The 144,179-nt window shown below is 43.4% G+C and overlaps 1 protein-coding gene across 2 annotated transcripts; it reads left to right on the forward strand.

The window, feature by feature from the left end:
• Positions 1-19,049: 19,049 nt before the first annotated feature.
• On the forward strand, positions 19,050-94,781 carry GNB1L (G protein subunit beta 1 like). Of its 2 annotated transcripts, XM_040348046.1 has the most exons (7): positions 19,051-19,185; positions 27,595-27,729; positions 47,240-47,365; positions 62,633-62,789; positions 68,043-68,141; positions 87,714-87,929; positions 93,410-94,781. In XM_040348046.1, the coding sequence occupies exons 2-7, from the start codon at positions 27,614-27,616 to the stop codon at positions 93,674-93,676; spliced, it is 981 nt and encodes a 326-aa protein (XP_040203980.1). In that variant the 5' UTR covers positions 19,051-19,185; positions 27,595-27,613; the 3' UTR covers positions 93,677-94,781. The 2 variants fall into 2 exon arrangements, with proteins under 2 accessions (XP_040203988.1, XP_040203980.1); XM_040348054.1 differs by lacking the exon at positions 47,240-47,365 and having other exon boundaries at positions 19,050-19,185.
• Positions 94,782-144,179: the final 49,398 nt, after the last annotated feature.

Here is a 144,179-nt window from a genome sequence, read left to right on the forward strand (position 1 = left end):
AAGCAGCTCACAGAATTGAAACCTCTTCCAAACACAAGATTGCCCTCACGCCACAAATCTGCCTCCTATATGGTAATGCCCCAAACATCCCACTCCCATGTACCAGACTTCTCCACTCACTTTGTAGCTCTGTACAATGGATGATAGCTCTTAACTGGAGGTCCGAGGAATTAGTATGGTCACAGGTTCTTGATAGAATGGAGCTATTAAAGCTTTCAGAGAGAATTTTTCATACAATTAACGATAGCCTTCACATCTTTGAAGACAAGTGGTCTTACTGGTAATTCTCGGTGGTTGCTTCCAATATTGTGATATACCCTCAATTTCTAAAATAATGTTATCATATTCACTATGAATGTACTCAGGAATATTCAACGCAAGATTGTTCACATGTTGCTTTAATATTTGTATACCTCCAAAAAATTTTTGTACTTTATATTTTTACCTATGCTTGTACTACAATATGCTACTCAATAAACTTTTGTAAACAAAAAAATAAAGTGGAACTCTGTCTGTGTTATTTGTAATTGCCACAGCTCCCATTTAATTAAGACTTGGTGCGTAATCAAAACTTCCCCCACTTGATCCCAAATTTTTAGTCTAGTCATCCTTTATTTGACCCCATTCCAGCAACCCCTCGATTCTTATATTTACCTGTTCTCACTCCCAGGGCCGGTGCTACCACTAGGCAGCTGCCTAGGGCGCCTTGCTGCCTAGGGCGAGCAGCCACTGATGTTTCTACTATCTTCTCTCTGCAGCAAGCAACTAATTCTCAGCATCAGCAGGCAGCTTCCGCTCCGTTCGCACATAGTGTCAAAGGCGCAGCGGCGGTGGAGAACTGTCTGTGTTCTGACTCCTGAATCAATGGAAACAAGCAAACATCAATTGGTGGGCACTGGTAGGCCTTACTTGATGGGCGCTGTTGAGGCTGCATTTGATGGGTGCTGTTGAGGCTGCATTTGATGGGCGCTGGTAGGCTGCATTTGATGCGTGCTGGTAAGCCTGCATTGATGGGCGCTTCATTAAAAAGGTGGGGTTTACATGGGCAGGAAAAATGGGGTGCATAACATAACATAACATCCCTTTTTTCACTTTATTTTTGTTTTAATTTGTTTCATCACTCTGAGACCTACAGTATACTCAGCGACCACTATTAGGTACACCTTGTTAGTACCGTGTTGGACTCCCTTTTTATTATTATTATACAGGATTTATATAGCGCCAACAGTTTGCAAAGTGCTTTACAACATGAGGGCAGACAGTACAGTTACAATATAATTTAATACAGGAGGAATCAGAGGGCCCTGCTTGTTATAGCTTACAATTTTGCCTTCAGAACTGCCTTAATTCTTCGTGGCATAGATTCAACAAGGTGTTAGAAACATTCCTCAGATTTTTTTTCCATATTGACATGATAGCATCATGCAGTTGCTGCAGATTTGTCAGCTGCACATCCACATCCCAAAAGGTGCTTTATTGGATTGAGATCTGGTGACTGTGGAGGCCATTGGAGTACAGTGAACCCATTGACATGTTTAGGAAACCAGTGGTGAGATGATTTGAGCTTTGTGACATGGTGCATTATCCTGCTGGAAGTAACCATCAGAATATGGGCATCTTCTGATAACTAAGAGCATCAGGTGTGGACTTTTCAGAAAGTCAGCTTGGCTGAATGAAGAATATGATGTGACATCCCAACAGTGAACTACCTCTCCATAACTGGGATTCTTACACAAGTTGGGCTGGGTAGCTAGTGCAGCAGCAGTTATATGGCTCCCAGGTAACTGCATGGAATAGATCTTGGTGGAGTGAGAACAAGCCAATTAGGCTCATCAACGTGTACCACTCCCCAGATAAGAATGCGTAGCTGGAACTTTTCCAGACCCTGCGGACCCAACTCGTCACCACCAGAACAGTAGTGATTGGCTGTGATTTTAACTGTCCGATAGAGAAAGATGGGCGCAGCTCCAGGATGTACGCAAAACTTGATGCTACTTCTAGGCTGCTCAAGGAGATGATCTCTGAGGCTTCCTTGCAGGACGCTGTGGGATCAATAGGGAAAGGTACCGTGAACTATTCATTGTGCCGACCCAACGAATCTGTGTGTTCCAGGATCGACTTTGTGCTCACTTCAAAAACAGTCAAGCATCGTGAGTTCCACATGATACCCTGCTTTTTCTCTGACCACAGGGCTATTCACTTTCAGGGTGACCTGGGCGAGGGCTTTGCTCGAGGACCGGGTTCCTGGAAGCTGAATAGTACCCTGCTGGAAAATGAGGAATTAATGGGGGAACTCCGAGAGCCCTATGCCACCTGGACAGAGGAAAAGAGATTCTTCGGTAGGATAAGTGATTGGTGGGAGTTTGTGAAAGTTAAGCTGCGCAGCTTCTTTCAGGCAAGGGGACGCAACAAGTGTGTGCCAGGAAGAAGGAACTCAGGAGACTGCAACGTCAGTTGCAGTCCCTTCATCACTGCGGCTGGGACGTTAGGCAGGACCTGGAGGACACCAAGAAGAGCCTGAAAGGGTACTTCAAGGAAGAATCCAGGCAAATTGTCATCCGTGCCAAGGTGGAGAATCTTGAGAAAGGTGAGAAATGTAACTTTCCTTTTCAGGAAACTTCACTCAGGACACACACCCTTGGCAGAACTGCGTGACGAGACCGGAACACTCCAGAAGGGGAAGGAGGCTGTGATGCAAGTAGTCAGCGACTACTACTACACCAACCTCTACTCCCAGAAAGAAACATACATGAATGCGGCCGACAGGTTCCTGTCGGGTATCTCTATGTCACAAACTACGGATTAACGAGATTGAACCACAACTGCAGTTAGCGAAAGATTTCAATGCACCTCTCTATGTTATGTGAAATTTCAGTATTGGACCCCAGGCGTCACTCCAATCAGAGAAAAGGAGTTTGGGGGTTCACTACATCATCTCTCTCACATATAGGAATGCGTTGAGCTACTAAGGGTGGAGGTATTACAACATGCCTCCAACCCCTAGCGTTGAAAGATTACGATAAACGTGAATGAGCACAACTGCATTAAAGATTCCAATGCACTTCTCTATGCAAGTGATTATCAGTACCGGACCCCAGGCGTCACTCCAATAAACGAACAGGAGTTCATGGGTTCTCTACATCATATCACTTTACACCTTAGCATGAAAAATTTAGAGCGAACATGTTCAATATTTTAGGGCGGAAGCCCGTATACATTTAAAAACACATGTCAAGCACGTAGCATATGAGAATACTGTATGCAACTAGCATTTGCGTGGGAGAGGCAAGTATAGCTCAGTTGGTATGAGAATGTATGTCCCTTTAAGATATTGCAGATCTGTCAGCTGAAGGCATACTAAGTAAACTCAAGCAGCAAGATACTTTTAATAATACCAGAACCAAATACAGCACTTTGTAAAAGGTATATAAGAATTGAGTAATTCTAGAACAGTAATAGTACTTATCCGTTTGCAGGGATGAGTGTTTTCCAGTAAGCTAGTAACAGCCTTGGGATTCCGTAGTGTAGGGTCTGCTGGAGAAAGATATCTTAGGATGTCCCAATCAAGTGTTGTGGGAAAGGTAGTGTGGATATGAATAGTGGATCCGTTAGGGATTGCATAGATTCAGCCTGCCGTGATGTCCAGGTTGAGGGGATAGTGCCTGTAATTTGTCTGTGGCATGGTCTGGCTACGACCGACAATAATAGAACGCTGTTGAATGTGGACTGGTACCATTTATAGGCAGCATACAGGTGCATGTGGAAAGAAGGTGATGATATGACGCACTTCCGCATTCCACGCTGCAACACGGACGGCGCGGGCAGGTGACGTCAATGCATGGTCAGCGTATACGTTCCAGCGTGGAACACAATATGGTGACAGGCACCATTTACACTCTAACCCAATTGATCATTAACACTTTCAGAGTTTGTGGCGATGCTTCTGTATTGTTGTAATATTCTTTCTTTCAACAAAAACTATTGAAATATAACCCAATTGATCCTGCAGGTTCATCGGCCGTCCACGCTTCCTTGGCATTGGAGGAGCTTCACTCTGCCGCTAAATCCTTTAGGCGGGGCTGGACCCCGGGCTGCAATGGTCTCCCAGTAGAGCTCTATGTAGCGCTGTGGGATTTCGTGGGCCCGAACCTGCTAGAGATGTATGAGTAGATGGTGGTGGAGGGCAGAATGCCTCAGTCGCTGAGGGAGCGGATGATCACGATTTTGTATAAGCGGAAGGGGGAGAGATTGGATCTAAAAAATTGGCATCTCTCTTTTGAACATGACTACAAAATCCTCGCCAAGGTTTTGGCCAACAGGCTGAAGTCTGTCATCGGACAGATCATCCACCCAGATCAGACTTGTGGCATTCCTGGTCGGGGGTTGCAGACAGCCATGCGCTTTGACCGTGTCTCCCATGAGTTTATGTGCAGAACTCTCCTCAGGTTGGGTCTTGGGGAGATGTTTTGTTCATATGTGAATGTAATGTATAAGGACATTTGTAGTTTGGTGTTGGTAAATGGCTGGAAAACTAACCCCTTCCCAATCCTCTCTGTGGTCAGACAAGGCTGCCCTCTCTGACCTCTGCTTTTTTTTTTCTGTATAGAGCGCTTCGCCCAAAGCATCAGACAGAACCCAGAGATCAGAGGGATCACCGCACCAGGGCCGGACAGACGGAGGGTCAAGTGCTTACTCTCCATGGACGATGTGATGGTGTTCTGTGCCAATCGGCGCTCCATCTACACACTCGTCCAGACCTGTGAGGACTTCTGCAAAGCTTCAGGGGCAAAGGTCAACTGCGGGAAGTCAGAAGTCCTGCTCTTTGGAAAGTAGTTTCTGTCTTCTTCTGCACCCATTCCTTTCAGCATCAAAGCGGACTTCATCAAAATCCTTGTAGTCTGGTTTGAAGCTGAGGGTGCAGCTCTGAAGTCCTGGGAGGAGAGACTGGCCAAGATGCGACAAAAAATTGAACTTTGGAGCCTCAAAGAGCTCACCATCGAAGGTAAAACACTGGTACTCTGCAACGAGATTCTCCGTGTGTTGCAGTACCTCTCCCAGGCCTGACCCCCCCACTGGGTAAACGCCTGCAAGGTCATCACCAGGGCAGTGTTTTACTTCATCTGGAGCTCCAAAATGGACAGAGAGAAGTGGGTGGTTTTGTTCAAGGAACCTCTCAAGGGCGGTAAGGGCACGCCTGACATCGCCACTCTACTGAGGGTGTTCTTTGCTTGTAACTGCCTCCGCAGGACTTTGGTTGACAGAACTGTGGACTCTGGCAGTAACTCCATGTCCCGTTTTTTCCTCCTGCCTCTTTGAAGATCCTTGGGATTGGACAGTTCCATCCACGACAACTGGGACACTCCTTGGTATTACTTGGATACTTTTACGTTTATTAAGGAGCTGGGGCTGCATGGAGTTAAGCCCGACTTGTGGAAGCCAAAAACTATCCACAAGTTGATTGGAGCATCGGACATTGTTGAGACTGTACCAGGCCTCCCTTCAGCCACTTGCAAAGTGGTCTGGAGAAATGTTTCTTCAAGGAGACTCACAGACATGCACAAAGATCTGGCATGGATGGCAATCCAAGGGGGGTTGCCGATCAGGACATTCATGCATGCCAGAAACCTATGCAGATACAGGCACTGCCCTTTTTGTATCATCCAGGAGGAAACAGCTTTGCACATTTTCTGGGAATGCCCTTTTGCACAGGGCCTTAAAACCTGAACTTAAAGACTTTGTGCCAGACTGCTATCACACACTTCGGTGTGTTGAACAAACTCTTTTGTGGAACTCATTCACAGGAGGACATTGACAGCGCCTGGTGTGTGCTGTGTTGCTTTAAGGACGCTTTATGGTGCGCCAGAAAGCGCCTCATCCACCAACGGGAGAGGATGTCCATCGAGGACTGTCACAGACTGGTTCACAGTCTGCTCAGAGACCATAAATTGATGGACTTTAAGGAGGTCTGAAGATTTCCCGTTCCCCCTGTGTATCCTTTGGGCAGTTCAATAAAGCTCCGGGCCTGTGAACTCTTTTTCGACCTTCGACCCTCCCCTACATCACACCCATTGTCCGTTGAAATGCAATTTGACAGAAACAGTATATGCCTTGCTATATTAGTGACATGTTTTTTTTAGGTAATGCGGCGTCATGCATGACATGAGGTTTCAGGGTATTAGTACTCTGCACAACACGTTAGCCATCATACCGCAGGATGAATGTAATTTTTTTATTTGTACGCTTGGAACTGAATTGTCATGTAGTGTATTGATGCGCTGTTTTGCAGTACAGAGTGGAATGTACCCAGTATTTGTTTTTTGTATATTTTTATGCAAAATAAAATATACATTTCCAATCAAAAAAGAACAGGTAAATATAAGAATCAAAGGGTTGCTGAAAAGGGGTCAAATAAAGGGATGGACATGGTCAGCAACAATACTCAGGTAGGCTGTGGCATTTAAACAATGTTTAATTGGGACTAAGGGGCCCAAAGTGTGACAAGAAAATATTTTCCCCACACCATTACACCACCACCAGCAGCCTGAACCGTTGACACAAAGCAGGATGGATCCATGCTTTCATGTTGTTTACACCCAATTCTGACCCTACCATCTGAATTGTGCAGCTGAAATTGAGACTCATTAGACCAGGCAACGATTTTCCAATCTCCTATTTTAGTGAGCCTGTGTGAATTGTAGCCTCAGTTTCCTGTTCTTAGCTGACAGGTTTGGCACCCAGTGTGGTCTTCTGCTGCTGCAGCCCATCTGCTTCAAGGTTCGATGTGTTGTGCATTCAGAGATGAGATTCTGCATACCTTGGTTGTAACAAGTGGTTATTTGAGTTATTTGTTGCCTTTCTATCATCTCAAACCAGTCTGCCCATTTTCCACTGACCTGACTGAACAAGGCATTTTCATTCACAGAACGGCCGCTCACTGGATACATTTTCTTTTTCAGACTATTCACTGTAAACCTTAGAGATGGTTGTGCATGAATGTCTCAGTAAATCAGCAGTTTTTTAAAAACTTAGACCAGCTCCTCTGGCACCAACAACTATGCAACATTCAAAGTCACTTAAATCCCTTTTCTTCCCCATTCTGATGCTTGGTTTGAAGTTAAGAAAGTTGTCTTCACCACATCTAGAAGGCTAAATGCATTGATTTGCTGCCATTTGATTGGCTGAATAGCAATTTGTGTTGCCAAGTAGTTGAACAGGTGTACCTAATAAAGTGGTCGATGAGTGTATATCAATGGCATTTCTTACCTATACAGAAATATTAATAGTTACTCATGAATTATAACCCTAATAAGCCATATTAATAGATGCATGTATATATTTCCATCTTGTATATGATTTGCTTCATATTATTGCATTATATATTTTTTTTTTTCTTTATTTATCACCTTATATTTACTAGGTTTCCATATTTGTTAAAAAGCCACTATATTCTTGAAAAGGGATGCATAATAGGCAGTGTCTTCATATAAATGAATAGAGATGACTTTAGACATGCTCAAAAGAAAGGCCTGGCCAGACACCTGTAAGGCCTCGTACACATGACTGAACATGTCCGTGGAAACTGGTCCGCGGACATGTTCGGTCGTGTGTAGGGCCGCCCGGACAATTTTCCAGCCTAGCGGACAAAAGTTTCTTAGCATACTAAGAAACTTGTCCGCTGAAAGCCTGTCCGTCGGACATGTCCGATGGTCAGTACGACTCATCGGATATGTCCGCTGGCCCGAGAACCCGCGCATGGCGTCGAAGTGATTCGACGCATGCGTGGAAGCATTGAACTTCCGGGTTTGCGGACGTGGCGGCGTCAACGTCACCGCGCTGTCTGTCCGTGGGGATTTTGGTTTGATGGTGTGTACAACCATCAGACCAAAATCTCCGAGCGGACATGTCCGATGAAAACGGTCCGCGGACAGTTTTCATCGGACATGTTCGCTCGTCTGTACAAGGCCTAACAGTGCTTGCGCAGCTTCCACTGGGCCATACCATGAAGATTTTAGAGATGTGAGGACTAGAGATGAGCCGAACACCCCCCTGTTCAGTTCGCACCAGATCCTTCGAACGGACCGAACGTTCGCGCAAACTTTTAGAACCCCATAGACGTCTATGGCACTCGAACGTTCGAATTCAAAAGTGCTAATTTTAAAGGCTAATATGCAAGTTATTGTCGTAAAACAGGTTTAAATATTGTACCTGCTGGGTGTTACTATAAGAAAAATGTCATTTAAAACTGCTTGCGGCTTTAATGTAATGTCTGCAATATGGATGAAAATAATTGAGAAAAATAGCATGGGTTTCCCCGCCCCCCAGGTCATTACAAGCCCCTTTGGCCCTATATACTTTGAACAGTAGTATACAGGCGGTGCAAACAAGACAGGGACTGTAGGTTTGTTGTTAAGTAAAATCTGTTTGTAATTTTGAACTGGTACTTTTTTAAAGTGTAGCTCCAGCCAAAAAAATCAATTTTTTTAGCTTTTTGGAAAACATAGAGAGGGGTTATCACCCCTGTAACATTTGTTTTGCTGTCTGTGCGCATCTGTTCAGAAGATTGCACCTCACTTTCTGTTCCAATGACAAATGATTTTTTGAAAATTTGGGTTTTTTGGTGCCCCTCGGCCTCCTGACTGTGTTTTAAAGGTTCAACTTCACATCTATGCGATGCATCAGAGTATGTGCCTTGCTGCAGAACAGCCTATTAATTTGAGAATGAACTGCCTGCCACCCCTCAATAGCACCAAAGTGCATGGGCCTTTTTTTTAATTTCATTTCTTAATGCCGCTGCACCAAAATACATGGTGCTTTTGTTAGCATGCATTTTTATTTTTGTGATTTGTTTTTTTATTTACACACATTATATATATATATATATATATATATATATATACATACATACATACACACAACACCTGGGATGCATATATATCCTCTACACACTGTGGCCCGGATTCAGAAACGAGATACTCCGGCGTATCTCCGGATACGCCATCATATCTCTGAGTGCGGGCCGTCGTATCTATGCGACTGATTCAGAGGATCAGTTATGCATAGATTTCCCTAAGATCCGACCGGTGTAAGTGTCTTACACCGTCGTATCTTAGGCTGCATATTTCCGCTGGCCGCTAGGTGGCGCTTCCATATAGTTACGCAAGGAATATGCTAATTAGGTATTTACGCCGATTCAGAAACGTACGTCCGGCGCATTTTTTTACGTCGTTTACGTTAGGCTTTTTCCGGCATAAAGTTACCCCTGCTATATGAGGCGTAACTAATGTTAAGTATGGACGTCGTTCCCGCGCCAAGTTTTGAAAATTTTAAGCCGTAAGCAAAGACGACTTGAGGCGTAATTTCGAGCATGCGCACTGGGATTTTTTCACGAACGCCGCATGCGCCGTTCGTAAAATATGTCATATATATGAGGGGTCACAGTGAATTAACATAAAACACACCCACATCATCCCCATTTGAATTAGGCGGGCTTACGCCGCCACACATACGTTACGCCGCCGTATCTAAGGGCGCAAGTTCTTTCTGCATACGGAACTTGCGCCCTAAGTTACGGCGGCGTACCGTATCTGACATACGTTACGCCGACAGATACTGCAACGTATCTGAATCCGGCCCTGTAACTCTAACTGACTAGCCTGCCTGCTCTATCTAACTCCAAAAAATTACACACTCTCTCTCTCTGTAAACCACCAACACACTACACAAGGCCGACTTCCAGGCAGCATTATATAGTGTGGGGTGTGTACTAAACCCCCTGAGCCATAATTGGCCAAAGCCACACTGGCTTTGGCCAATTATGGCTCTCCTTTTTTGCGCGCTGTGATTGGCCAAGCATGGGGGTCATAGTGCATGCTTGGCCAATCATCAGCCAGCAATGCACTGCGATGCCACAGTGAATTATGGGCCGTGACACGCTGCTTTAATTTGGCGTGAACGGCCCAAAACGTTCGCAATTCGACGAACGATCGAACATACAATGTTCAAGTCGAACGTGAGCTTGACTCGAATACGAAGCTCATCCCTAGTGAGGACAGGTGAAACTTGGGGAGTGATGGGGAAAAAAGGGAACCTTTATAGGGCAACTGTATAAAAGTACACTCATCCTTAAAAAATGCTTGGGGTAGTGTTTTGTTTTTTTGTCATAAGAGCAATATGTGGTCTGACCTCTTTATAAAAAATGATAGTTGACTGGCTTTTATGTTGTCCCATTGGCTATAATGCATTAAGTCACTTTCTCAGAACAAGTATGGAGAAGACCAACGTATCAATAAGTTAAAGTAATCGTGCAAAAGGTTCAGCATAATAGCCAGGCACAGCGCCACTGGCTATAGTAACCAATCACAATCAGAAGCCAAAACTGATGTGGGCAGCTCCAAGGAGCAAGCAAAATCAGTGATCCAGTGTTTAGACCCACCAAAAGCTGTAGCTGTGCTCAGGTCAAATTACTATACCTTAACTCCTTATGTGTGTACCTACAGTGGGAAGAACAAGTATTTGATACACTGACGATTTTGCAGGTTTTCCAACTTACAAAGCATGTAGAGTTCTGTAGTTTTTTATAATAGGTATCATGAGAGACGGAATCAAAAACAAAAATCCAGAAAAATCACATTGTATGATTTTTAAGTAATTCATTTGCATGACATAAGTATTTGATACAGGAAAGCAGAACCTAATATTTGGTACAGAAACCTTTGTTTGCAATTACAGAGATCATAATGTTCCTGTAGTTCTTGACCAGGTTTGCACACACTGCAGCAGGGATTTTGGCCCACTCCTCCATACAGAGCTTTTCCAGATCAGTCAGGTTTCGGGGCTGTCGCTGAGAAACACGGAGTTTGAGCTCCCTCCAAAGATTTTCTATAGGGTTCAGGTCTGGAGACTGGCTAGGCCACGCCAGGACCTTGAGATGCTTCTTACAGAGCCACTCCTTAGTTGCCCTGGCTGTGTATTTCAGGTCATGGTCATGCTGGAAGACCCAGCCACGACCCATCTTGAATGCTCTTACTGAGGGAAGGAGTTTGTTGGGCAAGATCTCATGATACATAGCCCCATCCATCCTCCCCTCAATATGGTGCAGGCGTTCTGTCTCCTTTGCAGAAAAGCATCCCCAAAGAATGATGTTTCCACCTCCACGGTTGGGATGGTGTTCTTGGGGTTGTACTCATCCTTCTTCTTCCTCTAAACATGGCGAGTGGAGTTTAGACCAAAAAGATCTATTTTTGTTTAATCAGACCACATAACCTTCTCCCATTCCTCCTCTGGATCATCCAGATGGTCATTGGCAAACTTTAGACGGGCCTGGACATGTGCTGGCTTGAGCAGGGGGACCTTGCGTGGGCTTCAGGATTTTAATCCATGACGGCATAGTGTGTTACTAATGGTTTTCTTTGAGACTGTAGTTCCAGCTCTCTTCAGGTAATTGACAATGTCCTGCCGTGTAGTTCTGGGCTGATCACTCACCTTCCTCATGATTATTGATGCCCCCACGAGGTGTGATCTTGCATTGAGCCCCAGACCGAGGGAGATTGATCATCATCTTGAACTTCTTCCATTTTCTAATAATTGCACCAACAGTTGTTGCCTTCTCACCAAGATGCTTGCCTATTGTCCTGTAGCCCATCCCAGCCTTGTGCAGGGCTACAATTTTATACTTGATGTCCTTACACAGCTTTCTGGTCTTGGCAATTGTGGAGAGGTTGGAGTCTGATTGAGTGTGTGGACAGGTGTCTTTTATACAGGTAATGAGTTCAAACAGGTGCAGTTAATACAGGTAATGAGTGGAGAACAGGAGGGCTTCTTAAGACCCATTTCACACTGGGGTGTTTTTCAGGCGCGTTAGCGTTACAAAAAGTGCCTGTAAAGCGCCTGAAAGAAGCTGCATCTGCAATCCCAATGTGAAAGCCTGGGTGCTTTCACACTAAAGCACCTGAGAAACGCCCCAGTGTGAAAGGGGTCTTAGCATTAAAAAAAAGCGCCTGAAAGAAGCTGCATCTGCAATCTCAATGTGAAAGCCTGAGTGTTTTCACACTAAGTCGCTGCGCTGGCAGGGAGTCAAAAAAAGTCCTGCATGCAGCTTCTTTGCAGTGCTTTAGGAGCGTTGAATACACCGCTCCTAAATCCCCCTTCCCATTGAGGGAGCTTTTTTTAATGCCAAAGCGGCTGAAAAATGCCCCAGCGTGAAAGGGGTCTTAGCGGCGCTTTACCAACGTTTTTTGGGAGCTGGCAGTGTAAAAGGGCTTTGAAAGCACTCAGGCTTTCACATTGGGATTGCAAATGAGGCTTCTTTCAGGTGCTTTACAGGCTTTTTTTTTTAAATGCCAAAGTGCCTGAAAAACGCCCAGTGTGAAAGGGGTCTAAAGGAAAAAAATAACAGGTCTATGAGAGCCGGAATTCTTACTGGTTGATATGTGATCAAATACTTATGTCATGTAATTAAATGCAAATTAATTATTTAAAAATCATACAATGTGATTTTCTGAATTTTTGTTTTACATTCCATCTCTCACAGTTGAAGAGTACCTATGATAAAGATTAAAGACCTTTACCTACCTTTGTAAGTAGGAAAACCTGCAAAATTGGCAGTGTATCAAATACTTGTTCTCCCCACTGTAGGCAGCTAAACTCTTCATGATTTTCTGTCATACTCCTGTGTGCATGGAAGAGGCTGCCATAAGCTTTGAGAAGAAGTGGTGCTGGAATTGGGTGAAGACACACTTGCCTATGTTTTTGCTGCCTCAAGTTCAGGCCATTCAGAATATATGCATTTCAGCAACTACAGAAGTATAAGCTACATTTTCCCTGCTTAATAAAAAGTAGGGCTGAGGAAATTAAAGATTAATTCCTCGATTAATCTTAATTTTTTTTTGATCGATCAAAATTCTGTCGGACAGCCTGGACAGTGAGACTTACCCTGCTGGATGCGAGCAAACTACACCCGTTGGATTGAGGTACCTTTGCATCTGTGGAGCAGGAAGATGCATCAGGCTCCATCAGGGGAATGGGGCAAAAATAACCATCGTTTTCCTGTCCTAAGCAGTTTTGTGCAGATGTATCGGCAACATCTGTTCCGTGCGAAAGACTGTTCAGTTCTAGGGTATATTGTCAATAAAATGTGATCATGTCTGCTTCCAGAAAATGTAAACACTCTGGTATATCTGTGTGACTGGCAAAAGTGATGCCTACTTGCCTACTATTAGTTAAACTAACTTTCTACGTTTTTCTTAAAGTTTTAATAAGAAAAAAATTACTTACGTCAGTGCTAAAGTTTGAATTTTTAAACGTATTTGTGTGAACTGTGAAGTTAAGTCATGGATTGTAGAAACTAACTAGTGTCGGTTGATTGTATATAGTGTATACCACATTTACCACTGACTAATTCAGAGTTGCAATGCAAGGAGATCAGTTAAAAGTTGGATCTGTATGTGCGTTATAATTAATCGAAATTAGTCGATTAAAAAAAAAAAAATCGATTAATCGAACACGAAAATTTCAATCAGTAACAGCCCTAATAAAAAGCTTTGAAGAAACACCCTCCTGACAACTACCGTATTTATCGGCGTATATCGCGCACTTTTTTGCCCTGAAAATCAGGGCAAAATCGTGGGTGCGCGATATACGCCGATACCCGCGCCGAGTTTTGAATACTGCGCTGACATATACCGAGCGCAGTTCACTCGGGTATAGTCGGCCAGTTTCGGCTTCTTCCGCGGTCACATCCTGGACGTACAGGACGTGAGCGCGACAGTTGCCGAGCCTGCCCGAGTGTACTGCGCTCGGTATATGCTGGCGCAGTATTCAAAACTCGGCGCGGGAAACGAGCGGGTAGGACGCCGGACCCGACGAAGAGGACACCCGAAGCCGCAGACGGACGCCGGATTCGCCGATGGACGCCGCGCAAGACACCAAAACTGTAAGTACAAAAAACTATTTTTTTCCACAGGAATGGGGGCAACTTTAGGGGTGCGCGCTATACGCGGGAGCGCGCTATACCCCGATAAATACGGTACATCTGTGCAGACATGTGGTCATCATATGATCATTTCCTTCTTCATGCTGCTCTCTGGAAGAATGGCTTGTGCACTGAACATCCAAATCAAAAGATTTGCCCATTTGCAAGTATGGGTATAAGTTTTGCCCCCCTGCTCCTGAACACAATAGTACAAATTGCAGTATGATTTTCCTGTGTTTTTTTATGATGTTCCATATATATATATATATAGCACAAAAATATTAGCAAACACTCTTTGCCAGAATATAATGATTCAGAATATATATATTTTTTTATCAGCAATTTAAATCTATAAATAAAGCTACATCATCTTTTGCTCCCTAAGTTTTCAAGCAGTGTCATCTACTTAAAGCGGAGGTTCACCCGTACAATATACTTTTTCCCCTTAGATTCCTGCTCGTTTTGTCTAGGGGAATCGGCTAGTTGTTTTAAAATATGAGCTGTACTTACGGTTTACGAGATGCATCCTCTCCGTCGCTTCCGGGTATGGGCTGCGGGACTGGGCGTTCCTATTTTGATTGACAGTCTTCCGACGGTTGCATCCATCGCGTCACGATTTTCCGAAAGAAGCTGAACGTCGGTGCGCAGGCGCAGTATAGAGCCGCACTGACGTTCGGCTTCTTTCGGCTACTAGTGACGCGATGGATGCGACCGTCGGAAGCCTCTCGGAAGACTGTCAATCAAGAAGGAACGCCCATTCCCGAAGACCCATACCCGGAAGCCGACGGAGAAGATGCATCTCGAAAACGGTAAGTACAGCTCATATTTTAAAACAACTAGCCGATTCCCCTAGACAAAACGAGCATTAATCTAAGGGGATTGTTTGAAAAAAAAGTTTAATGGGTGAACTCCCGCTTTAAAGTCTAACCAAACAATTTATTTTCTGTTGGATAGAGAAGGATTAGAGTCTCTGTAGATTTCTATTGCTAGAAAAAGAAATATAAAAAAAGTTTCTTTAAATGTATCACTAGCCCAGGTTACTAAAACATATTTTATTCAAGGGTCTAAAAGGTTACCAGGGGTATATGGGAACCTTGATGACGTGAGACATTGGACTGCTTTCTGGCATTTGACCATATCAGTTTGAAAGTTCTTTGCATTCATTATACGCTGATACAATTAGTCACTATTATTGATTGTGTGAATGGATGATTATTACACCCAGAAACATTACTATATCGCATTACACCCACTAGTTGAGATGGATAATGCTATTGTTTCAATTTCAAAATCTGCCATACATGACATTTTTGATGCGGTGAGACCTACTGTACAAAGTGTATTCACCAGGATCTATAATATCATTATACCACTAAACAATTATATTCAGTCTAAAGCAAAGTTGCAGCTCAATGTGTGCTTTGTAAAGAACCTATTTTCAAGAGAGCTTTTGCTAGCATAGATTGCACAGATGATGCAAACCATGACCCTGCATGGCACGATTATCTTGACTAAGGCCAAGTTCACACTATATCGGTTTCACCCGCGGCTGCGTTTGTGTGGGCACAGCAGCCCGATTATTTAAATGTGCTGCTGTACCTATGGAAAATGCAGGCAAAAGGTCCCTGCACCTTTTTCAAAATTGTGCTATGCGGTTTCGAGCACAGGAAAACGCAATGCAGTTTCCAGGGCATGAGGGTGCCATTAGGAATTAATAGACCCCCATGTGTCTGCTAACAATAGCTTTTTTTTGATGCAGGTGTGGGAATGCATGTTATTTATATGCAGTCCCACACCCACTTAGATGTTAACCTAGCCTTATGCCGCGTACACACACGATCATTTTTCGGGTTGTAAAAAAACAAAGTTTTTTAAAAATGTAATTTAAAACGATTGTGTGTGGGCTTCATTGCATTTTTCGGGTTCTGAAAAGCGTCAATTTTTTTTTCCGAACATGCTCTATTTTTTCACGACGTTTTAAACTATGTCGTTTTTCAGGTTGTAAAAAATGATTGTGTGTGGGCTTTAAAGACGTGAAAAACCTGTGCATGCTCAGAAGCAAGTTATGAGATGGGAGTGCTCGTTTTGGTAAAACTAGTGTTCGTAATGGAGTAAGTAACGCTGTAACAGACTGAAAAGCGCGAATCGCCTTTTACTAACACTAAATCAGCAAAAGCAGCCCAAAGGGTGGCGCCATTCGCATGGAACTTCCTCTTTATAGTGCCGTCATAGGTGTTGTACGTCACCGCGCTTTGCTAGAGCCTTTTTTTTTCACGATCGTGTGTGGGCAACGTCGTATTAGTGATGAAGTTGAAAAAAAAATTGTTTTTTCTAGAGCCTGAAAAAAAATGTTTTTTACAACTCGAAAAATGATCGTGTGTATGCGGCATTAGTGTTTGCTTTGTATTTCAGCCCTTAATTTGTTTCATCTGGATTCATCAAATGGAATAGTATATTTAATACTGTAGAGGTTCTTGCTGCATTTTCTATGCAATTGTACAAACTTATATGCAAAAATTCTTCTAAAGAGCCAGTGTTATCAATTCGTTATGTGACTTTCATCAACTTGTTTTCTAAAGAATGGTCAGTTACATGTTGATGAAACAGAAGATCATTTTGTGCTTCAAAAATGTAATTTTGCCACAAATTTCTTTGCTTCTTTTGAAATATTTGGCTTCATACTACAGTATGTAAGCCAACTGAAGAGAAATTCTTGAGGAGGACGAATCCATTTATTAAATCAAATGTTATCAAGTACATTTTTGATAGATAATTTGGTTAAAGCGGTGGTTCACCCATAAAAACGAATTCCCCCTATTACACTGCCCCCCCGCATTACAATACGAATATGCCATTAATTTTTTTTTGGCTGCTGTACATACCTGGGTACAGCTATTCACCCGTGTCCTCCGGGTTGCGAGTCCCGCGGGAGTGGGCGTTCCTACCATGGCGATGATTGACGTTTTGACTAAAAAACGAGCTCCCCCCCGTCGCGTAAGCAGCGTCACGATTGGCGGAAGGAGCCGAACGGCGAGTCGGCGCTATACTGCGCATCGCAGTTCGGCTCCTTTCGCCAGTCGTGACGCGGCTTACGCGACGGGGGGGAGCTAATTTTTTAGTCAAAATGTCAATCACCGCCATGGTAGGAACGCCCACTCCCGCGGGACTCGCAACCCGGAGGACACGGGTGAATAGCTGTACCCAGGTATGTACAGCAGCCAAAAAAAAAATTTATGGCATATTCGTATTGTAATGCGGGGGGGCAGTGTAATAGGGGGAAGTCGTTTTTATGGGTGAACCACTGCTTTAAAGAATTATTGGCTTAAAAGAGAAGTATGTTTTTTTTGTTCTATTCATACTTACCTCGTGGATGAAGCATCAGGCTGATGCTCCATCTGTTCCCTGGCGTCTCTGCACTGAAAACCGAGCCACCGAACACCGCTGATGGCTCGGTTCTCACTCCTCCTCGAGCAGAGTGATGCTGACTGTCAGTCAGCATCACTTCTGCTCTACTTCTCAGCGCTCATTAGAGTGCTGAGCAGTGAAGGGTAGGGATGAGCTTCGGCGTGTTCACACACTCCATGTGCAGAGCCAGCCAGGAAGTCGGCACAGCGCTGCGCTAATCACAGGCAGGGAGACATTGTCCCGATGCTCGGCTGCAGAGAAATGTCTCACTGCTTGTGATTAGCGCAGCGCCGTGCCGACTTCCTGGCGGGCTCTGCACATGGAGTGTGTGAACACGCCGGAGCTCATCCCTAGTGAAGGGGCGGGGAGCGGCTGTCTCAGTATGCAATTCATACTAGCACATTATGGCATTGTCTTACAACTTTATTTTTTGTGGGGCATTTTCTGCAGCGGTTTACTACCGCTTTAACAGTGGGTGCCAGCGGACATCGAGCCTGTGGTTCCCACTGTATAAAAGCACAACAGGAGCAGGACAGCGGTGGCACGCATGCGCCCCCCAGAAGTGTCGGATCATGTACTAGGTACATGATCCGGCGTAGCAGTGCCACTTTGCTGTCGTATATGTAATTTATACGGTCAGCAAGTGGTTAAAGTATAAATATGGGCAAAACTTTTTTGTTTAATTTTGGATGGATTAAGAGAGGGTTATAACCCGTCAGATTTTTCCCCCATCTGTGTCCTATTAAGAGAGATTGCCGCCACTTCCTGTCGCATAACTAAAACAAGATTTGAGAGGAAATCCCTCCAAAGTGAGAGAACTCCTGGTCATCACAGACTCTGACTCTGTGAGTGGCCGGAGTCGCATGCGTATGGGAGCCACAGAACAGTGGTATAGTGCTTAGCACTGTCACCTAGCAGCAAGAAGGGTCGCTGGTTTGATCCCGACCACGACACCATCTGCCTGGAGTTTGCATGTTCTCCCTGTGCCTGCGTGGGTTTCCTCCGGGTACTCCAGTTTCCTACTACACTCTAAAAGACATGCTGGTAGGTTAATCGGATGCAAAAATTGGCCTTAGTATGAATGTGAGTTAGGGACCTTTCATTGTAAGCTTCTTGAGGGTAGGGACTGATGTGAATGTACAATGTATATGTAAAGCGCTGCGTAAAATTGATGGCGCTATATAAATACCTGAAATAAATAACCAATTCTGGCACTTGCTAGTGAAGAAACGGCACGGAGGGCTGCTTCTTTACCGGGCATGCACCGATGACATTGGTGCAAGCATATATGGTAAATATCTCCTAAACCTGCATTTACAGTACCTACAGGTAAGCCTTATTATAGGTATACCTGTAGGCACAAGTAGTGTAACAGGGTTTACAACCACTTTCCATGAATGGAGGGAACCCCATCACCTTCATAGGTATCATACACATTCCAGGCACTAATTACACCTGAATCTCACATCTCCTGCGTTGTGCCCCAGTCATTCCACTTCCTCTAATGCTCACAGCCCTGTGCCCCATGCTTCTCTGCACTCCGTCACTTTTCTTTCCTCCTATGCGTACAATGAAACACTGTATTATTCTTCCTCTTTCCTCCTCCACACATCCCATCCAGGCAGCAACTTCCCTTAGAGCGCTGACATCACGGATCACATGACCGATCACGTGGGGCGCAGCGCCGACCTGGAAGTGAGTGGTGTCTCCCGATGCGCTGTGGGTGGTGGAGCTGTGCGGCATGGTCGCGTAGATATGACGAGCCGTGGAGTGGGCGGAGCAATCTTACTCCCTCGTGCTGTGATAGGAAGGTATTTATTTTCTTTTTTTATTCCAGTCCCTTCCCTACACGTGCTCCAGTCAGTGCGGGCTATTAATAGTAGTGCTGTCAGTTACACCCCCACTAATCTATATGTATATGAGGGCTGTGGCTTTATTTAGCCATCTTCTTCTCCGCTGTGCTGCTCCTTATAGCTTGATATAGTAAAGCTGTGCATTACTACACTAACATCAGTATATATACAGATCATGGAATACATGCATGGGCTGTTTTGCCTGGCAAAGGAGATGTATTTCTATCCATCCAGTCCTGGGTTTTACATTGCTCTGCTACACAGTACATCCATTCTAGTGTGCTCACTTTCTTCACTGCAGTGAAAGCCAAACTCCAGGCTGCCCCAGTGAATGAACATTGCAAACTGACCTTAAAGAGGCACTTCACGTTTGGTTTTGGCCTATTTTACCCGGTCTGCAGGGTTCAGCTTAAAGCATTTGTTACCCCAACACATCATAGTCCTGATATGTGCCTGCTGTAACATGTACTTGTATGAGAAAGTATCCTGTTCTCTTTGTATTGCTTCCTTTATGTGAAATCCCTGGTGTTCCTGCTATTCCCTGTTCTTTCCTATTACAAACTGATCACACTAAGCAAAACACACCGTGGTCAGTTCTCTAGCTATGCTGGGAACGCATCCTGCTCTCCTCCAATGATCAGACTTGTCCTGACACCCCCCTGCTGCACAGCCATTCACTGGGAAGCTCAGTATGCTACTATTTCTCTTTCCCCCAGCTCCTTATGCAGCTGAGAACAGAGGGAATGTGATCACTTATAAAAAAAGGGGGGGGGGAGTCTTTATAATGTTTTTTTTTTATATCTACACCAGGGGTAGGCAACCTCGGCCCTCCAGCTGTGGTGAAACTACAAATCCCATCATGCCTCTGCCTCTAGGAGTCATGCCTGTCATTGTTAGGGTCTTGCAATGTCTCATGGGACTTGTAGTTTCAAAACAGCTGGAGGGCCAAGGTTCCCTACCCTTGATCTACACACACATGTTTTGCCTTTAATTTCCATTTTAAACTGAATGGGTTGTTTTACAAGGTGATCGATCGTTTACAATCACTTTTAAGGAGTTGTAAAGGCAGAAGGTTTTTAATATATTCAATGCATTAAATAAAAAAAAACCTGTGTAGCAGCCCCCCCAGAAACCCCCAATTACCTACCTGAGCTCCTTCTCTCTCCAGCGATGTCCACGATCCCCTCAGCCATCCAGTACACTCCTGATTGGCTGAGACAGAGCAGCGGCGCCATTAGGGTTTCCACCTCATCCCTTTAAACCCGAACACATGTGAATTACACAGGTTTGGAGGCTAAGTTAATGCAGATAAGGCACCGATCGAGTTTAATTACCACCTTAATCAGCCATGGAACCTGTGTAATTTATATGTGTTTGGGTTTAAAGGGTTGAGGTGGCAACCCTAGGCGCCATTGGCTTCTGCAGCTGTCAATCAAAGTCAGTCAGACAATCAGGGGAGGGCAGGGCCAGGTCAGGGCTCCGTGTCTGAATGCATACACGGGGCTTTAACTCGGCTCGGGTGCCCCCTGTAACAGCTGCTGGCTGAGGGGCACTCAAAGGAGCGAGGGGCCAGGAGCAGCAAAGAGGGACCCAAGAAGAGGAGGATCTGGGCTGCTCTGTGCAAAGCCACTGCACAGAGGAGGTAAGTAGAACATGTTTGTTATTTAAAGAAAAAAAAAAAACAAGCATTTACAATCACTTTAAATAACATACTCCCCCACACAGTTTATCAAGTATTAACCTGTTGTGATCTGCCGACCCCCACCACCACACATCAGGTCACGCCCCACCATTTTTTTTTCTGGCCACTTCAGGAGCCAGCTGGCCTGCAATGTCCCACCTCCCCCTCCTACATCCACTCTCTGATGCCTGCTGGGACACCTGACACTGATACCCCAGGGGGCTGCCAGAGCAGAGTACACATCGTTCTTGCCTAGGTAAGAATGGAGAGAGGGGGTGGGCCAGACCAAAAAGTAATTTGAAAAAAGAGAAACAAACAAAAAAAAATCTGCTTTTATTATTGAAGAGGGGGGAGGGTTCACATGATGCAAAGTACTTGGAGGGAGTGAAGGTTGCTTTGAAGTGTAACTGAAGGCAAACTTTTTTTCTCTTATGTTCATTGACAGACACAGCTTCTCTTCATTCTTGATCATAGGGTTATAGCGCCACCTACAGGAGTAGGACAGTGGGCAAAAATAGAACACAGCACCGCCTATGGGCAGTCCTATCTGGTATAAACACCTTCTCTGCTATAGGCAAGCCAGTTATTTCTGCCTAGTGTTTCAGGAGTAATGACCTAGTTCCCTGCTGGGATCTGTGGTTCTATAGTGTTTTTTTTCCCTTCTTTTTCTTTTTTCCTGCAGAGATTTTTAATCAACAGTCGGGCTGGATAATCTAGATCCAGTGGTCACCCCTGTCTGGCCAACGCACGCATGCAAACTTTTAGCAACACACTGGGCCAGCAGAAATAGGACTGGGACAGCCGGTGAGGTAATTGTATTGCGGGGACATATATGACTGGGCATTTGCAGTCCGTGTCACAGTGTTACCCATTTCAGTGGAGAGGAGGATCAGTCATGAAAGTCTTACCTGCATGCTCTTCTGGCCTGGTAAGTAGATGCCCCCCTTTCCCTCTTCGGATGCAGTGTAGGGAGGTCGATCATCTGGGGTCTCCTCCTCCACTATAGGCCTGGGTTCCTTTGCCAGTCTCCCCTTTTCTCCTATGCCCTCTGGGGTGAATTGGTGTGGGGTTTGGTACCTGGTCCCCCCTTGCTTCGGCTGTGTTGCGGGTTGTAGCTGTAGGGACAATGTGCAGTGTTTGCCCATGCGCCTTCTTTCTCCTCCCTTTTTCCCGGGTTGAGAACCTTGAGGCTGCGGGGACCATTCAAGGCAAGTATTTCATCCTGCACCCTAGGATGTATTTTTCTCACCTGTTTTGGTATGCGGCTCTGGTATGGGCCCGCCTGTTGCCACCATGTGGTTGGGCTGCCTGACAATTTAGGCCACGGCTTTGGGGCCTTCTAGAATGGGGTACAGCGCCCACCATCTTGCCTTTGAGCAGGTGTCCTTTCCTACTACCTTTTCCGCCACTGGGCTGGCATCCTGCTGGATCCTGGGGCAGGCTGTTGCAGCTGCGATTTTGATTTTGGACTTCTGCCCTTTTTTCCTCAGCCTTCAATGCTACGCGTCATGTGGTTCTGTCCACTCGGACATGCAGAGGGCTCCTTGGCAGTGGCGCTGCAAGTGATGTTGCTGGCACTGTGTCCATGTGGATTCTGTTACTGCACATAATAAGGCACTGGTGATTGCACACGTTGCCCCTGCATACCTCCCAACTGTCCCTGATTTTGAGGGACTGTCCCTGATTTAGAGCACTGTCCCTCATTCCTCCCCATTTGTCCCTCATTTTGGTCTGATCTATATAGTTGTATATAAAATGCACTTTTTATTTATCAAAAAGTGTTTCCCAGTGCTAAACCTTTCATCTAATTTCTAAATTGCTGCATTTGTAAACTCTAAAAACCAATATAAAGGAATAGTAGTGGTAAAAAAAGCACTTGTGGGTTTAACCAATTTTGTTTTTGTACAATTCTCCTTTAAGGGGGTGTGCCAGGTGGTGTGTCCTATGACTGCATACTATTGCTGATAGGTGTCCCTCATTCCCATCTCAAAAAGTTGGGAGGTATGCCCTTGTGTGGAACATGTTGCAGATTGAGGGCTCTGGGGCTGCCGAGGCAGTGACTGTCCCCTTTTGGTACACACTCGCTGGTGCATTCTACCAAGTTTTTTTCCTCTGCCCCACATATTTTGATTTATTTCCTAAGCCAGGGGGCACTCAAAACATCCATTTATAGTACTGGAATGCATTATTCCTATGAGGAGGCCCTTCTGAAGAGGTGGACCTTCCCCCCCATCACAGGCCCCTTAATATTTTGGTTGAAATGGTCGAACAGACAACCATCATACTGGGTAAGGAATCTCCTCCTTGTAAGTGTCCCATGGACAAGTCGGTTAACTGCTCTACGTTTATGGATGCAGTGTTGATATTGCTCTGGTGTAGAAGATGCTCACTGGGTAGGCTGGGCTCTTACATCAAGGACTGGGTGAGGGCTGTTTTTTCCCAGGCTTATAGGGAACTGGCAAACCAACTAGTCCAGGGCCTCAGGTACAGTGTGATGCGTCCCTGGATGCAAGTCCCTTGCTTTTCAAGATCTCCATCTTGGCGGTAGTGCGTCGCCATTTTCTCTGGTTTCAGTGTTGGTCGGTGGAGCTGCTCTTTTGACAGGTTCCTTCTTCCCCTGCCCACCTATGGATTTTTGTTCCCTAGGTTCTTTGGACACGGCTCCAAGCCCTTCAGGATCCCAAGGATAAGCCCTCCTCATGGCTTGGCCCTGCACAACGCTGAGGTGGAGGGTCATTGCTGTTAGTTTGCAGACCTGGGGACCTCTCTGCTTACCATCAGTGGGTATGAAAACTGATCCTGTCAGGCTACAAACTAGATTTTTATGTTTGCCTCGTTTTCATAGGAAGATAACTTGGCCTCCATAGATGTGAAAAAGCACCAACGCTTATTATGCCTTACGGTTGGTGACATGAATTACCAGGTTGTGGCGAATCCCTTTGGTTTGTCTCCACACCTTGGTTATTTATAAGATGATGGCTTTGGTCCTGGTGTTGCTGAGACAATGGGGGATTGCCGTGATTAGCTATCTGGAGCGGAGACCTATTCTGCCTTGATGGACAATGCTGCGATCACGATGGGTGATGGATGGGTCCTATACCTTAAACTGTCCACTCTGACCCCGACCAGAATCCTTTGGTGCATGAAGGTCTAAGGTAAAGAGCCAGCAACTTGTCCATCGGAAAAAATCACTTTGTTACATCAAATGACTTGGCATTGCACTTTTCTTCCCATGGCAAAATCCTTTGGTGGATGGCGCTTCCTCTACCAGCTCTTTCTGCCATTTACTTTCACGTTCACGTTCACGTTCCAGACATAGACAACTATCAGGCTGATTTCCTGAGTCATCAGATGCTGGGTCAGAGAGAGTGGTCCCTTCACCCAGGAAATTGTCGACAACTCTGCTTAAGTTGGGAGATGCTGGACTTGGATCTCCTGGCATCCCGTCTCAACAGTAAAGTGCCATGTTCTGTGGCAGCATCGAAAAATACTCTGGCCGATGTGACAGACACTCTGGTGGCACTGTGAAGCCATTATTGTCTCGTTTATGCATTTCCTCTTCTCAGGCTTCTTCGCAGGATAGAGGCCTAAGGGATTCCGGTCATTCTCGTTGGCCCAAGGTAGCCTTGTCGGCCCATAAAGGTACCTTCCGGGGTTTTATCATCACAATTGGAAAGTTTATATATATTGTGGTGCAAGGTGGTGTTTCTCTGTGTGCCTTCTGGGTGGCTCGAATCTTGGCCTTTCTTCACCTTGGCATTGAGCACAAGCTTGCTTTGAGTTCCATTAAGGGTCAGATCTTTGCCCTTGAGGTCTTTTTTTCACCGCCCCTTGGCCACGTACTCCTTGATTCATACCATAATCCAAGGGGTTCATCATGTGGCACGCCAGGTGCGTTCGCCTTGCCACCGCAGGACCTAAGCTTGTTTCCTTTGGTCCTTCAGAAGCCTTCTTTTTGAGTACAGAGAATTTCCTTTGCTCATGCATTCTCAGAAGGTTACCCTTTTGATTGAGGCTACTTCTGTGTGCCGTGTGTCATAGCTAGCGGCCTTGTCCCATAAGTCCCCTTATTTGGTCTGACACAGGGATATGGTGGTTGTCTGTTCGCATTCTACTGTTCCTTCTGAAGGTGGCATCTGATTTTCATCTGCTTGTGGCCATTGTCCTACCTTCACTGTGTCCACATCCGTCGCACGCTAAAGAGATTGCACTGTATGTGGTCGGGGTGATTTTTGTATACCTGTCTGCTACAGATTCCTTTTGGAGGTCGGATTCTCTTTTTTTTGTGACAACAGACGGGCCACAGAATGTCCTGATGGCCTCCTCTGCCACCATTTCTTGATCGATAAGGTAGACGGTGGCAGACAGATGGTGTTTACGGTGGTTAAGGCTTGTGCCATTAAAGGTCGGGCTTCCCCCTTCCTTATTTTCATCACACTCTATCAGTGCGATTTGTGCCTCTTGGGTGTTGCGAGTTCCGGCGTCTCGGTCTCAAGTTTTCAAGGTGGCTATCTGGTCATCTCTGCATACAGTATCATACAAAATTGTTAAACAATTGATGTTTTTGCATCTTTGTGTTGACTGCAAGGCTTTGCAGGTGGCTGTTTGAGGTTCCTTGTTTTTTTTTACTGTAGGGGGATTTCTTTGAGTGGCTGCCTGTTTTGCCTGTTGACTCCTGCCTTATCTCCTACCCCTTATTTAGGTACTGCTGTGGGACGTCCCTATGGTCCAAAATGAGAAGCTGTGTGTGTCAATAAACGTAAAAGAAATGGGATTTGTTTGTTACTAACTGTAAAATCCCTTTCTCTGAGTTCATTGACAGACACAGCACCAGCCCCTTTTTTTGGTCTTTTATTTTTTTTTTGGTCTTGTAGGGCTTTGTGGCTTGCCTATAGCAGAGAACAAGTTTATACAAGCTAGGACTGCCCATGGCTGGTGCTGTGTTCTTTTTTGGCTTAGTGTCCTACTTCTGTAAGTGGTGCTATAACCCTGTGGAAAAGAATGAAGAGAAGCTGTGTCCATCAATTAATTCATAGAAAGGGATTTTGTAATGAGTAACAAAAAATCCTGCATTTCTTCTTTTTTTTTTTTTTGCCATCTGTGGCCTATTGGGGAGATTTACCTTCACTTCCTTCCTACAGCCAGTAAATCCCTCCATTGGAACATTTTCTCTTTATTAGTGTTTTGATGTCAACCCAGACAGAAAAAAAGCCTAAGGGTCCTTTCACAGGGGGCGGATCAGTAATGATCCGCCTCCGTGTGTCCGCAAGCTCAGCGGGGATCGCTCCGTATATCCCCGGGCGGTCAGGGACCGCCCTGTTTTTCTCCGCTCTTCCCTATGGGGGGATCGGATTAACACGGACCGCGTGTCCGTGTTCATCCGATCCACAGACGGAAGAAAAAATAGGACATTCTACCGTCTGCAAAATCAGGTCTTTGCGGAGGCGGGTGATTACGGGTGTCAGCGGATGTTTATCCGCTGACACCCGCAATCACATAGGGACCAATGTATGTCCCTTTTTCATCCGCAAACGGATGGATGAAAAAGCGGACATATGGTCCGCATGTCTGAAAGGGGCCTAATGTGTGCTAATTCCTCTCAATCTCTCCAAAACGTAAAAAAAAAAAAAAAAAAGTTTTGCCATTTTACTCCTGAAAGTGTGCTGAATCAGCCCATTAATACAAGGCCTTGCTGTGCTCTTTTGGACATCTTATGCAAAGAAGCCTCTTCCTCGGTTCACAGACTACAGTCAGGAAGCACTCACACCCATAGCATACACACGCTCGGACTTTTCTGCAAACTTTTCTAACACTTTCCCAACATCACGTGGTTTTACTTGCTCTTTACCGCCACCCTTTGGTTAACTACTGCTATTGTTGGTTGAGTTTAACATTGGTTCTGAGCATGCGCATTTGTACTTTGTCCAAAAGTCCGATGGTTTGCTGTACACACGGTCGGACAAGGCACCATCGGACTTTTGTTGCCAGAAAGTTGGTCCGTTCGCAGACCCAACTTTTTGTCCGATGAAAGCCAAAAAAGTTGGTCCGATGGAACGTACACACGGTCGGACAAATACGAAAAGTGCCGGATTTTGAAGTTGGTTGGGCAAAAGTCCGACCGTGTGTATGGGGCTTTACAGTGTATGCCAAGCCAAAAATGTTTTTTTCTCATTTTGGCATGAGTGAGAAGGTTTAGAATTCCTGTCAGGTTTTACTGCTTTCCAGAGCTCTGTTACAGAGATTTCCTATCACCTCCTGTCTTGCAGACAAAAGCAACACATACAGAAATATGGTTCTAGCCTTCCTCTATTTTACTTTCCTCTACTTTACTTCCTGTCTGGTAAAGCATTGTCAGGAATACAGGAAGTGAGGATAAATCTTTCTAATGGAGCCCCAGATAGCCACCAACACCCGACAGGGGTTTTAACACTTACCCATCCAAAACTGAGTAAAAAAGCTTTTGGCTGGACATACAGTTTACCACTTCCAATCTCCTACATGTCCGCACTCTGGCAACTGTCCACATTGTGACTTTTCTGAGTATACAGTATAGCCTTTAGGCGCCTGATATCCAAATCCAGTAATGGCATCCAGAAAATCAATTAAGTTTATATTTCTGTCACATACATGTGGAATGTATTGACATGTGATGCAAACAGTACTTAACTTTTTCTATTTATTATTAGGTAGAATATAGTATTTACAATGAGTCTTCCTCCACCGGATCCAAAATTTGACCTTCGAGGCATTGGTGCAGAAGTCAGTAGCCTTCACTTTCACTGCAGAGTTCATAAACCATGTCCACCCCTTCTATTTTCTGGGTAAGTTTCATATAAAATAAATAAATATATATATATATATATATATATATATATATATATATATATATATATATATATATATATATATATATATATATATATATATATATATATATATATATACTATTCTATTCTATTATTCACTGTTGATCCTAAATGTATTTGACGGGTATACTTACGAATATAGCAATAATATGAAGAAGTCTAAGGACGCTGCACTCCCACCATTTGACATAGTGAAACAGCCTTGTTACCTCTCTGGCCATAACCACTGACGTGTTTTGTCCTGCCCCAGGGCTTAATCATAGAGGTTATCCAAAGCAGTTACATTCAAAGCATGCAGTGAATGATACCTGTCATAGACGCTTGTGCTCTCAACTTATGTGTCAAGTAGTGATGCATTGAAATTTCAGCCGCCGGACATAGGTTTTTCAGCGTTGTGCTGAAAGCACAAAAGATGTCGATAATGGATGCTAAAAACACCTGTGATTTTTGCTGTGATTTTACCTTGATTTTACCGTGCTTATCATGTGTTTTTCATAGGTCATATGACTAAAAAAATTAATCAAAAACACAAAACGGGTGCATTTTCTCTTTCGTTCATGGACGAACACAACCTTAATCTTGACAAAGTGGGTATTAGCCTTCCTTTAGGAGTGACTAGGCAGAAAGTGTTAAAAACTTCAAAGCTGAACAGCCCCACCCAGGGGTCGGTCCTACTAGCTATATCCCCTCAGCTAAGTTAAGAAGAAGACATGGCCCCCTTCGGGCCCATAAGCCTGGAGTTTTTTTTATTCCAGATGGAAATTTTGTTATTTTATTTTTATTTTTTTGTTCCTGTGATCTTCGATCAACTGCCGACTGGGCGACAGGCTGGATCCCAGATCCTTGTAGTCCCCCCAGTTTCGGCCATCGAGCGTGTACCGATCGTTACGCACTGGGTCGTCCACGACATGCCCGTCGCTCTACGGGTGGCCGGTGAGCTATACGCTCCAGGGCTTGCATAGGACCGGTCTACAGGGCCGAGTTGCAGTAGCCTGGCTGACAGTCACCTCCGTCACCATGCGGAAGATGGTCTGTCTGGGATGCTTCCAGCACAATCCTCAGGAAGGGTAAGTATAATCCCCTGCTCCAGCAGGAAGACAGAGCTGGGCATTCCTGGAGAGGTGAATTAAGGGTTCTATCCTTCTCCCCTCCCTTGGCTCTCTGAGCTAGCTTCTGGGGTGGGGCTTCATCTGGGGAGGGCTTCACCTGGGGGAACTGTGCATATACATCCGCTAAAGCATTGTTATAAGCTGCTTAAAGAGATTTTGCTTACTTGTGTGTCCTTCTCCATGCCGTCGGCGACCATTTTTGCTGTGATCCATGCTGTATTGCTCTATCTGCACTGGTGGCCATGTTCTTGTGGCCGCGCTGTATTTGGCCTCTATCTTCCGCTTGGCGGCCATGTTTTTTGTGATCCTGCTGTGTTTACTTTTTACTGCACTGGCGGCCATGTTCTTGTGGCCGGCTGTAATTGGCCTCTATCTTCCGCTTGGCAGCCATCTTTGCTGTGGTCCAGGTGGTGTTTGACTATTCATGCTCGGCGGCCATGTTTTTGTGGCCGCACTATATTCTGCCTCTAGCGGCTGCTCGGCGGCCTTTGTCCTGGGCTCCTGGCTCTATCTACACCCAGTGGTAATACGCTTGTGTACCGTGGCATTGTATGATCTCGATCGGCCGCTCGGCGGCCTGTTTTTTGCTGAGATCCATGCACTGGCTATGGTCGGCGGCCATGTTCTTGTGGCCCCGCGACAGTTATTGGCCTCTAGTGGCCGCTCGGTGGCCATTTTGACATCTATCAGACAGCACTTAAACGGCGCAGACTGACAGACACACGCTGCTGAACGGTCCACCTGCATATCTGACAAGGAAGCAGCTCTACTAAGTGGCGGATGGCAGCATACTACTGTTCCAGGGTGGTGAGTCATCTGAGTGGGAACCTCTCGTCTCTGCTGAAGCTAGGAGGGTGGGTTACTGTGCCTTGCCTTGAAGTTCCTGTGTCAGGCGTGTGGGTCAGCATGGCGTCAGAAGCAGACGCTTTTTCCCCTGTAACACCTGAGCTTGCAATTGATGCCCCTGCACCCGATGTATTGGTGGACGCTATGTCGGCAATCCTAGATGCCTTTGTTGCCAAGGTGGAAGCAGCGCGTGGGAAAACATGGGCTAGAAAGCGCCCCCTGCCATTTTCTGGGGACAACTCAGATGCGGAGCCGGGTCCAGCTACGGCTCATGACCCTGGCTCTGAGGTATCTGATGTTGCGGACTGAGACCGGCGGACAGTGAGGATGACTCCGGATCCAGGTCAACATGCAATAGGGCTCTGGTAAGTGACTTTATCACCACAGTGCGAGATACTCTAAAAATAGAGGGGTCTGCAGAAGCGCCGCTCCCTTTTGGGTTCCGTAAGGCGACCTGCACTGCTAAGGTGTTTGCTTGTGTGTCTTATTTAGACAAACTTTTATACAATGAGTGGGACAAACCACAGAAGGTTTTTTCAGTCCCTAAAAATCTAGCGGTGCGTTATCCTCTTGAAAAGAGTTTCTTGAAAAGATGAACCTCGCCCCCGATAGTGGACCCTCCTGTGTCCAGACCAAACAAGCTAACCACTATACCGGTGGAGGGGGCTCCCGCCTTCAAGGACCCTGCGGACAAGAAGGCCGAGGCGATCACCCACAACCTGTACACGGTAGTGAGTTCGGCGGTACGCCCAACCATAGTTGGGGCCCTGGTGTCTCAGACACTCATGGAATGGGCAAAGATGCTGCATAATGGGTTAGAAGCATATCAGGCGAGGTACCCCTAACTGACCAACTGGTACAGGGCCAAAAATTTGTTTGCGAATCAGCCTTGGACACGATTCCTCTGCTGGCCAGGGCTTCAAGCCATGGGGTGGTGTTACGCCGTCTACTTTGTTTAAAGAATTGGTCTGCGGACCAATCTTCTAAGAAGGCCCTGATGGACTTGCCCTTTAAGGGCGACAGACTTTTTGGAGCTTCCCTGGATGACATAATTAAAGATGCCTCAGAAGGTAAGAGCACGCTGCTCCCACAATCCAAAAAGGGGAAGGAGCCACGCCGTAGGCAAGGGCCCTTCTTTACCGCGCATAAGCGTTTTTTTTCATCCGCCCAGTGCGGCAGATAACAAACCTCAGGCTGATAAAGCACCTGCTAAGGGACAGAGACGTCCCTGGTTTCGCAAACCCAACAAACCTGCAAACAAAGCTATGTCCGCATGAAGGTTTGCCCCCACCCATCTTTCGGGTGAGGGGACGTCTCGCGAATATGCGACCCGGTGGACATCTCAGGTCCCCGACCAGTGGGTTTGCGAAGTAGTGTCTTCAGGGTACAAAAGAGAAATTCTATCTTTGATTTTTTTCCCTCCAGCTACAGCCGACTCGTCAGGAAACCCTACTCTGTTCATAGTACCAAAGAAGGAGGGCGTTCGTTCAATCCTGGACCTCGCGGCCCTCAATTGCTTTGTGAAGGTACAAAGATTCCGGATGGAATCGGTTCACTCTGTCGTCACTGCCCTCCAGCCAGGGGACTTCTTGGCATACTTGAACATCAGGGATGCCTATTTTCATGTCCCCATAGGCACCAAGCATCAGAGATATCTGTGTTTTGCGGTCCGGGAAGACCACTATCAATTTGTGGCTCTCCCCTTTTGCCTGGCATCGGCACCAAGGTGCTGGCCCCAATTCTGGCCCTACTAAGACAGCATGGCATCGCTATCGTGGGCTACTTGGTCGATCTTCTTCTGAGGGCCACCTCAAGCTCAGAATTAGAGGTGAGCATGTCTATAACCTGTCAACCCCTCCGACACTTTGGTTGGGTACTGAACACTGAGAAGTCAGTAATGGTACCGACTCAACGCCTAGTATATCTGTGGTTTATTCTGGACTTCTCAGAGGCAAAGGTTTTTTTCCCTGTGGAAAAGTTGCAGACCCTTCGGGCTGCGGTGCGGCAGTTGACATCCCAGAATTGGTCGTCACTCGGCTTTTGCATGCGAGTCCTGGGCCTCATGGTGGCCTCCTTCTTCAAGGCGGTACCATATGCGCAATCTTACACGCGAGTGTTACAGAAGGAAATTCTGTCCAGATGGGACAAGTGCTCATCATCCCTGGATTGTCAAATCTGGGTGAGCCACCTGGTCAGGACCTCCCTAGTTTGGTGGCTGACCTCTCCGGCACTTCTGTCTGGGAAGTCGTTTCTTCCTTTTCACTGGATAGTCATCACGACGGACGCCAGCCTTACCGGTTGGGGGGGGGGAGTCTGGGAGGTTCTCGACCCAGGGTCGCTGATCTCCTGCTTTGAAGGTTAAGAGCCACGTGTACAGCCAATGTCCTGGAACTTTTGGCGGTCAGGCTGTGCCTCTACACATGGTCTCAGAGGCTACAAGGGCGTCCAGTCAGGATCAAGTCGGACAACGCCACAGCAGTGGCATATGTCAACCATCAAGGAGGAACAAGAAGCTCGGCTGCAGCGTCAGGCCCCGTACACATGGTCGGACAAAACCGATGAGAATGGACCGAGGTTCAGTTTCATCGGTTCAAACCGACCGTGTGTATAGCCCATCGGTCTGTTTTCCTTCGGTCCAAAATTTTAAAACATGCTTCAAAACCGAACCGATGGACCGCTGCCCGATCGGTCCAAACCGATGGTTAGTACAGAAAAGCATCGGTTCAAAACCCGCGCATGTTCAGAATCAAGTCGACGCATGCTTGGAAGCATTGAACTTCGTTTTTTTCAGCACGTTGTTGTGTTTTACGTCACCGCGTTCTGACCCGATCAGATTTTGAACTGATGTGTACACACATCAGACCATCAGGCCACTTCAGCGGTGAACTGATGAAAACGGTCCGTCGGACCATTCTCATCGGTTTTGTCCGACCGTGTGTACAAGGCCTCAGAGGTCGCTCACACCCTAAGGTGTGCAGAAAGGAGCGTACCGGCCCTGTCGGACGTATACATTCCGGTCGTGGAAAACTGGCAGGCGGACTACCTGAGTCGCCAGATGCTGGCCCAAGGAGATTGGTTTCTGCACCCGATGTGTTTCAGCTCCTTTGCCCAAGATGGGGCACGCCAGACGTAGATCTCCTGGCGTCTCGACTCAATCGGAAGGTATTGAGGTTTGTGGCCAGGTCAAGAGACCCATGGGCAGACGCGACAGATGCGTTAGTGGCACTGTGGAGTCAGTACCGGCTAACCTATGCCTTCCCTCCTCCTAAAGCTCCTTCCTCATCTGCTTCGCAGAGTGGAGACAGAGGAGATTCCAATGATCCTAATTGCTCCGGATTGGCCTTGGCACCTTGGTACGCAGACCTAGTGCCTCTAGTAACAGACGTCCCTTGGCCTCTACTGCTAGGAAAGGACCTGCTGTTTCAAGGTCCCATATGCCATCCTGTCTTACAGTCACTGGCTTTAACGGCAGGGCTATTGAGAGCCAGGGGCTAAGAGACCGTGGCCTGTCAAACTCAGTGATTTCTACCATGAGGAGTGCTTGGAAATCGTCCTCCAGGAAGATTTACCATCGCTCTTGGAAGACCTACACATCCATTCGTGAGGAAATGAGGTGACATCCGCGTGCTTATTTGGTTCCCAGAGTCCTGCTGTTCTTACAGCATGGGGCGGACCAAAAATTTGCTTTAAGTAAAATTAGGGGGCAGATATCTGCCCTGGCTGTCTTTTTTCAACAACCCCTGGCGGCTCACTCTCTAGTGAGAACGTTGGTACAAAGGGTTCGGCATGCGGCCCCTCCGGTCGGTCCTCCACTACCTCCGTGTGGATTTGAATAGCAGACGTCTCTTGGCGTCTACCGCTATGAGAGCACCTGCTGTCGCAAGGTCCCATAGGTCACCCTGCTTTACCGTCAATGGCTTTAACGGCATGGCCTCTAGGTGCCTCAGAAACCACCGTTTGAGAACATTAGGGAAATTCCCTTGTTGACACTTTCTCAGAAAGTGGTCCTTCTGGTGGCTGTTAGGTCAGTTAAGAAGGGTTCTGAGCTGGCAGCCTTGTCATGAAAGGCTCCCTATCTGATCTTCCACAAGGATAAGGTGCTGCTGCGTCCGCAGCCTTCTTTTCTTCCTAAGGTCACTTCGACCTTCCATCTCAAGGAAGACATTGTACTGCCATCCTTGTATCCTCATCCGTCGAATCCTAAGGAGATGACGTGGCATTCCATGGACGTTGTCCGAGCTCAGAGAGTATACTTGTCTGTTACTGCTCCATTCCGGAGTTCAGACTCACTGGCCACCATTTCGAGGTGGATCCGACAGATCGTGATCAGGCTTACGCCATAAAGGGTCGAGCGCCTCCCTGTCACGATGCATTCGACCAGGGCAATGGTGCCTCTTGGGCTTTCTGACATCAAGCGTCTGTTTCCCAGGTGTGTAAGGCGGCGACCTGGTCGCCCGGTCACACTTTCACTAAACTTTACAAGTTGATGTGAGTGCATCTTCGGATGCTTCTTCGGCCGCAAAGTTTTGCAGGCGGCTGTTTAGAGTTACAACTCCTCAATTGAGGAGCTTTGTTTTGTTTTGGGGTGAAGTTTAATTTTATGCTGTTCTCACCCCTCATTTTGACACTGCTTTGGGACGTCCCACTTTGTCAAGATTAAGGCTGTGTCCGTCCATGAACGAAAGAGAAAATAGGATTTTATACTCACCGTAAAATCCTTTTCTCTGAGTTTATGGACGGACACAGACCCCACCCCTCTTTTTTTAAGTTTGTACTGCTTTTGACGAACTGAGCTGCTTAGTGCAGGCTGAGGGGATATAGGGATATATTTTACGGCAAGTATAAAATCTTATTTTTGATGCATTCTTGCTATGTTTTCATTGCATTTCAGTGGGGAAGTGCTAACCAAATATGCACCAAAAATACAGAAAGCAGGGGGCCAGATTCACAAAAGAGATACGACGGCTTATCTCCTGATACGCCGTCGTATCTCTGTGATCCGCCCGTCGTATCTATGCGGCTGATTCATAGAATCAGTTACGCATAGATAGCCCTAAGATCCGACAGGTGTAATTGACTTACACCGTCGGATCTTAGGATGCAATTCTAGGCCGGCCGCTAGGTGGCGATTCCATTGCGGTCGGCGTGGAATATGCAAATGACTAGTTATGGCGATTCACGAACGTACGCTTTACCCGTCGCTCTAAATTTACGCCGTTTCCGTCGAGATACGCCGCGTAAAACTAAGGCTGCCCTCTAGGTGGCCTAGCCAATGTTAAGTATGGCCGTCGTTCCCGCGTCGAAATTTTAAAATTCACGTCGTTTGCGTAAGTCGTCCGTGAATGGCGCTGGACGGGGTTGAAACCAATGACATCCTTGCGACGTCATTTAGCGCAATGCACGTTGGGTAATTTGACGGACGGAGCATGCGCAGTACGTTCGGCGCGGGAACGCGCCTAATTTAAATGGTGCCCGCCCCATTTGAATTAGGCGGGGCTTGCGCCGATCGGATTTACGTTACACCGCCGCAAGTTTATAGGTAAGTGCTTTGTGAATCAGGCACTTACGCTGTAAACTTGCGGCGGTGTAACGTAAATGGGATACGTTACGCCGCCGCTGCGCAACGTATTTGTCTGTGAATCTGGCCCAGGATTTTTAACACCACTTTAAAAGGCGCTAATAATGGCCAACAATAAATTCATATTTATTTAAATTCATGATATAAATGTAAAAGTCAAATATAATACAATTATTTATAAAACAATATATTTTTTTTTAAAACGACAATTTCAGTTTCAGCCAAGTGAATCCTAGATTTTTAGTTTCAGCTCCGGAATTTTTATTTCGGTGCACCACTACTGTCAGATGTCTGGTGTCATAACTGATCACTCATGCAACATCATCATGGCAACTGCAGATAAGAGGCCAAGATGAAAGCTTCTTTGGCTGTAAAGTGTAGAAGGGTTTAATTCTGCTTTAAAACCATTTCCAAGGATAATGCCCCGTACACACCATCACTTTATGTGATGAAAAAAAACTACATTTTTAAAAACGTCACTTTAATTGACCGTGTGTGGGGGAAAACGTTGTTTTATGTCTTGTAAAAAACGACCAAAAAAAATTTAAGCATGCTTCAATTTTATGTGTCGTTTTTCAAAACGTCGTTTTTTACTTCACAGAAATTGACCGGGTGTAGCTAAAAACGTTGTTTTATAAGACGTTTTTACACCCGCGCATGCCTAGAAGCGAGCTTCAATGGAAAAAGTGGTGAGAACATAACCTCGCTTTGCTAGAACATTGTGAGAAAAACTATGGTGTGTAGGCAACTTCGTCTTTGAAAATTGAAGTTTCAAAAACGTCGTTTTTTACTTCACAGAAAATGTCGTTTTTTTTCATCACATAAAGTGATGGTGTGTATGCGGCATAATGCTGAGTAGGAGAATCAAAGCTTGTTACATAGGAATCTGCTTAGATATGTTACAGTTTAAAACTCTAGCACATGGCTGCAAGGGGGCTGTACAGCTTGCAAGAGCAGGGCCTGCTGTATGCTGGCCGATTCCAGCCCTTGCATAAGTACATCATCAGGCATACATCCCTTAGTTTTCATGCGTGTGTTTACGCAAGTGCCAACGTATACCCTTGTGCAACTTCTTTCTATTAGGCCTTGTACTCACGAGCAGACATGTCCGATGAAACCGGTCCGCGGACCGTTTTCATCGGACATGTCTGCCCGGGGACTTCTGTTCGATGGCTGTACACACCATCGAACAGAGGTCCGCGCGTAAACAATACGCGGGGCGTGTCCGCGGTGTCGCTGCGACAATGATGCGGCGACGTGGGCGGCCTGCCTTTAAAATGCTTCCACGCATGCGTCGAAGTCATTCGACGCATGCGAGGGATGGCGGGCGGCCGGACATGTACGGTAGGTCTGTACAGACGACCGTACATGTCGGGGGGACAGGTTTCCAGCGGACTGTTTTAAAGCAAGTCCAGGAAACAGTTGTCCGCTGGAAACCTGTGCGATCCGCCCGAAAATGGTCCGCTCGGGCCTACACACGGCCAAACATGTCTGCTGAAACTGGTCCGCGGTCGTGAGTACGGGGCCTAAGTGTGGCTCTGGGGGAAGATTTTTTGTAGTTTCTGTATGCTCTTGCCTTACGGTCCTGTGCATGAGCTCCTAAGGCACATACACACTATAAGAAAACATTTTCATCCAAGAAATTATCTTACGATTTTCTGATAGTGTGTAAACTTTCGACAGCCGATTCCGACCTTCCAAAAAAAAAATAATAATAATTTTCTCATACGTGAGCAGAATGAGCAATTTTTGTGCAATTTTCGTGCAATTTTCGTAGTTTTTTCCTACGAGAAAAATCTGAAAAGAAAGACTGCGCATGATCAGAAACAACAAAAAAAGCCTTTGTCATATGAGAATTTTCAGTTCCGACTTGCTGTATGCTTTTAATCCAAAGCACTTGTATATCAAAGCAAATTTCTCCATAGGAAATAACGGAAACTTAAATGATTCGTTCCACAACCATTTATTCTTCAGTTTATAGTCCATATAAAAAGATTATAGCAATGTGACCAGGTTGGAAGACTTCACAAGGGGATTTGAAGCAAAATCCAACAGGAGCTACAGAGTATTAAAGAGAAGAGAGGTGCTTTTAAGTGTAGCACTATGTTGCTAAATGTTGTACCTTCATTAAATGTAACCATATTGCTCCACTTAGAGGCGCCTCCACTACTTGTATATCAACATTTTATTACAAAATATTGCTTGTCTTGCAAAACGCTCTCAAACCAAGTTATTCTCAAACCAAGGTTTTACTGTAAGTTGTATGAATAGCTGCTAATCTCTGTCTGCAGTTTATTTGTGGATGTACCATGTGGCAGAGAAGGCCTCAAGTTGCATGGGTTTTCAGATTCCTACACCTCAATGGTCTATGGTGTCCTTTTATGAAGCAGTGAAATCTATTCACTGCTTCGTTCTCTGGCATTCACAAAGGAGATTTTTCTCCTCTGTGTGCCTGTTTATGAAGCGGAGTAGATCGCTTCACCCTTGGAGGAGTGAAGTGATCTACCAACGCTTCAAACAGTGGAGAACGGCCCCTGATACTGGAATCTTGTGAGACTTTACGAGCAGTGGCGGCTGGTGCTCAACATTTTTGGGGGGCGCAAACGAAAACAAAATTAAAAATTCAGCCTCACTGTGCCCATCAAATGCAGCCACTGTGCCATCAATTGTCACCACTGTGCCATGCCATCAAACGCAGCCACTGTGCCATGCCATCAAACGCAGCCACTGTGCCATCAATTTTCACCACTGTGCCATGCCATCAAACGCAGCCACTGTGCCATCAATTGTCACCACTGTGCCATGCCATCAAATGCAGTCACTGTGCCATGCCATCAAACGCAGCCACTGTGCCATTAATTGTCACCACTGTGCCATGCCATCAAACGCAGCAACTGTGCCATCAATTGTCACCACTGTGCCATGCCATCAAACGCAGCCACTGTGCCATCAATTGTCACCACTGTGCCATGCCATCAAATGCAGCCACTGTGCCATCAATTGTCACCACTGTGCCATGCCATCAAACACAGCCACTGTGCCATCAATTGTCACCACTGTGCCATGCCATCAAACGCAGCCACTGTGCCATCAATTGTTACCACTGTGCCATGCCATCAAATGCAGTCACTGTGCCATGCCATCAAACACAGCCACTGTGCTATCAATTGTCACCACTGTGCCATGCCATCAAACGCAGCCACTGTGCCAATCAATTGTCGCCACTGTGCCCTTTAATTGTCACCACTATGCCCTTTAATTGTCCCCACTGTGCCAATTGATGCCACTGTGCCCTTTAATTGTCGCCACTGTGCCCATTGATGCCACTGTGCCCATTGTCGCCACTAGAGGTAGATAATCGAACAATATATAATCATTATTAGTTGCACCTTTTTCTGCACTGGCCTTCCTAAAATTAGGCATTCTGAGTCATTGAAAAGTAAGCAATGTACATGGTTTTCCCTCGATGATGCTTCAGCCAATCAGGTTACTGGTAACCAGAACCGGTGAACCTGATTGGCTGAGACACCTGTCAGTCTTATCCAAGGAACGCACCTCCCGTACGTCCCGAGGATAAGTTTCCGGAAGGCTGAGGGCTGTACTCGGAAAGCCTATCGGAGCCGCTGGCTCTGATGGGCACTTCCTCACAGCCAACCAACTGCCGTTATTCAGGTGGCCGTCTGAATAATCGGCGGCAGCGGCAACAATAACATAGATTCATGCAATGCATGAATCTATGTTATTGCAACCTGACGGTGCAAATCTGGCAGTGCGAGAGCCAGAGGGGGCGGCGCTCCGTCGCCCTCTATGGACGAACCGCCACTGTTTACGAGATTACAGTACCAGAAATTCACTGAAAAGATGTCAGTTTATTGAGCAGTGATAAATTATCACCGCTCAGTACACTGACAGAGAGGTGTGGTTAATGTAATTAAAATAACGAGTCCCCCTACATAATATATATATACACACACACACACACACATTATATATATATATATACATGTATATACACACACATTACTGTGTGTGTGTGTGTGTGTGTGTGTGTGTATATATATATATATATATATATATATATATATATACACATTATATATATATATATATATATATATATATATATATATATATATATATATATACACATTATATATATATATATATATATATATATATATATATATATACACATTATAGTGTATATGTATGTGTGTGTGTGTGTGTGTATATATATATATATATATATATATATATATATACACATAAATATTACAGGGGGGCATAGTTAGTGTTGGGGGGTCTGAACGAGGTAGAAGGAAGTTAAAAATCTTCCTCAGAACCCCCGGGATTCCCTCTTCACTCCCCGCTTCACTACCTCTGAGATGGTGAATCGGGGAGTGTGAATTCTGACTCAGATCGCCAGTGAAGTGCTCAGATCACAGCTTCATAAACTGCCCGTTACTGTGTCAGTCTATGAGGATTCTCTATGTGTGGAGATAATCAGCAGGAGAACAAGTTCAAACACTTCCCCCCCCCCCCCCCATTATCTCTGTTTCATAAACTGTTTATGGGCTGTGATCAGTGGTGATCCTTGGGTTCACTGCTTCATAAACGGACACCTATGCTATGGTTAAGTTATAGAAGATCACTCTTTTTTATTACTAACTGGGATTCTCTTTTAGCTAGTGTTGATGTTACAGGTTTTGTTCTTTTTTACAGCTCTCATGGGCATGAGGAGGAAATGTAATGCTTACATTGAGATTGCCTGAAGAAAATGAGTACTCGGTACTGAGGCAGTGGAAATAAGAAACAAATGTGTCTAAGAAATATGTATTTCTTAATCACTGAGACAAGTGAATGTCCGGTAATAAATTGTCAGTTTTGTGCTGGAACTGTCTGGCCACTGATGCACTTGATGATTGGACATATAGGGGTATGTTACTAAAGCGGGGGTATGGCCTTACCAAGACCATTGTACTACTTAAAAAAAAAAGAAAAAAGTACAGCAATGTGCCTAAGGGCTCATTTACACGACTGTCTCTGCGATATGCATTTCTGCCTGCTCAGGTGCACGTGTTTTCAGTGTTTTTTCGGTGTGTGTTTTATTTTGCTTTTACACATTTTCATGCATGTTTGTGGTGCGTTGGCACACATTCAAGCATGTTTGTGCGTGTTTACATGCATTTGGGGTATGTTCCAGTGTGGAAAAATGCATCATGCTGTACTTTTTTTAAAACACGCATGAAAGCACAGCATGTGGTGTAAATTAAGCTTATGTAAACACTACACTACTACTAGGCTCATGTAAACACAGTGGTGTAAACTAGGCTCATTGAAAAACATTAATGGGATTGGAGACAGCAGGCATTCCAGGCAAGCATACGAATAAATTGTTAAACACAGAACCCAACTGGATGAATAATGGCTGCGGCCTTTATTTTTGGTTTTTAAACTGATTAATAATTTAAAAAAAAGCAATCACAAATAAAACTGCAATTTATATTAGAATAAAGTAAACAGCCCAGCCACTGAGCCACAATAATCTTCTTTTTTTAAATCAAAGTTTATTGACATTCAAAGTGTACAAACCAGAACAATTAACAGGCAGAGTAAAGATTGACCAATATGTACAGCCAACCAAACTACAAAAGACTAGATTGTAGTAATGAAGTCTATAAGATCATAAGTAAGACAGTATATCTCTTATTCCGCAACAAACTTCAGCGTCAAAAAAACTTTATTAACTGTCAATTATTGTAAAAACAAAAGGGACCCACCACATAACAAGCCACGGCTCAGTAGGAGGGACAAGGGAGCTACCCAGATGAATCCTTTCTGGCGACTGGCAAAAAGCACCTACACTAAGCCCTTTTCATAGGGACAACCAGGAATTCCTGAACATTCCTGGGGGTCAGATAACCTTTTTTGACCTTATCCTAAGGGGACCTCCAGAAATCGAGAAGATTTCTGGGTATCACCTGACCTAAATTGACCTTTCCAAGTCCCCCTATTAATCCATTCATGTGGATGAGATGTCCACAGCTGGAACAAGATGTGATGCCAAGGAATGACACAAGTCTGGGCAGTCTCAAAGTGACCACTGGAATTGGTGGGGAGAGACATGAAAACAAAACACCAGCAGGCACTCCTGATAAAGCACATGGATACCGTCTATGGGTGAAGAGTTTATAACAGGCTGAGAGCAAAATAGATTCCAGCGCCCAATTACACCAAAAAACAGGTGTCCATTAAAAGTTCAACATTTTATTCCAAAGAAGTTAAAAGCAGGAGAAACATGACCGGATGTTATGCAGTATTACCAGTGGTTGGCCAGGCACAGGTTTGCGGCAGGAGGAATATGACTGCGGTCCCATAGGGAAGGAGATCCTTGTTGCGAGACCGCCTGCCGCTGCCGAACAGCGGAGGGACTAGCGTCACTGGAATTTACGTCACCGGAACCTGGAGGTCAGCTGATACAGCCTTGGAATGCTGGAACACCAGGAAGCTGAGCCGGTTGCCAGAACTACATGTTTCGTGGCATGCCCCTTTGTCAAATCCTCCAGTTCCTTAAAACTGACACTTCCACATTCCCATGGAGGGAAAGAGTGGCCTTAAATTAGGCTTTACCTTCTTTTTCCTCACATTTTTCTTGGATTTGCATTTGTACAATGGTGTATGTAAAAAAGACCAGAAGAGAGTCAGGGCCGGATTAACAATGGGGCTGATGGAGCTGCAGCTCCAGGCCCCTTTCTCAAGATAGGCCCATTTGCCCCCAAAAAAAAAAAAAAAAATTTTTTTTTTTTTTTTTTTTAAGATTTTTTTTTTTTTAAGATCGAATTTGGTGGGTTGTAGCTCGATGACCAGAGGTCACCGAAACCCCACATTTGGGGGTAGGCATGGGAAGAGCTACCCCACAACTGGTTAAAATATGGGACGGCTATAATTTATGGTATGCTTTCTAACTTAAGAAACAAGTGTTGGACTTTAAGTGGTTAAATTTAGTTACAATGTTAGTTAGTTACAATGTTTCATTTTGTTTACAAACTTCGCAGACTGCCCAGATTTGTTCTTTACACACAGAAGTGTATCCCTTTGATCTAAGAAGGAAGTGTCAGTTACAATGTTTCCTGTTAAAAACTTGGCAGACTGCCCAGATATTTTCTTTTGACAGCTGAAAGTCTTTCCACTTTTTATATGAAAGAATCAGCAAACTCTGCATTGAAGATCGTCAGGGGGGTTGAATCGAGATCACGATTTTGTTAACGATTAATTGTGCAGCTCTAGCACGGTATTTGCGCAGCAATTTTTCAAACATGTTTTTTTGGAAAAAAATGTTTCATTCATTAAAAAAACAGTTAGTTAGTTAAGTTAGCACAATTTTTTTGGTATCCTAAGCGATGCTTTACATTTTTTTAGGTTACATGTTTGGAGTTACAGAGAAGGTCTAGTACTAGAATTATTGTTCTTGCTCTAACGATCGTGGCGTATGTAACCTGTGTGTATCTGGCTCTGATACTACCAGTGCCTACCCAGCCACTGACTAGTATCTCTCCCCAGCCTGTCCCCACACACCCTCTCACCTGCTGACCTGTGGATGGGGGAATCACTCCTGCATTGTTATTGTGTTCTGCCAGTGCGTACAATGATCAGTGTTGCTAACTTTAGCTGGCAGCACTGATTGTTTTAAGAAAAAAAAACAGGCTGGTTGTACTCAAGTTGATTAATAGATTGACTTGTGTAAAACCAGATAGCCCATACATAGATTGACTATGGCTGGTCTCTGCATAATTGGCGTAATTTCAATCCATGTATGACCCGCTTAACCACTACTCAGTCCCTAAATATCCTTCCACTCCTGTACATAGTGCTCACTGTCATACTCTCCACACTCCTCTCCTGTACATAGTGCCCACTGTCATACTCTCCACACTTCTCTCCTATACATAGTACCCACTGTCATACCCTACACACTCCTCTCCTGTACATAGTGCCCACTGTCATACCCTCCACACTCCTCTCCTATACATAGCGCCCACTGTCATACCCTTCACACTCCTCTCCTGTACATAGTGCCTGCTGTCATACACTTCTCTCCTGTACTTAGTGCCCACTGTCGCACCATCCACACTCCTCTCCTGTACATACTGCTCACTATCATACCCTCCACACTCCTCTCCTATACATAGTGCCCACTGTCATACCCTCCACACTCCTCTCCTATACATAGTGTTCACTGTCATACCCTCCACACTCCTCTCCTATACATAGAGCCCACTATCATACCGTCTACATTCCTCTCCTGTACATACTGCCCACTGTCATACCCTCCATTCTCCTCTCCTGTACATACTGCCCCATCATACCCTCCACACTTCTCTCTGGTACGTACTACCCTCTGTCATACCCCCTCACTCTTCCTGTACATACTGCCCATTGTCATACCCTTCACACTCCTCTCCTGTACATAGTGCTTTTTGCCGTACCCTTTGTACTCCTCTCCTGTACATAGTGCCCACTGTTAGACCCTCCACATTCCTCTCCCTCACCTGCACATACTTCCCACTTATATACCGTCCATACTCCTCCCCTATGTCGCTTACCCACAAAAACAGTTCTTTACAATTATACTGAATATCCTCAATGTTACCAGCTCTAGAATGGACACACTTTTGTTAGTTCAACTAAAGGAAATATCAGTTCTCATATTTGTTCTGCCCCATTATTAGTACTCATTTAATTTTGTGATTACTACTATGATGTATAGAGGAACATCGGGGATCTCAGCTACTCTAAATATAGCACTTATATAAAAAAGTGTCCCTGAAAATATTTTTTAAATGTTGGCAACTGTGCACTTAGGCACTGCCCAAGGGCCACCGTCCACCGGGTCAGTAGGGGGCCCCATGAGAGGCTCCTGGGATCCTGTGATAATAAAGCGGTAGTAAACTTTCCTGACATTACTACTTTTTAGAGGCCCTGGGGTAGGTTATGCCACAACGTACAAGTATGCACAGCATATTAGCACATTAGTGTACACTTACATTTTCAGACTGAGCCCTCCAGTGCTGCGATGAATCAGGCGGGGCCTGGACACTTCCATCTTCACCCGGTCTTCCTTCTGGGTTCTGTGCCTTTGGTCACTTGCCTTGGCTGGGCTGCGTTCATGTCATTCCCACGCATTTATTTATTATTTATTACACCCCATTCACACCTCCGCGACAAAACGCCCGACGCCGGCTGCTCGTGCCGCTGGAGGGGAGAATTCCCATTGCTGTCTATGAGATGGTTCACATCTCATAGACGCCGTACACCTGCGGCATGAAAAAAAGTCCCGGACCCTTTTTTTCAGGCGGCATTGGCGTTCGGGCCATACAAAGCAATAGGAAGGATTTGTAAAAAAAAAGTTACACTATTCGCGGCAAATTAAGCCGCGTACGTGGCGTTACTTGTCGCGGAGGTGTGAATGCAACCTAAAAGGCCCCACCAAAATCCTCAGCACCAGGCCCATGATGTTCTTAATCTGGCCCTGAAGAGAGTAAGAGAAAGAAGTTTGTTAGTGTTTGTGTACACTTACAGCAAACATTCTTTTTTATTCCTTTTGGGAAAAAGGTTTTACATATAAAAAATAAATAAAAAAATGAATAATGTAAACACCCCTGCTAGAGTTGAATGATTTGACTCATTCCTGTAACTGATACATCTGCAAGAGAGCATGTTCTTTTGAAAAAAGGGGTATTGCATGTGGGGGGTTGGCAGAACCTCTGTTTGAGGGTGGTGTCCAGTTCATTTTCAGTTAGTTACGTAGCAGAGTATCTCACCAAAAATTTATTTTTTGTTGTAGAAGATGTCTGAAACTTGAGTCAAGCCTCGTACACACGACTGGTTTTCCCGGCACGAAAACTGCCAGGAGAGCATTTGGCTGGGAATCCTGGCCGCGTGTATGCTCCCTAGCAGTTTTCCCATCAGGAAAACAGCCAAAAATCCCGATGTGAACATAGAGAACCCTGCTCTCTATTTCCCCGTCGGGATTCCCAGCAGAGTGTTTCCTGCCGAGACAACCGGTCGTCTGTATGCTTACCTGCAGGGTAACGAAACCGCGCATGCTCAATAACACTTTGACGCATGCGCGGTAGCATACAAAGTTAGTGTGGGGTGTAGCAAGATGGCGGCGACGGAATTGAATGTGACGAAAATTACATTTCAGGGGGCGCTCTGTACACCAACTGTGTACAGAATGCCTCCAGAATTCCACATCTCATTGACTTTATAGAAAATTACAGTAGCTGCAGATTGAAAAGGAAAAGTAATTTTTACTAACATTAAATTTTAATATGGCTTCTGTAACATTCAAATCAAGTGAAAGTGAGAAAGTGCCATGAATTGTCAAGGAAAATAGTTAAAAGAAGCCTAAAACCTCAAGTGTATTATGTTATTGCATGGTCATTTAATGTCCACTGTCTTCTCTTGTAAGAAATGTGACGGCAGAAAAAGACCAAGTGGTCCATCATATCTGCCCATTGTTTTTGTTTATTTATTGTTATACATGTTTTTTTTAATTTTTTTACTTTTTTTATCAGAATATAGATCTATGTATGTTCCAAGCATGTTTGAATCATCTTACTGCTGACTGACTTGACTACCTCTGCTGGAAATATGTGTCAAGCATCAACTACTATTTTTACTAAAATAATATTTTCTAAGATTCGTTTTGATCTTTTCTCAAGTTAGCTTGAGTATTTAAAGGTTTCAATCATGTCCCCCCTGTCCCTTCTTTACACCAGACTGTACATATTAACTAAAGATCTATTTAGGGGAACCAGGAGCTTCTAATTCCTGCTGGTGACCCCTCCAGTGATACATCCTAGAATTCGATTTGCTTTTCCCACTGCCTGGTAACACTGTTTTCTCATTTTGCAGTCATATGAAATAACTACCCCCTATTTTTTTTTATCTGTAGAGCTGGACAACACTGTACCCCCAATGAAATACTCTCTCAAGGGATTCTTTTTCCCTAGGTGCATTATTTTGCATTTAGCCAGAATTGCAGTTACATGTTACAGATTCCTCCAAGGATATCAACCCTATTGCACACCTTTTGTGTCATCAGCAAAAAGATTTGTGATTTGTGTAATATCGTTGCCACTTTGTAAACAATAGCCATAAAGAAATTAGAAGTGAAAATAAATGGAAAGACATGAACCTTATAATGCAGGTCACTGACTTTAGGGGGGCCCGACTGTAGTCAATGGGAGTAGAAAATGCCCGATGGCAAAGGGAGAAAAAGAAAAAAAATGCCCTGGCATCTTTGGTAGTAAACATTTCCTCTGGCTCGGTAGTGAGTGGGAGTAAAAAATGCCCCCAGGGTTGATGGTCAGTTGAAATAAAAATGTCTCCTTGGTTAAAGTGGAATGAGAAGTGCCATATTGTTGTTATCAGTAAAATAAACAGTACCCCATTATTGGTATCAGTGGAAGGAATAGTTCCCCATCATTAGTGTAAGTGGGAGGAATAATGCCCCATCATTGGTGTCAGTGGGAGAAATAGCACCTCATCATTGGCATTAGTAAGAGAAACAGTGTCCTATTGTTAGTGTCAGTGGGAGGAATAGTGCTCCATCTTTGGTGTTAGTGGGAGGAATAATGCACTGTCATTAGTGTAAGTCTAGTCCCCCCAGTGTTGGTGTTAGTGGGATAAATTGTGCCCAAAGGGTTAGTTAAAGGCGAAGGGCCCAAGTTTTGGGATCCTTGTTATAGTGGTTATCGTTATTCCTAAATTTTGATCATGCGATAAATACTATTGACACGTGTTTGCAGTCACTTGCTAAGATCACTAAAACATCTCATGATTTTTCTTAGGGAAAGCAACCATGTAGAATTTGTCCATAATATTTGAAATATGCCTAATTTAAGATATGATTTTTTATGACCAGGTCATCCAGTGGCTTAGTTCATGTTTGGAATGTAAGTACACGAAGAGCAGAGACTGTACTAAATGGACATGATGGCAAATCTGTTTACTGGATCCATACTCTTCAGAGCAAAGACTGTCTTTTGAGGTAATAAAACCTTACAAACTGTCTTATTTCTGGAAATGATAGGTGCTGTTTCTTCGTTACATAATTCTGTTTGAATGATTTCTTCTACCAGCATTTTTTTACTCTTTTAAGGGTATAATGTAATGTAGACGGTTAAAAACTTTCCTGCAAATGTGGAGGATATCTTTATAAATCTAAACAAATCTTTCGATTTTTTTTTTTTTTTTCCACCCAACTCAAACAGGATGTAAGTTGTGCAAGACTCCATGGTGAATGCATCATCCTTATATGCACATTCACAAAATGGCTTGGCTTCTGAGCCAAGTACATGACTAAGTTCTGTACATTTACTACCAGTAAATTAGGACTGTGATTTCCTTCTTTAAGATTACTGTATTTCCAAATCTCCAGAAATTGAGAAGACCTTGTCCCACGTGATGAGCCCATTTTCTGTCATAATTTCAAAACAGAACCCTCTTTTTTCTAGTGGTCTGGGGCTAAGAAACTGGGGGCATTTCTTTACCTGCGCCTTTGTATATGATGCAATGGCCTGGTGATTGGAAGCTCTGGTAGGCGTAAGGGTTTGCAACAATCAGTATTAATACAGTAACAGTGCCAGCATACTGGCAGAACACTTGGAGCACTTGTTTGCCTTTATAAGATGGTAAAATGCCACATTGCCAGATTCCCCAAGGACATAATGAATCAGGTTAAAATTGTGTAACCATGTATGAACCCGATTTTGTGTAACTATGATATAAAAAAACGGTTTAAGGAATTATTTCTAATATTTGCTTAGTTTTTATCCATTTTATCCATTTAGTATTGAATGTTTTAATTTTTATAGTATACACCTTGTATAATCATTTTTTGTTTCATTTTGTGTACTAGTCTTGAGAGGTAACTCCCAGTGTGCTGGCAAGAAATGGACAGATCATTTTAAGGAAAATCCTGGAGCCCGCCTTTTTATTTTTTTGGAGCCAGGGTAGATACAGTCTAGGATAGTTGTCTCGCTACTGTTGTAATTACTTGGCATGAGCTTCTGTATTTTATGCCAATGAGATGCCAGCTATTATCCCTGTTATCTTGTGAAATATTACATATTGCAATGCAGTATATCACATTGCACAGCTTCTAAGGTATATAGGTAATGATGCAATTTGTTTAAAGGGTAACTCAGTGGTCTTGTAAAATTAGATGTTATTTTGTTAAAGTGATTGTAAAGTCTTGTTTCTTTTCCTTTAAAAATAAATAATGTTATACTTACAGGGCCAGATCCACGTACAGCGGGCGCAACTTAATTTTTGGGATTTAAGGGCCAGATCCACGTACAGCGGGCGCAACTGAATTTTTGGGATTTAAGTTACACCGCCGCAAAATTTCTACCTAAGTGCCCGATCCACAAAGCACTTACCTAGAAATTTTCAGCGGTGTAACTTAAATCCGTCTGGCGCAAGGCGTGCCCAATCTAATGGGGCGAGTCCCATTTAAATTAGGCACGCTCCCGCGCCGGACGTACTGCGCATGCTCCCGACGCGATTTTCCCGACGTGCTTTGCGCGAAGTTACGTTGCGCCGAGTTTTGTGAATCGCGCCGGGTAAAAAAAGTTGCGGCGGGAAAAAAAAAATTGTAAAATTTTTTTTACAGCGTCGCGGGAAAGAAGGGTCTACTTTTACATGGTGTACTAACTTTACGATTTGTAAAAGCAGCCCTAATTTTGCATTTGCAAACTAACAACTTACGGAGACTTCACGAAGGGAAACCGCTTCGTGGATCTCCGTAAGTGCTAATTTGCATACCCAACGCGGAATTTCGACGAGAAATGGCCCCAGCGGCGGCCGAGGTACTGCATCCTAAGATCCGACAGTGTAAAACTATTACACCTGCCGGATCTTAGGAATATCTATGCGTAACTGATTCTGTGAATCAGTCGCATAGATAGAAACAGGGATACGACGGCGTATTAGTAGATACGCCTGCGTATCCCTTTTGTGGATCTGGCCCACAGTGCCTTGCAAAAGTATTGACCCCCTTGGCATTTTTTGTGTTGCCTCACAAGCCTCATTTAATTTACGAAACATGCCCACAACTTTGAAGATTTAAAAATTGTTTTTTATTGTGAAGCAAACGACGAATAGGACAAAATGTCAATGTGCATAACTATTCACCCCCTTAACCACTTCCATACTGGGCCAATTCTGGCACTCTCCCACATGTAATAATCATATTTTTTTTGCTAGAAAATTACTTAGAACCCCCAAACATTATGGCCCGGATTCACAAAACACTTACGCCGACGTATCTCGACATACACCGTGTAAGTGTAAATATGCGCCGTCGTATCTGTGGGCCGTGCCCACAAAACTAGATACGCCTGAAAATAGGCTTCATCCGAACGACGTAACTTTCCTACGCCGGCGTATCGTTGGCGCATATTTACGCTGGCCGCAAGTGGTACTCCCATTGATTACCTATGCAAATGAAGGAGATACGCCGATTAACGAACGTACTTGCGCCCGGCGCATAATATACGCGCTTTGCGCAAGTCCTATGTCCGGCGTAAATTTATTCCCCATATAGGAGGCGCAAGTCATGCAAAGGTATGGACCAGGGAACACAGCCGTCGTATTTTACGTAGTACGTGAATAGGGCTAGGCGTAGGTTATGTTCACGTCGTAGGCAGTGATTCGACGTATCTTAGGCAGTTTTTTCGACGTGATTCTGAGCATGCGCACTGGGATGCGTCCACGGGACGGCGCATGCGCCGTACGTTATTCGTAACTTTATGACGCTCAGTCCTTCATTTACATGGGGTCACGCCTCATTAGCATGGCTCACGCCCACTTCCACCTACGCTGGCTTACGCTGAGGAAACCCAGCGTAGATTTGAGAGCGACTGGGGGCGAGTGCTTTGTGAATACTGTGCTTGCCTCTGTGCGCTGCGTCGGCGTAGCGTATATTCGATACGCTACGCCGGCATAAATATGCGCCAGTGTCTGTGAATCCGGGCCTATATATATATATATATATATATATATATATATATATATATATATTTAGCAGGCACCCTAGGGAATAAAGTGGCGGTCATTGCAACTTTTTATCTCGCACAGTATTTGTGCAATCATTTTTCAAACACCTTTTTTTTTTTTTTAACGGTTTCATGAATTTAAAAATAACAAAACAGTAGAGTTAGCCCAATTTTTTTGTATAATGTGAAAGATGATGTTACGCCGAGTAAACAGATACCTAACTTGTCATGCTTTAAAATTGCGCACACTAATGGAATGGCGCCAAACTTCGGTACTTAACCACTTAAGACCCGGACCAATATGCAGGTAAAGGACCAAGCCCCTTTTTGCGATTCGGCACTGCGTCGCTTTAACTGACGATTGCGCGGTCGTGCGACGTGGCTCCCAAATAAAATTGCCGTCCTTTTTTTTCCACAAATAGAGTTTTCTTTTGGTGGTATTTGATCACCTCTGCGGTTTTAATTTTTTGCGCTATAAACAAAAATAGAGCGACATTTTTGAAATAAATTCAATATTTTTTTGATCACTTTTATTCCTATTACAAGGAATGTAAACATCCCTTGTAATAGGAATGGTTTGTGACAGGTCCTCTTTATGGAGAGAGGCAGGGTCAATAAGACCCCACATCTCTCCTCCTGGCTGGAAAGCATGAGATCGGGAATAAAAAATCTCATGCATAGAGATATCCTCGTCATCCGGCGCTGGCCCGGGAGAGCCTGGAGAAGCGCCGATGGCAGCAGGAGGGGGAACGTCCACTCCCGTCGACTATAAGAATGATCATGCGGTGGAACTGCCGCTATGATTGTTCTTATGGTGCGCAGAATCGCCGGCTGAAAAGAAGGATATCGGAATGATGCCTGTAGCTGCAGGAATCATTCAGATATCCCCCCTGAAAGTCCAGGACGTCATATGACATCCAGCGGTAGGGAAGTGGTTAAAGTCAATACTTTGTAGAGCCACATTTTGCAGCTAACACAGCTCCAAGTTGCTTTGGATAAGTCTCTATGAGCTTGCTACACCTTACCACTGGGATTTTTGCCCATTCCTCCTTGCAAAACTGCTCCAGCTCCTTCAAGTTGGATGGTTTGCACTTGTGAACAACAATCTTTAAGTTTGACCACAGATTTTCTATCGGATTGAGGTCTGGGCTTTGACTAAGCCATTCCAACACATTTACATGTTTCCCCTTAACCACTTAAGACCCCAACCAAAATGCAGCTAAAGGACCTTGCCCCTTTTTGCGATTCGGCACTGTGTCGCTTTAACTGACAATTGCGCGGTCGTGCGACATGGCTCCCAAACAAAATTGGCGTCCTTTTTTTCCTACAAATAGAGCTTTCTTTTGGTGGTATTTGATCACCTCTGCGGTTTTTATTTTTTGCGCTATAAACAAAAATAGAGCGACAATTTTGAAAAAAATGCAATATTTTTTACTTTTTGCATATATAAACATGTTTTTTTCCTCAGTTTAGGCCGATCCGTATTCTTCTACATATTTTTGGTAAAAAAAATCGCAATAAGCGTTTATCAGTTGGTTTGCGCAAAATTTATAGCGTTTACAAAATAGGGGATAGTTTTATTGCATTTTTAGTATTTTTTTTTTTTTACTACTAATGGCGGCGATCAGCAATTTTTTTCGTGACTGCGACATTATGGCGGACAATTTTGACAAATTTTTGGGACCATTGTCATTTTCACAGCAAAAAATGCATTAAAAATGCATTGTTTACTGTTGAAATGACAGTTGCAGTTTGGGAGTTAACCACAGGGGGCGCTGAAGGAGTTATGTTTCACCTAGTGTGTGTTTACAACTATAGGGGGGTGTGGCTGTAGGAGTGATGTCACCGGTTGTGTCTCCCTATAAAAGGGATGACACGATTGATGCAGCCGCCACAGTGAAGAACGGGGAAGCCGTGTTTACACGCGGCTCTCCCCGTTCTTCAGCTCCGGGGACCGATCGCGGGACCCCAGCGGCGATCGGGTCCCGGAGCTTTGGACCGGGTCGCGGGATCGCGCCCGCGACCCACGGCTGGGTACATGTACAGGATGTACCTGTACGTACATGTGCCCAGCCGTGCCATTCTGCTGACGTATATGTGCAGGAGGCGGTCCTTAAGTGGTTAAACTACTCAAGTGTTGCTTTAGCAGTGTGTTTGGGGTCATTGTCCTGCTGGAAGGTGAGCCTCCGTCCTAGCCTCATGTCACACACAGAGTGGTACAGGTTTTGCTCAAGAATATCCCTGTATTTAGCACCATTCATCTTTCCCTCAACTCTGACCAGTTTCCCACTTAGATTGCACATCATTTCACTAATTATGTGACTTCTGAAGGTAATTGGTTGCACCAGAGCTTTTTATGGGCTTCATAACAAAGGGGGTGAATACATACGCACATGCCATTTATCAGTTTTTTATTTCTGAAAAATTGTTTTATGTACCGTATTTATCGGGGTATACCGCGCGCCAGCGTATAACGCGCACCCCAAGCTTAGAAAGGTAGTTTAACCGGTTAACGCCCGCCCACTGTATATTTACGTCCTGTTTTTAAAGATGGATATCTCAGTAACGGCAGCAGCTGCTGCCACAACCGAGATGTCCATCTCTTCAGTGGGCGGTACTGTCAACGATAACGGCGAGATCGCCGTTATCGGTGGCGGGAGAGGGCCCCCCCCTCCCGCCGCTCTCCCACGCCCTCCGCCGCTTACCGGAGCCGTCGGTAGTGGCGGAGGCGATCAGGTGCTGCTGCCTGTTGTGTGAGGACGCGAGTGAGGGCAAGATGGCCCCCACCCGTCCTCATAGCATTGCTGGGCGGAAGTGACGTCAAAACGTCAGTCCCGCCCAGTGTCTTAAAGAGACATTTTTTTTGTTGTCATTTTTTAATGACAGAATTTCCATTTTTTTTTGCATTTAAATCTAAATATGAGATCTGAGGTCTTTTTGACCCCAGATCTCATATTTAAGAGGACTTGTCATTCTTTTTTCTATTACAAGGGATGTTTAATAGGAATAAAAGTGATACATTTTTTTTTATTTCAGTGTAAAAAATTATAAAATCCATAAAAATAAATAAGAAACCCCCCCAAAAAAATGTTTAAATCGCCCCGTCCCGACGAGCTCGCGCGCAGAAGCGAACGCATATGAAAACGGTGTTCAAACCACACAAGTGAGGTATCGCCGCGATCGTTAGAGCGAGAGCAATAATTCTAGCCCTAGACCTACTCTGTAGCTCAAAAAATGCAACCTATAGAATTTTTTAAACGTCGCCTATCGAGATTTTTAAGGGTAAAAGTTTGACGCCATGCCACAAGTGGGCGCAATTTTTAAGCGTGACATGTTGGGTATTATTTTACTCGGCGTAACATTGTCTTTCACAATATATAAAAAAATTGGGCCAAATTTATTGTTGTCTTATTTTTTAATTCAAAAAAGTTAATTTTTTTCAAAAAAAGTGCGCTTGTAAGACCGCTGCGCAAATACGGTGTGACAAAAAGTATTGCAATGACCGTCATTTTATTCTCTAGGTCTGTTAGAAAAAAAATATATAATGTTTGGGGGTTTTAAGTAATTTTCTAGCAAAAAAAATGGCTTGGGGCTTAAGTGGTTAAGGAAAAAAAAACTTACATTTTTGCCCTGCGTCCATCGGCGGCCTTGTCCGGCGTCCGTCTGCGGCCTTGCGCGGGGTCTGTCCAGCCTAGTGGGTGTCCTCTCGGCTTCTCTCAGTACACTCGGTACACTCGGCTCGGCTCTAGGCTGCGGTGGGCGGAGCAGAGCGTGGCCGAACCGAGCGCGGCTGAGCCTAGCCAAGTGCGCAGTACACTCGACTCGGCTCTAGGCTGCGGCGCTCAGAGACAGCGGGGATCGGCATATATTTTCCCCTGATTTTAAGGGAAAAAAAGTGCGCGGTATATGCCGATAAATACGGTATATATTTTTCTAATTTTACTTCACTGACTTAGACTATTGTGTTCTGATCCATCACATATAATTCAGATTAAAAAAACATTGAACTAAAGGCTGTAATGTAACAAAATAGGTAAAAAGCCAAGGGGGGTGAATACATTTGCAAGGCACAGTACCTGCTCTGTTGCAGTGGATTTGCACAGAGCAGCCTTTTCTCTGGTCCCTCTTCGGTGCTCCTGGCCCCTCCTTCCTGTTCAGTGCCCCCACAGCAAGCAGCTTCCTATGGGGGCACCCAAGCTGAGTCACAGCTCCCTGTGTCCAGTCAGACACGGTGCTCCGACCCAGCCTGCCTCGCCCCACCCCCTCTTTCCCCTGATTGGCTAGCTGACTTTGACAGCAGCAGGAGCCAATGATGCCTCTGCTGTGTCTCAGCCAATCAGGGAGGAGAATTTCTGACAGTTTAGACACTAATCTACATCGCTGGACAGAGAGGGACCTCAGATAAATGTTAGGGGGACTGCTGCACAAAGAAGGCTTTTTATCTTAATAAATGCATTAAGATAAAAAAAACTTCTGACTTTACAACCCCATTAAATACTCAAGTGTTCTACCTCCCAACAAGGTTGGCATCTGGGGGTATTCATTGTTTTATCTTTGAGACTATTATTGCTGTGGACTACTTGAAGTAAAGTGCAATGAGCAAGTAAGTGCCATTATACTCTCCAGTAATATAAATACGTAATTCAAGGGGATTTGATTATCTACTGTTTGGGGTAGAAAGGAAAAGAAGGAGGGGCAGCATTAGGAGCCAGTTATGTTATGTGCTGTCCAAAACTTAGTGAACAGAGGGATGACTACATTAGTGTCCTGCTGCTAATTTATTGTCCAGTCACTGCCAGGGGAGTTTTCATTAACATACTATCTGCTGCAGAGGGGATGGAGCTCCCTGTTGAGTCTGGCAGGGATGCCCGGATCACAGATTGGCTGAACAGAATTACAAATCCTTTGCTCATTTCAACTGTTTAACTACTTGGCTGTGCTTTAGCTTTAAACGAATCATATAGATCAGGCATCTCCAAACTTTCGAAACAAAGGACAAGTTTACTGCCCTTCAAACATTAGGGGGCCTGACTGTGGCCAGTGGGAGTATAAAATGCCCTGGCATCGGTGACAGTAAACAATGCCATAGGCTTGCAGCTTATAGGTGACCATAGGAGAGACAATAGAAGAGAAAAATATATGTATGATTCTTATGGTCCATTTCCAGGACTCTTGTCTCTCCCATGATCACCTATAAGCTGCATCTTGTGTGCGCATGTAAAGGTCAAAAATCACAGTATACATATGGAAGATTTTTTCTGGTTTGACAACCGTCATCATCTGAAAATGTTATCTTGCTACAATAACTCCTGAAGAAGCTGTGTTCATGGTAAAACGTGTAGCTTGATCGAGTACGGTTCGGATCAAACATTGTTGTATGACATCATACTATGATTACTGTAATGACTGAATAATATCTGTAATTTTATACAACTTGAATGGTTTGATTTATGTGAGAGTAAATGATATCACGTGTATTAATTTAAACAAATATTTAAACTGAAAAAATAAATGATTTCGTAAATTTGAATTATATCAATATTTGAGCACCTAAAAAATCCTGTCCTATCTGTATATTGTCTACTGCAATGCTTGTGTGACTCTTAAGTGGATTGTTAGAGGATTCATTTTTTTTCATGGCTCTTTAACCAACTGATTAGTCTAGGGCAGAACCACTATTACATTTTATCTTTCATCAAATCATTGGATCAGATTTATGAAAACTGTTGGCTAGAAGTGAACTGTACTTGCAATTGCTTGTAATTTTACCCGGAAGGCAATTAACAAGTTATTGCTTTTCATGGAAACATATCTGCTGTAACCCAGCAGTTTGTAGAAAAGCTTTTTCAGGGTGTCATTGTTCTATATTAATATGAATAGTACTTTTAATTTAACCACTTAAGCCCCGGACCAATATGCAGCCTAAAGACCCAAGGTGTTTTTACAGTTCGGGACTGCGTCGCTTTAACAGACAATTGCGCGGTCGTGCGACGTGGCTCCCAAACAAAATTGGCGTCCTTTTTTCCCCACAAATAGAGCTTTCTTTTGGTGGTATTTGATCACATCTGCGGTTTTTAGTTTTTGCGCTATAAACAAAAATAGAGCGACAATTTTGAAAAAAAAGCAATATTTTTTACTTTTTGCTGTAATAAATATCCCCCAAAAACATATATAAAAACATTTTTTTTCCTCAGTTTAGGCCGATACGTATTCTTCTACCTATTTTTAGTAAAAAAAATCGCAATAAGCGTTTATCGATTGGTTTGCGCAAAATTTATAGTGTTTACAAAATAGGGGATAGTTTTATTGCATTTTTATTTTTTATTTTTTTTTTACTACTAATGGCGGCGATCAGCAATTTTTTTCGTGACTGCGACATTATGGCGGACACTTCGGACAATTTTGACACATTTTTGGGACCATTGTCATTTTCACAGCAAAAAATGCATTTAAATTGCATTCTTTATTGTGAAAATGACAGTTGCAGTTTGGGAGTTAACCACAGGTGGCGCTGTAGGAGTTAGGGTGCACCTAATATGTGTTTACAACTGTTTGGGGGTGTGGCTGTAGGAATGACGTCATCGATCGTGTCTTCCCTATAAAGGGAATGACGCGATCGATGCGCCGCCATAGTGAAGGACGGGGAAGCCGTGTTTACACACGGCTCTCCTCGTTCTTCAGCTCCGGGGAGCGATCGCGACGGAGCGGCTATAAACAAATAGCCGCGCCGTGGTCCCGGATCGCTCCCCGAGCGGACCCGACCTCCGCATGTAGCGGGGGGGGTCCCGATCGGACCCCCCACCCGCTAATAGGCGAGGACGTACCCATACGCCCATGTGCCTGTACGTGCCATATTGTGGACGTATATGTACATGGGCTGGTCCTTAAGTGGGACAAAATTCCAAGGAAGAGGCAGTGCCAAACAATCTCTTAACAGTATGGACAATGATCCCAATTTGTCTTTCAACCAAAATCATATCCCCTCTGTAATATCGTGTTAGTTTAATGGTCCGTATGATAGCAGCGATTACGCTTCATGTACAACGAATCTTCTGTCAACTATGCTAATTCAGCAGTTTTACACATAGGGGTGAAATTGACTCCGTGATGGTAGTGTGGTATTTGAAAAGCATTGATCTAAGTGATTGATGGTGGACATGTAATTTTGTTTCTATAATGGAATAATATCTTTCTCTTGTGCTATTAGTTGTTATAGACTGTTAAAGTGAAACGGTAACCATTTTTTTTATTACTATTTTTGAGGGTAGAAGGGTTAGAACCTTTGCGTTTTTTATTGTTGTCTTCCCTAGTAAGGAGATTCACTCTGGTTTTCTGTGCTGATGTCTGTTGTCACCGGGACAGTGAGGGGAAATTTCACAGTTGTCACTGGAACAGGAGGTAAAGGGAAATCTGCAGGTAAGGATACCTGTTCCAACTGTCTATACAGTTGAACCTCTGATTACGAGCATAATCCATTCCAGGAGTATGCTCGTAATCCAAAGTACTCGCATATCAAAGCGATTTTGAAGTCAATGGAAACTAAAATAATTTGTTCCGCATTGACTTCAATAGGATGCAATACCGAATGCGGCCAGAGGTGGGGGGGGCGCCAGACAGCGCTGAAAACAGGCGAAAAGGCCCGAGGACACTTCGGCTCGTTTCCTGCGCCCCTGTCCTCAGGCCAAATGAGGTACTGCAGGCCAATGTTAGGCTTTTGTCGGCTCCTGTGCCCCCGTACCTCAGGCCAAATGAGGTACTGCAGGCCTATTTTCGGCTCTGCTCAGCTTCTGCTTCCCCGTACCTCAGGCCAAATGAGGTACTGCAGGCCTTGAATTGATGGTGGATTTTAATGAAGGTAAGGATGCACTTACAGTTAGGTAGGCCACACCTACGCATTTCATCATCAAAAGGACATCCTTTTGATGACGAAACGCATAGGTGTGGCCTAGCTAAGTGACGTCATCACGCACCGTACGGAGACATGCAACAACAGAGTCGAGCAGACGGAGGAAGCTCAGAGGAGACGCCGCTTCCCCTTATGTGATATTGCGCCCAAAGTTTCTACCTAACTGTAAGTGCATCCTTACCTTCATTAAAATCCGCCATCAATACGGTTTTACACTATGTGGTTTCCCCTCGTTTTTCATTTCATGGGAGCTTGAACTGGTATTGATTCACTGGAGCGGATACTGTTTGGAATTGTCCCCTGCACCTTCCATATCCAGAGATAGTCCTATTGGGAAGACTCTAAACATCCCTGAGCCTTATTAGACTGCTGCAATAACGGTCAATCCATCTGGTAAGGAGACTATATTTCACTAATTGGGTGTCCTTTCCGGTGGAGGATCTTTGTTTCACCCCAATTCATTTATCAGCACTTCATGAACTTTCTTTCATTCATTCAGTTGGATGTGGATTATGTTTATGGACTTTCTTCACAAAAATTCATTATTATTTTTCATATATGTCACGGTTCTCTATACCAATATTTTTTAGTTATATATTGGCTGTTATCGTTCACTGAGCGCTGTACTTTGTTTCTATATTGTTTTATTTACTTTGGTATCTTAAGTAATAGGTACTGGCAGCTTTTCATACACTCACGTGTGTTTTTTATTTCATAGCGCAGTGTTTTTTTCTTTTTTCGGAAAGAAAATCTTTTTTCACTTTGCCCCCTACAACTTGCTGGTGTCTCTTAAGCCTCATACACACGATCGGACCTCAATAGGACAAATCCATGGAATTTTGTCCAAAGGGCGTTGGCCGTGAACTTCTGCATACAGACGGCTAACATACACTAAACTACGTTGTTTTTCAGCCCTTTAGCACCACCCTTTGGGCAACTTCTGCTAATGTTGTCTGATGGTTAGCATTGGTTCGGAGCATGTGTGTTTGTACTTTGTATTTTAGTCCGAAGGACTTGTGTACACACGATCGGATAATCCGATGGAACACATTCGTTGTGAGACAATTTGAGAGCATGGCTATCCAACATTTGTTGTTGGAAATTCCAACAACAATTGTCCGATGGAGCATACAGACGGTCGGTTTATAACAAAACCCTTCCATCACATAATTGTTTCGGAATATCCGATCGCGTGTACGGGCCTTTAGGCTTACCATTTCTGCTAGTTCGCCCAAGAAACGATTAAACACTAGATCAGAGCGTACCACTCTGTGGGCATGGAAGGTGGGTGAGGCACTGAGGGCACCCCAGCCGAACTCTTGGTTTCCTAACACCCCCCTGTGGCTGAATCCTAACCTGTCGCAGTTCTATACCATCCCGGACCCGCAGGCCTGGGCCAAATATAAAATACTGACCCTTGAACATGTTATCAGCAACAGAGAGCTCACTCCCTTTCACATTTTACGCACATTTTACGCACCAAATTTAATGTGCCTGCACAGGCCCATTATCGGTATCTTCAAATTGCTCATTCCTACAGGTGTCAATTTTTAGGCCAACCAAGTGAATTGGTATACTCTGAGCTCGAATCCACCCTCCGGGTAAAAGACTTGGAGAAGCCCACGTCTTAGCTCTATGGATCCCTGCTGGTTGCTGCCAACCCCGAGCTGTACTCCCTCCGCAGGAAATGGGTGCGGGATATACCGGGGCTGGATGAGGACGACTGAAGGGAGATTTGGGACTTTCCCTTCTCCCCTCTGGTCTCAGCAGCGGACAAATTAGTCCAATACAAAATTGTGCATAGAGATCACTACACACCTCACAGGTTGCACCAGATGTCGCCGGCGCATTCTCCGGCGTGCTGGCGTTGCTCCTATCAACCGGGTGACTTTTTACAAATTTTTTGGGTTTGCCCGCCAATCGAACTTTATTGGAAAGAAGTTCTTCAGGTGATTGCTAAGGTCACTAAGACTTGTGTTCTCTATGATCCTGAATATTGTCTGCTGGGGCTGGTGGAACAAATGTCAATGATTAGAACCAGGAAAGTACTCATATCCCTGTTACTATATTATGCTCGTAAGGCCATTACGATGACCTGGAAACAATCGTCTCCCCCTTCTGTCAGATTCTGGAAAAGCCCAGTGAATGCCAGTTTGCCCCTGTATAGGGCCACCTACTTGGGCAGGGGATGTCCACAAAAATTTGAGAAGGTATGGAACTATTGGCTAGATGATAACACCACGACAACTGATGCAGTAGCTAATGCCTAGATTGACAATATGTCTTCAGTTTGTTAGTTTATTGACCCAACTATTCTCATGTTGCATTCTCCTGTCGGTACCAATTTTGAGCACAGATTATCCTGAAATTAACCTCTCCCCACATTGGGGTTATAGTATAAGTTAAGTTAGGTTGTTTATGATGTGTGTTGTGCCCTGTTGCGGAATGTTGTCGTAACAGAGAAAATGCTGTTGCGTGGGCAACTGTTCGGCCCCTGCGTGGGCTAGTTTTGTATGCTAATGTAAACTTCAATAAAAAAAACACTAGATCAGAGGCGATTAAACACTAGATGAGAAACAGAGCGACATCATGACATAACTTCAAGTCCAGGGTGGAAGTTTTTATTTTTTGATCTTCTACTTTCCTTGAAATAGGAATTAAAGTGATCTAAAAAAAAATGTGACAGTGTAAAAATAAAAAAAAGTAAATGCATGCATAAGTCGCGCACGCATATGTAAACGGTGTTTGCACCACACATGTGAGGAATCGCCGTGAATGTAAAGAGTGCAATAATTCTAGCACTAGACCTCCTCTGTAGCTCTAAATGTGTAACCTGTAAAGCACTTTAAAACATCGCCTATGGAGATTTTTAAGTACTGTAGTTTGTCGCCATACCACGAGCGTGTGCAATTTTAAAGTGGGACATGTTAGGTATCTGTTTACTCAGTGTAACATCATGTTTCATATTATACAAAAAATGTGGTAGATGTTGTGTTTTTTTTAAATTCATTAAAAAAAAATGTTGCCCTAAAACATTGCGTTTGAAAAAACGCTGCGCGAATACCGTGTGATATAAAAAATTGCAATGATCGCCCTTTTATTCCATATGGTCTCTGCTAAAAAATTATATATATATATATATATAGAAATAAAATGTTTGGGGGTTATAAGTAATTTTCTGGCAGAAAATGCTGATTTTAACTTGTAAACAAGGAGTGCTGGAAAAGGCTCTTCAAGTGGTTAAAAGTAGGGTTGTCCAGATACCGATACCAGTATCGGTATCGGGACCGATACCGAGTATTTGCGGGAGTACTCGTACTCGTGCAAATACCCCCGATACCTAAATAGAATACTTCCCCCCCCCGCCGCTGCCGCCGCCGCATCGAAAGCCGCCGCATCGCACCGCACCGCCGCATGGGTTAAACGCTGTGCGGGAACATCACAGCTATTCAAATGAATGCTGTGATCTTCTCCATGCGGCGGCGGCAAAGGTATGGGGGACATGGCTGGACTCGGGACATGGCTGGACTCGGGACATGGCTGGACTCGGGACATGGCTGGACTCGGGACATGGCTGCATATGTGAGGGACATGGCTAGAGGGACATGGCTGCATATGTGAGGGACATGGCTAGAGGGACATGGCTGCATATGTGAGGGACATGGCTGCATATGTGAGGGACATGGCTGCATATGTGAGGGACATGGCTGCATATGTGAGGGACATGGCTGGGGGGGACATGGCTGCATATGTGGGGGGACATGGCTGCATTTGGGGACACATTTAAAAAAAGTATCGGTATTCGGTATCGGCGACTACTTGAAAAAAAGTATCGGTACTTGTACTCAGTCCTAAAAAAGTGGTATCGGGACAACCCTAGTTAAAAGAAAAATAATTGACTTTACAAGTGCTTTAATATTGAAAGCATTAAGCAAGAGAGAAATTACTTCTTTAGACAAGAGGAAATTTCTACTCATATAGAGCATATGGTACTGTAATTGGTGCTGGTTTGTTATAACATGAAGAGTACAAATATACAGCAAAAGCTACCAAGGTTAAAGTAGATTTGGGGTGTCACTAAAAGCAACCTAACTTAGATTTAGTTATGTGACAGACAGTAGCAATGGGAGTGTTAACCAGAACATATTCTCTTGTTATCTTACATCTATGTGTATAATATAATATTTTAATCCTAATCATCCATGTAATTGATTTAGCAGGCACACCACAATATAAAAACGATATGGTTTTGCTATTGTCAATTCTATATCGTGTAACATTGGACAAGATTTTTTCCAGAAAATGATCATGATACGGTCAGTACATTAATAATTTCCTCCTTTACTCCCAGTCAGGGTCGTGATCTGCAGATACATACTTGGAATTTGGCAGAAGGAAGGAATGAAGTGACTGACTCTATTGCTGTAGATAGCGTTGGTTTTTGTAAGTGCTCATTATTAAATAATGAGAATTGTTTACTAGCAATGCCAGGAAAAGAAAGCTCACAGGTAAGAAATATGTATTTGGTTATCTTTCAAAGGACAACAGAACTTTCATTGTTAAAATGGCCAAAAGGTCTTCCTCCTTTCCAACTTTCCACCAAATTAGTAATTTTTAAATAATTTTTTTAAGTGGTTGTTAACCCTCTCATTTAACTTTATTTAATGATGTGTGTTTGCTAATGCTGTGTGCTCCTGTCTCTGTGATTTATAAAATAAAAAAGCAGTATATACCGGATTTCAGAGTGCCACTCGGCGCTCATGTGACCGGCCGGCTTTCTCCTTTCCCTGTCTGACAGTTACAGTGGGCGGGGCCAATATTTACCTGATGATGTCAGTCAGGATGAGAGGACAAGAGAGCTGGCCGGTCACGTGAGCGCTGAACGGCGCTCTGAAATCCTTTATTTACTGCATTTTTTTTATATATAACACAGAGACAGGAGCACACAGCATTAGCAAACACACATGACTATATAAGATTTTAAATATTATTTTAGCAGCTGGAGGGGAGGGGGTGGTCACTTGACACAGAGCAGACAGGCAGGGAGGGGCAGGGGGACAGGGGAGAGACAGGAGAGCTGCGGGATGATGGAGGCATGTAATCTGACCACGGTGACAGGACTCAGCAGCCATGATATACCTTGGTCAGTTTACAGAGGGGAGGGCAGAACCAGGCAGGATCAGTAATTTCAGGTGTTACGGGGGGCAAATTACACAGCATTGTGCTGTATAACATGCTATAAAGGAACAGGATCTTTTTAGGGTAACACACACTTTAAAACAAACAGTCTTTTCCCATGCAGTTGTATAGTGCGAGGGAAAAAAAAGGGTGATTACATGCTGCTATGGAGGCTTTGCCTTGAACTGTAGATAATGTTACTTCGATTTTCCATCAACATTGCACTGCAAGGTTCTCTGATAGAATAGCTGCTGGTGCAGTTATGCTGTAAATGTGCCCCCAGTAGCCCCAAAAATCTTAAATTTATCTCAGTTTCTGGAGTATTTTCACTGAATGGCCTGCTTGGAGACACACAGCCTTTTCCCCTATCAGAATAGAAAATTCTGGCCAATGGAATTAATTAACACCCAAGGGCCAAAACCCTTTAAATGGTTATTTACATCTGCTCTCAGGAAGTTTTTAGGCCTGGCTGATGACCAATAAATAATTACTTTTATCCTGGTTTATGTGATATGGGCAAGGGTTTATCTGTTTATAGTTGTATTTATGAGTTACACTCCATCCTGTGGTTGTCCTCAGATGCATTCATAAAGTTTATTCATTTGTGAAAGGGCGTACCCTTCCTCTTTGTCTAATGCAGCCACACTGGAACACTGGAAGCCTCTGGCAAAATTAGCAATCATTTTACTTAATTAGTAGGGCCAATCTGAGTTTACATTTAAAATATCTTGTTTTTATGTACAAGTCTGGCTCCTGTTTGATTCATAAAGAGATGAAAAATAGTTAACCCTGTGGCGCTGGTGCCTCCTTGCTCTTAAAGGTGTTTCAGATGCCTGGGGAAAGGGGGGGGGGGGGTCATGATCATGTGACTGCCCTGATTGACTGTCACAATGGTCACATGATTGGAAAGCTCCCAGTACTTTATGGTACTGCCAGCTACCGTGCTGGGAGTGTACAGAGAGTGTGCTGTCAGCACAGTAAGCTATTTTAACAGGGCCACAGCATTAAGACCCACTCGCTGAGCTGCCGCATATATGCGTGCTATTGACGGCTAGGGGTTAAAGGGAAAGCATGGCATATTTTTAGTCATTATTGCAGTGTTTGAAGTGGACTTATTGGCAAAATCAGTAGTTTTATTACTCGTTGATCAAGGCGTAGGATCTGTTGGTTTTCCACTTTTTGTAAATAACCAAGCTGTCCAGCAAAAGTGGCAGCTATAGGGATTGGAACAAACCATATAAAACTGCTAGGGGTGCTTACAAGTGTCAACATTTATTCATACAGTTTGAACAATTTGTTCCAAAAGAAAAAAAAAATGTTGCTATAACTACTTAGCCACCTGCCGACAGCTCACATTCAATATACTTATGGCTGATGGTCAGCAAGTCTCGTACGCCCACACTTGAAGTACCACCACTGCGCTTCAGGAAAAACACTTGACTTACCTGCTGCCATTCAATATACTGCCAGCGTTGGCAAGTGTAGCATTGGTAGTGTACATGTGACCCGTGATTGCAATACACTATTCCCAATGCACATGTTCTTTGGATCCAATTTTGGAGACCCATGGTCTGCTGGTGACATCTCTTGTCAGCCAATGATTTGGGCCGAAAACCTGCTGATCGTCTGTCTCCAGTCACAGCACAGAGTTCTGTGTTTACAACACTCTGTGTACAGAGGACAGCGATCTGGCTGTTTTTCCTCCCTGCACCTGCAGTCACTTTTTGAAAACATCAGAACTCCGCACACACACGTCATTCATTAATCGATTTATGTGAGTAAAAAGTACATTCTGACATTGCGGTACTTAAAGTTTAGGCTGTGAACATGCTGCTCAGCACACTAGTTCATTCATAGCCAGATTCACGTAGAGATATGACGGCGTATCAGTAGATACGCCGTCGTAACTCTGAATCTGCACCGTCGTATATTTAAGTGTATTCTCAAATTGAGATACGCTTAAATGTAGCTAAGATACAACCACTGGCGCCGTCGTATCTTAGCTGTCTGTTTACGCTGGCCGCTAAGGGCGTGTACACTGATTTGCCCGTCGCAGTAAAGAAACGCCGTTTACGTAAGGCGTTTTCAGGCGTAAAGATAATCCACCAAAAAGATGGCGCAGCCAATGTTAAGTATGGACGTCGGAACAGCGTAAATTTTTAATTTTTTTACATCGTTTGCGTAAGTCGTCCGTGAATGGGGCTGGCCGTAATTTACGTACACGTCGAAAGCAATGAGTCTTTGCGGCGTAATTTGGAGCATGCGCACTGGGTTACGTCCACGGACGGCGCATGCGCCGTTCGGTAAAAACTTCATTTACGTGGGGTCATGCTTTATTTACATAAAACACGCCCACCTCTTCACAATTTGAATTAGGCGTGCTTACGCCGGCACATTTACGCTACGCTGCCGTAACTTAGGACACAAGTGCTTTGTGAATACAGCACTTGCCTCTCTAACTTACAGCGGCGTAGCGTATATGAGATACGCTACGCCTGCCTAACGTTAGGCACGTGTACCTGAATCCAGCTATCAGTCTACCTCTAGCTTTGTAACTGAAAGCCTGTATGGAGATACGGTCACAAAGTTAAAAGAAGACTGTGCAGTAGCCTGACACCTGACATTACACCCACGATCTGCTGATTGGCGGTGCAGTGCTCTGCAGGCTCCAGTAAAATAAATAAATGCACATCTTTTTACCTGCAAAAATATGTTCATTTATTTATTTATTTTTGAAAGGTGAACTTAGCCTTTAAAGTATAACTAAAGACAAAACTTGTTTTAATTTTGGATAGAGTGGCGAGGGATTAGGACACCTGTCAGGTTTATATTTCTGTGTATTCCTGTTAGGGAGATTTACCCTCTTTAGTTGACCTGTTTAATATTATCATCAAAAGTGAAAGTAAAAGAAAACCCTAAGTTTTGGATTGACATCAAAACACAAATAGAGGGGAAATCTTCCAGTAGGGACACTGATGACAAACCGATCACTTTGGAGGGATATTCTCTCACAGATGGCAGAAAAAGTAAAAGAAAAAATCACAATTTTGGGTTGTCCCCAGAACAGGAATAAAGGGAAATCTTCCAATTAGGACACTAGTTCTGGTGACCCTAGTAACAACCAGGGATTACTTACTTTGGAGAGATTTACTGCCACTTCCAGTTGTGGCTATGGGTCAGGAAGTGACAGGAATTATAACCCTCTTACTCTATCCAAAGCAAATATATATATATACATATATTTTTTCTGAAATCTCCCATCCAGTTGTCTGCTTTCGGTTCGTAGCAGAACATGAGAACAGGCAAAATATTTGTTCGAAGACGCGAACACCGTTAAAGTCTATGGGACACGAACATGAAAAAGTGCTAATTTTAAATGCTAATATGCAAGTTATTGTCATAAAAAGTGTTTGGGGACCTGGGTCCTGTCGCAGGGGATGTGTATCAATGCAAGAAAAGTTTTAAAAAATGCAGTTTCTTTGGGAGCAGTGATTTTAATAATGCTTAAAGTGAAACAATAAAAGTGAAATATTCCTTTAAATTTCGTACCTGGCATTCCTGTGTCATTGTCAGTGGATGTATGTCTGTTGGGGCTTGTAGAACAGCTGGCCCCTCGCCAGGCAAGCAGAACCCTACTAGTATTATAACTTTATTATGCTCGTAAGTCTGTAGTACTCCGATGGAAGGCTTCGTCCGCACCCTCAACAAATTTTTGGAAGAGGTTAGTGAACTCGGCTCTGCCACCGTACAGGGCTACTTACATGTGGCTGTGCTAAGAAATTCCATAAAATATGGGACATCTGGACAGAATCCCTGTCTACTAATGCAGACTCGATGGACGATTAGTAATTCTCTATTAATTACCTGTAACGGCTCAAGTGGCATCTCTGAACTTGTAGGCTTCCTTGGGTTGCTTGGTCAATAGTTTTGGGGAGAATTGTCGGGTCCTGGCAATACAGATAAAATACATTGAAAAGAAAACAGCATGGGTTCCCCCTTAGTCCGTTACCAGGCCCCCCTCCCCCCTCCTGAACCATACCAGGCCACACGCTCTCAACATGGGGAGGGATTTTGGGTCACTTCTTTACATATCGTCTCTAAATCCTTAAGGTTTCTTGGCTGCCGCTTGGCAACTCAAAGTTTCAGCTCCCTCCATACATTTTCTATATGATTAAGGTCTGGAGACTGGCTAGACCACTCCATGACCCTAATCTGCTTCTTCTTGAGCCACTCCTATGTTGCCTTGGCGGTATGTTTTGGGTCATTGTTATGCTGGAAGACCGAGCCGCGACCCATCTTCAGTGTTCTGGCTATAGGAAGAAAGTTCTCATCCAAGATTTTACAATACATGGCCCAGTCCACTGGCCTCTAAATGCAGCAAAGTTGGCCTGTGCCTTTAGCAGAGAAACAGCCCCAAAGCATAATGATCAAATTATTATTTTCCACACTGTATATATACTACACAAGAAGGGATTGAGAAGAATGATATGATAGTTATATATTTTCATGTTTATTGTGTGACTTATATTACATGTTTTATGTAATAAGTGCCTTTAAGTTTTATTTTCCCTTATTTTGAACAGGTTCAGGTTATTGACCTGGCATCCAAAAAGATAATAGGCTGCATGGATCCTGTTGCAGACAGCAATTGGGGAATGGTGATGTGCATAAAACTTTGGCAGGTTAGCAGTCTTCATTTTTATTACCATATTTTGGTTTTATTTTATATATAAAACAACTTCTTACACAGTGCTTTACAAGAAGAAAACTGCAGACATTAATTGTTTAAGTGGAATAAGATTTAGCTTTCTAATTATTCTGTTACTTGAGTTACTGGATCTTTGAAGCCATTTTATGCTTTCTACATGTGTATGGAAAATGTGTTCCCCTTGATGTGGCCTTGGTATCCTTACTTAGAACCTACAATTTTTTTACAGTAAAAATAGGCACATATTTTGGAAACCCATTATTTACAATGACTGAAAAGAGAAAGCCTTTGGAGCTGCTTCTTTGAGACGTTATACATAGCTGAGTCTCAGGGGTTCCAGTTAGGGAGAGTACCAGTGGTCCAGAGCAAGCGGTATAAATGTTTCCATCCACATTAAAAGTGGGGACCCATTAGATTTAGTAACAGGCTGAACTTCCTTTATTAGCACAGCTGTTTTAAGCTCTACCTTGGTACAGCATTTTTATGTAAATTTTTGTGAAGTCCTGCTTGAATTTTTTTGATCAAACACTAAATTTCAGGGAATTTGGGATAAAATACTATATTTAATATTTTTCTGTCTGGGATAAACTGTTGTTATTTTTCTTCTATATTGTGAGTCATTACCTTATTTTTACATAAGTCTGATCATTAGTAGAGAAAAATTATTTGGTGGGGCCCCATTCAGATAACTTCCATTTTTTTTTAAAGGTACCCTTGAAGCAACCAAATTGTATTAATGTTATCCTGGACAGAGATAAGCAGATGACATATGATGAAACATACAGTGTGCCTGTCCTCACTTGCATTGACATTCCCATGTACTTGTATTAACTCTTGTGAATGGGTACATATATTTAGTGATATTTTTATTAATGTATATAGGATTTGCGCAGTACTTTTGTGCGTTACCATTTTTTCCAGAGAGAAGGATACAATCCACACCATCTGGTATATTTATATACAGTATATTGAGACTCAAATTCATCCAATTCTTATAGAAGGAGATTGTGACCAGCTCTCTATGGAGCCGGTTCACACATCTCCACAATGACTCCGGTAAGAATTGCACAGGAGCCCTGTACGTTTTTGGTCCATTTCAGGTCCAAAGTCAGCCCAAAATTCGGGCTGAAATTGGACCTGAAACAGTGAATTGAGAGGGAATGGACTCCTGCTGTGAGCCGCTGTATGTTCCATTGTGAACCCAGCCAGAAGGTTCTCCTTGGATTTTAGGCTTCTCTATTTGGCTAGGCTGTGAAAAAGCCTCACACATACAGTATTGTCATACTCGGTAGGATTAGCAGAATGTGTTTTGGGATGCAATAATAAGTATGTCTATGATGTGTGTGAGAAATAACTTGTTAAAATGACAACTTTGTGAAAAAAAATACTTCATTATTTTCCAAAGAATTTTGGCAAAAAATACAACTTTAAAAAACTCACCATGACTCTTACTAAATACCCTGGAATGTCTACTTTCAAAAAAAGGTCATTTGGGGGGGGGGGGGGGGGGGGGGGATTTGCACTGTCCTGGCATTTTAGGTCCTCAAGTAGTGAGATAGACTAAATAATATACACTGATTTGGGTTTGGCTATAAACAAAAAAAGAGCGACAATTTAGAAACAAGTTCTGGTAAAAAAATTGCAATAAGCATATATTGTTTGGTTTGCGCAAAAGTTATAGCGTCTACAAAATAGGGGATATATTTATGGCATTTTTATTATTATTTAATTTTTTTACTAGTAATGGCAGCGATCTGTGATTTCTATCAGGATTGCGACATTGAGGCGGACAGATCACACACTTTGACACACTTTTGGGACCAGTGACACTTATATAACGATCAGAGATTACTGTATAAATGCCACTGGCAGGGAAGGGGTTAACACTAGAAGGTGATCAAGGGGTTTAATGTCTTCCCTCCCTGTGTGTTCTAATTGTGGGGGGATGGGACTGACTGGGGGAGGAGAAATATCACTGTTCCTACGTAGTAGGAACACTCAATCTGTCTGTACTCCCCTGACAGATCCGGGATTTGTGTGTTTACACACACAGATCCCCGTTCTGGCTCTGTTAGGAGTGATCGCAGGTGCCTGATGGAGGGCGTGCGGGGGCCTGCCATACCAGTTTAAAAAGACAACGTACAATGACGGCTACTCATGCAGCCGTGCCAACCTGCCGCAGTACAACTGCGGCGGCTGGTCGACAAGTAGTTAAATACCATCAAAAAAAAGCTCTGTCTCAAAAATGTATATAAAATGTATTTGAGTATAGTGTTGCATGGTTGAGTAATTGTCATTCAAAGTGTGATAGCGCTGAGATCTGAAAAGTGGCCTGGACTAGAAGGGGATGAAAGTGTCCAGACTTGAAGCAGTTGAGCAAGGAACCAAATTGTAAAAATGGAGGCACATTTTTCCATAAAATGAAAGGGGAAGTCTGGCAGATAGCTCCACTTTGGGCTATTTTTTTTTTCAATTTGAATAAATAGGGACTTAAAGCAGTATTAAACCCAAAAGCAAACATCTAATATATTTCAGCTTACCAATTCCTACATGTGATGCCTGCCTTAGTTTTGTTTTTTAGGCTTGTATTCTATTTTTATGTGGTGATCCAGCCAGTAAGTCTGTTGTTTTTTTAAAAGCACAAGCTCTCCAGCAGAATGTATCAGTTTACATGGATAAGATGAATCATTTAACACTGGCAGTGGTTCTTAACTACTTACAGACCGCCCACCGTCGTTATACGTCCTCACTTTAGAGATGAATATCTCGGTAACGGCAGCAGCTGCTGCCACAATCGAGATATTCATCTCTTCTGTGGGCGGCCGTGTTAACGATAATGGCGGTCTCCGCGGCATATTCGCCGCGAGATCGCCGTTATCGGTGGCGGGAGAGGGTCCCGCCGCTCTCCCGCGCCCTCCGCCGCTTACCGGAGCCTTCGGTAGCGGCGGAGGGGATCGCGACCATCCGGCAGCTGAGCGGGGACGAGACTGAAGGAAAAATCTCCTTCGCCCGTCCCCATAGCTCGGCTGGGCGGAAGTGACGTCAAAACGTCAGTCCCGCCCAGCGTCTTAAAGAAACCTTTTTTTTTTTTGTCATTTGAAAAAATGACATTTCCAAAATTTTTTTGCATTTTAGTCTAAATATGAGATCTGAGGTCTTTTTGACCCCAGATCTCATATTTAAGAGGACCTGTCATGCTTTTTTCTATTACAAGGGATGTTTACATTCCTTGTAATAGGAATAAAACTTATAATTTTTTTTTTTTTTTTCAGTGTTAAAAATTCTAAAATAAATAAAAATAAATGCGAAAAGCGAAAAAAATTGTTTTTAAAGCGCCCCGTCCCGACGAGCTCGCGTGCAGAAGCGAACGCATACGCGAGTAGCGCCCGCATATGAAAACGGTATTCAAACCACACAAGTAAGGTATCGCCGCGATCGTTAGAGCGAGAGCAATAATTTTAGCCTTAGGCCTACTCTGTAACTCAAAAAAATGCAACCTGTAGAATTTTTTAAACGTCGCCTATCAAGATTTTTAAGGGTAAAAATTTGACGCCATGCCACGAGCGGGCGCAATTTTTAAGCGTGACATGTTGGGTATCATTTTACTCGGCGTAACATTATCTTTCACAATATATAAAAAAATTGGGCCAAATTTATTGTTGTCTTATTTTTTAATTTAAAAAAGTGAATTTTTTCCAAAAAAAGTGCGCTTGTAAGACCGCTGCGCAAATACGGTGTGCCAAAAAGTATTGCAATGACTGCCATTTTATTCTCTAGGGTGTTAGAAAAAAATATATATAATGTTTGGGGGTTTTAAGTAATTTTCTAGCAAAAAAAAATGGTTTTGTCTCGTAAACACCGACTCTGAAAAACAGGCCCGGGGCTAAAGTGGTTAAAATGATCAGCTTCCATTTATTCATGTAAAACTTTTATCCCAAATGTTTGTTGTAACTGATTCTAAAGTGTAAGCTGTCGTTTGGCATCAACTTGTTGGTGTATGTAAATTACTCTAATACATTTAACACTCCCTCCCCCCCCAGACTGACAATGCTGCTGTCTGCTATGCCCCATGTGCTCCTTCATCCAGAGTGTGGCCACACTAATACAGGAGGTGTGTTACTGGCCAGATCATCAGGTGAAAATAGAGGGGCAAAAAAGCCTGAAGCCTCGTACACACGGGCAAGAATCTCGCCCGGAAAAAAACGCTGTTTCTTTCTCGTACATCACGGGACACAGAGCAGCATATTCATTACTATGTGGGTTATATGGAGTACCTTCAGGTGATGGACACTGGCAATCTCAAACAGGAAGTGCCCCTCCCTATATAACCCCCTCCCATAGGAGGAGTACCTCAGTTTTTACGCCAGTGTCTTAGGTGTTGGTCATGGTTTAGCTTGCCTCCACATCCTTGGGATTAAGGTGGGCTAACCGGTTCTGTCCAAAGGCCTCAGTGCTAAAGTGGTCAGCAACCGGACCCCAAACCATTGGGGTATAGCCCATAATGCTTTCTGTCACAGAGAGCTGGACTCTGGGCCCAGAACTTAGAAACCTTTGGGGGCCTAATGTTTCTGTTGCCAGGGTGCTATATGGGCCCAGGACAGTGGATCCTTCATAGGAACCCAGGGCCTGAAGGTCTAGACGCCCCACGGAGATGGGGGAAGATTGGACCTCTTGCTGTGCAAAGTCCTGCGGCATGGAGCAGGTAAGTGAAGGGGGGCCTGCGGGACTTGGTTCGTCGGCAGGCTCTCTAGGGGGATCTTTGGGGGATGTGCCTGAGTATGCTCTTGCATTGGCAGTTTTGGGCCACTATGTCTATCAAAGAGACAGGATGGTCTATGTATGGGCTCCCATGTGTGATCTTCCTAAAATATGTGTTGCATTGTAATTGTCTGCTGGGCGCTGGGTTGGGAAAGGAGTGTGTGTTGGCTATGCTTTCCCAGGACTGGGGGGTCAGTGACTCACCTGAGGCCTTACCTGTCTGGGTGCCGTGCGGTGCTCGTCCTCCAGCATGTCAGTAACGCTTCCGGCGTGGCCCCCATCCTCCGCAACACGGGCGCGCGCCCTGTAATATAGGCGCAGGGTGATGATTCGCGCCGTTGTGGAGAAAGGGGGGCGGGACATCTAGTCTCATAAAAGGAAGGGGCGGCCCTTCCTCTATGCTGTGTAGCTCAGTTGCTTTCTGAGCTTGAAGGAGAAGGACGCAGAGCGGCTGCAGGGCGGCTGAGGGCACCCAGTGGCGCAAGGAAGTATTGCAGTTCTGGTGAACAGAACTAGCTGTGTGGTTACTAGCCTCAAAGAATTCCTTATACAGCAGATGGATACTTGCAATTTTTTGAGGGAAGACAGCATGTTTTCATTAAAAAAAAAAAAAAAAGTTATTGAAAAAAAAAAAAAAAAAAAAAAAAGATTGGAAACATACTGGTCTTCCCGTTTTGGGTTTTGGACGTTAGTTGTTACTACCGTTCCCTAAACCGTACTATTCTTTCTCCTAGCTACAACAATCTAAGGTTGTAAGCAGGGGTACCTCGGTATTGTACCATGGCTTCCAAAGGTTCAGGATCAGGGGGTACAAAAGAAAGGGGCTCCCCCTCAGATTCTGACGGTTCAGGTCGGCCTATGCCGGTACTCTCCCCACAGGTTAATACACCATTGGGCACCTTGGTTGAGCCATTAGGGAGATCTGGTGCTGAGGCTACTTCAGATCCACCCAACCCTGTGTTTATCACAGAGAGTATGCTAGCCACCTCCTTGGAGGGGCTAGAGAAAAGATTGGCGGCTATGATAGCCAAATCTACACCGGGTAAAAAGCGGACTAGGTCTCCGTCGCCTGAGTGTGGACCCTCAGATGCTGAGGTTCTCTCCCCGGGGGGATTTGAGTTGCAGGAGGATCATTTGGACCGGGACCAAATTGGTTCAGAGGTTGAGGGTTCGGCTAATGAAGAGCCTTGCTCGGCCTCCCAAGCGGAAAGCTTCTGGGTTCATTCCCTGACAGACATGGTCCACTTGGCGTTTAATTTGCCTTTGCCGGAACCTCAGGGTCCGGCCGTATCATCTTTAGGCTCTTTGAAAACGCCTCGGAGTAGCGCTGTTTTTCCAGTCCATCCTCTTTTAGAGGAAGTAATCTTCCAGGATTGGGCACGACCAGACAGAATCTTTTTACCACCTAAAAGATTTTCCGTCGTCTATCCTATGGAAGAAAAATTTGCCAAAAAGTGGGCACTCCCAGTGGTGGATGCCGCCATCTCCTGTGTAAATAAGTCCTTAACTTGCCCGGTAGAAAACATACAGGGGTTTAAAGAACCGGTTGATAAGCGTTTGGAGACACTTTTAAAAGCATCCTTTACTACGGCAGGTGCAGTAATACAGCCAGCTGTGGCTGCTATTGGAGTTTGTCAGGCACTAACAGACCAGACAAGACAAATGCTTAAGGTTATTCCGGCCCAGCAGGCGGAAGAATTATCTGATATTCCTAGAGCCATGTGCTTCGCGGTGGATGCTATAAAGGATTCCATCCAGCAAGCGTCTCGTCTGTCACTATTTTTAGTACATATGAGAAGGCTCTTATGGTTAAAGAACTGGGAGGCTGAGCCCCCATGCAAAAAGCTTCTGGCAGGGTTTCCCTTCCATGGAGAACGACTCTTCGGAGAAGATCTGGATAAATACATTCAGACTATTTCAAGTGGCAAAAGTACCCTTCTACCAGTCAAAAAGAAGGTCCGGGGACCTGCGTTCAAACGGCAGCTTCCCCCTGCTCAGGGGCCCGCCAATTCCAGGCAGTATCGACGGCCTCCTGCGAGATCATACTTTAACAATAAGCCACAGGGACAAGCTTTTGGGGGCAAGAAGCAGTGGTATCGTAAGCCAGCAAAGACAGCCCCTAAGTCTGCCTCATGAAGGGACGCCCCCACCCACGAAGGTGGGGGGAAGGCTGCGTCTTTTTTCGGAAATTTGGGAGACCGACATTCCCGACAAGTGGGTCCGGTCTTCCGTGGCCACAGGCTACAAATTAGAATTTCTAAGAATCCCTCCACCTCATTATCAGGAGTCGAGAGTGCCAGTCGAGCTGACAAAGAAGGCCGCCTTAATGGCGGCATTAAATCATTTGCTTTACCAAGGCGTGATAGTAGAAGTACCAGCCCAGGAACAGGGGCTAGGGTTCTACTCCAATCTGTTCATCATCCCAAAGCCCAACGGCGATGTCAGGCCAATCTTGGACTTAAAGGGATTAAATGCGTACTTAAAAGTACGCTCATTCCGGATGGAATCCGTACGATCGGCAGCCGCCGCACTCCAGAAAAACGACTTTCTGGCATCCATAGACATAAAGGATGCTTACCTTCATGTGCCAATTTTTCAGCCACATCAAAGGTTTCTACGCTTCACGGTGGCTCGGCGTCATTTTCAATTTGTGGCACTCCCTTTCGGGTTGGCTACGGCTCCTCGAGTATTCACCAAGGTCCTAGCTCCAATTCTAGCCAACCTAAGAATCCAGGGGATTACTGTCCTAGCATACCTGGACGACCTTCTAATCATAGATCACTCGTCTCCTGGCCTGGAACGAGCAGTGGCTCTCACGGTTCGATACCTAGAAAGGTTCGGCTGGGTCCTAAACCGAGAAAAATCAGCTTTCCAACCCACAAAGAGGTTGGAATATCTCGGCATGTCATTAGACACGGAACAGCAAAGGGTGTTCCTGCCTCGAATAAAGGTCGAGGCTATCAAAGAATTGATACATTTGGTTCTAAGCAAGAGAGAACCAACGATTCGCCTATGCATGCGATTACTAGGCAAGCTAGTGGCCACCTTCGAAGCGGTACCATACGCTCAAAGCCACACTCGCGTCCTGCAGGCAGCCATTCTGTCAGCATGGAGCAAAAGGCCACAGGCCTTGGAATTTCCTTTGCCACTCTCATCAAGAGTCCGGCAGAGTCTGTGTTGGTGGTTACACCCTCAGAATCTACTGAAGGGAAAATCTTTCAGCCCCGTGACCTGGAAGATAGTGACCACAGATGCCAGCCTGAAGGGCTGGGGAGCGATCTTGGATGGTTGCACCCGCCAAGGTACTTGGGCACAGGAGGAGAGTCAATTGCCCATCAATATCTTGGAGATCAGAGCTGCTCGGCTAGCCCTCAAGGCTTGGACCTCCAAATTACAGGGGTTCCCGGTGAGGATACAATCAGACAATGCCACGGCTGTGGCATATATAAATCACCAAGGGGGAACCAAGAGTCAAGCAGCTCAGAGAGAAGTGAGCTTAATTTTCCTATGGGCAGAGAATCATGTGCCCTGCATATCGGCAATATTCATTCCCGGGGTGGACAACCTGCAGGCGGACTTTTTGAGTCGTCAGACTCTGTCGCCAGGGGAATGGTCTCTGCATCCGCAAATATTTCAGATAATTTGCCAGAGGCGGGGAATGCCGGACGTGGATATCATGGCATCAAGGCTCAACAAGAAGCTAGACAGGTTCATGTCCCGGACTCGGGACCCTATGGCCTGCGGGACCGATGCGTTAGTTTGCCCTTGGCATCAGTTCAATCTTCTATATGCCTTCCCCCCGCTTCAGTTACTACCCCACCTGTTGCGCAGGATCAGGGTGGAGCACAAGCCAGTCATTCTGATAGCTTCAGCATGGCCCAGAAGGGCATGGTACTCACTAATCCTAAAGATGTCAGTGGGAGACCCTTGGACGCTTCCTCTACGACCAGACCTACTCTCACAGGGCCCGATCCTCCACCCTGCATTACGGCGTCTAAATTTGACGGCCTGGCGGCTGAATCCCTGATTCTTAGGGGTAGAGGTCTATCTAGACAAGTAATCCCTACCCTGATTAAGGCTAGAAAGCCAGTCTCCAGAGTAATTTATTACAGGGTTTGGAGGGCCTATGTAGGCTGGTGCGAGTCCAAGAAATGGCTTTCCCGCAAATATACCATTGATAGAGTATTAAGTTTTCTCCAGCTAGGAGTGGATAAAGGCCTGGCATTAAGCACAATCAAGGGACAGATTTCAGCTTTGTCAGTGTGGTTTCAGAGGCCGCTGGCCACCCACTCGCTGGTTAAGACCTTCATTCAGGGGGTCTTGCGTATTAATCCTCCGGTTAAGTCACCACTTTGTCCGTGGGACTTGAATCTTGTTCTGTCAACTCTACAGAAACAACCTTTTGAGCCGTTGGCTGAAGTTCCTTTGGTTTTACTAACAAGGAAGTTGGTATTTCTGGTCGCCATAGTTTCCGCCAGAAGAGTGTCAGAATTGGCAGCCTTATCTTGTAAGGAGCCATATCTTATTCTGCATAAGGACAGGGTGGTTCTCCGTCCTCATCCTTCCTTTTTACCAAAGGTTATATCCAGTTTTCACCTGAACCAGGATTTGATATTACCATCCTTTTTTCCTAAACCTACTTCCAGAAAGGAAGGGTTGCTGCATACCTTGGATATTGTCCGGGCCATGAAGGCCTATCTTAAAGCTACAGAGAAGATTCGGAAAACAGATGTGTTGTTCATTTTGCCAGATGGGCCCAAGAAGGGGCAGGCAGCTGCAAAATCCACCATTTCGAGATGGATTAAACAGTTAATTATTCAGGCCTACGGCTTGAAGAGGTTGCCTCCTCCGTTATCAGTAAAGGCCCATTCTACCAGGGCCATGGGCGCCTCCTGGGCAGCACACCATCAGATCTCTATGGCTCAAGTATGCAAGGCGGCAACCTGGTCTTCAGTCCACACGTTTACAAAATTTTACCAGGTGGACGTAAGAAGGAATACAGATACAGCCTTTGGGCAGGCAGTGCTGCGGGCTGCGATTTAAGACCCTCAGAATCGGGGGCACCCTTGAGTTAAAATTTAAGTTTAAATTTAATTTTCTCAACTAAGTTGGATTTATTATTATTTGAGAGTATCTCTGAATTAAATCCTTGTGTCTTGGGAAGATTTCTCCCTCCCCTCAGTAAAGCATTGCTTTGGGACATCCCACATAGTAATGAATATGCTGCTCTGTGTCCCGTGATGTACGAGAAAGAAAAAGGGATTTTTAATACAGCTTACCTGTAAAATCCTTTTCTTGGAGTACATCACGGGACACAGAGCTCCCACCCCTCTTATGGGGACCATTTTGGGAGGCATACTGCTTGCTACAAAACTGAGGTACTCCTCCTATGGGAGGGGGTTATATAGGGAGGGGCACTTCCTGTTTGAGATTGCCAGTGTCCATCACCTGAAGGTACTCCATATAACCCACATAGTAATGAATATGCTGCTCTGTGTCCCGTGATGTACTCCAAGAAAAGGATTTTACAGGTAAGCTGTATTAAAAATCCCTTTTTTTCCCCACGATATTCTTGGCAAGAATCTCTTGCCGCCCGAGTGTACAGACAGGCCTTTCAAAAGAACCGCGGTTCTCTTGAAAGGCAAGAGCGTGGTGACGTCATTGTGTATGACGAGCATGCGCTCGTCACATTCGATGCCATCGCCGCCATCTTGCTTCACCCTACCTATGCCGTGGAAGCTACCGCGCATTCGTCAAAATCATTTTGAGCATGCGTGGGTTTCCACGGCGACAGGTAGGTATACACACTCTCGGGTTTCTCGTCGGGAAACAGGCCGACAAGAATCTCGACGAGAAAATAGAGAGCAGGTTCTCTATTTTTCTCGTCGAGATTCTGGCCAGATTTCCAGGCGGGAAACCTGAAAGCCTCATACACACGCTCGGTTTACTTGGCAAGAAAGCTCTGCCAGCAGTTTTCTTTCTGGTTCTTGCCGAGAAAACCGAGCGTGTGTACGAGGCTAAAGAAAAGAAAATGGATGCAGCCACCACATCTACAGATTGTTAAGCTGCATTTTTTTGGTTTTGGGTTTAATACCACTTTAATGGACTATAAAGAATGTGAATCTTCTGATAGGTGTCTGGTGGTGAAAAGGTTATGAAATGATCATTTGCTGCCTTTATAAATAGCTTTATAAATATTCCTCTGTATTATAATTATGTCATATTGTTAGATGGTTCCACTAAAATGCTGTTTAGTGTCCTAGATATTGTGAACTAGGAGGAAAATGAAATGGCACTGTTTAAACAGCACTGAATAAATCATTTTTGTACTTGTGTATATATATATTTTTTTTAATTTTGAGCATCTGATTTATTGTTTTACACTCTATGTAATCGTTCAGATAAGGAAAGCCTCTATATAATTACATATTATGAAGTACAAATTGTGAAGTACATGATGTTTTGTGAATGTGCTGTTGAAAGCTTTATGACCTCGAGGTATTTCTTACAGAATTGTAAGCTATAGAGGGAAATCAGGTGACAAACATGATTTCACAGCTCTGAATAATAAATGTAGACTTTTTATGTTGCTGAAAATGTGTTGTCATGTTAAAACATACAAACAGTAATGTTAACAGATACAGGGAGATGAACACAACAGATCCTCCTAATTTAAATGAGTAATTGGAGAAAAAAAGTAAAACGCATAGAACACATACATACACATTAGTTGAAAAAAAAAGTTTTAATTAACAGCTTCCAGGTTCTGCCACTCTCCCACCTCCCATATCTCTTATCAGCATGACACGTGGCTTATGGTGTTGGAAATTAATGTGAATATAAAGCTAAACTTCAGACAAATGTAAAATGCACAAATTAATGCAACTGTGTACTCCATTAATACATTATTAAGAGCCCATTTACATCATGTATGCATTGCAGTACATGCTTTGCTGCATTGCAATGCCTTTCACTTTGAATGGCACCCCAATGTACAAAGGCAAATACAGGCATTGCACAAAAAAAATTGTAGCACATCTGTTTTTGGGGGATTTTGGTGCATTTAAAGCCTTTTGATTTAATAAATTGTAAAGCTTTATTTTTTTTCATTAAATTATTAAACATGTTATTGTTATACTTACCTGCTCTGTTGCAGTGGATTTGCACAGTGCAGCCTGGATGCTCCAGTTCTCGGGTCCCTCGCCGGTGCCCCTGGCTCCTCTCTCCTGTCAGGTGCCCCCACAGCAAGCAGCTTGCTGGCAATGATCGATGGTGGCTTCCCTGCAGCTGCCAGCTTCTCTATGCCCTCCTGCTGGCTTTAGGTGTTGCGCTGAAGCCACAGCAATATAAAACAAATTAATCCTGCACTCAAAGGGCTGTTCCGACCCCCCCCTCTAGTTGCCCCTATGGTCACCCGATCCTGGGAGCCCTCTCCATGCCATGCTGCTAGCTGGATCCCTCCTCCTGCCGGTTGCAGCTTCTGCTTGGCAAAGCGAAACTGTTCTGTCAAGATGGAGAGCGGTGAGTGGGGGAAGGAGGCTGGTGGTTATCATGTGTTTACCACCCCCCTTCCTTTCCTTGGATGGACTTAGTGAGCGATCATGTGAATGAATAGGAATCTCTCTATTCACTCAAGTACAGGGTAGCTCTCAGGATGCAGAGAAACGGACTGTCTTTAGTCCCTTTCTCTGTCTCAAAAAAGATAAATCAGGGGTTCCCCCCCCCCCCCAAAAAAACACATTTGAAAAATAAAATTGTAAAATAAAAAAAATAGAACCCCCCCACCATGGTAAGGCCCTGTTCACACAGGGCATACTACAGCGTACCCCCCTGCAAGGCCGTGTTTACCTGCTCAGCGATGCACAGGTGTTCCCTGCATCCTTGTGTGCAGGTGATCCTATTGATGTCATTTGGGATGTAATTTCTGCACGTACACAGTCATTGCTCCCAAAATGACATCTATGTGGGTCTGTGTGCATGTCCTCATGCATGAGCTTATACTGTCTGATTTCGGGGTGTGCGCTCACACAGATGTCAGATTGGGAGCAGCGGCTGCATCCCAATTGGCATAAATTGGGCTGCCTGCATGGAGATGCATGGAACACCTGGGCATCCCCATGTAGGTAAACACAACCCTCCATGGGCTTACATTTTAGTATGCCCCATGTGAGCGAGTCTTAGGAATTTAGCAGGAATTTTGTAAGTTATGTTGTGTTTGTGTGCAGCAATAATGATTTTAGTGTTTTTTTTTCTTTTTGTGAAAATAGCGGTTTCTTAAACATTTGCATAACTATTGCAGGGCCTAAAAAATCAGTAGCACATTTTTTTAATTCTACAGGTCATGTGCATTCAGAAACAAACTCCGAAAGCTGTATGTGAAAAAAGATGGCCTTAGATTTTTAGAGTAAATTGTTTTTATTTACAGTTTTGAGCACCATCACTTTTCACCATTTCATAAAAAGGTGCAATTTAAAATTTACAAATATTTGATATTTATTAACTCAATACAGTTTTAGCTTTTATATTTAGTAGGAATTTGGCAGGAATGTTACAAGTTTTACTATGTTTGTACCGTATCTGCATTTTTAACAAAAATATTGTTTTGATAAACATTTGCACAAATAATACAGGGGCCTTAAAATCAGTAGCATCTTTTTTTTATTCTACTGGTCATGTGCTTTTAGAAAATATATGGTTTGGGGGGGCCTTTTACAAACTCTAAAACCTGGAAGTGAAAAATTAAGACCTTCAATTTTTTTGAGAAATTTCTGTGTATGTTTGATTTTCACCATTTCGCAAAAGGGAGCAATTACATTTTACAAATATTTGTTATTTTTTAACTCAATGCAGGTTTAGCTTTTATATTTGGCAGGAATTTTGTACAATTCGCTGTGTTTGTATCTCCTAATAATGATTTTAGTATATTTTTAGCAAAAACAATTGCTTTGATAAACATTTGCACAAATATCAAAGGGTTTTAAAAATAGCACCTTCTATTTTTTCTACAGGCCTTGTGCTATCAAAAAATATATGATTTGGGGGGTCTTTTACAAACTATAAAAACTGAAAGGGAAAAATGAAAACCCTTAACATTTTTATGTACGTTAGATTTTCACCATTTTGCAAAAAGGCGCAATTTAAAATTGATACATAGTTGTTATTTCTTAACTCAACATAGATTCAGCCTCTATATTTAGTAGGAACTTAGCAGGGATTTAATAACATTTGCTGTGTTTTTATCTCCTAATAATGATTATTTTTAGTTAAAATATTGTTATGATAAAAATTTGCGCAAATATCATGGGTTCTTAAAAATCAATAGCACCTTCTTTTTATTCTACAGGGCATGCGCTTTCAAAAAAAATATGGTTTTGGGGGGGGGGGGGTCTTTTATAATCCCTGGAAGCTGTACGTGAAAAAAATTGTGATATTTCCATTTTTGTGTACGTTCAATTTTAACCATTTCGCAAAAAGGCTCAATTTAAAATTTACAAATATTTGTTGTTATAATAAACAAATATCCCAGGGCCTTAAAAATCTGTGGCACCCTCTTTTTATTCTACTGGTCATGTGCTTTCAGAAACTATATGGTTTGGGAGGTCTTTTACAAACTCTAAAAGGCGTAAGGGAAAAACAAAAAAGCAATGAAAAAATTGCTGAGTTTAAAAGTGGAGCGCAGGGCCTGGCAGTGAAAAGGTTAAAAGTAAAAAAAAAAGAAAAACAGTTTTTTTAGAAACATTTTTGGTCCTATTTTAAGGTAAAGTAGAAAAAAACAAATACCAAAATAAAGCTCTGTCTCAAAAAATTATAGAAAATGTATTTTAGTGTTATGACAGTACCCTCCTGCACACAGGATGTTTTTCAGCTGCTGTTAGGGGCGTCTGGTGTTTTTTTCTTTTCCTGCCTCTTAACGCCCCTGGATATTGGCCTATAAGTAATGCACACATAGGCCCAGATTCTCAAAGGAGATACGACGGCGTATCTCCAGATACACCGTCGTATCTCTGAGTCTGAGCCATCGTATCTTGGCGCCTGATTCAAAGAATCAGGCCTTGTACTCACGAGCAGACATGTCCGATGAAACCGGTCCGCGGACCGTTTTCATCGGACATGTCTGCCCGGGGACCTCTGTTCGATGGCTGTACACACCATCGAGCAGAGGTCCGCGCGTAAACAATACGCGGGGCATGTCCGCGGTGTCGCCGCGTCGATGACGCAGTGTCGTCGCAACAATGACGCAGCGACGTGGGCGGCCTGCCTTTAAAATGCTTCCACGCATGCGTCGAAGTCATTCGACGCATGCGAGGGATAGCGGGCAGCAGGACATGTACGGTAGGTCTGTACAGACGACCGTACATGTCCGGGCGGACAGGTTTCCAGCGGACTGTTTTAAAGCAAGTCCAGGAAACAGTTGTCCGCTGGAAACCTGTCCGATCCGCCCGAAAATGGTCCGCTCGGGCCTACACACGGCCAAACATGTCTGCTGAAACTGGTCTGCGGACCAGTTTCAGCAGACATGTTTGGTCGTGAGTACGGGGCCTCAGATACGCCAAAATTTCACTAAGATACGACCAGCGTAAGTCTCTTACGCCGTCGTATCTTAACTGCATATTTACGCTGGCCGCTAGGCGCTTCCGTTGTTTGCAGCGTCGAATATGCAAATGAGCAAGATACGCCGATTCAGGAACGTACGCCCGGCCGACGCAGTACAGATACGCCGTTTACGTTAGGCTTTTCCCAGCGTAAAGTTACCCCTGCTATATGAGGCGTAGATGCGGCGTACCAATGTTAAGTATGGACGTCGTTCCCGCGTCGAATTTTGAAAATTTTACATCGTTTGCGTAAGTCGTTCGCGAATAGTGCTGGGCGTCATTTACGTTCACGTCAAAAGCATTGGCTTCTTGCGGGTTAATTTGGAGCATGCGCACTGGGATATTTTCAAGGACGGCGCATGCGCCGTTCGTAAAAAGCGTAATTTACGTGGGGTACATACAATTTACATGACACACGCCCACATCTTCCACATTTGAATTAGGCGGGCTTACGCCGGCCTATTTACGGTACGCCGCCGCAACTTGCGGAGCAAGTGCTTTGAGAATACTGCACTTGCCCGTCTAAGTTGCGGAGGCGTAACGTAAATCGGATACGTTACGCCCGCTCAAAGATACGCCGCTGTACATGAATCTGGGCCATAGGCTTTTAGAGGCAGGAAAAAAAAACACTGTCCAGGAGCAGCAGGACTTGGGCAGAAAAAAGCTATGCGTGTTTAGCGCTTGAATGTTTTTTTTTTTTCAATTCAATAGCCAGAATAAATTATTATTTTGGCCAATTAAATAATTAACGCCCAAGTGCTTGATGCCTGTAAATGTGCCTAAAAACATTACATGCTTTTACAAGGGTCAGGATTTTTTTTCTTCCAAAATTACTTGAGTAAAGGCTTCTAAGAGAGCTTACAAAACTTCCTGTCAGTCTTGTGTGCCTGGTAATAAAGGGGTATAATAAACTGGAACTAAAAGGGATTGTAAATATTCAGTTTTAAAAAACAAAAAAGCCTACACTTACCTGCTCTGTGCAATGGTTTTGTACAGAGCATCCCCAATCCTTTTCTGGGGACAACCGCCAGCAATAGGTCAGCTGGAAAAGTGCAGTGATGTGTCCTACTTTTCTTTACCTTGTTTTGATATCACAACCTTTGTCCTTTGTATTCCACAAGTAAGTTGTTGCTATTTAGACATTGTGGCATGTGAGCAGTTGTGAATGAAAAATCAAGTCCCTAGAAATTTGAAAGTTAAACAAATGACAGTGCAATTTCTCAGAATGCATCACTGTAGCCAGTTCATTCCATAGCTCTGCTGAGTGTATGACAGTTATAATACTACAGGCTGAGGCTTTAAACCTGACGTTCCCTAGGGATATTTATCCTGGCTTGACCAGTTCCTGTCTGACTGGTTATTATAATTCACTCTGGTGAGATGATGAATCCCTTTCTCTGAAATGTGACACACTATCCACCAAGGTTCCATCTCCTTTGAGTTATTTCAGAGGCTAAAATAAATGAGGTGTCTGGTCAGCATGTCATGGCCTTTGACCTTTGGCATCATTAATCAAATTATATCTTATTGGTTACAGTAGTGGCCAAGACTATGTTTACCCTTCAATAGAAGCACTTATTTTGAACAAAGGACCACCATACTTATTTATGCAAAACACATTCACAATTAATTCTAAGTTCATTTTAAGAATTGTCTCAGTAGACACATTAGAATAATTATACCACACCAGAAATGGTCAGATACCTTTTAGTGTGCTTGATGCTTCTTCTGAAAAAATGGGAATTTTTTCAGTTAGAGGTTTTTAAACTTAACACGAGGCTAACCAAACATAGCTTATAGCTCTATAACGGGCAGTAGATATGATGTTAATTATTATTATAACTTCTATAGCGCCAAAAGTTTGCACATCACTTTACAACAGTGGTTCTCAACCTGGGGGTCGGGACCCCCTCGGGGGTCAAATGACAATTTGCCAGGGGTCACTGAATCCTGGGCTGTTCCTGAAGCCCACCAGCACACTCAGCCTTTTCGCAGCCATCCAGCAGGGCTGTCCCTGGAGCCTGTGGCTGCCCAGCTGGGCTGCTCCTGGATCCCTTGCCCGCCCATTCAGTTCATGGCATGACTGTGGGGCAGAGACTAGAGGTCAGCTGACTGGTAAGAAATTTGAAGTGAGAAGGGCTGGAGGAGACCCTATCTACTGATTTCGGCATAGGTGTCACTGCTGCGGGACACCACAGAGCTGGAGACACAGTGAGTAACACTACCTGTGATTAGAGTTGCCATTTAAAGTCCCCACTACAGTTCTCAGATCAGCAGATGATCTTGATCAAGAGCATCTAGGCTGGCTGATCAGAACTCCCCACCAGCACTCCTAAAATGTACCAGAAGGGGTTTTAATACTGTACGAGTGTAAGGGACTTAGGGAGCCCTAAATGGCTGTGGGCAAGGGGTGCAAATTACTTGTCTGGCCTTAGGTGCCGACAACCCATGCTACGAAAATTCTACTGTTAGGGGTCCCCACAACTTGAGAAATTTTATCAAGTGGTTACGGCACTAGAAAGGTTGTGAACCACTGCTTTACAACATGAGGGCAGACAGTACAGTTACAATACAGTTCAATACAGGAGGATTCAGAGGGCCCTGCTCCTTAGAGATTACAATCTTAAGATGGAGGGTCAAGTGATACAAAAGGTAAGGACTGTGAGGGATGAACTGATGGAGAAAATAAAAATACAGTTGTTACGTAGGGGTAGAGTAAGCTTCTCTGAAGAGAAGGATTTTCAGGGATCAGTCAGGAAGATTGGGGTAGGGCGTTCCATAGGATGGGAGAGGCTCTGGAAAAGTCCCGTAAACAAGCATGGGAGGAGATGACAAGAGAGCTAGAAAGCAGTAGGTCTTGGGAGGAACAAAGAGAAAGATTAGGTTGGTATTTTGAGACTAGGTTAGTGATGTAGCTGGTAGTCGAGTTGTGAATTGCTTTGTACTTTGTTAGTATTTTGAATTTAATTGGTTGAGTGGAAGTCAATGTAGGGACTGACAGAAAAGAATAGCAGACACAGAACAGTTTGTGAGGTGGATGAGTCTGGCAGCAGCATTCATGATGGACTGAAGAGAGAATAGCCTATGTAAAGGTAAAGCAATGAGGAGGGAATTGCAGTAGTTGAGGTGAGAGATAACCAGGGAGTGAAGCTTTTGTGGTGTCATTGGTCATTTTGAGATGTTGCGTAGGTTGACGTGGCAAGCTTTAGACAGTGACTGGATGTGGGGCCAAAAGGAGAGTTGGCATGCCGGGACAGGTTGGAAGTTGTGTCATTGATCTTGACAGAGAAGTCAGGGAAAGGGGAAATATTATTATGCTTGAGTGGTGTGACATTCAGGCTGATATGTCTGCTAGTAAATTTGTGATGAGTGAGCTGTGGGGTAGAGAGAGAGATTTGGGTGTCATCAATGTAGAGATGGTATCGGAAGCCATGGGAGGCTATAAACTGACCGAGGAATTAGGTGTAGATCGAGAATAGGAGAATAGGAGAGGTGCAAGTACAGAACCTTGGGGCACCCTGACAGGGAAAGGAAGAGGAAGCAAAATTGTAGGTGATTAAGATGAAGATATAAACTATTCAAAGTGTAGTTTCATTACTTTTTGTATGTACCAGGATATGATGTAGGATACTGTTTGTGATGCCACTGTGGTTTCCTGGTATACTTATCTCAGGATTAGCAGCTAACTAATTATAAGGATGATCACAATATGATTGCAAGGGATCCATGACCGATAACCGTGCTGCCAATGTAACTGCCTATTCTTGCTTCTAACAATGTACATACATTTAATAGATGGGACAGCCGGAGAACACAGTTCTTGGCTTCCTTTACCAGCATGCAACACCAAACTGACTTGCTTTACACAGTTAACCTAACGTAAGGATCATGGGCCAGATTGAACATTTCTAGAGGCAGTAAGGCACAATATGGTAAACCAGCTGAGAGCGGAAAACAAGGTAGCCCCAGCACAATGTTTTCGTTCTCTGAAAGACAAATAAAGCTGCTTATCAGGTGAGCTACATTTCCTCATTTTGTGAAACATATGCTTTTGATAGATTCTTTTTTTCCAGGGACATCAAGTTAAGTTTTTTTTTATTGTATCTGATTGGAGGTAAACTTCCATTTCTGTTTACTGCATTGGTTTTAGAAACAACTTTATAATTCCATGCTCTTTGTTTTTATTTTCTCAACAGCCTAAGTCTGGGTCCAGTCCCTTGTTGATTGTTGGCTATGAAGATGGTTCTGTTGTTCTCTGGCATGTCCTTGAACAAAAATTAATGACCAGAATAATGTGCCACAAAGAACCTGTTATGAGTCTTGACTTTGACTGCATGAATGCCAAGGGAGTATCAGGATCCTCTGAGAAAATACTGAGTGTTTGGACTCTTGACGAGCAGCAGAACCTCAAGGTAAGAACTACCATCCCATCTGGTTTACCAATTCAGCCATACAACACTTGTACTGCTGCTGCTAGAATGTTTAGTTAGCAGCCCTTCACCAATTCATCAATGACTGCTTACAACATCAAAGTTCTGTGTGGGTGCCTTAAAATATGCAGTATGGCTGTTTTATTTGTTTATCTTTTTTTAACCCTTGAAGGCAGAAAAGGTACTTGTATAATTCTATGTATGAAAAATCAAACTGTAAAAATGTTGCTGTGAATTTTAATTTCTTTGTAATCAGAGCAAAAAGAAAAATGTTTGGTTACAAATGTTTTTATATTTTTCTATGAGATTCAAGCATGTGTGATATGCAAAACATTTATTCAGTTCATTTATTTTGCAGCACACAGATAAAAATGGTATCAATTAATGATTTATAGAAAATTATTAGAATTTTGATCCTAATTTATATTGAAATTAACAAAAATAAAAATATGTGTTAAATCGAAAGAATGAAGTCCAAATCAAAATACATTTTTTGATTGAACCAAAAATAATCGTTGCTAAATGGAAGACAGTTTAAGACTTTTTGTTTGCAGTATTGCATAGCTATAAGTCTGGAGAAATATTTTTGGTGTCTTGGATAGATTTTCCTTCAGAGAAATAAAACAAAAGGAAACCTCCACGTTACAAGGTATCCAAAGTGGGGCTCTATGGCCAAAAACCAATGTATATACAAAATATAGACAGAGCAGCCTTAAGGCCCATAACCGGGGGTATGGTAACAAAAATTGAATACCAGAATCAATCTACAAAAAATACAAATCAATATTATTATACTCAAAATACAAAATAGTAACTACATATACAGGAACCACCCACCATCACCAATAAAAGACAACATCTAAAATAATCCAAAAAAGGTGTGCCAAACTCACATGTACACAGCTCAATCATCCCTAATACAGCTAAGCAAATAAAGTAGACTATATGGTAACTATGTGTACACAAAAACCACCTAGGACATCTTAACAGGGTGATGCAGCAGGTACAGAGCAGTCACATACAAACCCACCAACATGAAGAATCCAGGTCAATGTGGGTCAATTAATTATCTGTCTCTGCTGCAGCATCAATGAGTAGAGTCCCTAGGTAGATAGTGGTGCCATAGATATGAGGACAAAACATGGATAGTCTGGCTTGCTGGCTGAGAATGTTGGATGAGAATAAAGCAGTTATGATGCTAAGTAAACTGTTCCCAGTTGATGGTACTATAAGCATGTCGCAAATAACGAAACAAAACTAGTGTCCATATGTGGCTGACCGCAGTGTAGGCATATCACAGATGGACATATCGTCATTATGCCATCAGGTAAACATGAAGCAAAATTGCAGCAAGAGACAAGCAGTGAGCAGCTAAACAGCAGACAATAAGTAGCAGGTCTTGGCACCAGACCAAAGTATATAACTGGCAAGGCAGACAGTGACAGTTCAGTCCATACAAATCCCAGTTCAACCTCTACGCTCCACGAGCAAGTCACTCAATCTTGGTATAAAAGGCCAGTCCTGGTAACCCAGCAGTGCTGCAAACATGTGCATGTGCATATGGTGCAATTAAATGAATGTAAAGATAATCATAAAAAAAGAGAAGAAATAGAAAAAGAACAACTAGTACAAGTGGGACTATCGACAGGATCCAAATCTAGAAAGACCTGTAGGTTCAATTATTTGTTCAAACCATTAGGCAGAAGAGTATTTAGTTTGTAAATCCTGAACTTTTCTTTCTTAAGAAGTATCCTATCAAAGTCCCCACATCTATTGCTTAGTTTAAGAGCAAAAATACCCTTCACTTTAAGTCCAGAAGTACTAGCTTGATGATAATAAAGAAAGTACTGTGCCAAAGGGCTCTCTGGTTCCTTCTGTCTGATATCCCTGAGGTGTTCACCGATTAGGATGCATAACTGCCGTTTAGTTTTGCCTATATACATCTTATTACATGGGCATTGAATGCTGTAAATTACCCAAGTAGTGGCACAGTTAATCAAGCTTTTGATAGTATAATCCAGCCATCATCAAATTGCGGCTCACGGTCTGAACATGCTTCTGTTTGGACTGTTGGAGTGCCTCTGCTCTGTGCCATTGGTTGCAAGGACTGTGGGTGTCCCTGCAGCCATTGACATTGCATATGCGCTCCGTCCCCTTCTACTGCCTATCTCGCAACTCCCAGCCGCGTTGCGAGGTAAAGCATGACATCACATGCGCACCCGAACACCTGTTGCTCTCAATCCTTGCCAGCCGTGGGGTATGATGCGCATCCCGCCCCCTTCAGCAAGACTGCCGACACAGCTCTCGCTCCCCTGCAACTTGCTACCTCTACTGGCTTCTGCTCCCTACCTGCCCTCAGGGTATGTGGGATGTAATCAATACAGGGGCATGCTGATGGGCACATTTTATGTTAAGGTTCACGCTGATGGGCACAACAAAATGTGCCCATCAGAGTGCCACTTTACATAAATATTCCCATCTGTGTAACTCCTAACATAAAGTAAGGGGCATTCTGATGGGCATAATTTATGTTAAGAATCACACTGATGGGCACATTTTGTTGTGCCTATTAGAGCGCCCCTTAAAGGTGGCACTGTGATGGAGACACCTGATGTAAATGAACACTGTGATAGGGACACCTGATGTAAAGGGGCACTGTTATGGGCGCACCCGGTGTGATGGGGACACCTGATTTAAGGGGGTACTCTGACAGGAATACCTGAGTAAGGTGGCACTGATGGGGACACCTGATGTAGAGGGGCACTCTGATGGGAATACCTGATGTAGAGGGGCACTCTGATGGGGACACCTCTCGTAAAGGGGTACTCTGATGGGGACATCTGATTTAAAGGAGCACTCTGATGACGACACCTAATGTTGGGGGGCACAATGATGGGGAAAAATTATGTAAGGGGGGGACAAATGATGTAAGGCGACACACTGATGGGAGACACCCGATGTAAGGGGGCCTCCTGATAAAGAAACCTGATGTAAGTGGGCACTTTGATGGGAATACCTGATGTAAGGAGGCACTCTGATTGGGACATCTGATATAAGAGAGGGCCCTGATAGTGGCAACTGATTTATTGGGGTAGTCTGATAAGGGCACCCAATGTAATGAACTACTCTGGTAGAGGTACCTGATGTAAGGGGGAACACTATTGGGAACGTTTACATTTACAGAGTATTACCAGCGTGTGTGGAGGAAACAGTAAGAAAAGCACAAGAAAGTACAGCCCAAAAAAGGAAAGGAAACGCGTACAATTTTTCATGGCACAGACTTCGTGCCTCGGCCGGAAAAATGTTTTAGTGACCGGACCTCCTTGAATTTTTATTCACTACCCCTGGTATAGACAGTAGAACACCCCATATCGGTGAAAACCCCAGTAAGTTAAACAAATGTGCAAATTTGGCAATGGCCACACGATACCATCCCTAGTGTCCTGGGAAATGAGGATAGCCACAGGTCATTAGAGGACTGTATATTTTCAGATTGGGTTAGCATATCAGATACATTGGGGGCCCTTCGGACAACCATATGAGGAAACTCACCTGCAATTCTGGATAGTTAGGGACAATGACATAATGTGGACCAATGTTGTGTTAGAACCTCCCTTACCTTGGACCATGGGGCATTTTTTTGGTTTATTTTAGACAACATTGTCTTTTTTTTTATTGGTGATGGTGGGTGGTTCCTGTATATGTATTTACTATTTTATATTTTGTGTATAATAAAATTAATTTGTATTTTTTATAGATTGATTCTGGTATTCGACTTTTGATACCATACCCCAGTGGCTCATAGTTATGGTCCTAAAAGGCAGCTCTGTCTATCTGCCTATTTTGGATATAGAGTTTCCTTAACCTCCTGTCTCAGGGACACAACAAGAAGTGAGAATACATTTCTCCAGAGTGAGAGGAAATCTCCTCTTAGATAGTTGTTACCAGAACAGGTGTCCCCATTGAAAGATTTACCCTTACTTTCTATTCTATTCTAATGACCCAGAAAAGCCAAAATTCCCCAGCAGTAAAAAAAAACATAACCCTTCCTCATACTATCCAAAATATAAAAAAACAAAAAAACATTTGCTTTACGTATACTTTAAAGCTTATAAGGCTTGACAGTACAGTTTGTTACATTACTGTCATTCATTTATAGGGAAGGTTCATTCTCATCAATGATAATCAATGATTATATTGTGTTAAATTGTTTATACATTTTGATATTTGTTTTTCTTTTCTTTTAATAGTGTTTAGTAGTAGTTTGATAGTATATGTTGGCTTTTAAATACTTTTCGACAGTTTTGACATTTGATCATTTCCATGTGCTATCTAATGTATTTCCCTAAATGGTATTTAGTGAGCATTAATAAAATAAATATATGTGCCTCCCACATAAATGATAGGGATAGTGAATGATTTCAGGTTTCCTTTCCCACTCATCCATTAATAATGCAAAGCAGATGTGTGGAATGTTACATTCCAGGTACCTGAGCTAATGACATCATGTGGAAATGAGCACAGTGGCTTGCTCCTCTCATGTTCCAATTGGCATGCTTGTGTATAGTCACTTCAGCTACAGAACCCTGGGCTTCAGTCCAACTGCAGTTCCATCATGAAAATAAATAAACACCCCCTAATAAGCATTACATGCTCGAGTATATTAATGAGAAAACAGTGTATTTGAAGGCTTGTAATATTCAGTACATGGCTTTATTTATGTGTATAATATTATACTTTTTTGTAGAAAACAATGTCACAAAGTTATGGTATACCTGAATATCATATGAAAGAATTAAACAGAGGAAGTACACAGTCTACCTGCTTAACCCCTTTTCTCTCAGGGTCTTTAAACAGCAGGGCTGGGTACCATGTAATTGCTGCAATTGGTCATCACAGCGATCACGTTTTTGTTTACAGTGATGATCCCTCCCCTTTCTCTTACAACAGGGAAGAAGAGAGATCGAGTACTTGGGGGAAAAAATGAATGAAGCTGCAGATTCATTTATTTTGTTTCACTGATTTTTTGCATGTCCCCCTCCTCTCCTACCCTCTTAATTTCTCTTCCTCTGTGTATGGCTTGAACATTAATGTGTCTAGTGCACCATTGCCATAGCAGCGTGTTTTATAATTTCCAAAGAATTGTGGTACAAATGAGATCCAATAGGGGGTCAAATATGTTCTGACATATTTGTTTTACCAGAAAGTAAGGCAAACATATAGTCAAAAAAAAATTCCACCAAAAGAAAAACATTACATAAAAGTTATTTGGGTACAGTGCCAGTAAATGTCAGTCTAACTATCACAGCTTTGAAAACTGTAAAATTCTCTGGTAATGGGGTATTACATGCTGGTACGTAAATGGTTAACATGTATTGATGTACATGACATCTTTAACTTAATTATTGCTATGGAATATTATGTTAAGCTTTTTGATAATTACAATTTTATTCTGATTTGAGACCTGTAAAGCTCAGGAAATCGTCAATCCAGGCATTGCTGATGTCGCATTGAGGCAAGACAGGAAGATCTTGGCAACAGCAGGTTGGGACTGCCGTGTACGGATTTTTGGATGGAAGAAGATGAAGCCATTAGCTGTTCTCCAGTACCATTCAGCAAGTGTGCACTGTGTGGCTTTTTCAGACCATAATATACCTGAAGAAAGACTGCTGGCTGCTGGATCAAAAGATCATCGTATTAGCATATGGTCAATGTATTCACAAACATAGACAACATGCATTGTGTTCACTGCTTCACCAATATATTTTGGTAAAATATCATGTAAGAGTTTCAGCAAATGGGTAAAACTACAACGGCTAAGCAGTGTTGAGTACTGTATTTGTGGATGGATAAGGACGATGGTAGTGCCTAATACAGTACTTCATGTCTAGAAGTGTGCAGCCCTGTTGGAAAATACACATTTTATATAATGTTTTTCTGTGTAGGAAGACATTGGTTCTTCATGTGCAACTCCAGATGCCTTAGACCAAAACATGTGACTGCATTGTCCTAGTCTGTAGTGCCTTCTCTATTATAACCATGCCTCCTGATACATGCCCGAGCTCTGTTTTTATATATTTTTACCATTTAGGCCATGTTGATAGAAGTTTGTTGCTATCCATTTGATGTCCAATGTTGAGAACAGCATATAAAGAACAATTATTACCCAACGAGTAATTAATAAAGCAAAACACTTTGGAACAATTTATTCTTCCATAGGTCCTTCCAATTCATGCAAAACCCTACATTTGTTTGTTATATTTATATATATATATATTTATGTTTCCACATTTTGAGGTATACACATATACACATATAAAATACCTGTCTAGTTGTACAGACAGGTGCATTGAATGGTTTATTATTTTATTCCTCAAAGTCTACATGTTTGTGCCTGTTATTGAGGCTTAAGTTGAACAGACTGTTCTTTTATTTATTTTTTACTGTAAACTAGAAAATAGTTTGGGTACCAAAAGTTTGTACCATTTGCTATTTTTTGGCTTGCAAAATCCCTTTAAGTAATATTTTGGGCTACTACTCTGTTCTGGCTGTCAATGTGTTGGATCATCCCATGCTGATGTCAGGATAGCATGTATTTATAAATGTGAATACTTCATTAATCCCTAACTATAAGCCCGCTGTGAGGTCCCAGCCAAGAAAAGATTACATATGGAGGTGGATCTTCTCACTAGAGGAAATTCTCAACATTGCAGTATTCTCCAAATTTTGTATGAATTACTATTTTCCGTAATCAAACATTTGTTTTTCTTATTGCAAATATTATTTGTTCCCCAGATTTTCTCATTTAGAATATAAATAATCAATTAACCATCACTGTGTGGGTAGTCTGTTTGTGTATGCATCTTGCCCCAATAGTTTCCTGTTTTATTACAGAAGCTAAAATCGCATTGGTCCACTGGTGACTGCAGTTATCTAAAAATTGTCTTTTAAAGCTGACCATCATGTTTCCTGTTACTTCAAATAGTTTGTTTGGACCAAGCTGGTCCAATCAATTTATTTATTTCACAAAAGCTTTGTCTGATTGGCAGAGTGCGAGAGTGTGACATCATTAGCCCGCCCCTCTGCAGCAGCCAATTAGAGGAAGCTTTGTATTCATTCACAGAATACCAACCTCTCGGTGAATGGCTGAGCGCTGCTCAAACCAACTCTTATTTTGCTCCGGGTGTAAGACGGGAAGTCTCTGTCTCACAGCCAGAACCCAGCACTGTGTACTGTATGTAGATGAAGTTATATATAGTTCATACAGTGCTTTAGAGCCAGTGCAGCAATTAAGTGAAGGAAATATTTTGTTTGGACAAGCTTGGTCCAAACAAACCATTTAAAGTGACAGTGAAAATAGAGATCAGCTTTACAAAACGTCAACCAAAAATAAAACCCAAAAAGAAGCAGAAATTTGTACACCTGGTTACAACTAAATCAGATACACAGAGTTTGATGTTTTAATGAATAGTATAAGCCATTATGTAGATCCACAAACAGTTTGCAAATAAAACCGAAAATTACATTAATGTAGTTATCGCGTATTTATCATGATGTTGTATGTGCTTGGAAAGAATTAAGGTTAACACTATGGCATAATTGTTTAAAAATAATAAACAACATGAAATAATCTACAATAGAAAAAAGGTAATAATAAATGTGTGTTTGGTTGGCCAACTCTTAGGCAGAGCAGAAGCCATTATTTTCTAAGCTTGCATTGAAGAAGGGGATCAAACTAGTTTCCTGCTGGCCAAAGTAGTCAGTGCCTGCCCAGTGACTCTTAATATTGGGGAGTTGACCCCACTTGGAAGCAAATTGAATAATTCCCGCGACTTAGTCATGGCCAAACTGGACCAGTTTTACTCACGCTTGTATCATTTGAAAGCTCAATACACCCCAGACTACTTATGTAATTGCAATTAATAAGCTTATTTAAACCTTCAAATCCCCAGCGGGCTCTCTTAAATTCTCTTATTACATTAGAGGAAATACAGGAGGCGACCAGCTCTTTCCCCTCATGCAAGGCCCTGGAGGATGATGACCTTCTTTTGGAGGTCTACAAGCAATATGCAATATGCTCAAGCTAAATAACAAGGCTTATTTAAGTAGACAATGTCTACTGGCTTCCATGACTAGAGCCAACATCATACTGCTTTGGAAACCTGGTAACCCCCTACAGATCCTAACTTTTAGGCCCTGTACACACGATCAGTCCAATCCGATGAAAACAGACTGAAGGACCGTTTCATCAGTCCAAACTGACCGTGTGTGTGTCCCATCAGTCTGTTATCCTTTAGTCCAGAATTTAGAACTTGCTTTAAAATTGAACTGATGGACTGGTAACCGATCGGTCAAAACTGATGGTTATTGCGCAAAAGCATCGGTTCCAAACCCGGGCATGCTCAGAATCAAGTCGACGCATGCTTGGAAGCATTGAACTTCGTTTTTTCAGCACGTCGTTGTGCTTTACGTCACCGCGTTGGACTCGATCAGTTTTTGAACCGATGGTGTGTAGGCACATCAGACCATCAGCCTTCAGACCTCAGACTGATCGTGTGTACAGGGCCTTAGGCCTATTTTGTTACGGCAGACAGATATTAATAAGGAATGTGTTTTTATTTCTGTTTATCTTCTGCATTCTGACACATATTTCCATAGCACATAGGAAACTCTTATATAAAATACCAGATGTATTGTTTAAATATAATTTATAAAACTTAGAAATTTGTCATACTTGGAATGAGTAAATGTAATGTGTAATCATTATTTCTTGGGATAAATGGTGGTGTTATGAGCAAATCTTTCATTTCTACTAAAATAATGTCTGAGTTTCCATAGCACTTAAGAAACTCATATGCAAAATAACAGATTAGCAGATGTATTGTTTAAATGTATTTTGTAAAACTAAGAAATTTGCCATACTTGGCAGATATAATGTTTGACATCATATTACCCCTTACTGCACATAAAGGGCTAGATTCAGGAACGAGATACGCCGTTGTATCTCTGAGTTGCGGCGTCGTATCTATGCGCCTGATTCTTAGAATCAGTTACGCATAGATTTGACTAAGATCCGACCGGCGTAAGTCTCTTACGCCGTCGTATCTTAGTTGAAATTTTACGCTGGCCGCTAGGTGGCGCTTCCGTCAATTTACGCAAGGAATATGCTAATTAGGTAGATACGCCGATTCACAAACGTACGTACGCCCGGCGCATTTTTTACGTGGTTTATGCTGGGCTTTTTCCGGCGTAAGGTTACTCCTGCTATATGAGGCGTACGCAATGTTAAGTATGGACGTCGTTCCCGCGTCAAATTTTTTAAATGTTTACGTAGTTTGCGTAAGTCGTTCGCGAATAGGGCTGTACGTAAGTTATGTTCACGTCCAAAGCATTGACGATTTGCGGCGAAATTTCGAGCATGCGCACTGGGATTCTTTTACGAACGGCGCAAAGCGCACTGGGATTCTTTTACATTCGTAAAAAACGTCAAATACGTGGGGTCACACTAAATTTAAATAAAACACGCCCACATCATCCAAATTTGAATTAGGTGGGCTTACGCCGGAGCACATACGTTACACCGCCGTAACTTAGGGCGCAAGTTCTTTGTGAATACGGAACTTGCGCCCTAATTTACGGCGGCGTAACGTATCGGAGATATGTTACGCCCGCACAATGTTACGCAGGGCTACCTGAATCTAGCCCACAGTATATACTAATGAATAAATGTAATGTGTAATTGATTATTTCTCACGGTAAATAGGTAGTATACAATTCAGATGTGTTTTATAAGCAAGTTGTAACAAGCCGTGATGTTTTAGTTCTACTAACACAATCCGGGTTTAATTAAGTCATGTATATGATTCAGAGTATCAACATTCTAAATAAGGAATTCTGTTGAAGGTATTGTGAATACCAGAATTTTGTTAGCAGTAGCACGTTTTTAAATTTGAAAAACTGTCTTCGACATCTGAGACTCTTTTCCTAGTTTCCCATAGACTGCTTCTTTGTTTATTATAAGAATGTGGCTGGCTATCATAAATCTGTATTTGAAATGAAGAAGTTTTCTTAAAGCTTTAAAATATGACCCAGAAGACTATCCAAACGCTTGTTCTGATACACCTGCTGAGAGGAGTCATCATCTGGGAATTATGTATCAGACAGTTCTCATTTTACCAACATTTTGCCAGCATCATCCTTCTGAGTCTTTCTTGTGTTGGTAGTTTCTGCACGTTTATGAGATGCTGCAAATGATATCTGTGGAGGAGTCTTATGTATCTGTGAGACAGGAAGATCATAAATCGCAAAGCAAATCTTTTGGAAAAAGGACCTTTGTGCTTTAGATCTTTTTTGAACTTTTCTGTCATTTTCTTTTCTATTAGAACTGACCATGCTTTAATATCTTTACCTGCATAAACTTTAGTGGTTATCATAATGGTGTCATAAATTGTTCAAGCTGGCAAAAATACTTGGCAAAAAAAAAAATGCTTGGTTCAACTGGGACATCTGCAGAGCTTCAAACCACTACAATGCAGAAATCCAAAGACACCCACCCTGAGTGTGTTACATTTATTTGTGACATGCATTTCTCACATTGATCTGCAGCACTTCCAGCAACAACAACATATTAATTGTGATATGTTTTTCATTTAAGGAAATGGGTCTTCCCCACAGGTGTTTTTCTTTTATAGACAAATGGCTAAACTTCACTTAGCTGAAAATAGCATTTTGTGGCCAGAAAATAAATGTTAAAATCAGGATGTCTCCTGAACCCCCTAACAAACAAACCTAGATTAGCATAGTCAATTCCTTGATATCAAGAAACATTATATCTAAAAATTTTAGTTAAGCTCTTCAATTCTACTTGGTATATTTACTTCTGTTCATGTAGGTCTAGAGGCAGGCCGATGTAATTGGACATGTGTCCATTTACACCCACCTACCTCCAAGGCTGTCCAGGTCTGGAAAAAAAACTGAAAATTACTGCATCCTTTTCCATTTTTTCTGGCCTTAAACATGATGGATCAGAGGTAGCTTGATGTAAACAGACACAGGTCTGTTTACATCTGACCACCCATAGAGCCATCATGAGTTTGTTCCTGTCGTCTTTGTAAATGTGGAAACACAAACTGAATGGGCTCGGATGTAACATCCATCCTGTTCAGCTCCAATTCAGCAGGAGACCTGCTCACAAAATGGAGCGGAGCAGCACCATGTTAAAGAACCCTAAATGTGCTTGTACCCCAGTATAATGCTTGTTTTTGATGTCTATACTACTCTAATTCAAATCCTAATTGAATGTACTGTGTGATAATTTTTTTTGTGTTTCACCCAATAAAGTGCAGTGCTGCTGTAAACATATACCAATAGAAATCATCAATTAAACAAAGAATTGTCCAGAACAGGTACAAATTGGCTTTTTACTGCATTTCAACCAACGTTTGTTAATATCCACCCCTTATAGAAATGACCATTTGCTGTACTTACACTTATTATTGAAATATCAGATTAAAAGTTAATTTTGTGTATAATAAATAAGTTCTCTGTGATGTAAAACATACTTTATCAAAGTGCTTCACCCTTTGTGCTCATTATGCTCTGTTGTTGATTCATGCATTTTTTTTTAGGTCAAATATGCGCTCTCCTCTTTAAGAGGTTATAACCTCGCTCTCCCCTCTTCCACTTTCGGGACTCCTCCAATTCCACTTTCCACCTTGTATCACAATTTGGCAACTCTTTCCTCTAAATTTAAAGTGATGCTAAAATCTTTTTTTTATTTTTTCTTTAAAAATAAAAAACATGTTATAATTACCTGCTCTGTGTAATGGTTTTGCACGGTGCAATCCAGATTTCCTCTTCTTGGGTCCCCCGCTTGTGCTTCTGGTCCCTCTCCCCTGCTGAGTGCCCTCACTGCAAGCAGCTTGGTATGAGGGCACCCGAGCCAAGCCACTGCTCTGTGTGTCCATTTAGACATGTAGCCATGACCCGGCCCCGCCCCCTCTCATTCCTCATTGGTTTGCTGAATTTGATTGACAGTAGTGGGAGCAAATGGCACCATGCTGCCATCTCAGCCAATGAGGAGGAGAGTCCCGAGCAATAGAGACTCTCCTGCAACATCGCTGGATCAAGATGGGCTTAGGTAAGTATTTTGAGAGGCTCAGGGGGGCTGCTGCACACAGAAGGCTTTTTATCTTAATGCATAGAATGCATTTCAATAAAAAACCTGACTTTACAACCACTTTAAGTTTAACTGAAGCATCTTAAAAATAAGCTCCGCCCCCTCCCCAATCAATTTAAAAGTTGCCAGCTTCAAATACTGTAGCTGCTGACTTTTACTATTAGGACACTTACCTGTCATGGCATCCAGCAGTGTCCTCACCCAGGCTGATTCTTAAATCGGCTCTCGGGTGCTGGCACCGCCATTTTGGCTAAGGAGAACTGGCAGTGAATCCTTGCAGCCTTATAGCCGGTTTCCTACTGTGCATGCACAAATCGCGCTGCGGTTTGTGAATGGGCCAGCTGCAGGAGAAAGAAGAGGGGCGAACTTCCAGCTCACTTCACCATAGTGAACCAGGTACCTGCTCCCCCCCAAAAGGTGCCAAATGTGGCAGTGGAGGAGGGGGGCAAACAAGTGGAGCTTCCCCTTTTGCGTGGAGCTCCACTTTAACTGGGCTGAATTAATTTTTTTGGTACAGGGGGGTAATCGGCAGATCTGCCAACTAATTGGCTGTTAGGGACAAAAAATTGTAAGCTATAATCTTTTGCAATATTTTTATTGTTTTCACAATAAAAAAAGGTACAAACATTTGTTTGGATTAAAGGTCAGATGGCAAGCAGTAGTACAGTATGAGTCATATGCAATTCATATACCAAGTAGACAGTGAAAAGTCTAAAATAATGTACAGTATCACCTAGACATCCAGAAAATTGTAGAAACTGTTCCTGTTCGATCCTCTGACATCCTAGGTTCTGGACCAAGGGTCTCAAACTTGAGGCCCTTCAGCTGTTGCGGAACTACAAGTCCCTTCATGCCTCTGCCTATCGGAGTCATGCTTGTAACTGTCAGCCTTGCAATGCCTTATAGGAATTGTAGTTCTGCATCAGCTGGAGGGTGACCAGTTTGAGACCCCTGTAAAAGTGGTAAAAACTATAATCTTCTATTAAAGCGTGCAAAAGCAATTATTTATTGTATTGCATCTTACCATTTATTAGATGTGATGGCTGCATTTGTTTTCTTCTTTAGACTTTATTTCCTTTATTATCACCTGGTGATTTAGACAGTAAGGGGCAGATCCACAGAGCGAGTACGCCGGCGTATCTACTGATACGTCGGCGTACTTTCAAATTTCCCGCGTCGTATCTTTGGTTTGAATCCTCAAACCAAGATACGACGGCATCTGGGTTAGATCCGACAGGCATACGGCTTCGGATCTTAGATGCAATACTTCGGCGTTCGCTGGGTGGAGTTCTCGTCGTTTTCCGCGTCGAGTATGCAAATTAGCTATTTCCGACGATCCACGAACGTACGCGCGGCCGTCGCATTCTCTTATGTCGTCTCTAGTCGGCTTTTTCCGGCGTATAGTTAAAGCTGGTGTTTTGCGGCTTATAGTTAGACTTGCCATGTTAAGAAAAGCCGTCGTTCCCACGTTTATTTTAAAAAAAATAAAAAAAATTCGGAAGTCGTCCGTGAATCGGGATGGACGTAATTCACGTCTATGTTAAAAAATATGACGTCCTTGCGACGTCATTTAGCGCAATGCACGGTGGGAAATTGAGGGACGGCGCATGCGCAGTTCATTCGGCGCGGGGACACGCTTCATTTAAATGGAACACACCCCCTACTCGCCTATTTGAATTAGGCACCCTCTGATGCCGCGAGAGATAGACTACGCCGCCGTAACTTACGGTGCGAATTGTTTGTGGATTCGAAGTTTAAAAAAGTAAGTTACAGCGGTGTAGCATATCTCCCATACGCTGCTCTGGTGCAGATCTCTGTGGATCTGCCCCTTAGTCTATTGTTTTTCAACAGAACAAACTGTCCTGCAGATGTAACAGTTAGAGGATTGAGGGATGTTTACAATGGTCTCAACCCTTATACATGTAAGTAAAACTTTTATCTCCAAAGGAACAAAACTGTTATTGTAAGTCCTTGTAAAGTGTTAGTTGGAGTTAGTGTATCAAATATATATATATATATATATATATATATATATATATATATATATATATATATATATATATATATATATATATAAAAAAATTGTAGAGGTTTTTTCTCCTTTATGTACTTTAAAATTCCTCCTATTGAAATTGCAGTGTGTCAAATAGATTTTCAGTCATCATATGTCTTTTTTTGGCTCATGCCATCGTTACCTGGGCTATTTTCAGAACAATTCATACTGTCCTTGTTCTGTTCACAAACATGGCCATGGTCCATGTTTCTAATGGCATGCAGGCTTGGCAGCCCACTAAATGGAATTGTTTAATTGTACTATCTGTAAGGTACATCTGTTGTAGACTGTCTTTCCTCAACTAGTACCATAAAGAATTGTCTATGCTGCATTAAAAAAACAGTACTAAGGATTTATATTCGGTTATAGTTTTTCTCTTTAATCTTGTGAAGGGAATGGGTTAGCCCTCCTGTTTGTTGCTATACAGAGAAATGCTCTGGAAAAGTGTTCTATATTTTGTCATAATCATACCAACAACAAAATGGTCAAAGAATTACACACAGCTTTAATCAATGCAAAGACCATCGTAACTGTGTCTTAACCACTTACCCCCCGGACCATATTGCTGCCCAAAGACCAGAGTACTTTTTGCGATTCGGGACTGCGCCGCTTTAACTGACAATTGCGCGGTCGTGCGACGTGGCACGATCTGCATTATTCAATCACATCCGCCTGGTTCCTGGGTTGGAGGTATTCATTCCACAAGGATTGATACAGCCACCACTGTCCGGAGTGACCATCATTGCAGAGTTCCAGGTCTGCTGAGACCATCACGCCTTCTAGACTTACTGTTTATATGAACATGTGAGTCCACACCTGTCGGTAAGAGTACCCATTTACTTTCTTTGATGTTTTGGATGATGACTTCAGACAACTATTTGAGATAATACATCCACTCACTTTCATTGATTTGAACTGTGCACCTACTCACCAGCTGGAGTGATCCATCAACCCGTTTGGAGATTCAATATTTGGACTTCAATTTTATTATATTTTTTCATTATTTACACCATTGGTCACGATATCGTCTTGACCATTGTACTCTAGCGCTGCACTTTTGTTACTTAACTTATAAAGCCATTTACCAAACATTCAATACGGGTGTATCTCCCTGGTGCATGTATTTTAAATTTCAGTTATTCATTTACCTACAGTAAATGTTTAATACTGTCACATTCACTGATTTATATATGCCCCATAGTTTATCTACTTACTATGTCAAATTCAAAAGTATAAATTAGTTATATATGATGAATGTTAAACATATAGAATATTTGTCTTTATTTACTTTAGAATTGTAGACCTTGAGGAAGAGCAGAATGTTTATATACCTGTATAACTTCCTTATCACTAGGTTCACACGTGTGCGTTTTTAAGTGTGTTTTGTAGTTTGCAGAAATGTATTACAGTTCATTTAGCATGGTTTTCTATGGTACACATTCACATCTATGCGTTTTTCAGCCGGTGCGTTTTTGGAAAGGGTCAGGGAATTTTTTTCTCACAGCAGATTTTCATCAAAAAGTGTTGCGTTTTTTATGTGGTTTTACATGCGTTTTGAGTTTGGTGTGTTTTTTTTTTTTTATAACAAAATGTGTATAGCTGGCTGTTAAGGAGCGGGACGGGAAGCAGCCCCGTGGCATTCTTAACAACCGATGAATCACTGTTAGCACGGTTCCCCGCTGATGGCAGAATGTAAGAACAAGAATTTTCAACGATAGAAAAAAAAAATGTTGGAGCCTCCCCCCAATTCATGACCCTTATTCGAGCAGCCCAGCAGATAAGGAAACGGAGGTTATGAGCAAGTGCCAACATGGGGGGCGCTTTGAAACTAGGTGCTCTGCCCCCCCCCAAAGCACCTTGTTTTTTTTGTTTTTTTTTATTCTTTTAAAGTGTATTTTGTGCGTGTACTCGAGAGAGGAGCCGGACTGCAGGAGTTGGGAGTTGGCAGGCCTCCTCCAGAGGCAATCTGCCACCTTTCTCCATGCCCCGAGTGGCAATGGTGGGTGTGTGAGGGGGTCCTCCCACACAGCCCGCCCTACCTGCTCCGCTTTGAAGCCCAGCGGGGCAGAGGGACTTCCTATAAGGGAGTGAGAGGATCTAGCCCGCTCAACCAGCCCCGTTAGTCCTTCGCCTCTCTTTTTAGAGACCGCATGGTCAAAGTGCGTGCATGTTAACCCAATTTCGAGTGCGTGTAAGTGTGGTGGTTTTTGTGGGAGGGGGGTGGGCGTACTAAGCGCAAACTTACCTCGCATAGCACACCCATCGGGAGCTGGGCTGAGACCACCAAACTCAATTCACATGTAGCTGAGACCGGGATCCGAACCTCTAGCTGCAGAGGTGAATGGCTTGTCAGCGCAGTGCCAATCGCGTTGAGCCACCGCAGCTCCCCCAAAGAACCTTGTTGATGAGGACAAGGGCCTCTTCCCCACAACCCTGGCCAGTGGTCATGGGAGTCTGCGGGTGGGGGGCTTATTAGAATCTGGAAAGCCCCTTTTGCAAGGGGGCCCCAAGATCTTGGCCCACCCATGTGAATGAGTAGGGGAATGTAGTACCCCTACTCATTCCCCTAAAAAAAGATTTAGTGTAAAAAATTACAGTAGGCAGGTTTTTGGCAAGTCCTTTATTTAAAAAATAAAAAAAAATGTCCCCTGATGTAGATCCATAATCAATCACAACGCCTGTCAACCCGAAAAAAAGCTCTACTCACGTTGAAAACTCATGCAGTCTGCCTGCTCTGCCGACTGTCTGACAGTTTTTTAAATAGCTAAGGGGCGGGGCCACCCGACAATGTCAGTGACCAGTGCATGCTGGGCCACTGACGTCACAAGAGGGTGGGCCACCAAGTGATGTCACTGGGTGGCCCCGCTCCTTAGCTATTCAAGAACTTTTGGGGCGGTGGTGGCAGCGGGCAGCCGGAGGTGTGATTGATGATAGATCTACACCGGGGGACATTTTTTTATTTGTTAATTACTTGTGTTGTGTCTTTACTCACTTTTTACACTTTTTGATGATATAACCACATAGTGTATATAAAACATATTAGATCCCTATTGCTCCTAGGTCAGGGAGGTCAACGTTTTGCTTTATTCTTCCTCAGGACCTTCATTCCTTGACTGTAAGCAGAGGGATTCTGTATGGTAGACAAATGAGGGAAATGTCATGTTTCAGCAATGGATATAAAATTCAGCAAAACGTTTAATAATATGGTCCCTATTAGGGATGTCCCGATACCGATACTAGTATTGGTACCGATACCGAGCATTTCCCAAGTACTTGTACTCAGGGGGAAATGGTCCGATGCTTCACCCGATACCTGGGCAGTCAGGTATCGGGTGGTGGGGGGAGTTACTAGTCTTCTCTCCCTCCGTGCCGCTCTCCCCCCATGCCGTCTTGTTCCTCCCGTGCCGTCTTGCTCTCCCCCCGTGCCGTCTTGCTCTCCCCCCGTGCTGTCTTGTTGTTCCCCCGTGCCGTCTTGTTCCCCCGTGCCATCTTGTCCCCCCATGCAGCTCTCCCCCCGTGCCATCTTGTTCCCCCGTGCCGTCTTGTTCCCCCGTGCCGTCTTGTTCCCCTGTGCCGTCTTGCTCTCCCCCCGTGCTGTCTTGTTGTTCCCCCGTGCCGTCTTGTTTCCCCGTGCCATCTTGTCCCCCCATGCAGCTCTCCCCCCATGCCATCTTGTTCCCCTGTGCCGTCTTGTTCCCCCGTGCCATCTTGTTCCCCTGTGCCGTCTTGTTCCCCTGTGCCGTCTTGTCCCCCTCCGTGCCGCTCTCCCCCCATGCCGTCTTGTACCCCTCCATGCTGTCTTGTCCCCCTCTGTGCAGCTCTCCCCCCATGCCGTCTTGTCCCCTTCAGTGCAGCTCTCCCCCCCCATGCCGTCTTGTCCCCCTCCGTGCAGCTCTCCCCCCCATGCCATCTTGTCCCCCTCCGTGCAGCTCTCCCCCCGCCTCTCTCCCCCTTGCAGCTCTCCCCCCGTGCCGCTCTCCCCCTCAATCCGTCAGGATGGAGAGCGGAGGTAGGAGCCGCTAAACCCGGCTCCTACCTTTTCTGAATGGACAGAGTCAGTGATCACTGACTCTGTCCATTCACATAACTGAGCATCGTAACCTGTGTTTACGATGCTTCAGTTTATGAATGGAGAGGAGCTTCTCTCCATTCATTTCAGCTGAGGCTGCTGAGAAAGGGACTGGGGAATCTGTGTCCCTAGTCCCTTTCTCTGTCTTAAAGGGGAGATGTCAGAGGTCTGTTAAGACCCCTAAAATCTTACCAAAGCCCCCCCAACAGGGCTGATTAAAAAAATGAAAAAAAAATTGTAATAAATAATATAAAAATAAAATGTAAATAATAATAAAAAAAAAACACACTGACAATCCACTACCCGCCCTTAAAAAAAATCACTGTAAAAAAAAATTGTAAAAAAAAAATGTGTAAAAAAACAAAGAAAAGTCACATGACATTAAAAAAAAAAGTATCGGTATTCGGTATCGGCGAGTACTTGAAAAAAAAGTATCGGTACTTGTACTCGGTCTCTAAAAAGTGGTATCGGGACAACCCTAGTCCCTATATATAATATGGAGAGCAGTGTGATACAAGTGCCACTCACATGTCAGAGGACACTCATACATGTATCATAAAGAAAATTTTGGAAACAACTGCGCTAAGGTGAAAAATTAGGATTGATAAGCAGCAATTAAATTGTGTGTAGACAAAGTAAATGACGGGAAAAAGAAGGATAATTGCGCTAAACCAAATTGTGAACTTATATCAAGCAAACAAATTAGGCATGTGCCCAAGTGCATGTGCTAAAAAACTTCTAAATTAACACTATAAGATATAAACACTTCTATATATCGCATGGAGTCAGGGGGCCCAAAGCCACCTGGCCCTGCTGGGCAATATTGTGCAAGCCCAGTGATGAATACCACAAATCAATGTGTAAAAAACGTGACAACACTATTGTTAATAAAAATAAACCACTAAGTGGTGTGTAAAGTCCGTGAAATCCAAAAAGAAAAAATAAATAAAAATATGTGATAAGTCCATATGACAAGGGAAACACCCGTGAAAGCTTCAGGAATGCTGTTGTTAGGCACCAGACGTGAATCCACCACCAATCATGCAGCTGCTTACCAGAAATCAAGGTCCTGCCGGACCACTATCAACATATCTCTCAACCATAGATCTTAAATCAGCAGTAGATCCTCCACTTGCGCTAGAACCATGCCGTGCTCAACGATTGATATAAAAAACAAAACAGAGCTCCACATAGCATAAAATCCGGGTGATTTATTTAAAACAGGAGTAAACAGATATACAACTCACATTTGGGTTGATAAAAAACAGCATTTGGCCTGTAACGCCGGCCGGACGTATCCAGGAACAAAGCCACTCGTTGGAGTAATGAAAGGGATGGCGTCCACACGATGGCGTCCTGTGTCATGTCCCCAGCCTCTGTCCCCCTCCTGTGTCATGTCCCCAGCCTCTGTCCCCCTCCTGTGTCATGTCCCCAGCCTCTGTCCCCCTCCTGTGTCATGTCCCCAGCCTCTGTCCCCCTCCTGTGCCATGTCCCCAGCCTCTGTCCCCCTCCTGTGCCATGTCCCCAGCCTCTGTCCCCCTCCTGTGTCATGTCCCCAGCCTCTGTCCCCCTCCTGTGTCATGTCCCCAGCCTCTGTCCCCCTCCTGTGTCATGTCCCCAGCCTCTGTCCCCCTCCTGTGCCATGTCCCCAGCCTCTGTCCCCCTCCTGTGTCATGTCCCCAGCCTCTGTCCCCCTCCTGTGTCATGTCCCCAGCCTCTGTCCCCCTCCTGTGTCATGTCCCCAGCCTCTGTCCCCCTCCTGTGTCATGTCCCCAGCCTCTGTCCCCCTCCTGTGTCATGTCCCCAGCCTCTGTCCCCCTCCTGTGCCATGTCCCCAGCCTCTGTCCCCCTCCTGTGTCATGTCCCCAGCCTCTGTCCCCCTCCTGTGTCATGTCCCCAGCCTCTGTCCCCCTCCTGTGTCATGTCCCCAGCCTCTGTCCCCCTCCTGTGTCATGTCCCCAGCCTCTGTCCCCCTCCTGTGCCATGTCCCCAGCCTCTGTCCCCCTCCTGTGCCATGTCTATAACAAGTACTCATACCAGTTGTCCAACAATGATATTTACTGCTTTTTATAAAGAAATACAATTGATTTTATGCAGTATTGAGTTTAGCCTTTTGGCCCGGCCCTCCAAAATATTTTTAGTTTCTCATGTGGCCCCATCGAAAAAATAATTGCCCACCCCTGCTGTAGACTGTGGGTTTCCATACATCTCTGAATTGTCTGCTTTGCTGTGTGTGGCCACTTTTTCCTCATTTTTATTACTGGAACAAGGCATAGTTAAGGCATGGTTCTCATTGCCACCCACTGATCTTAAGAGCTTTGTGCCAGAAATGTTATTTAAAGTGATTCTAACCAGGCCTAAAATGTATCCATGGTAATAGCAGTTCTAAAGTTCTGGTACCTTGCAGTGTCTACCATTTAATTTGGATTGGAGCTCCTTGGATCCAAGCCCAGGCTGTATACAAGACCTTTACATTTTTCATAGTGAAGATGGAGCCCCACCTCTTAATTTAGCCATCAGAAGCCAGAGGTTCTACTGCTTACACAGTCTTTGGTATTTGTTGAATGCTGATCTGATCATACTTGGTCTAAGTCAATGACCCAAAATTATAGAATCCAGATATAGCCAGGCAACTAACTTTTTTTAGAAAGCAACAGCAGCCTCCATATTAGTCTCAGGAAAGGTTTAAAAAGTATTATGCCGCGTACACGCGCTCAGGCTTTTGCCCGGCCAAATCTCATTAGAATTCCGACGAAATTCCATCAGAGAAAAATAGAACATGTTCTGTATCTAAACTCCGATGGAATTTCTGATGAACATACTCAGATGGGGCTACACATGATCGGAATATATGATGGAAAATGTCCGTCAGACAGGCATAAGATTATGTTATTCGCATATAGAGTATTCCCTAATAGGAAATACCTGATTGGTTCTCCAATGATGATTGCATGAGCTTGCCTGGTACTGCACAACATTTTCTTCAAAGTCTTCCCAGGTAAGGATTTCACCCTACATGCATGCGTACTCTGGATTCCATTCATTTCAGTGTAGGGACAGTCAACACCTGGGACTGGACTTTATGCTAAAATGAATGGAGTTTGTAGAGCCCCTAGGTTTAGGAAAGTATATTCTGTTAGGAAAATGCTCACTGATGTAGACTGGTATTGCGCCTCTCCATATGCGATTTTAACATTTCAACTAGATTTCAATCGGTTACTAATAGAAACTGTATAGGCTTTGACTTGGGTTTGAAAGTTCATGTAAAGCACTGGGCAGTTACTGTGTTCTATGCATCTGGAATGGGTGGTGCTGACTCACTCTGTTATTCTGCATGAGCTGAGTTATGGGAGCTGTATGATAAATTAAGCCTGTCACTCCCCAGGCATGCTGTTTTTTTTATTTCAAATGAGTATAGTTTATAGACGTTTACTAATTAGCACATGAAACAATGTTTTCATAGAAATGTGCTTTTCATCATGCAGCTTGTACTATAATGTAATACTTAACACATATGCATTTATAATAATAAAGGGAATGTAAAAAAATGTGTGTGCATATGTGTTTACATATAGTCATAGTGGTATGTCTATTGCTAAAACAAACTTAAAAAAAAGTTCTTCTTAATGTTTAAGACTGAACAAATATTACAAGAAAATCTACTTTGCAGAGAGAAACCAGTTTCCAGACCAACATTTTAAATGCAATCTTTTTAATTGACTAATATTAAAGTGTGAGGGGGGTCATTTCAAGACTATACTTTTCTTTTTTTAAGTAAACCTGCCAGTACCATTATGGTTCCAGAATTACGATGTAAGCACACAGCTTTGGAGGTCTCCCGTAGTGCCCTAGGTAACTAGGTTCCACGTCACTGTATTATGCTAATTTAAAGACCTCTTGTTAGTTTCAGGAGCTGACCCTGCCCCCTCAAGCTTTACGCATTTTCCAATTGGCTAGTAAGGACATCTATCAAATTAATGAGCCAAAAACTTCCATGTAGTGCTGCAGTCTAATTTATGCCATTATAGTACAGAGAGATTTACTTTCAGTTCTAGAAATAATGGGCCAGATTCACAGTGGAGATACGACGGCGTATCTGCTGATACGCCGTCGTATCTCTGTTTCTATCTATGCGACTGATTCATAGAATCAGTTACGCATAGATAGCCATAAGATCCGACAGGTGTAATTGTTTTACACTGTCGGATCTTAAGATGCAATATCGCGGCCGCCACTGGGGGGAGTTTGCGTCGTAAACCAGCATCGGGTATGCAAATTAGGAGTTACAGCGATTCCCGACGGTTTTTCGCGTTCGCTACGTCGCGGCTAGTCTAGTTTCCCGTCGCAAAGTTAGTCGTTTTGGTGGGTGCCTTAACTTTACACAGCAATCGTATTGCTGTATAAAGTATGGCCGTCGTTCCCGCGTCGAAATTTAAAAAATAACGTCGTTTGCGTAAGCCGTCCGGGAATACGTAATTACGCTACGTGCGTCGCCGTTCAAAAAAATTACGTCACGGCACGCAATGCACGGCGGGAGTTCGGAAACGGAGCATGCGCGGTAGGTCCGGCGCGGGAGCGCGCCTAATTTAAATGGCACACGCCCATTTAAATTGGCCCGCCTTGCGCCGGAGGCCGCCGGCGTAGGTTTTCATCGCAAGTGCTTGGTGAATCAGGCACTTGCGATGAAAAATTGCGGCGGTGTAACGTATCTACGATACGTTACGCTGCCGCTGCCCTACGTGAATCTGGCCCATTGTTTTTTATGTATTTGTCTTACATTAATCATATTTTAAAAGCTGTCAGTAATCATGGTTATTTTGTAAATGCACAAAATGTTTTTTATACAAAGTAGGGAACAGCGGTGTAATTATAAATCATGGGGCTCCATAGCAAAATTTTGATAGACATGAAATGATTTTTGTCAAACCCAGTTCAATTCAAGTCTGGCAATGGTTTCAGTGTCTATGGGTACCAACTTCTGGCACCAAAAACTCCCAACTCACCAATACTGTGGGGGATATTGACTGGGAGTGTTGGGTAGTTTTGGTTGATTGTTTTCAGGCTTCCAGATGTTGAAATATCCCTGCATGTCCTACCACCTTCTAATGTAGGGCAGCTTACTTCTTCACTTTACATTGAATATTCAAATCAGTTTCTCACAAACACAAAACAACCAGTTCAGGCAGAAGCCAGATAACTTAACGAGGAACTGCAGTCTGCTCACATAATTTGTAATAAAAAAATCTTTGCCATTCTGAAGCTTCTCTCCAACCACTTTGCACATTTTATATATACTGTGATTCTGTACTTGCCAAATATGCTGCAGAAATCTCCCTCCTCTGAGTCTGCCTGCAGCCATTTTAACTGTGGGCAGCTGAAGCTGCTGCCTGTTCACTTCTTGGATTTACACATACACACACCTCCAGCTCTGTATCTCTCATTGGCCCTCTTATGACTCATGTCCCCTCCCTTACTGGAAAACTCTCACAAGAGTGAGAGAGAGAGAGAGAGCTGTGTATGATGTCATAAGCCTAGGCTAATTACCAGACAAACAGGAAGTGGGCTGTATAAGGTAATTACTGGCAGAAAAAAAAGTTTTACTATCCAAAGTTAAAACAACAAGGGCAGAAGATTTAATAGATGGAGAGTTTAAAAAATGACTGAAGACCTGCTTTTAACTTGTGTTGGGCTGTTGGTAGGAACCAGTGCCCTTAATAATACCAATCCAAGCAAGGGGAGTACAGGCAAAATAAGTGCACTGCTGTAAAATGGTCAACAGTGAAAATGGAATAGTTGGAATACTGCACTTAGTTTTATAAGTAATGATCCTGATTATTTTCATTATTGTTTTTAGCGCAATAGAAAACAGGTAATTAAGGTAACACACCACAAATCCTCTCAGCTTTCAAGTAACTTTATTTAAAAAAAAGTGTATGTAACATCCCACAGAGTGTCTCACTGACGCATTTTGCTTTCTAGTGAGGCTTAATTGCAGAGTTATGTCTCCAGTATGTTTGTCATAACTGCAGATGTTTGGGCCCCAGTACAAGTCTTGGGTCAGGCAAAGACCTGCCTTTCAGTCAAATCCCACAGAGCAGAACTGTACAGTGAAGTTTCTTTGTGCCTCGGGGCAGTCACAATCCTGTATGCATGCATTGTCATGTGATCTGTCACATGAATGAGTTCAGGGGATGCAGGGTTTAATTGCCAAGCTCTGCCTTGACCCTGGCCCAAGCTTTTATGGACTCTCTGAATAGGTCTGGGCTCTTGTAAGGCATTAAGTCTAAGAAATGCCCACTGGCAACAGAAGTTAAGCAGACTGAACATCAAAGCAAAGTTGCAAATCATCCGTTAAGAATGTAGTCACTAAAACAGGCAAATGGTTGCCTTGTAGGGGGCAATGAGAGAGTGGTGTGGGTCACAGGTGGGAAGCCTTTTTAGCTTTGATTCCTCTTTTATATGTCTTGGCATCCCAAGAGCTGTCTTAATTTTTCCTATTACACCATGTCTATAGGATGCAGGTGAAATTATTTAAATGGGGAAGGCAAGACTCTCCTATCTGTCCCACATGCAATACTGAAGAAGGCAGCTTAATACATATGTTCTGGAAAGGCCCAAAACTTTATAGATATCGGACGGCTGTTATTAACACCTGTTATCTCCTTGGTTTATGATACTCCTTATACCTCAGGACCCCATGGTCTGTCTCCTATGTGCTCTAGACGAAGATCAATATAATCCATCAATACATACAGCGATCCTAGGCCTCCTTTATGTAGCTCGCAAACAGATAACCCAACTTTGGTTCTAGGGATGGGGGGGGGGTTTGCTTTAAATATAACAAATTAATTAAATAAAGTTTTTGGTTTGTGGTGCTCAGATGCAGTGTAGCTCCGCTGTTGGCTAAACTGCTAGGTTTAGCATTAAAGGCCCATAACCTCAATACCCCACTAATATTTTGGGTTTGCAGACAATGGGCCAGATCCACAAAGAAATTACGCCAGCGTATCTATTGATACGCTGTGTAATTTCTAAGATCCCCCGTCGTATCTTTGTTTTGTATCTACAAAACAAGATACGACTGAATGAGGGCTCGATCCGACTGGCGTACGTCTTAGTACGCCGCCGGATCTTAGGTGCATATTTACGCTGGCTGCTAGGTGGCGCTTCCATCGATTTCTGCATTGAGTATGCAAATTAGATAGATACGGCGATCCACAAAAGTACGTTCGGCCGACGCATTTTTTTACGTCGTTTCCGTAAGGCTTTTTTCGGCATAACGTTACCCCTGCTATATGAGGCGTAGCCAATGTTAAGTATGGACGTCGGGCCAGCGTCAAATTTTCCGTCGTTTGCGTAAAACGTTCGAGAATAGGGCTTTGCGTAGAATGACGTTCACGTCGAAAGCAATGGCTTGTTGCGGGTTAATTTGGAGCAGCCGCACTGGGATACCCCCACGGACGGCGCATGCGCCGTTCAGAAAAAAAGGCATTTACGTCGGGTCAAGTAAAATTAACATAAAACACGCCCACATCTTTATCATTTGAATTCCGCGCCCTTATGCCGGCAGATTTACGCTACGCCGCCGTAACTTTAGAGGCAAGTGCTTTGTGAATATAGCACTTGCCTCTCAAAGTTGCGGCGGCGTAGCGTAACTACGATACGTTACGCCTGCCTAAAATTACGATGCGCTACGTGGATCTGGCCCTATGTGCCTTAGAGATTTTTGTACAACCTCATATGAATAGTACAGATGTCTGTCAAGCTAAAGCAAAACAAATGTGTATATACAGTATGTATATATATATATATATATATATATATATATATATATATATATATATATATATATATATATATATATATATATATACACATTTATACAGTGGGTAAAATAAGTATTGAACATGTCACCATTTTACTAGGTAAATATATTTTTAACGGTGCTATTGGAATGAAAATTTCACCACATGTCGGTAACAACCCATGCAATTCATACATACAAAGAAACCTAAACAAATAAGAAATAAAAATAAGTTATGTGTAACAAAATGGAATGACATAGGGAAAACGTATTGAAACACACTAACTGAAATGTAATACTTCTTACAAAATCCTTTGTTGGTAATGAGAGCTTCAAGACACCTCCTGTATGGAGAAACTAGTCACATGCATTGCTCCGGTGTGATTGTGGCCCATCCTTCCACACAGTCTTCAAATCATGAGGGTTCCGTGTACCTCTTCTATGAACTCTGATCTTTAGTTCTTTTCATAGATTTTCTATTGCATTCAAGTCAGGTGATTGGGTGGGCCATTCTAGCACCTTTATTTTCTTTCTTTGAAACCAATTGAGAGTTTTCTTGGCTTTGTGTTTGGGATCATATGAAGTTTTTCCAGTACCAAATGCTGAAAAACAGCCCCACAACATGATATTCCCACCTTCAAACTTCACTGTTGGTATGGGGGTGTTTTGGGGGTGATGTGCATTGTAATTTGACCTCCAAACATGGTATGTATTATGTCATCCAATTTTGGTCTCATCTGACCAGACTATATTGTCCCAGTATTTCACAGGCTTGTCTAAATATTGTGCAGCAAACTTTAAACAAGCTTTAACTTTTTCTTCAGCAATGGAGTCATGCATGGTGAGCGTGCATACAGGCCAAGGCGGTTGAGTGCATTACTTATTGTTATCTTTGCAACAATTGTACCTGCTAAATCCAGGTCTCTCTGAAGCTCTCCACAATTATTGTCAAAGGAAAATGTATCATTGCCATTGCAATATATATATATATATACAGTTGTGCTCATAAGTTTACATACCCTGCCAGAATTTATGATTTCTTGGCCATTTTTCAGAGAATGTGAATGTTAACATTAAAACATTTTTCACTCATGGTTAGTGTTTGGCTGAAGCCATTTATTATCAATCAACTGTGTTTACTCTTTTAAAATCATAATTACAGTAGAAACTACCCAAATTACCCTGATAAAAAGTTTACATACCCTGATGATTTTGGCCTGATAACATGCACACACATTGATTTGAATGGCTATTAAATCACCTGTAATATGTTTGCTTGTAATTAGTGTGTGTGTATAAAAGGTCAATGAGTTTCTGGACTCCTGACAGATCCTTGAATCTTTAATCCGGTGCTGTACTGACATTTCTGGATTCTGAGTCATGGGGAAAGCAAGATGATTGTCAGAGGATCTGCAGGAAAGGGTAGTTGAACGGTATAAAACAGGAAAGGGATATAAAAAGATATCCAAGGAATTGAGAATGCCAATCAGTAGTGTTCAAACTCTAAACAAGATGTGGAAAATGAGGGGTTCTGTTGAAACCAAACCACGGTCAGGTAGACCAACTAAGACTTCAACCACAACTGCCAGGAAAATTATTCAGGATGCAAAGAAAAACCCACAAATAACTTCAGGTGAAATACAGGAATCTCTGAAAACATGTGGTGTGGCTGTTTCAAGATGCACAATAAGGAGGCACTTGAAGAAAGATGGGCTGCATGGTCGAGTCGCCAGAAGAAAGCCATTATTACAAAATGCCACAAAGTATCGCACTTACAATATGCCAAAAAGCACAGAGACAAGCCTCAAACCTTCTGGCACAAAGTCATTTGGAGTGATGAGACCAAAGTTAAGCTTTTTGGCCACAACCATAAACGCTTCATTTGGAGAGGAGATAACAAGACCCATGCTGAAAGGTACACCATTACTACTGTGAAACACAGAGGTGGATCGCTGATGTTTTGGGGATGAGTGAGCTACAAAGACACAGGAAATTTGTGGGCAAGATGAATGCAGTATGTTATTAAAAAAATACTGGAGGAACATTTGCATTCATCAGCCAGGAAGCTGCTTATGGGACGTACTTGGACATTCCAACATGACAATAATCCAAAACACAAGGCCAAGTCGACCTACTGACTACAGCAAAATAAAGTGAAGGTTTTGGAGTGGGCAACTCAGTCTCCTGACCTCAATATCATTGAGCCACTCTGGGGAGATCTCAAACGTGCAGTTCATGCAAGACAGCCCAAGAATTTACAGGAACTGGAGGCTTTTTGCCAAGAGGAATGGGCAGCTTTACCATCTGAGAAAATAAAGTTTCTCATCCACAAATACCACAGAAGACTTCAAGCTGCCATTGATGTTAAAGGGGGCAATACACGGTATTAAGAACTGGGGTATGTAAACTTTTGATCAGGGTAATTTGGATAGTTTCTGTTGTGATTATGATTTTAAAAGAGTAAACACAGTTGATTGATAATGAATGGCTTCAACCAAACACTAACCATGAGTGAAAGAAAAGTTTTTGTGTTATCATTCATTTTCTCTGAAAAATGGCCAAGAAATCATAAATTCGGCCAGGGTATGTAAACTTATGAGCAGAACTGTATGTATGTACCGTATTTATCGGGGTATAGCGCGCTCCCGCGTATATCGCGCACCCCTGAAGTTGCCCCGAATTTCTGTGGAAAAAATAGTTTTTGTACTTACAGTTTTGGTGTCTTGCGCGGCGTCCATTGGCAGCCTCGTCGGGTCCGGCGTCCGTCTGCGGCTTCGGGTGTCCTCTTCGTCGGGTCCGGCGTCCTTCTGCAGCGTCCTCCCCGCTCGTTTCCCGCGCCGAGTTTGAATACTGCGCCGACATATACAGAGCGCAGGACACTCGTGCATAGTCGGGCAGGCTCGGCTACTCTCACGCTGACGTCCTGTACGTCCAGAACGTCAGCGCGAGAGAAGCCGAGACTGCCTGACAATACACGAGTGTACTGCGCTCGGTATATGTCGGCGCAGTATTCAAACTTGGCGCGGGAAAGCGGGTATTGGCGTATACCGTGCACCCACGATTTTGCCCTGATTTTCAGGGAAAAAAAGTGTGCGGTATACGCCGATAAATACGGTATATATATATATATATATATATATATATATATATATATTGCAATGGCAATGATATAACACAACACCTTTTTTGATGGATCTGTTCACTATGCACTGTTCCCATGCCTTAAGAAATCCAAAACAATTGCGGGAATCTAGTTAACTGTTCACTTGCAAAGATATTTATGAGGAACCTGTGACATTTTATTTATTTTAATGTGTGTAATATAAGTGCATGTGTGTGTTTGTATATCCTATTGATTGTATACATACACATATATACACCCACACATATAATGTATATACAAAGTGTATATACACTCATTTATACATATATCCCAAACATTACATTAGACACTTGTTTAGAAAGCAGGACTACCTAGGGCTTGTCTCCACTCCCTATAATAATGTTTTTTTGCAGTGGTAGTGCTTGATGGGTAGAAAAACATTTCTTTAAAAAGCCTTGTCCTGTAGGTTCATTAATCATTTAGGCGCTGAGAGCAGGCTAGGTTTGGCTTGTAGGACTGCAGAGTTTCCTGCCAAAGATGTGGCGTAAGGGTGGGGGATGGAAGAGAAAAAGAAGGATCCAAAACTGGTAGAGCTTGTCAACTGGGCATTAGTTTCTAGTCAAAATATACAGAGAGAGTTCTTAAAATTCCTTCCTTCTAAATGGCCATGGCCTCTGTGCTCACAAACTGTTTCATTCTCTTGAAGCCCAGGCCTGTATGCTTACCGTTGGGTAAGTTAATGCTCTCTTAGTGATGCACTGTACTTTTATTTTATCTGCAATAAAGCTGCATTATTTTTAGCTGCAATAAACCTACATTTGTATAGAAATCTTTATATTTTCCTCTAATGTAGACAATATTTTCAGTATGATAAATAGTTTCTTGCAGTTGCATTATTTAGAAGAAAAAAAAACTGAAATATTTTAAATAATTGAGCATTTTAAGTCTTAAGAAAAATTATTTAAAAAAAGAATTGATTTTGCGGCTGCTGTTTGTTGTTTATTTATATGACTAACAATATCATGCCAGAAATGCAGGACAGGTTTTTAACTTTTAGACAGATTCTTTTTTTTTCTTATCCATCAAATGAGTCCTGAAAGGTTTTTGGCTTCCTGAAAAGCATATGTTGCTCTCTGTGAACACAGCGCACGCAGCCCCACCATTCCTAGATGAACATGCAGTGAGATTATGGAAAAAATATTCCAGGATCGTATGTCATCGCCCGCTGGTTCTTAAAGCTGGGGTTGTGACCTCCCCAGAGGGGGTTGCAATATCCAAGTTGGGTGGTCCCCAAGTCTCTGTTTTTAATTAGTGAGCCCCTATTTCTAATACAGCAAATAAGGAAGGACTTACAGTGAGTTAAAATATCCTACTTTCTACTGGAAATGTTTACAAACAGGGAACAGCGTGACACGTTCCTCTAGCTAAAGCAAAAGCGGACATGGAAAATTTCTTTAATGCCGAGGTTCTGTGCATTTCATAACATTTTAAAAACATGCCTTTATATCAAAGTGTTTTCATTGTTACTTAACTAATCTGCCCAAAATAATCTATTGGTGTATCTCAAGCACAATTAGATCAATCTACACCCAACAAACATATGATGTACCACTAATTCCACTGATTTAAAAAATTATCTAAATAGTTTCTTGGCTTTGTTTAATGTTCTAGTTTAAAGAAACCTAATGAATTCACAGTAGCTGCCAGCAATATGTAGTACTCCAATTAATGTATATTATAGTAAAGGTAAAGAAACATTACAGCCAGCCCCTGTGTTCTATAAATCTATCCTACATTGTGTAAATGTTTTGATAAAACAATGCCTGTAAATACCTTATCTCTGATCTTTTATGGTCAGTCATGTCACCTCCACCTGCTCTCCTCCTCATATCCACAGCTACAGCCGGAGAGGCTGAGATCCCCCTCTGACATCAGCTGGGGAGGTCACGTGACTTGCCAGAACACATAAGAGTTAAGGTATTCACAGGCATCTTTTTAAAAAAAACATTTACACAGTGTAGGATAGATTGATAGAACAGAGGAGCTGGCAGCAATATTTCTTTAATGTTACTGCCAGCTACTAATAGCGACAGGCAGGGGAGGGACACACAGGAGCTGACAGGCAGGGAGCGACAGGGGAGGGATGAGAAAGGAAAGCAGCGGATGACTGAGGCACGTAGACTGACCACGATAATCAGGGACCAGCAGCCCCGATGACCGTGGTCAGCACAAAGAGAAGGACACAAGAACAGGCAGGATAAACCAGGTTTTAATTTAAATGCACTGCCAAACTTTTTTTTTACGTTTTGGATTGAGGTTTAAATCCCCTGTCAGCCTATTTATTTATTTAGTTTGTCTCTCTCCTGTTGGGGAGATTTTCCTATTATTTCCTGCCCTTGAAATTCAACAGGAAGTGAAGGGAAATAAAATTAGGAGAATTCCCCTTTTAGCCATGTGTTACTGGAACAGGTGATCTCATTGAAAGATTTGCCTTACTCCAACAGACGACTACTGTACCATTTTGGATTACCATCACTTTCTGATCCACTTACAGTGGTCACCAGGAAAAATAGAGGTCCGATCTGTATCTAATGCAAGGACACCGAAATCAAAAGCAAAAACTGAACAGGTTTCTAAGTCTTTCATACTCTGTCAAAAACTTAAAAAAAGATTTGGCTGTACATACACTTTATTGAAATGTAAAATTCAGATTTAAAATGCACAGTTTAGTTTTTAGTTTTGGGTAAAGCAGTGAAATGTGTCCACCTCTGTTAGCATTTTATTACTGTTCATGTTCCCATTTGGGAGATTTCTCCTCACTTACTGCCCCAAATATACAATAAGAGTAGTATCCCATTGGAAGATTAGCCCTCAACTCCTATTCTGGTGTAAGATTTTAGGTTTCCCCTCACTTTCTAAGGGTATATCTCCTGATTAGTGACACAAGCAGTCATTTAAAAAAAAAACAGACGTACAGTGGGTATTAACCCTTCTCTATGCTACCCACGGTTAGGAAAATAATTTGGACAGAGTTCCACTTTAAATCATGCATGGAAATTATATTTTATGCCCCCCCCCCAATGATTTTGTGCTTGTATGTCCTCTAGATAAATAAACAGCTAGTCAAGGTCATATTTCAGGTTTATCCTTGCTATATTTCTTCTAATACATATTTTCCACTGTGACTAGGATTAAAAAGTCAGCCCCGGCCGAAAATTATATTTCAGTTAAATCATCAGCTGACTTCTTATATCTCTAGGCGACTCAGTGCCAAGAGCTTAGTATCTGAATTCACGGATCTGCCTTCCTGCTGTGGTCATTATGGTCTGTTATTTTTTTTTTCTTACTGTCCTTAGTGTCTTTTTATATGTATATATTGTATGTTACACTACAGAAAACTGCTGCAGGAGATGGTTTGAAGTTCCATGGCTGGAATTTGGGACTTTGAAACAGAAAGCCTTAAAAATATATATAATACTGAAAAATATAACTTTAATGTGTACTTGGCATTCAATATATGTTTATTATTTAAAAAAATAAATGTAAAGTAATTTATGACTCATAAAATTGACCCTAGACCAGAGGACAGTTTGATGTGTGGACTCAGTCAGGCATGATCTGACTATCAGGAGATGCCTTGTTATACAGCTTCAGACATAAAACTGTATGGTTTTTCCATGGCAAATAGACAAATGGTAAGGGCATTTTATATTTATTTAGAGAAATTATAGTGGTCATAAACTATATACAAATCACAACATTTTCTCAGCTCTCATTCTTGTTAGCCTTTTTTTAAGGTCTAATTAAAGAGTTACTATTACTATTCTTTTTAGATTATTTTTAGCTTGCAAACTAGTTTCTCACACCACCTACATTCCTGTAATGGAAGCAGGCAGTTAATAACATTCTTAAGGGAAAAATGACCTACCAGCATAGGGAATGCCCCAAAAAGTTTAATAATTTATGGTCTCCATGGCTATCCTCTAGGAATATAGACATGACCTCTTATATACTATCTTGTATCCTTTTGATACAGATTGTACAGATATATTACATGTTTTTGAGTCATGACCCATCCAAGGATGTCAGTCTTTTAAACATTCTATGATAATTCTATATTTTGTGTTTTTTGTATAGACTGCTGTTATCTAAAGTGTACTGTATATGAAATATTACATCTCTGTGTCTGTATAATGTGAATTGCATATGTTTGTTTTTTATATATTAAAACTTTGCAATAAAAAGTTATTGATTTAAAAAAGAGTAATTGTAGCCCAAACTTTTTCTTTTGTTTTGAATAGGATGGGGAAAGGTTAGAATCCCTGTCAGGTTTTACTGCTATCCTGTGCTACATTAAAAAGATGTTCCCTCATTTCCTGTTCTGGGGGCAACTCTTTGACCAGACAGGAAGTGAAGTAAAGCTTTACCGGCAAAACAGACAGCAATAAAAACTGACAGGAGTTTTATCATTCTTCTACCTAACTTAAAAGAAATGTACTTCTGTCTGTGCTAATGTTGGAGAATTTAATTTGTTGTCTGGCGATAGGGTTGTCCCTGGAACAGTACAGTATAGGGGAAATCTCTACTATTGATTCATGAATGGCAGTAAAACTTGACAGGGATTCTAATCCTTCCTTGTTCTATCCAAAAACCGAAAAAAAAAATGGGTATAGATACACTTTAAAACTTGTAACGGAGGCCTCAGCTTGCACAAATTTGCTCATATATGGGGAATAAAAAACAAATATATGGGAAAGCTACACACCATCATCATGGTGCCCCTTTACAGTGTGGTCTTTATTAATACTCTAGCTATGGTTTGTGGGGCTGAATGCTAGGGAACGTTTGTGTTGTACTTATGCTTATGGATCATAGAGGAAAGCATTCAGCCAGACATCTCTGGTGGCAGCTTATCTCAGAGGAGCAAGTTGTGATTTTTCCTGATCATTCCAGATTGTTCAGTAGTAGTCTTCTGCTGCCAATATTCAGTAATCAAAACTTATTTCCATAGACCTCAGAGGCGTATACGTACAGCCGCAATCTGCATTCCCTAAAATGTATTAATCTCCCCTCACTTCTCTTATTAAGAATGGTGTTATCCTCTGAACATTCATGTAGAAAAACAGGCAGGGAGCCTTTCTGAAGGCTTCCAGTGGTTGTTTGTTAGGGGGAAAATAATAGTGAGGGGAAAAAGTCTTCCAACCTGTCTCATTTCTCCATTGGACTGTCTTAAGCCAATGTGCCTCTTGGTGCTTCATAGACAATAGATTGTGCCCTAGTTTGGCCCATGATGATTATTCTTTATCAAATACATAAGTGCTGGCAATACTGAACTTTCCATAGGCGACGATTAAAAAATGTTTAATATTTACCAGTTTAGAGTTACAAGGGAGATCTAGTGCTAGAATTATTGCTCTCACTCTAAGGCCTCGTACACACGACCGAGTTTCTTGGCAAAAAAACAGCAAGAAACTTGCTGTTTTTTTTTTTTGCCAAGATAATCAGTTGTGTGTACACTTTTCGACGAGGAAACTGTCGAAGATCTCGTCGAGCCAAAAAGAGAGCATGTCTTCTTTTTCCTCGACGGGAATGGGGAAATTTGGCTCGCCGAGATCCTCGACAGCCTAACAAGGAACTCGACGAGCAAAACGATGTGTTTCGCCCGTCAAGTTTCTCGGTCATGTGTACGAGGCTTTACGATTGCAGCGATATCTCACATGTGTGGTTTGATGGGGAATGCAGAGCAATCCAAAAACATTCTATTGTAACAGGGTCTTCTTGCCAAGGCGCTACAGGTTTAAGATGGGTGTAAGTTAAGTACACATTTAACTTTTTTCTTCACAGGTATCACTTAAAGTAGGCTATGAGCAAATACATATCTGACCAGGTAGGGATCTGACACAGTTGGCCAGCTTAAACATGCATTGCAATATACAGCTGTGAAGAAAAAAGTTAAATGTGTAATTAACTTACCCCCATCTTAAACCTGTAGCGCAAATATGCAGCCTTCTGTTTAAGGGGTTGTACCAGGGGGATGCCTGCAGCTACAGGCATCACCCCATTATTGTTGTTTAGAGCCTGTTAAAGTCTATGGGAGAAATCTAAACTGCTAATTTTAAAGGCTAATATGCAAGTTATTGTCCCAAAACGTGTTTGGGGACCTGGGTCAATGCAAAATCAAGTTTTAAAAACTGCAGTTTTTTCGGGGAGCAGTGAATTTAATAATGCTTAAAGTGAAACAATAAAAGTGAAATATTACTTTAAATTTTGAACCTGGGGGGGGGGGGTGTAAAGTAAGCATGTTAAACAGCCCATGTTTCCCGTACTAAGAACTGTCTCTGCACAAAGTGTAATTTCTGAAGGAAAAAAAGTAATTTAAAACCAGACTCGCGGCCATAATGAATTGTCGGCTCCTGGCAATTCAGAGAGAATTCATTCATTAAAAAAAAAAGCGTGGGGTCCCCCCAAATTCAAATACCAGGCCCTTCAGGTCTGGTATGGATAGTAAGGGGAACCCCCGCCGTCAATTTAAAAAATTGACGGCGGGGTTTCTAAAGTTCGCACAAACGTTTGATGTGTTCGCAGGTTCTGGTGCGAACCGAACAGGGGGGTGTTCGGCTCATCTCTAGTTCTGAAGGCAAAAGGGGATCCAACCTGGTACTAGGAAGGTGTACCTAATAAAGTGGCAGATGAGTGTATATCATCATTTACAGTTCCTAATACCATCAAAAGATTCCAAGAATCTAGAGAAATCTCTGTGCACAAGGGACAAGCCCAAAACACAATATTGGAAGCCCATGATCTTCGGGCCCTCAGACAGCACTACATTAAAAACAGGCATTAAAAATTGAATCAGTGCATGAATATTTCCCCAAATCTCTGTAAACACAGTTCGCCGTGCCACCCAAAAATGCAAATTAAACCTTTATCATGCAAAAAAGAAGCCATATCTGAACATGATCTGGAAACGCCACGGTCTTCTCTGTGCCAAAGCTCATTTAAAATGGTTTGTTGCAAGCGGAAAACTGTTTTGTAGTCAGACAAATCTTTTTTAAGAAAGGCCTTGCAAATTTTAGCAGGACAACGCTAAACCATATACTGCATCTATGACAACAGCTTAACTTTTTAGTAGAAGAGCCTGGGTGCTTTATTGGCCTGCATGCAGTCCCAACCTTTCACTAACTGAAAATAGTTGGCGCAAAGAAGACCCAGGACTGCTGAGCAGTTAGAATTAGAATTCTATAGTAGACCAGAATGGGACAACATTCTTCTCCTAAAACTTCAGAAAATGGTCTCTTCAGTTCCCAAATTTGTACAGTGTTGTTAACCTCCCTGGCGGTATGATTATGTCAGATTTTTGATGCTGAAAGTGGTACCATTATTTTGCATGGAAATTTGGCGTTTTATATAGTAGGTCTGTAATTCTTAGAAATAACTCACTTAAATCTGTCCAAACAAGAATCTAGTAGACATACTAGTATGATAAAGTTTGAAACATGAAATCATAAATTATAATATAATAAATAACTATAAATAATTATAACAAATAATAATATAATAAAAAAAAAAATTGTAGCTGTCATTACTTTCAGTGTTTGATGACGAATTTCCCCACAAATCACTATCGCTGAATTCTGCAAACGGACACTTTTTGGTTGCTATGGACAATCTCCAGTTTCCAGGCAGAGAGAACAGTATTTATAATATAAAACTACATGCAGGACACTAGACAAACCAATAGGGACAAAGGGGGATGTGAAACTATTTGATACAGTACTGTAATCTGTAAGATTACAGTGTACTGTATGTATACTGTGTTTTTCACTTTTTGAATTTGGCGTCAAGTTCCATCCCCGCGCCCCGTGACACTCGCAGGGAACAGAGCTCGGCACTGTGAATCGAGCGGAGGACACACGGCTCACAGACACAGCGGGGAGACATTGCAGGATCCTGGGGACAATCCCGAGTGTGGCTCGGGTTACTGCTTTTGGTACTGAAAATTCACACCGAGTCACACTCGGAATACCGCTTAGGAGGTTAAAAGAAGGAGAATGCTAAAAAATTGCTTTAACGTCACTTTAAAGTCCTAAAATGTATCCTTGTTATAATATTAGGCCTACTTGTAACCCTTTCTCTGCCCAAGCCATTTTTGTGTTTTTTGCACACATGTTTAAAAAATGATTTTAGGCCTGAAGAATACATAAAACACATGTACTTTCTAAAAGCAGACACCCTAGTAGTGGTAGTTAAAAAAATGATGTTGCATGACATTTGCACAATAGTTTAAGAAATGCAAAATGGCATTAAAAAGTTTACTAAAGTAAATTTTAGTGCACACAAATGCAAGACATTACAGAATTTTTGGGTAAAATATAAAAGATAATGTTGCGCTGAGTAAAAAAATACCCAACATGCTAAACCTAAAAATTACATCTGCCCATTAACCTCCCTGGCGGTATGATTCTTTCTGGTTTTAGGTGCTGAAAGCGGTACCATTATTTTGCATGAAAATTTGGCGTTTTATATTGTAGGCCTGTAATTCTAAGGCCTAGTACACACGAGAGGATTTATCCGCGGATACGGTCCACCGGACCGTATCCGCGGATAAATCCTCTCGAGGATTTCCACGGATTTGGATCCGATGGAGTGTACTCACCATCGGATCGAACTCCGCGCCGAAATCCCCTCGCGATGACGTGTCGCGCCATCGCCGCGATGATGACGCGGCGACGTGCGCGACGCTGTCATAAAAGGAATTCCACGCATGCGTCGAATCATTACGACGCATGCGGGGGATCCCTTCGGACGGATTGATCCGGTGAGTCTGTACAGACCAGCGGATCAATCCGTTGGGATGGATTCCAGCGGATAGATTTTAAAGCATGTCTTCAAATTTTTATCCGCTGGAAATCCATCCCAGGGGATAAAAATCCGCGGAAACAGATCCGCTGGATTGTACACACCAGGGGATCTATCCGCTGGAGCCGGTCCGCGGATCAATTCCAGTGGATGGATCCTCTCGTGTGTACGGGGCCTTAGGAATAAATCACTTAAATCTGTCCAAACAAGAGTCTAGTAGACATCTCGGGTATGATAAAGTTTGAAAAACAAAATCATAAATTATAATATAATAAATAACTATAAATAATTATAACAAATAATAATGTAATTATAATAAAAATTATTCAATAATGTAATCAAATCAAAAACACTGAAATTTGCTCAGTTGCAGAATTGTAGCTGTCATTACTTTTATTTTTTTATGATGAATTTGCCCACAAATCGCTATCGATCAATTCTGCAAGTGATTATAATTTATTATCGCTGTTTTTTATCTGCTCTAAAATCACTTTTGACATAAAAGGACACTTTTTGGTTGCTACGGACAATCTACAGTTTGCAGGCAGAAAGAACAGTTTTTATTATATAAAAGTACATGCAGAACACTGGGCAGACCACTAGGGACAAAGGGTGTGTGTATTTTTTACATACAGTATACTGTAATCTTATAGATTACAGTACTGTATGTAATGTGTTTATTTACTTTTTTGAATATGGCGCCGTTCTCCGACCCCGTGCATCGTAACGTCGCAGGGAACGGAGATCGGCAGCACACAGGCACTGTGTGAATCGAGCGAGGACGCCACTCGCTCACACAGCCGGGAGGCATCGCAGGATCCAGGGACAAGGTAAGTAAACCATGCCTGTGGATGCTGCGAGGCGATCCCGAGTCTGGCTCGGGGATACCGCTTTTGGTATTGAAATCTTACCCCGAGCCAGACTCGGGAATACCGTCAGGGGGGTTAAATGGTGACAAACTTCAATACCCTATATCTTTCATAGGTGATGCTTTAAAACCCCCTAGAGCTCATCAGTTTCGAGTTAACAATGAATAATGGGTCAGCATGCGATATGTAACATGTGTATCTCAATCAGTATTTGTGTTTGTGGCCACCCCGATGCATGGATTACTGTTTGCATGTACATTGCGTGGGGTGAGGCTCAAAAATAAATTTGGGGGGGGGGCATAAAAGTGCTTGGCTGGAACCTAAAAAAAATTAAACATTTTTTTTTTTTTACTTAACTTTTTCTTTATTACGCGTTGGACAAAAAGTCTGACATTGCTTGCCATTGTGGCAATCCAGAAGTTGTGCACCTTTGACATTGCTTCGATCTGACGGCTGGCAGTCGGCTTGTCAGATATACACACACTCCCCACTGCTGCAGCTGCTGGAGGGTGTGTAAGACTTAGGCTGCATTCACACCTCCGCGACAAGTAACGTCGCGTACTCGGCGTATTTTGCCGCGAATAGTGTAACTTTTTTTTTTTTTTTTTTTTACAAATCCTTCCCATTGCTTTGTATGGCCGAACACCAATGCCGCCTGAAAAAAAGGGTCCGGGACTTTTTTTCAGGCGGCAGGCGTACGGCGTCTATGAGATGTGAACCATCTCATAGACAGCAATGGGAATTCTCCCCTCCAGCGGCACAAGCGTCCGGCGTCGGGCGTTTTGTCGCGGAGGTGTGAATGGGGCCTTAAAGGGTTAATTGTTTGTGGGGCTGATATCCTAAAGAAGCAGAGGCTGTTAGCTTTGAGAAGTGCATGTTCACTTGGCTAAGTCAGTGTTAACAAATAAAAAAAGAACCCATGTTTACTCTACCCAATTATGTGTAAGGAATAGAAGAAATTAAAAATAAAGGATTTTTGCTGAAACACAATTGGTTGAATTAAATAAATACAGGTTTACCCTATTTACTAAGCTCAGTAAATATTCACTTTGCAAACTAAGCAGGGGATACTTACCTGTTGGTCCTGATTATTTTAATTACTTTACAAACACATGCACGTTGAGTAAGTTAATTACGTTTTAAATTAATGGTTACTCATCACATTTTTGTGCAAATCAGTATTTATTATTATTGTTATTAGGAGACAAAAAAAAAAAAAACAATGTCCAGTACAGGTTGTGTCTAAAAATACAGAGAGCGGATTAGCATTTATAAAACCGGAAAAGTAAAATAAAGTACAAATAAGATAAATAACCTGTAACATTTAATGGCATCCTAGTCTTAGTCCGTAGGGTTTAATATTGAGTTGGCCCACACTTTGCAGCTGTAACAACTTCAACTCTTCTGGGAAGGCTGTCCACAAGAAGTGTGTCTATGGGAATGTTTGACTTTTCTTCCAGGAGCGCATCTGTGAGGTCAGGCACTGATGTTGGACGGAAGGGCCTGGCTCACAGTCTCCGCTCTAATTCATCCCAAAGGTGTTCTATCAGGTTGAGGTCAGGACTCTGTGCTGGCTAGTCAAGTTCCTCCACCGCAAACTTGTGTATGCTAAGAGACCCGCGCATGCTCAGAATAAAGTATGAGACGGGAGCGCACCTTCGGCAAAAGTAGCGTTTGTAATGGAGATAGCACATTTGTCACGCTGTAACAGTCTGAAAAGTGCAAATCATCTCTTACCAAACTTTTACTTAACACGCAGTAACATGAGATTAGCAAAAGCAGCCCCAAGGGTTGTGCCAGTGGAATCGAACTTCCCCTGCCATTGTATGTGTTGTACGTCACCGCGTTTGAGAATGACGAGATTTGGTCTTGACCGTGTGTACGCAAAGCAAGCTTGTCAAGTTTCTCGACAAGCCTAACAAGGAACTCGTCGAGGAAAACGATGTTTCATTTACGACGAGTTCCTCGGTCGTGTGTACGAGGCCTTAGAGATGCATCCAGCTGTAGAGAAGATGACCCGCGTTCAGATCAATGTATACTACGGGGAAGGTTTTGCTGTGGATCTGGCAGCTGTTTGTTGGGATAGGGGGTTACATTGTGTGTCCATCATTCCCTTGGAGCAACGTTAAAAAGCTGTGTATATTTTTCTTCTATAAATATTGAAGCTTTCCCTATAAATAATCTTAGACATATGGTAGGCAGAGAATCTAACATTAAAAAACAAGACAATATTTTTTTACTGAGTACAAAACACACATTAATTTGGAGAGAACAGACATTGAATGTGTGGGCACAAAGTTTTCCCAAAGAACACCTGGATTGCTTTGCGTTATTAAAGTGACATTACGTGGAATTATGCAAGAAGTTATTTGGCTTTTCAGAAGGATAGTAGATGGGATTTTGTGTCGCTTTGGTCCTGCATCTGGCATGAAATTCTTGGCTGCTTATAACATCTGGATATTTGTAGCAGCCTAATAGAAAATGCATGAACAAGTCAAGCATTGAAATCGTCTTCCTGCTGCTTTTATATGACCAGGCTTTCTATTCTGGTCTGTGTTATCTTTTATCCAAGGCTCTTCAGGGGTTCAAGTGCCATGAATTAAGGTAGGTTATTTTTTCCCCCCAGCTACGGATTACAATACTAACTGTACATTATTTAAAAATATTTTCTAAAAATGAAAACTTTGGTTCAGATATTTCTGCAGGCTTCCGAATCAGCCCCATTCTATATTAGGGAGTGGGGGAGAGAACTGTGGATGGGAGTTTACCCCCCGCAAAGGTTCAGAGGATGATTAAATGTACAATACCACTTCTGTTAGTTCTCGTATTCGAGTCATAATTGAAATTTCTTACTAGATAGGTACAGAACCCCATCCCGTTTAGCTCAGATGTTTTCGACAGCTGATGCTCAATGCTGGAAAGGGTGCGGACAGCGGGGCACATTCCTCCATCTGTGGTGGTCTTGTTCCAAGATTAGGACCCTTTGGGAGGCCATTACACCATGGATCAAAAGGGCGACTCTGACTCATTTAGAGCTCCCCACTACACTTACTCTTCTATGCGTTTCTGTCCTCCTTAAGGTTATATAAAAAGAGCATTACTCCTCACTTGCCTAATGCAGCTAAATTTCTGATCCCCAGGTTTTGGAAACAAGCTACCAGTCCTTCTCTTTTAGATTGGAAGAAGGAAGTGGATGCCACCATGGAGGTAGAATGGTGGATACACACTGTTAGAGACCAATATGATAAATGTAAAGATACAGTATCTGGTCAGGCTGGATTTATTACTCCTCCGAGATCCAAGCTGTAATTCTCATGCGATAATTGATGATATGTTAGCCTTTGCCACATGCTCCCCCCATAACTGTACCCAGCACTAGCTAGTTAGGATTAGTGTTCATTCAACCTCCCTCCTTCTCTTCTCTTGGTTCTAAATGTTTCCTCCCTTTATTAATTACCTTTTGTTTTATGGTATTGGTGTCTTGTTATCTGAGCACCGGAACATTAAATATATTTGATGCACTTCAGGTCTGTTTGGGATATACTGACACTATTGTGATATATGCAGCACTCAGGATTACCCTCCACCTGTTTTCTCCCGCCCATGCTGACGATGGCATGCGCTTGTGTCTTCTCTGGAATGTTACGCACCGGACCTACATATTTTGAGCACAAGTGCACTTTGCATACTTGTGTATTTTTGTATTCTGTATTTTCTTGGTCTTATATGCAAAACTTTCTGCAAGTCTAACTTTTCCTAATCTAATTTTTCCCACCTTGCAGACCATTCCAGCTGCCCGTGGACTTACAGCTTCTAATATGATTAGTTACTGATTCCCAAATATATAAAAACAGGTTTGACATTGTTATGACAGCTGCTAAGAAGTTTGATCATAGACTCAAGAAATTATTCTTTCTATTGCTTTCTATGCTGAAAAATGTCGGAAGAGCAGCTATGGGATCCAACTTAAAGTGAATTTCCACCTTTATAGTCAAACCTTCCACTATATGTTTGTTATGTGTTCCCATTCACACACAGCACACCTAAAAAAACTTTTTTAAAATATATTTATTACCTTTCTAGTTTTTTTTATACATAGGACGGCAGAGACAGGCTATATTTTTTCAGAATAGCTTGCAATGTGTAATTAGAGGACAGACTGAGTGACCTTTAAAGAGTGCATTAAACCAGGATAAACTAGGATTTTCACACTTCATGACCCTGGGTTGATATGCTTACTCCTTCACTGTATCTATGGAGGGAGCCATGGCTGTCACCCTAGCTGGACATGCCTGTCTGCCTTTTTTCACTTACATTACATGAGTTGGTATAAGTAGTTTACAAAAGAAAGATAACAATGTTTTTTTCTTTTGCTTCCAGTCCAGCTCACAGGGAATGGCAAGAGAACTGCATTTTTGGCAAGAAACAAGTATTTTCTTTAATATCTTAAACATTAAACAATTACTAAACAATAAAAAAATTAATGCAGTTGTCAAATTTAAAGGCTGATAAGCTGCAATATGTTACATTTTGGTTTTGGGGATTTAGTTATCCTTTAGGGGTCCTATAAATAAAAAAAATGGTTAATCTTGGGAGACATATTTCAATACAGTATAATATATAGAATTTTAAGAAACACAAACAGGACAAGGATCATTTAAGTTGCTGAATTTGCATAGCCAATGGCATAAAAAATGTATGTGGTGCCTAGTTGTAAGACAAAGAATTATTACAGGAACATGACTCCTGTGGGATACAGTAATCATTCTGTAGTATTTTTCTTGCATACTTACTGCCTGTCCTTTTGTATTTTATTGCAGAAGCAATGTTGTGAAATAAAGGGCACCAATATACACATTTAACGTTAAGTAAACTTCTTGTCGCAGCTAAAACTAGAAAAATTAAAGGTCTTTTCTAGGTTAATGGATTATAAAGTCTTAAGAAAACAATATCTTGTATCACTAAAACCTCATATAAGCTTTAACACTTTTGCAGCCAGCGCCATTTTGGCGTTTTTTTACACACATGTTTACAAAAACATTACAAAACATATTAGCCCAGATTCACAAAGGAGTTATGACGGCGTATCTCCAGATACGCCGTCGTAACTCTGAGTCGCGGGGTCGTATCTATGTGCCTGATTCATAGAATCAGTTACGCATAGATTTCCCTAAGATCCGACCAGCGTAAGTCTCTTACATCGTCATATCTTAGGCTGCATATTTACGCTGGCCGCTAGGTGACGCTTCGTAGATTTCCGCGTCGAATATGCAAATTAGGTAGATACGCCGATTCACAAACGTACGTCCGCCCGGCGCATTTTTTTACGTCGTTTACGTTAGGCTTTTTCCGGCGTAAAGTTAGCCCTGGGTCTATGAGGCGTACGCAATGTTAAGTATGGACGTCGTTCCCGCGTCGAATTTTGAAAGTTTTACGTCGTTTGAGTAAGTCGTCCGCGAATACGGCTGTACGTAAGTTACGTTCACGTCTAAAGCAATGAAAATTTGCGGCGTAATTTTGAGCATGCGCACTGGGATTCTTTCACGAACGGCGCACAAACGTCAAATACGTGGGGTCATAATTCATTTAAGTAAAACACGCCCACATCATCCACATTTGAGTTACGCGTAACTTAGGGCGCAAGTTCTTTCAGAATACGGAACTTGCGCCCTAAGTTACGGCGGCGTAACGTATCTGAGATACGTTACGCCGGCGGAAAGAAAGGCCGAGCTACGTGAATCCGGGCCTATATGTTTTCTGAAAGCACACACCCTAGAGAATAAAATAGTAAAAGTTCAAATTTTTTATATTACATGACATTACCACATAGTTTGAGGAAACGCAAAATTTCAGTAAAAAAAGTTAATTTTAGGCCACACAATTGCAATAAATTACCAATTTGGGATAACATATAAAAGATGAGGTTGCACCAAGTAAATAGATACCTAACATGTCAAATCTTACGTTTGCGAGTGACAGTGAAATGGCAACAAACTTCAGTACTCTATATTTTCTATGGGCGAGTCTTCATCAGTTTAGTATTACGAAGGAGGTCTAGTGCTGAAATTATTCGGGCATGCGCAGCAATATGTAGCATGTTGTATCACAATTGACTTTTTAATGCATAGGTGCGTGCATATATTTGTGGGGGTGGGGGGCCTCAAAAAATGTTGTGGGGAGATTTTATATGCTGGAGTGTAACTTTAGTTTTTTACTAATAAAATTATTTTTTTACACTCTTTTTCTTTACCTAGGGGCCAAAAAAGGGTCATCTTTTTGGTGACAGGTCCTCTTTAATGAGACATTCAGGGTCTCCTCTGTGCTCCACTGAATGTAATGTAGTGTGGAGTGTATTGCATTACATTCTTGCATTACATTGCATACAAGCTGGGGAACTGACAGGGGGACCAGGAAGTGATGTAAAACACGTTGCTACATTGCTAGGTGGGAAAAGATCAAGGGCCTCAGCCCGAAGTCTAAGTCCGGTGAGGGCAGCAGGGAAAGGGATTCATTGCTCGGCGGGGGGGTTAAACTCACTTGCTGGTTGCTGCTTGGCTCACCAGTGCCCGTCCATGCTGACCATTAAACTGACCTACCTGACCATTATACTGTACTACCAGACCCCTACACTGACCCCCCTGACACCTAAATTGATCCCCCTAACACATACACTGACCCCCCTGACACATACACTGACCCCCCTGACACATACATTGACCCCCCTGTTACAGATGACCTCTTGACACTCCTGCAGCTCAGCCTTACCTGTGTAGTGTAGCCCATCCCATTCATGACCACTCCAAGACAGCAGACTGCACGCACCAGGGAGACAGAGCCAGGAGAGGAGAGCCGCCCTGCTGTCCGCCAATTTACACAGAGCGGCCGCAGTGTTATTCCCGCCTCCTGGACCCGGCGGCGCCTATGATGGACGTCACCCTTCCCACGGTCCAGGGCTTTCTGTCAAAATCACAGGCATTGGACCGGCTGGCTGCACTGAGTCATGTGACAGTCTGACCTTGACTCTTTTGTAGCTCAGGCTAGGGGGTAACAATGCAATTATGAATGCCTGAGACCCGGGGCTTTTTGTGGGACCACTCGGGCCCAAGCCCCCCTCTGCCCCCTCCTCCCTGACGCCACTGTGTCGCTCCCAGGTCAGAAACAAGAAGGGAAGAAGAGCAGTCGTTTGACCAGTCCTGGGCCCACAGATGGGAAAGTGGAGACTGGGATACATGGTGGGAGCATGCATGTTACTGGGGAGTGTAAAAGTAATCCAGAGGCGCTGGACTGCTTTCATCTGACAGGCGACAGTCTGCTTGTCAGATATACACACAATTACCAGTGACTGCAGCCCCCCGCTGTCAGTTCCATATGACATACGGACCTGCCAGCGAAAGGGTTAAAGCAGTATTAAACCCAGAAGCAAACATTTATTATATTGCAGATTGCCAATTCTTAGATGTGATGGCTACAGTTTTCGTTATTAGGCTTTCTTTCCTTTATTTTTACCGGTTGATTCAATCGGTAAGTCAGTTGTTTTTCAACAGAACAAGCTCTCCTGCTAATGTAGCAGTTAGAATATTGAGACAATTCACTTACCACTGACAGGAGTGCTTATAATGATCAGATTTTTTAAATTTCATGTAAAACATTTATCCCAATAGAAAAAAAGAACACTGTTGCTGTAACTACTTGCGTAATTGCAGTGTTAGCTGGATTTTAGTGTATCTTTAGTAAATCTGCTAGCACATCTAAGACTTCCCTCCCCCCAGGCTGATGAGGCTTCTGTCCAAAGGTGCCCTTGTACTCCTTCATCCAGATTGGGGGAGCGCTCTAATACAGGAGGTGTGTTTCCGGACAGATCACCAGTGAAAACAGATAGGGAAAAAAAGCCTAAAAAAAAAGAAAACAAATGCAGCTACTACATATAAATAATTGGTAAGCTGCAATATATTATATTTTTGGTTTTGGATTTATTACCTCTTTAACATTTTAATGTAATTTCAATATTTATAAATCTTTACTATTTATTAAAATAATACACAGTGATCTTTCCAAGAAGGTCCTTGTTCAAGCCCTTCATGTTACAGGGTAACAAGGCTATGTCTATTTTGCCCTTACATTGTCCCTGTGTTATAGTGGCTTTCAGACTACAAGTAGCCACAAATTCTGAAGACGTGATCCATTGCTGTCATTGTTGCAACATTTGCCCTGAGAAATACCAGGCAGCCATTGGTGGAGTACATGCCAGTCGTGGCTGGTGCTCCATTTTTTTGTGTGTGGGGGGGGGCAAACAAAATTAACCTGTTTTCCCATTCGTAAGCCCACCAGCCCTGCACATAGATCATGTGCTTCACAAAAATAAAACCTTGTAGAACTCTATGCGTCCGTAAATCTTAGTAAATCTTCTTCTGGCCCTTGCCATCATGATTGTGGGCATGTGAAGCCCAATCTATACTTCTTTCGTTAATAGCGATGGAAAGGTGCATGCTGGGTAACCAGTATGCACCTCTCGATATCGCGCATTCGTAGTTCCCCGGCGGCCATAGCGCTGGATGTTTCGAAAGTTGCCATAACGGGCAGCGACGGAGGAATGTCCCACCCCGTTCTTATGGCATCCGCCTTAAATCACGTCATTTACTGTCGGGAAATACATTTTTTATCACAGTACTGCCCACAGACTCCTGGGAAGTGATGACTCACATTTCCCAGGAGCACAGGCGAGAGTAAGTGACGAGGAGAGCGGTAGACCAGGAAGTGGCAGATTAGGAGCTCTACATAGCAACAGGGCATTTAAGTATTTTAACCACTTCCATACAGGGCACTTATACACCTTCCCGCCCAGACCAATTTTTAGCTTTCAGCGCTGTTGCACTTTGAATGACAATTGCGCGGTCATGCTACACTGTACCCAAACAAATTTTTTATCATTTTGTACCCACAAATAGAGCTTTCTTTTGGTGGTATTTGATCACCTCTGGGATATTAATTTTCTGCAAAAAATAAATAAAAAAATGACCAAAAATTTAGAAAAAAAAAGTTTGTTTTTGTTTCTGTTATAAAACATTGTAAATAAGTACGTTTTCTCCTTCACTGATGCGCACTGATGGTACTGCATTGACGGGCACTGAAAAGGCGGCACTGATGGGCACCGATGAGGTGGCACTGATGTGGTGGCATTGATGGGCACTAATATGCTGCACTGATGGGCGTGACAGATGGGCACTGATAGGCGGCACGGATAGGTGGCATGGATAGGCGGCACGGATGGGCACGGATAGGTGGCACAGATGGGCACGGATAGGCGGCACGGATGGGCACGGATTGGCGGCATGGATGGGCACTGATAGGCGGCATGGGTGGGCACTAATAGGTGGCACGGATGGGCATAGATGGGCACTATCGTATGTGTTGTACTAATGAATGCCAATCAGTGCCAAACAATGCCTGCCAATCAGTGATGCCCATTGTGGGCACTGATTGGCATCCATTGCGGCACTGATTGGCATCCATTTTTTTTGTCCTCTTTCCTGGTGGTCTAGGGTGGCATACCTTTTTTTTTAATCCCTGGTGGTCTAGTGGGCATGCCTGCTGGTCCAGTGGGCATCCTCGGGGGGGCTGTGCTGATAATCCATCAGCACAAACCCCCCCCCCCTGTCACAGGAGCAGCCGATCGGCTCTCCTCTACTCGCGTCTGACAGACGCGAGTGAGGAAAAGCCGATTACCGGCTTTTCCTGTTTACATCGTGATCAGCCGTGATTGGACACGGCTGATCACGTGGTAAAGAGTCTCCGTGAGAGACTCTTTACCTTGATCGGTGTTGCGGGTGGTGTCAGACTGACACCCTGCAACAGCTATCGCCGGTCAATTTGTCATTGGCGGGCGGCAAGTGGTTAAGTATAAAAAAAAAACTCCAAATGTTTCTTTATATTATTAAAGGTCTGTGAATTTGTTAAAAAAATTCAGGGTGGAACTCCGCTTTAAACAAGGAATTCTTTGGATGCACATTTCTGGGAATGGGTGTAAAAACCACATTCTCAATGCCTTGCACTAGTCCAAGAAAAGACATGGGCAATGAATAAATAGTAAATTGTTCTGTCATCCTGAACCTTTTATTTGCTATGGATAAAACAGTAAAATGCACATAAATGGGATACTGCCAAGTACCTCATTCATCTCTGCACATCATCTCTTCACACTCTTAGCCCAAAGAAAGCTTGAGCCAAGGAGTACACCCAGTCTATCATATTTAACAATGGTGAAAAATGAGGAGCAGACATTCTCTTTCTCATCTATTCTAAGTAACCTAGGGACTTGGCCTAAAGCAATTTGAAGTATGTTTTATTGCTCTCTAGTTTCACCTTTCCTTTACAAGAAATGCTTAAAGCCCCAATCTGGACAGGTAACAAATCTAAAAATTGTGCCCACCCTAGCTGATGCATAATATATGGCTTATTCAATGGTCTCACATACTGGTTCTGGTAGTGACAACTGGTCTCACAAAGTTTATCTTTTTTGCCAGTACCTAAATGGTCTTGTTGCTGCCCGTCTTTCTGACATCATACAGTGGCCTCAGAAGACGTCAACTCTGACGAAATGCGTAGGTAGAAGCTGTAGGCTGTGACATCATCATGTTCCCGGAAGTGTCCCTGTCAGGGAAATGGCCGAAGAAGGACTGGCAATTCCGCCCAGGACAATCATGGCCGCCATGGTGACTAAGGTGGGCGGTACTTCCTCCTTGTAACCTGAACAGATCACATGACCAACTTCCTGGTCTATTTAAGCCTGCTGCTGGAGCTGCTCATTGCTGGATTATTTCTTCAGTCTCCTGTGTACCTTGACCTTGTCTCCTGAACCATGCTTATCTGTTGTGACCCGGCTTGCCTTAACCTTGCTTCCTGATCTCCTGTGTTTGACCCTCGGCCTGCTTCTTGACTCTACCTCTGCTTCCTGATCACCCGGCTTGACCCTCGGCTTGTACCTGGACCCTGCTCGTGTATGACCTTGGCTCGCCGCTCCCGTATATGCTCTGGACTGACCTACCTGTGTTTGACCCCTGGCCTGGCTTCTGGTATCTCCGTTCATTTAAATACTACAAGTTCAGTTCTGCCTGCCTCAGCCATCTCTCAGTGGCTGAGCTCATCAGACTGCAAGCAAGCACCTGGCCTACCGTGCTTCTGTGGGTACAGCGCTTCCTGTTCCCAACTCCAGGGTCACGCTGCACTCAGCCGCAAGGGGAGCCCACTTAGCATCTCGATCTCCATACTCGTTCCTGACAGTCCCCAGGAAGTGTGTTTTCACCATTTAGGACTGAGTTATATGTAAAATCAAATAGTTAAACACTGCGCTAAGCTGTTACAAAATTCAAACATGATTAGCATATATAAGTGAATTCAACATTTCAGTTGTTATAAACGTCCCACTTTTGTGAAATAAAGTGCTCCTGCGTTGATAAATAATCAGTGCTCCAATACTCAGTGTTCAGACAGAGGTGCCCCACATGGAAGTGCACTCACCCCTAGATGTTGACCACCTATTGCTAGAGTAGTCACTTGCACTTTGTGGGGAATAAAGACCCCTAAATTGTTTGATTCAAGGTCAGCTGTCATTAGGATGGTCCTCCATGGATGGGGAAAACAAAATGACAGAAGGGGTCACCCATAGTGTAAAATCATATTTTATTAAAAAAATTCACAATAAAACATATGTAATGCACTCACATGGTTTGGTCCCTGTGCCTGGCACCCGGTGTGATCAGCATTCCCCCTTAATGATCAGGCCATTTTTTGCGATATGGCACTGCGTTGATTTAACTGACAATTGCACGGCAGTGCGGCACTGAACCCAAACAAAATTGACGTCCTTTTTTTCCCACAAATAGAGATTTCTTCTGGTGATATTTGATTGTTTTTTCTTTTTTTGCGCTATAAACAAAACCACGGGCCTCATGCATTAGCTCCCCCGCCTGCTATAGCTGTTAAAGGGACCGATGTACAGCTATGGTGATTCGTGGGAACGTGCTGACCTGCCGCAGTATAATGATGGTAGTTGGTCGGCAAGCAGTTAAAGGTTGGACGCCGCTCTGTTGCGGTAAGGCTCGACCCCCTGTATTATTTTTCCAGGCAGATCTGGTGTCACAATAACGCCAAAGGCGATAGGTGGTCAACGTCTAGGTGTGAGTGTACATCCATGTGGGGAACCTCTGTCTGAAAACTGAGTATAGGAGCACCGATTATTTATCAATGCACAAGCACTTTATTTCACAAAAGTAGGAGGTTTACAACATTGAAATGTTTAAATCACTTATATATGCTAATCATGTTTGAATTTCGTAACAGCTACGCGTGTTGTTTGACCATTTCATTTCACAGTGACGCTAGTAAGCTCACATTTACACTGCTGATGGCAATTGATTTATTTATTTATTATTTCTTTGGCGCAAAGTCTTTTTTTTGTTTATATGAAAAATTATTTTGGTTCTCAATTTATGTAAGTGGATTGTTTTTTTTTTCCATCAAAAAAGTTTTTATTGAGCAAAACAACAATTCACATGGTATACAAAAAAGCGTTCAGGTACAGTAAGCATCAGGTGGTAATAGAATGCAAAGAGAAAAAATAAAAAATAAATAAAATGGGCCATACAGTAAGAAGGAGCATGACATGCAGTAATAAGTATTCTTAAATGTCTAGGAACAGGTTGAGGATGAATTCAGCCACTTGTCCCATATCTTTTCATATTTGGCCGGGCAGCCCCTGTGGGTATAGACCAGTTTTTTATACGGTAGTACACTGTTGATCTCTGCCAGCCAGTGGGAGAACTCTGGGGGGTCCGAACGCATCCATACCCGTGCTATAACCTTTCTAGCTGTAAACAGTGTCTCGTGCAGGAATATCTTTAGAAACTTATTCATCTCTGCATCCGGGAATATACCCAGAAGGCATGGTTTTGGCTGCAAAGTTATGGGGGATCCCATCTTGTCATGTAGGAACTTCACCACCTGTTCCCAGAAGGCCTGGATCTTAACGCACTGCCATATCAGATGGAAGAAAGTACCCGTATCCCGGGCACACATTGGGCAAACATTGGGGAAGTCTCGTCTGTATTTAGAGATCCTGAGGGGTGTAAGATAGGCTCTGTTCAGGATAAAGGTTTGCGTGAGGCGGTCTGTCAGCTTAGGGGAAACCATTTTGCATGTATCTAGGGCATCGCTCCATTCATCATCTTCCATTGGACCCACCTCCCCCACCCACCTGGACTTCAGGGCGTAGGCGGAGACCGTCGCGCTCGGGAGCGTGATCATGGTGTGAAATTGGGTGATTAGTTTTTTTGGGTCAGGGTACTTAATTGCGGCCATCAGGGGATTGTCAGCTAGTACCAGGTCGTCCTGGGGAAACTGAGCCCGAAAGGCGTGTCGCAGTTGGGCGTAGTGGAATAGCATATGGTCGGGCAGGTCGTACTCAGCTTGCAGTATATTAAAGGGTTTAAGTTTTCCACCTTTAATGACGTGTGACAGATAGTATATCCCCCTAGAACTCCACATTTCAGTGTCACGAATGCGCTCTAGCTCCGGTAGGGCAGTGTTGTGCCACAGGGGGGTGTAGACATGCAGGGTCGGGATGCCCAGCCTGTCTGAAACCACGCTCCACACCCTTCTGTAATGATACAGCAGGGATTGGCGGTCCCCCGTCAGTCTCGCCCCCCCCCGTTATTGCCTCTAGGGGGTCGCCCGTCGACTGAGTCCATGCAGGGCACAGAAGCCTGAGGAATCTGATCCTGTCAACCTTGTCTACATGGAATAGCTGCGACAGTTGGGCAGCTAGGTAATACGCGTTGAAGTCAGGTAGTGCCAGTCCAGCCAGGTCTGTGGGGTTTTTTAGTTTATGCCAGGGGAGCTTGTGCCTCGCTGAGCCCCAGATGAAAGGTTTGAGGAGGGCCTCCATCTGCTTGAAGCACCGAAGCACCAGGTAAACCGGCGAATGCCATACCATGTATAGAATCTTTGGCAGCAAGACCATTTTCACTAAATTTATGCGACCCGTAACTCCCAGTGGGAGACGAGCCCAGACCTGAGTTCTCTGTTTGAGCATATCATACAGTGGCGTGACATTCAGTGAGATATAGTCTGCCGGGTCTCTGGTGGTTCGGATTCCTAGGTACTTAATTTCAGCGACCCTTTGCAGAGGGAGTAAGGCCCTGTCACCAGTCACCAGGTAGCTGTCAAGTGGGAGAATCTGGGATTTATCCCAGTTGATTCTGAGTCCTGAGAAAGCGCCGAAGCGCTCTATCAGGGCCAGAGCCACCGGGAGGGAGTCAGTAGAGTCGTCCAGGTATAGCAATGTGTCGTCAGCGTACGTACTTATTCTTTCCTCCACTCCATCCCTCCATAATCCCATTATGCCAGGGTGGGTGCGTATAGCAATCGCCAGCGGTTCCGCCGCCAGTGCATACAGCAGCGGCGACAGGGGGCAACCCTGTCTCGTGCCCCGTCGTAAAGGAAATCGGTCCGATGGCCACCCGTTAGCCAGTACTCTGGCCACTGGGTCCTGATAGAGGAGTTTCACCCAACGAATAAATCTAGGGCCTAGTCCAAATTTTGCAAGGCATGTCCAGAGGTACCGCCACTCCACTGAATCGAACGCCTTGGCGGTATCTAGGGCGACTATTATTCTGGAGCCTGTGTTGTCATGTGGGGCCTGAAGGTTGATGAACAGCCTCCCAAGATTGAAGGAGGTGTTCCGTCCTGGCATGAAACCCGCCTGATCAACGTGCACAAGGGAGAGGATCACGGTGTTAAGGCGGGCTGAGAGCACTTTGGCCAATACCTTAATGTCCACCTGTAGCAGGGAAATGGGGCGATATGACTCGGGTAGGTGAGGGTCCTTTCCTGGCTTGGGGATCAGCACTATGGTCGCTTCCCTCATTGATGGTGGGAGTTCGGAACCATCAAAGATGGAGTTGTATAGGGCAAGGAGTCTAGGGACCAAAGTATCAGCGTAGGTGGAGTAGAACTCGGCCGGCAGGCCGTCTGACCCCGGAGCTTTAGATTTCGGGAGGCCAGCCAAAGCAGCGGAGATCTCCTCTACTGTCAGCGGCTCCTCAAGTGTCAGAGTCTGTTGTGCGGTTAGTCGGGGGATCGATAGGTCGGTCAAAAACTTTTCCGATAGGGAGTCGTCGTTTGGAGCTACCGTGTCATACAAGGAAGAGAAGAAATCTCGAAACATAGTGGTCACCTGCTCCGGGTCCGTTACAAGGTCCCCTGCTGGGGAGCGCAGGGAGATCACTACTGGAGGTCTCTCCTCACAGTGCACCAAGTAGGCGAGTAACTTCCCTGCTCTCTCCCCATGTTCGAACGTCCTTTGTTTAAGAAAAAAAAGTTTACGCCTTGATTTCTCGTAGTGCAGCTGGTCAGCCGCCCTGGTACAGAGCCTAAGCTCTGCAGCCAGGTCGGCTGTCGGATTGGCAGTGTATTCCCTTTCTTTTGCCTCAGTGAGTTTCGTGGCCTTATCCAGTGCCTCCGCAGACACAGTCTTAACGGAGTTTATGCGGGAGAAGAGTGTCATGCGAGCATGTAGTTTAAAGGCCTCCCAGACTGCCCGAGGAGATGCAGATCCAGAGTTATCGGCAAAGTATTGTTCCCACTCCGCGGCCAGGTCCGCATCCCCCGGGAGCAGGGTCAGCCAAAATGGGTTTAACCGCCATGAGGGCGGTGGACGGGCCTGGGGCAAGGACAGTTCCGCCCAACAGGGACAGTGGTCAGAAAGGGATCGGGGGGAAAAGCCAGTGGCCCTAATTCTAGGGCGGAGTGGTTTAGATACTAAGATTAAGTCTATACGGGACATAGAGTAGTGTGAGGTCGAGAAACAAGAGTACGCCCTATCCGAGGGGTGGCTATATCTCCATGTATCAACGAGATTAAAGTCTGCGAGAAGCCTCGCGAATCTCGTGGGGCGCGACTCCATCGGCGCGGCCTGATCCCCGGTGATTCTATCCAGGGAGAGGTCTAGTACATTGTTGAAATCACCCAGCCAGATTGCTGGTATGTCAGGGTGCAGGGCCATAAAATCAAATCCAGACACTAACACGGTGGACTGAAATGGGGGTGGGATGTAAATTGCCATTAGGAGGAACATATCCCCATACATTTTACCTTTCAAGAAAACGTACCTGCCCTGCGGATCTATCACCGAATCCTGGAGTTCAAAATGCGCCGTTTTAGCGATTAGCACAGAGACCCCTCTGGAGTGAGAGGTGTGAACCGAGTGGAAACCCCAGCCCACCCACGGTCGCCGAAGCGTCCTCTGGGCCAAGCCTTCGGCATGCGTCTCCACAAGGACCACAACATCTGCCCTCAGTTTTTTAAGCACCGCAAAAATTGCAGAGCGTTTAATCGGGTCTCTCATCCCACGGACATTCCAGGTTAAAAACCTCAGTGCGGCCATGGGATGAGCCAGGGAATATGTGAGACCCCAGGATTCAGGTGACCCTTAGTTGTATTCATCATTAAATCACGATCAGACACATATACAGCCCAACACGACAATATTGTCACCATAAGGTACCATCCAAATACGTTTTGCTTTAGTGAATCAAAAATTAAAAGAAAAAAAACAACAACCCAAAACTTTTGCACCCTTCCCTCCCCCCACCCTGCCCTGCACTGTCCCCAACTGCTGCGGGCTTGAACCCTCAACTGCCAACGTGGCGTGAGCAGCACCCATAACACGTTAAGAATGCAGGTTATCGTGAGTACACATATGGAGGCCACCAGCACAGTCCCAGGCAACAACAAACCAAGCTTCCCAGGGTGAAGCCGTGCGGCGGCAGCCCCCCAATTCTGATGGTGGGTTACTGCAAGTGGGGCGGAATTCCGCTGCGTGCTTTGGCACAATATAGGACCGCGCTCGCTGTCCGTTGCGAGCCCTTTAGTAGTGCGCCTCCCTCCGCCGGGGGAAGGAGAGTTCAATACAGGAATGTGTGGACATCCATCAATGTGAAGAAACAAAAGAAAAATTGAAATTAAGTGGGACAAAATATATAAAGAAAGAAAAAAAAAAAAAAAGGGGAAGGGGGGAATAAAAAGGGGAATGAACCAGTGTTCAGCTCGGGAAAACAGGCAGACGACCATCTCCTCTCATTCAGGGCAACGAGCAGGCCATCCCTCCAACTCAGGATTTAACCAAGCGGGCGGTGCGGACCTCTGCCCAGTGTGTATTGTAGCCTCCCCCGGGGGATTCACGATGTAGGGGTGCCCCGGGGCTCCGGGTGTCAGAGAGCAATGTCAGGATGCTATTCGGGGCC

The sequence above is a fragment of the Rana temporaria genome, chromosome 1 (genome assembly GCF_905171775.1).
Source record: "Rana temporaria chromosome 1, aRanTem1.1, whole genome shotgun sequence".
NCBI classification, from domain to species: Eukaryota; Metazoa; Chordata; class Amphibia; order Anura; family Ranidae; genus Rana; species Rana temporaria.

Coding starts and splice junctions, on each gene's coding strand:
- GNB1L (XM_040348046.1), top strand. CDS start 27,614: ATGAGTCTTCCTCCACCGGATCCAAAATTTGACCTTCGAGGCATTGGT. Junction 68,142..87,713: donor TGTGCATAAAACTTTGGCAG/GTTAGCAGTCTT, acceptor TTTTCTCAACAG/CCTAAGTCTGGGTCCAGTCC. Junction 87,930..93,409: donor ACGAGCAGCAGAACCTCAAG/GTAAGAACTACC, acceptor TTCTGATTTGAG/ACCTGTAAAGCTCAGGAAAT.